At 47.5% G+C, this 141,069-nt stretch overlaps 24 protein-coding genes across 24 annotated transcripts; 11 read left to right on the plus strand and 13 right to left on the minus strand.

Moving 5' to 3' along the window:
- Positions 1-5,583: 5,583 nt before the first annotated feature.
- N7446_012488 (uncharacterized protein) lies at positions 5,584-6,282 on the plus strand (the record flags this gene model as incomplete). Its single annotated transcript, XM_058521230.1, has 1 exon — positions 5,584-6,282. The coding sequence occupies one exon, from the start codon at positions 5,584-5,586 to the stop codon at positions 6,280-6,282; it is 699 nt and encodes a 232-aa protein (XP_058366596.1).
- Positions 6,283-24,161: 17,879 nt separating this feature from the next.
- Positions 24,162-25,637, minus strand: N7446_012489 (fungal specific transcription factor domain-containing protein; the record flags this gene model as incomplete). Its single annotated transcript, XM_058521231.1, has 3 exons — positions 24,162-24,429; positions 24,475-25,205; positions 25,260-25,637. The coding sequence occupies 3 exons, from the start codon at positions 25,635-25,637 to the stop codon at positions 24,162-24,164; spliced, it is 1,377 nt and encodes a 458-aa protein (XP_058366597.1).
- A 261-nt stretch (positions 25,638-25,898) lies between these two features.
- N7446_012490 (uncharacterized protein) lies at positions 25,899-26,334 on the minus strand (the record flags this gene model as incomplete). Its single annotated transcript, XM_058521232.1, has 3 exons — positions 25,899-26,043; positions 26,099-26,241; positions 26,263-26,334. The coding sequence occupies 3 exons, from the start codon at positions 26,332-26,334 to the stop codon at positions 25,899-25,901; spliced, it is 360 nt and encodes a 119-aa protein (XP_058366598.1).
- A 1,221-nt stretch (positions 26,335-27,555) lies between these two features.
- Positions 27,556-28,168, minus strand: N7446_012491 (uncharacterized protein; the record flags this gene model as incomplete). Its single annotated transcript, XM_058521233.1, has 3 exons — positions 27,556-27,881; positions 27,941-27,988; positions 28,054-28,168. 3 exons carry the CDS (start codon positions 28,166-28,168, stop codon positions 27,556-27,558), a joined length of 489 nt encoding a protein of 162 aa, XP_058366599.1.
- Positions 28,169-37,327: 9,159 nt separating this feature from the next.
- On the plus strand, positions 37,328-38,436 carry N7446_012492 (protein arg-6 mitochondrial; the record flags this gene model as incomplete). The annotated part of the gene is made up of 4 exons (XM_058521234.1): positions 37,328-37,339; positions 37,454-37,625; positions 37,684-37,886; positions 37,927-38,436. 4 exons carry the CDS (start codon positions 37,328-37,330, stop codon positions 38,434-38,436), a joined length of 897 nt encoding a protein of 298 aa, XP_058366600.1.
- A 414-nt stretch (positions 38,437-38,850) lies between these two features.
- N7446_012493 (uncharacterized protein) lies at positions 38,851-39,355 on the minus strand (the record flags this gene model as incomplete). Its single annotated transcript, XM_058521235.1, has 2 exons — positions 38,851-39,037; positions 39,102-39,355. 2 exons carry the CDS (start codon positions 39,353-39,355, stop codon positions 38,851-38,853), a joined length of 441 nt encoding a protein of 146 aa, XP_058366601.1.
- A 3,560-nt stretch (positions 39,356-42,915) lies between these two features.
- On the plus strand, positions 42,916-43,290 carry N7446_012494 (uncharacterized protein; the record flags this gene model as incomplete). The annotated part of the gene is made up of 1 exon (XM_058521236.1): positions 42,916-43,290. The coding sequence occupies one exon, from the start codon at positions 42,916-42,918 to the stop codon at positions 43,288-43,290; it is 375 nt and encodes a 124-aa protein (XP_058366602.1).
- Positions 43,291-47,530: 4,240 nt separating this feature from the next.
- Positions 47,531-48,190, minus strand: N7446_012495 (uncharacterized protein; the record flags this gene model as incomplete). Its single annotated transcript, XM_058521237.1, has 2 exons — positions 47,531-47,709; positions 47,749-48,190. 2 exons carry the CDS (start codon positions 48,188-48,190, stop codon positions 47,531-47,533), a joined length of 621 nt encoding a protein of 206 aa, XP_058366603.1.
- A 7,107-nt stretch (positions 48,191-55,297) lies between these two features.
- N7446_012496 (uncharacterized protein) lies at positions 55,298-56,200 on the plus strand (the record flags this gene model as incomplete). Its single annotated transcript, XM_058521238.1, has 2 exons — positions 55,298-55,802; positions 55,857-56,200. The coding sequence occupies 2 exons, from the start codon at positions 55,298-55,300 to the stop codon at positions 56,198-56,200; spliced, it is 849 nt and encodes a 282-aa protein (XP_058366604.1).
- A 3,640-nt stretch (positions 56,201-59,840) lies between these two features.
- N7446_012497 (uncharacterized protein) lies at positions 59,841-61,727 on the minus strand (the record flags this gene model as incomplete). Its single annotated transcript, XM_058521239.1, has 7 exons — positions 59,841-60,441; positions 60,517-60,636; positions 60,696-60,867; positions 60,929-61,330; positions 61,392-61,461; positions 61,515-61,607; positions 61,668-61,727. The coding sequence occupies 7 exons, from the start codon at positions 61,725-61,727 to the stop codon at positions 59,841-59,843; spliced, it is 1,518 nt and encodes a 505-aa protein (XP_058366605.1).
- A 1,168-nt stretch (positions 61,728-62,895) lies between these two features.
- Positions 62,896-64,429, plus strand: N7446_012498 (cytochrome P450; the record flags this gene model as incomplete). The annotated part of the gene is made up of 4 exons (XM_058521240.1): positions 62,896-63,594; positions 63,649-63,963; positions 64,032-64,198; positions 64,270-64,429. 4 exons carry the CDS (start codon positions 62,896-62,898, stop codon positions 64,427-64,429), a joined length of 1,341 nt encoding a protein of 446 aa, XP_058366606.1.
- A 1,368-nt stretch (positions 64,430-65,797) lies between these two features.
- Positions 65,798-68,122, plus strand: N7446_012499 (bifunctional terpene synthase/polyprenyl synthetase family protein; the record flags this gene model as incomplete). The annotated part of the gene is made up of 3 exons (XM_058521241.1): positions 65,798-66,086; positions 66,154-66,445; positions 66,511-68,122. The coding sequence occupies 3 exons, from the start codon at positions 65,798-65,800 to the stop codon at positions 68,120-68,122; spliced, it is 2,193 nt and encodes a 730-aa protein (XP_058366607.1).
- Positions 68,123-69,268: 1,146 nt separating this feature from the next.
- Positions 69,269-69,763, plus strand: N7446_012500 (uncharacterized protein; the record flags this gene model as incomplete). Its single annotated transcript, XM_058521242.1, has 1 exon — positions 69,269-69,763. The coding sequence occupies one exon, from the start codon at positions 69,269-69,271 to the stop codon at positions 69,761-69,763; it is 495 nt and encodes a 164-aa protein (XP_058366608.1).
- An 8-nt stretch (positions 69,764-69,771) lies between these two features.
- Positions 69,772-69,974, minus strand: N7446_012501 (uncharacterized protein; the record flags this gene model as incomplete). The annotated part of the gene is given in 2 exon segments (XM_058521243.1): positions 69,772-69,947; positions 69,962-69,974. The coding sequence occupies 2 exon segments, from the start codon at positions 69,972-69,974 to the stop codon at positions 69,772-69,774; spliced, it is 189 nt and encodes a 62-aa protein (XP_058366609.1).
- A 2,409-nt stretch (positions 69,975-72,383) lies between these two features.
- On the minus strand, positions 72,384-73,283 carry N7446_012502 (GAG-pre-integrase domain-containing protein; the record flags this gene model as incomplete). Its single annotated transcript, XM_058521244.1, has 1 exon — positions 72,384-73,283. The coding sequence occupies one exon, from the start codon at positions 73,281-73,283 to the stop codon at positions 72,384-72,386; it is 900 nt and encodes a 299-aa protein (XP_058366610.1).
- Positions 73,284-78,737: 5,454 nt separating this feature from the next.
- Positions 78,738-80,855, plus strand: N7446_012503 (uncharacterized protein; the record flags this gene model as incomplete). The annotated part of the gene is made up of 6 exons (XM_058521245.1): positions 78,738-79,222; positions 79,296-79,703; positions 79,756-79,922; positions 79,987-80,114; positions 80,179-80,293; positions 80,350-80,855. 6 exons carry the CDS (start codon positions 78,738-78,740, stop codon positions 80,853-80,855), a joined length of 1,809 nt encoding a protein of 602 aa, XP_058366611.1.
- A 14,847-nt stretch (positions 80,856-95,702) lies between these two features.
- N7446_012504 (uncharacterized protein) lies at positions 95,703-96,249 on the minus strand (the record flags this gene model as incomplete). The annotated part of the gene is made up of 2 exons (XM_058521246.1): positions 95,703-96,022; positions 96,078-96,249. The coding sequence occupies 2 exons, from the start codon at positions 96,247-96,249 to the stop codon at positions 95,703-95,705; spliced, it is 492 nt and encodes a 163-aa protein (XP_058366612.1).
- A 1,972-nt stretch (positions 96,250-98,221) lies between these two features.
- Positions 98,222-99,666, minus strand: N7446_012505 (terpenoid synthase; the record flags this gene model as incomplete). The annotated part of the gene is made up of 3 exons (XM_058521247.1): positions 98,222-98,684; positions 98,744-99,023; positions 99,096-99,666. 3 exons carry the CDS (start codon positions 99,664-99,666, stop codon positions 98,222-98,224), a joined length of 1,314 nt encoding a protein of 437 aa, XP_058366613.1.
- Positions 99,667-115,071: 15,405 nt separating this feature from the next.
- Positions 115,072-116,644, plus strand: N7446_012506 (uncharacterized protein; the record flags this gene model as incomplete). The annotated part of the gene is given in 4 exon segments (XM_058521248.1): positions 115,072-115,105; positions 115,161-115,400; positions 115,478-115,632; positions 115,649-116,644. The coding sequence occupies 4 exon segments, from the start codon at positions 115,072-115,074 to the stop codon at positions 116,642-116,644; spliced, it is 1,425 nt and encodes a 474-aa protein (XP_058366614.1).
- Positions 116,645-118,971: 2,327 nt separating this feature from the next.
- Positions 118,972-119,352, minus strand: N7446_012507 (uncharacterized protein; the record flags this gene model as incomplete). The annotated part of the gene is made up of 1 exon (XM_058521249.1): positions 118,972-119,352. The coding sequence occupies one exon, from the start codon at positions 119,350-119,352 to the stop codon at positions 118,972-118,974; it is 381 nt and encodes a 126-aa protein (XP_058366615.1).
- A 3,424-nt stretch (positions 119,353-122,776) lies between these two features.
- Positions 122,777-123,694, minus strand: N7446_012508 (uncharacterized protein; the record flags this gene model as incomplete). The annotated part of the gene is made up of 1 exon (XM_058521250.1): positions 122,777-123,694. The coding sequence occupies one exon, from the start codon at positions 123,692-123,694 to the stop codon at positions 122,777-122,779; it is 918 nt and encodes a 305-aa protein (XP_058366616.1).
- A 2,052-nt stretch (positions 123,695-125,746) lies between these two features.
- On the minus strand, positions 125,747-126,151 carry N7446_012509 (uncharacterized protein; the record flags this gene model as incomplete). Its single annotated transcript, XM_058521251.1, has 2 exons — positions 125,747-125,956; positions 126,005-126,151. 2 exons carry the CDS (start codon positions 126,149-126,151, stop codon positions 125,747-125,749), a joined length of 357 nt encoding a protein of 118 aa, XP_058366617.1.
- A 366-nt stretch (positions 126,152-126,517) lies between these two features.
- N7446_012510 (uncharacterized protein) lies at positions 126,518-127,747 on the plus strand (the record flags this gene model as incomplete). Its single annotated transcript, XM_058521252.1, has 1 exon — positions 126,518-127,747. One exon carries the CDS (start codon positions 126,518-126,520, stop codon positions 127,745-127,747), a length of 1,230 nt encoding a protein of 409 aa, XP_058366618.1.
- A 5,359-nt stretch (positions 127,748-133,106) lies between these two features.
- Positions 133,107-133,735, plus strand: N7446_012511 (uncharacterized protein; the record flags this gene model as incomplete). Its single annotated transcript, XM_058521253.1, has 3 exons — positions 133,107-133,395; positions 133,459-133,563; positions 133,623-133,735. The coding sequence occupies 3 exons, from the start codon at positions 133,107-133,109 to the stop codon at positions 133,733-133,735; spliced, it is 507 nt and encodes a 168-aa protein (XP_058366619.1).
- Between the last annotated feature and the right edge of the window lie 7,334 nt (positions 133,736-141,069).

Raw genomic sequence — 141,069 nt, forward strand, 5'->3', positions numbered from 1 at the left:
TAACAGCACCACGAGAGCCCTCGGGTTGTAGGACCTCTGAATATCCCGTACAGCCTAACTGAATTATCTACCCCAGTAAGCGCTCATGTTATATTTGCTTGGGGAGGATTTGAGCGGATGCCTGCTAGGGTCACACGTGGATGAGAACACCCCTGTACAAATCACCAGGTCCCGAGCGCTGATTGGGGAGAGTGTCTTGCCAGTTCTGATTCAGATGGCTCGTTGGGCCCCGATCAGAAATCAATCATGCTATATCAGCAGCGGAGCATGATTTATTGCATGTAGTGGGGAATATGCCTCACGGAAAGTAACGACCGTTTCTTCATCGCTGTAGTGGACTTCTACGAAAGACTGGTTCAATTTACTGGCGGGATATTATTCACAGAATTGCGACGGCTCCTACATGTAGAAGGAGCGGATCAGATATTCCAGAGCCAAAGCTACCAATGACATGTTGACCTCGAGAGAACGAAACTCTCACTCTCGTGGTCGCTCTATGATGTAGGCATTCTAGTGTAGAATAGGTTCGAGTGACTAGCAATAGTCATCTCAAGCAATTTCTTTGGCGACGCAAGAAACTGAACTGAGCCTATCACATAAGCATCTTGAATTGAACCCATGATCAGATTTTCTAGACACATCGCATGGGTCTACACTTCGTATTTCTGATCTTGAGTGTACAGTATATTGCGTGATCAGAGTTGCACAATTCTTGAATTGGATCATCTCAATTGAGTTGGAGGCCGTAGTCAAGACGTGACCAACAGGGATCAAAATTGCTTTGCAGGATCAAAAAAAGAGCAATAAAAGTTTCTATGATGTGGGGGACATGGCAAGAGAGACCGCGTTGCCTCTGTGAGACGGTGACCAGTACTCCCTTTACGGAGGTTAATAGGGATCACGAGTGCAATAACCCAGAATCCAATATAATTGGGCAATCTGTATACCGCCTCCTTTTCCGCCCGTATTTTATATCCTGTTCGCCCTACCTTAATTAGGTTAGCCACTATGGCGAGGAACAGACTTACAGTGACTGGACATAAGTTTCTACACTGTCTGGCCCCATCCCCTGATTATATAATATACTGCCAGTCAAAAACCTCCATGAATTCATACTATGGAATCTAATACGGTGTATACCGCCTCTGGCTCCCAATAATAGCTTCCATCCGCTGCGGAATCGTCTCAAGGAAATGCTCCCATCCTAGGTTTGCGTCGCTTACTATTTTTTAGCATGGTTCTATACTACGCGCTTTAGGTAGGCGGTATAAATCAATAGAGACGGTGAGCTGGCCGGGGTGTAGAAACTAATGTCCAGTCACTGTAGTTCTAGGTCGGAATAACGTAATCCACGGGCGAGTGAAACACACGGGCGTGTGAAATACCCCAAAACTCCATACTAAATGCGATAAATAACAACTTCATATCTCCAAAAATATAGCTCTTTCGGATAGCATATAAAGCTCGTATAACCTAAATAGCATTTGTGACCTAGTGGTGCAGCATAGAAAGTTTAAGAAATAGGAGATATATATATATTGATGTCTCAATATCAAAACTACGCTGTATTTTATGGTAAAGTGTCGAAATAATGGTCTGACTAGCTCAAAATCTAGATATATTATTGCTCTTGCTTGGAAAACTGTTGTTTCAAATTTTAACAAGAATAAAAACCGCTAGTGGTTGAGATATAGAGGAATCAAAATATGGCATTCAATATGGTATTTTGCGGTGTTTCACTCGCCCGTAGATTACGTTACTAAATCTCCGACTCAGTAGTTACGCTAGTGTAGTGTGTATATAAGACCGTATGACCAGGTAGCCGGCAATCCTTTCTATTGATTTTAACACAGTATAATTCCTACTATTTTGGGCTCGTATGAATAACCTCTATTTTTACCATGCCACGCCCTCCAATTAACCTAGAGTCTTATAGGGAGGAGATTACTCTCTTATATTCTCAGAATACACCTATTGCCAATATCCAGACCATCATACAAAGCTACGGCGTCAATATCTCACTTCGCACGCTCAAAACTCGCCTTTCTTCCTGGGGCCTGCGACGCGAACTACCCAGCCAAAATGAAGCTTTGCACGCTCGCCTTCTCACGCTAGTTACCGAAGCCGGTTTATCTCCTAAAGAGACACTCGAAGTGCTACAAAAGGAGGGATTCCAGGTCTCTGAACCTACACTTAAAAGGTTACGAAAACAGCTTGGAATTCAGCTTCGTACAGACTGCCCGCTTCAGAGGCAGCAGCAGCGGCTCGAAATCGAGGTTATCTTGACCGAGGAGCTTGGGATTGGCGATGCCGAAGGTTATGGGCGTCGCGTTCTCTATCACCACCTTCGCCGTCATGGTTTTCTTTTCCCACAGCACCGAGTATTCGAAGTCTACCGCTCCCTTCGCCCTGACTCACTCCTCCGCCGATCATACGATCTCCAGCGCTCCCGCGGCGAGTATTGGTGCCCTGGGCCGAATTTCGTGTGGCATGTGGATGGTTATATGAAGCTAGCGCAGTTCGGAGTTGAGGTTTATGCCGCTATTGATGGGTACTCTCGGTATATTCTCTGGATATACGTGGGAATTAGTTCTCGTACAGCAGTGAGCGTTCTCTCTCAGTTTCTTGACACCATCGCCGACCTCTGCTACCAACCGGAGATTATTCGGTCTGACCTCGGCTCGGAGACATCCCTAATTGGGGATGCACAATGGGCGCTGCGGCAGGTTTTCGATCCAGAGGCTGCCCATGGAGACTGTTTCTGGCTAGGACGAAGTACAGATAACCAGAGAATAGAGGCTTGGTGGGCGCAGTTATCTAAGTCATGTACTTTCCTCTATTACCAGTATTTCCGGGAGCTCCAGGAACAAGGTAAGTTATCCTGCCCACTATCCGCTGCTGCCGCTAATCCTCTATAGGTCTCTTCTCCGGCTCTATCCCTGAGCAAGTCGCCCTTCTTGCGGTCTATATGCCTACACTCCGCCGGGTTATTAGCGAGTACGCTAAGACCTGGAATATTCATAATATCCGAAAGCAAAAGTCACGGCCGAACGCTGTTACCGGGAAGCCCTTTATGAATTATTTTAATGCATCTAAGCCCGATTACCAGCGTGCAGTTGATCCTATGCTGCTTCGCGAGCTACAGGAGGACGTCCGGGACTGGGATAAAGATGAATATTTACCCCTTGACGTCCTGGCTTGGTGCCACCAGCAGCTTCAGGAGATTGGAGCCGAGCTTTATGGGCCTGGGAATGACTTCAATCCTGAGGACCCCCGTCTCGTGCGCCAGTGGAAGTTAGTCATCCTTACCGTGCAGAATATCTCGAACTCCGCCGCCGTGCCCTTCTCCATGACCAATTGGATGAGTATCCAGTGCTCCGCCTCACTACAAAACCCCTCGGCGCGTGGGATTGGGAGCCTGGAGAGGCACAGGAAAGCTAATTTTCAGCGCCGCTATACAGCATCTCGGCCCAATATCCAAACACAGGCCGATCAGCGAGTGCCATAGCGCTCTTAGGATTTTAGGATAGCCAATTAGTATCTAGGAAGAAGGGGATCGACGGAGGTAATTCGATATATAAACTTTCTTACGTATATATGTCTCAACGCCAAAACACGAGGTTATCACGGCGCTATACTTCCGGCTCTATCCGGATTACCATACGAAACTAATAGGGGAAGGCGCCGACGCTAAATAAGCCTATCCGTGGATTCGTTGTGGTAAGATATCCATGCCTCAGTTCGTCATAAAGTCTTAACTGAGTACTAATTTTACTAGGGGATTTCGTTCTGTTCCAAGCTGACTCGGCTCCCTCCTATGTTCACATTATTTTTGTACCTGATATTCTTCCTCGAAAAACATCCTATTTGTGTTTTTATGGCGCACTACCGCGATACTCAGTCCCACGATACTGGGGAAGATGTTTTTACTTATCCTCCTGTCTCCACTGCCCAGATTACTTCCCCTACGTATAGCACGAGAACTCCTATACAGAATTTATCCTCTTCGGCTAGGGCGACCCTTTACGAGAGAAGCCTAATTACCCCTGAACCACGCTTCCAGGCCTTATCGGGGACGACAAATGAGATCCGGCAGCGCCAGATCCAACAGCGATCGATTCAGCGCCAATTTATTGGTGGGAGAAGCTCCGGAGGTGGCCGCCTCGGCCGAGGGCGACTTCAAGTCCCTACAGCGCCAGCGACAGTCTCATTAATCGTCCACTGCTATCTCTATTGGTGCTTAGCATCGGGAAAGCCAGATAGGCTTGAAAAGCTAAGTATGGAGAGATCCCGCAGCTAAGAGAGATATACTAACTTGTCTCGTTATGAGTAGCTACAGTTACTCCAATCCTTACGCCGGGTACTATTAGTAGCTTCGTCGATTTCATCGAAAACGAGCTTCTAGTAGAGCTCGACCCTGAGGATTACACACGTGAGGAGGGAGATACATTTCGATTTGCAACTGCAGTTAAAAATAAAAAGGAGCCTTGGTTCCTAGGCATGCGGGAAGATCATGAACAGCTTCCTCACAGACTTCTGTACGAAATTTACCAAGATCAAGGATAGTTATGAGGTCTTCCTGATTATCAAGAGGAAAAGACCGGAACCGGTGACGATAAAGCTTGAAGCTGAAGCTCCTGTGGCAGCAGGAGCTCCAGCGCCATCTCCTCCGCCGTCAGAGGCATCTATCCCATCATCTCTCCCATCACTAGGAGCAATTATCAGGTCATTATCACCGCAGAGAGCTGTGGAGGCCACTCCGCCACCAGCACCACCGGCACCGCTGCCGCAGCGGCGAAAGCGAGCTCGTGTGCCGCCAGGGATCTCTCCACCACGTACCCGGCGGAGATACCAGCTGCGAGAGTCGGATATGGAGAGAATGACTGAGTCAGGGCCTGTTTCGGAGATCTGGAGGGCAAGCAGGGGGTAATTAGCATAAGACAGAGATGGCGGAGTGGAAGGACTTGGAGAGTATATGTCATTTCGCGTTATTTTTCGATTTTGAGACTCAATCAACTTCAATTTGCGTGTCTTGACTAGTCAGAAAGAGGAGACAGGTGCTTGTTTAGCGAAAACATGTTATTTGGAAGAATTCAGCTTGTTTTAGTGCCTTATAGGCAGGGAAGGGTAGGAAGACGAGTTGGCCGACGTTAGGTCTATTTGTGAGCGCTGGATAGACTAAAGCCTAATTGGGCATAGACGACGTTACTTCGTATTACGCTAGGTTTAATAAGGCTAGACTGGTACCAGCATAACTATTCTCACTACCTCTAAGTCGGCCAAGCGGGAATTCTGCCCGACAAAAGCCACCATTTGTCATTCTTGCACTCGTGATCCCTATTAACCTCCGTAGTCGTTCTCATTCTCTTCCCCAGTTTTCCTCAGAAGCTCAACATACCTGTTCAGCACCCATACGAGAACACACTCTAGCATTGCATCTTTGTCTACGTGCTGCACTGGACAAGCCGTCTTCGCCTCACGGTTAGAGAAAATACCATATCCGGGCACTAAGCCAAGGACTCAACGATTTCCCCGGGTCAGGGGGAATCACTACCTCGGCCATTTTCGTCCACATCAGCAACCATGGTCATCGAAGACTCCAAGAGAACCCCATGGCGTCGAATGTGCGACAACATGGCTGACTTCATTGAGAGAAATTTGGAGACGGACGGGTTCCGTTACTGGGGTATCACCATGTACCGAACCACCTACAAGAGCGACGCGGACTGGGCGAAATTCCTCGATCGGTTCATGGGCAGTGTCCGCACAGAACTGGAAAGCGACGATGGGCTCGACATGTTGGATTCCTTTCGGCCTGTTGTGATGGAAGACGCGCGCCGCTTTGACGGGGCCACGCCTGATCAAATACGGGACGCTTTCAAGGAGTGGGCGAGGGTGGCTTGCGAGACGGAGCAAGGGGTGCCATACAAACGTGCAGAGTGGGCGTACTCGGCCCGATATCGGCTGTGTATCATGGTTGACGAGGAGGCGTTACAGTCTGTGCTGGATATACCGACCGAGGACTTGGAAGCGTATAATACTACTGGATTTGTGATTCTGATCAATGGGAGGTGGCCCCCAGAGTGGGACCCCGAAGAGTTGGCTGCAGGAGGGGGGCCAGACGATGGACACGAGCCAGTGTACGGCTGTATGTTGGACGAGGTTGGCTGGATGAAGGTTCGATATGGTGAGGCGCAGACTGGAGCCTCCTCACGCATGACTGATGATGGGGATTGGAGCGTTGAGTATCGACGGCCACCGGCCATTGGTTTTCACTTTTGAGCGGAGACCGGTCCCAACGCCCGAGCGATGTATTTTCTGGACAAGAATCCATGTATATTACTGATCATTCTTTACCTCTACTGTAACTAATATTTTCTTTCCCTGCTATTCTGGTCTTGGTGTCACGGCGAGTAACGAGGGGAACAGCAAAGGCGGCAAATATAGAACCTGGTCCTAAGCTGGAGTCTTCATCACAGCATGCGACGCGCTCGTCTCGAAAAATTCGGCGCCCAGAAGAGCAGCCTGGGGGGCAGCAGAAGGGTAAAGGACGGCCAGGCAAATCAAAAGCGTCTAGTGTTGGATATACGCCACGTCGGTCAAAGCGATTACGAGCCCAGTGATTTGTGGCCTTGGGGGGTGATTCTTTTTGTTCGTATATTTGGATGCATTTCAAGGGTTGATTGTAGACCTTATCTCGGAAGCATTTCTAGCTTAGCAATGATACTATTTCCAGACTATCGTTTACTTTGAATAGCTACGAACAGTAACTTGCATTCTGACGGCGTTCAAAGATACATATTACGGAATGATAGTAAGGCGATTGGGTCGAGTCAGGCTACGTAGTAACAATGGCCTTAGGCCCTTCTATGAAGCTCTCCCTTACCCATTCATTCCTGGCTTCGGGGCAGAAAAGAACAACTTCCATCCCTCCCGGAAGGAGCACGAGCATGAGAGGTTACCCACCTGCTTTTCTCTTTGAATGATCAAACCGGTCTTGTCTTTAACATGCGCCGGAGTTAGACGAGTCGCATATCCCTGGTCGAAGGCTCTGGCATCATGAACAGTGAGAGAGCGCAAGGACGTAGCGTTAAATCGTAGAAAGCTCTCCAGAAAGGCCAGCTCCATATGCATTGAGCACAGTGATAGCTCGCGTAAATTCAGACTTACGCGGCGTAGTAGTGCCAAAGCCATCCCACTTTCGACAAGCCGCAGGCATGGGGCGTATCCAACCAGCTCAGTGAGAGCAGTCGTCAAAGAGTCCCAATGGAAGCTCTGCCATGGATAATCATTGCGAGGTTCGAGACAGGTGAGCTGAATGACCTTTAAAGTCAATTTGCGGCCCTTGAGGGCAGCCAATAACAGCTGAATATGGTGCTCATAAGACCTCGGTTGTGTCATACCAAACATCTTGTGGTAATACCTCTCCCAATCCTCGTGGCCCTTCGTGTCACGAAATACCAATACCAAATCTTTCAAGTTAAAGAGGAGATTAAAAGCAAGGTTCATCAAAGTTGAATCTCTTCCTGCTTCTATGATCTCTTGTTGCTCAGCACATGTCCGTCTTATCGTCTTATAAACACGCGTGTATGAAGGGTGATCGCCTGGAATGTATTCCAGTTCATCCCAGTTCTCACGACCGTACACGTCATCGTAACCTTCGCATACATCGACATAATCGTCAGGAGTGAGGATCTCTATTTTGAAAACATCATAATTTCGTATCTCTAGCTCAAGATTAGTCTTTGCTTCCATAGATGATTCGTCCCGGGATCCTTACCAGGATTTAGCAACATTGGGGCGACGTATTCAAAGGAGACGATATATCGATGCAAGTTTGATTCCAGAATACTTTCCAACAAGTCAAATCCCTTATTCGAAAATTCAATGCTGATTTTGCAAAATAGGACGGGTAAGCAGACATCCCTCATTCGCCTAGTGGTGAGTGAAAGCTGTTTGATTTCTCGATTGTCAAGGCACTTCACAATGCCGAAGAGTGTTTCAGTAGGCAGCAGCTCCATACTATTGAATCCAATGAATCTCAGCCGTACCAGATTATTTTAAGAGGGTAAGGAGGTGATGCTTGAGATGCAAACGAAGTGGGCTCCGTGGCCTTTATATAGGTAAGTACATCGTGGTCGATGATTGGCTTCCAAGGAGATGACTAATCATGCTGTTCTCAATCAGAGGCGTTGGTAGACCTCCGCAAAGCCCATAAATGGGCCCGACCTTTAGGCCCATAGCCCAACCAGCAGTGGGCTGTGGGCCTAACCTCTATAGCCCGCCCCAACCCATAGCCCATGAGTGGGGGCCCATGAGGCCCCCAATATAGCCCATTTCTATGCATAACTACGATCTTGGCGCTCATAAAACCGCTGATTAATGCCTGTTTTTTACGCATGTTCCAGTCTGTAAGCCTTTACAAGGCATACATCGGCCCGACGTTTTACCAGGCCTGATCTAGTATTTCAACTCCCAATCCGGGGGTTCAACTCCCCCAAGAATCAAGATCTCAAGATCCAACGGCGACGACGTAGTAATTAAGGTCGTAGATGAAGCCAGCTACAGTAGGCACTATAGTTTACCGGCGTCATCCAAAAAACAATCCAATTTCACCAAGTTTTCGTAGTATTCTAGTACTTAGAGAGTTCCAAAGTGTCAACATGTAGAGATATATATCTCATATAATTAGAAGTAGGTGCATGTTTCTGTTGAACTGTAGATTCAAGGGTCAAATCTATGAATTATAGGTTTATAGAGTTGAAATTTATACCAAAAGATAGCCAATCTCTCAGACTTAACGTCTGTCTTCACAGGAACGTAATATTCTGGGGATTACAGAGATATGAGAGGTTTGAAGATATCTCATGAGCCATGGGGTGAGATGTTTTGGGCGAACAAATTGTAAAATGGGCGGGGAGATGGGTTATCCATGGACTTTTCTTGGGCTTTGGATGGGCTGAATTCACTGCATATGCATGATCTAGCCAATCAGATGCTAGAATCAAGATATTCCGTTTTAATGTCGACTGCTACGGTGATCTCTGTTTACAATATCTGTTTGCTACGGCGTCGATACGTCGACAGTTCTCTCACTAAGAAGGTATGTCGATTTCTTCCTCCTGAAGCTATTCCCCTGAAGCCCTTCATCCAATTTTGAACCTACTATCAAGTTGTCATCCTGATCATGTCGCAAAGCCAGGAGTTTAGATCCTCCCAGTTGGGCCTGTTCGACACTGAGCCCGACAATTCGTCAATTGCTACGCCTTCTCTTTGCCCAGCTACTCCGTCCACCTCTCGGCAGGTTGATAGCTTCTCGTTCGTTGAGCCGTCTGTTCCTTCGTCTATCGCCCTAGATCCCCTTGAACGCTTCCAACGTGTCGGTCCTGGTAGGAGAGGAGGCCAGTTTTTCCTTTACGACGCGATGAATCACACTGATTGGGTCAACTGGTGGTTGGAGACTGACTATGGATCTAAAAACAAGATCGCTTGGGAGTCACAGCATGGCTCCGCTTCGGAGACCTGGAAACAGTTTGAGCAAGTGGCCCATACGGCGACTGGAAACCCAAAGGTCTTGTGTAAGCGTTGCGATGCAATTCTTGAGCACCCTTATACTACTAAGAAGGATGCCAATGGGAGGGTTGGTCGTCATGGCACGACAACAATTACCCGTCATCTTCAGACCTCAGCCTGCCAAAAGGCTACAAGTGGACGCCGGCAGAGGGCTGAATTGACGAGGTTCCTTCAAACGGTATACTATCATACCTAGCTCTACTAGACCCTACTAACTAGCATCATGATCAGGGTAGTCATAGCCAGACATTCTCGCAAGAAGGTTTTGAGAGTAAAATCTTGGAGTTTATTACTACTAACCGGCTTCCATTCCAAATCGTTGAAAATCCAGCATTTCGTGAGCTCATCGCAGAGGTAAGTCCGTCAGACGCCAGTCCGTAGGCGTCAAATCGCCCAAATCCTCCAAATCCGCCGTCTTTACCAATCAGCCTCTATTTGCCTCGTCACCTAACTAAATCTTAAGTCTTGAATCTAGGCACAATCCGCCCTAAGCCCTCCGATCGTGCCCTCCGCTGATACAATTCGACGTCGCCTGTCTGGCCGTGTTAAAGAACGACAGCATGATACACTCAGAATGCTTCCAGAACATGCAAAGATCTCGATTGCGTTAGACTGTTGGACATCTCCATTTCAGCAGGCATTTATGGCTATTACTGGCTATTTCATCGATGCCGAATGGGTCTACCGTGAGGTGCTACTCGGCTTTAAACCCCTTCACAGTTCGCATACAGGTGCAAACCTAAGTGCTATTCTGATGGAGACGCTTACCGAACATGGCATTAAGGACCGAGTCTTTGGAATAACCACCGATAACGCATCGAATAATGAGACTCTGGTTAAGGCACTACAACAGTCTTTACAACAAGAGCCTTCGGCTTCGGCTACTGGTTTTAACGTCATCCGGGTCCCCTGTCTCGCTCATGTCATCCAATTAAGTCTGAACCAACTACTTCACCGACTTAAAGCACGCCCAAAGAATGAACAAGCCGAGACTGTCTGGACAGAGGAACAACAGATTAGCCTTGCTAAGGCGAATGCGGAGGCCAGGTCTAAGAAACGGGACATTGCGCATACCTTAAAGAGGATACGATCTCTTGCTGTTTATATCCGCGGGAGCCCTCGGCGTCGAGATCACTTCCTCAAAGTCCAACACGACCTCGACAAAGGCCAAGGCAAAGTTCCAGGGCAAGGACTTATGCCGATCCAGGACGTCAAAACTCGATGGAATTCAACGTTTCTGATGCTACGCCGGGCGAAGAGACTCCGTACTGCTATCAATGAATACTGTCGTCAGTTCAACTGTACAGAATTCGAACTTGATGATGAACAATGGCGCCAAATTGACTATCTGATCTATCTCACAAAGCCATTCTTTGACTTTACGCTCGCCCTTTCGAAGACACGAGAGGCGACGTCGTTTCTTGTCTTCAGGATCTATAACCAGCTCTTTGAACACCTTGAGAAGTGCAAGTCGCAGCTACAACGAAAACGTGTTCCATGGAAACAGCAGATGCTTACCTCCCTCGGAGCAAGCCATTCAAAACTGTCGGAGTACTATAAGAAGACGGATCATATGCGCGGGCATATCTATGCGGTTTGTACGATGCTATCGCCGGAGAGTAGATTCCAGTTCTTTTTATCTGATAACTGGGAGGATGCCAAAGAGATCCGTGAGCAGTATCGAGTGGCTTTCCGTGAGGCACTTACTCCTATCCAGGAGCGTCTTACTACTTTAAATAGCCCGCAAGTGTCTTCCTCTGGATCGATGCCAAGATCCTTCCTTCTTGGCCTGATGGCTCCCCCGAAGTCTCTCTCCAAACGCAAAGGCAAAGCTGGTAAAGCAACGCTAGGCCCGACTAAAGATGATGAGATGACGCAGTATCTCGACGGCAGTAAGTTAATCTCTATGTTTATTCTTTCTTGAGAGATGGTTTTTCGGCCGAAAACCCATCCCTATCTTCATGATACTAATTTCTTACAGGTTTAACTATATCTGATGAGCCGCTCTCCTTTTGGAGAGAGAATCAATATCGCTTCCCTGCTATTGCCGCACTTGCAAGAGATTACCTTGCAATTCCAGCCACAGGTGCTGGAGTTGAACGTCTGTTTAACACTGCACGCGATATCTGCCACTATCGCCGGGGCTCTTTGAAGGCGCAAACTATCGAAGAGCTGATGTTGTACCTCTGTACGTCAAGGTTTGATCTTGAAGTGCAAGAGGCGAAGGAATTTGAGCAGTTCTTTGGCTCTGATGAGATTCAGATCCTGGTGGAGGAGGCTCAGGCGGCTCAAAAGCCAGGTGATGATGCCGAGGAGCCAGCTGAGGTGCTAGCTGTCGTCGACGTTGATGCGATCAGTGATGCTGAAGAGCAGGGTGATAGATCCGGTGATCTGATAGATGTTGACGATGACGATGACGATGCTACTATCGCTGCGGCACCGTCTCATGCGGCACCGTCTCATGCGGCACCGTCTCAAGTGCGGACATCAGGGAGGAAGAGGAGGCATGTTGAGGATGATTTGTATGAGCATTATTAGCATGTAGATAGTTTTACCTCTTGGGATCTAATCAATCGATCTCATCAGTTGATCTCATCAGTTAATCTCATCAATCTCATAAATCAGTGAATTGCGTCGATTTCCATGAGATCTCAGTCAATTAGGGGCCTCAGGTGGTAATTGTAATACTCAAAATTACTAGGAAGGTCTACATAACTTATGCAAATGCCAAGAATTGGCATGTTTGCAATGTTTGGGGCCCATTTGGGGGCCCATTAAACCATAATTGTGACTAAGCACTCACCGACAGTCGGTCCCCTCCTGTCAGTGAGCCAATGCCTAAACACAAACCAATGCCTAAACACAAAAAATTCAACTATTCAATTTCAAACCTAATTTCCTCCCAACATATCATCTGGATCTACCCATTTAAATAGCTCACTATTTTCATCAATATAATCTCTCTCCTGATGCCTCTTCTTTTTCTTTGAGAGCTTGTTGGGCGCGATACCAATAGTCTCGAATTCTTGCATTTCCGATCTCACGACAGATCTCAACTCTGTTTTCGTTCGCAGCACGTCGATGAACTCTGATATTGCCCGCAATTGATGATAATGGGGATTTTGAAGCTCCTTTTATAATACGTCGTGATTTTTTAATCGGAATTCTGTGTTTTTGCATCCTTTTGATCGTTTGTTTTGCAAGGTTCAGATCTTGAAGCGCCTGTTTACCTCCACGAATAGCACGTTTTACATGCTTTTGGAGTTTTGAAACGTCTGGTTCATCATTTTCGAGGATTGTTTCGAGTTTATCCTCAATTTTTGACCATCTGTGAGGTGTATTTGGTGGTGAATTCGTCTGTGAACTTGGGATTTCGGCTTCGGGGGAGGGCGTATGACCATAAATTTCAATCACTGGTTCATCTTCCCACCCAGGATCAATTTGATCAGGAACAAGTTTTGGATCCCAAGGCCAAATGCCAGTATCCGCAAATGCTGATTTGATAGTTTGCGATTTGAATGTGTCTTTGCGGACTGTTTTGATCATTCGAAAAAAATGCCGTTTATCATTGACATCGCCACCCCAGCGTTCAATCTCATTGTTCTTCCGCCGAAAACGCTGTTTAAGAACTGAGAATGGTTTACCGTCAAGAGGTTGACATCGATGTGTCATTTTTGGAATAAACCAATAAGGAATGATGTTAAAACTTTGACAGATATGCTCGAATTCCGGGGTTCCATGAGAACCATGATTGTCCATAAGTAGAACTCTAGGTCTACCTTTGGTAACTCGCTTTTTCGTGACGAAATGGAAGTCCAATAGCCATTGAATTGCAGTTGTATCGTCTGTCCAGCCTTTAGAAGTTGGTTTAATAACCCGGTAATTGGCTATATTATCGTCGTCTTCGAACCAGTCTTCCATATGCTCAGAACCGCGAATCAAGAACCAAGGATGCATAACCCAGCCATCAGCTGAAATACATTCAATGCCAGTAATATTCTGACCAATTCCACCGGTTCCAATAGTCTCATTTTGGCGGGTAGACACGACATTTTCCTTTGTTCCAATGCCTAGTTGAAAGCCAGTTTCATCCCAATTATATAATTCATTGGCTTGGATCTTATTCTTTTTGAGAAAATCACCAAAAACCTCATACCAATGAATTAATTCACCGTGAGATTCAGCCTCGATTCTCGCTTTTTCTATAGGTTTTTGGGTTCGGAGGGTAATATGGGGTGGTAAACGTTGGATAAATTGATATCCGTACATTTTACTAACCCGTCGGTCGGAACCGCAGTATTGTAAAATGCGATTTGCAGCATCCTCAATATCAAAAGCATTAGGTGGTGTATAGACCGAATTAAGGAGCTCGATCCAATGAATCAAAGACTTCTCTTGCGACTCATTTAATGCTTTATTGGTAGCTGCACGCCCTTTTTTACTCGGTCGGCCCTCATTTCGGTTTCGCAGCTTCCACTTTGACACGTTAAAATGGGAGGCTGCAGACTTGATACTCTTAAATTGACCAGAATTATAGGCTTCAAGGGCATTTGAGAGCAAGATCTCTTCTTTTTCGGTAGAAAACGGCATTGTTTTGGTGGAGAGAATTGGGTTTGAAATTGAATAGTTGAATTTTTTGTGTTTAGGCATTGGTTTGTGTTTAGGCATTGGCTCACTGACAGGAGGGGACCGACTGTCGGTGAGTGCTTAGTCACAATTATTGGGCTTCTACCTTAGGCCCATAGCCTACCAGTGGGCCTAATGCCAGGCCCAAAACCCGCCCCATTTATGGGCTGGGGTGGGTTGGGCTATGGGCTTTGTGGGCCGGTGCGGAGGTCTAGGCGTGCTAACTCCTTGGCGATATCGATGGTATGAAAGTGGTATTTCAAGCGCGTACAGTTGCGCTTGCGGTAACGAATCTGGTCCACGGGCTGAGTACCTAGGATATGTGTGGTGAATTGCAATATCTGCCACCGAGTTAAGCCCCGACCTATTGTAAAATTTATAGCGAGAGGAGAATTCACTCACATCAAATCCCCGGTCATCTCGGTGTCTATGCTCGGGACAATCGTCTCGGTCAAACTTACGGTCGAGTTCAAGGATTTGCGAGATTTCCTCCCCCACCCAGTGGGGATGGTCTGTTTCGGTAAGCGCATGACACCGCAAAGCATCTGAGAAGAGGAAGGACACCTACTGAAATTTTTCAGCCTAACTTGCCACAGGACCTCTAGCCGTCGCACCGTGTTCCTCCGGCTTCGGCTTTCTTGAACGAGATGTCGTATGAACGGCAACGCACGGAAGAGTCCAATATCTTCAAGTATGAAGACGACGGTCCCATACTGGCCCAGGTGAGGTGGGTGCCCGTAGGGACCCAGCACGCACACCGGAAAATGAATCGTCGAGTGCGCACGATCCGCAGCTTGTGCGATCCTTCCGGTCACGCCCGGTCCAGGCCGGGCCACTATGCGTAACACATGAGTTGTCGATGCTCCTAGGTTGCTTTGCCCTGTACCTACCGAAGCCACGTAGAATGCGGGAAGCTGCAAGCAGGACCTTACTCCAAGGCGTGGCATCCAGAGCTGTACATACTGCCCCGGTTGAGCCACGCACTCCGCCGGTACCGCAATATCAAGCCATAAGAGCCTGTTGGAAGACCGCGCGAGGGCCCGTCGAGAGGTGATGCGCCACGATCCGTGGAGCCACATGGTTTGCAGACATGTCCCGGCACTCCAGGCAAATCCGGCGCAAATACCGCCTAGTAAAACCCAGCGGTAGGACGATACCCGGTCGTTCAAATGGTAGAAAAGGGCGCCGGTGGCGATCAAAGCAAGCATATGGTGGATCTTGAGGCCAAGTTGCGGCCACCGTCGAAGAATCGCAGCGAGCGTCCACGGCAAGATCGAGACGAAACTGCATCCGGCCTGTTCAATATTAGCCACTTCTAGTCAGACATCCTTTGGGGAAATGGGAAGGCTGCCGTTCTCTAGCCGCCTAACGTACCAGGAGTGGGATGACGAGGGGAGCTCCAAGGCTTGTATTTCGAGCAACTGTGCCTAAGACGGACCCATGAAGAAGGCAATGCAGCACGCAAAGGCGGCCTAGCCACCGATGGGCCCACTGGAACGTGCCCCGTTCGACACGGTAGACGTGGGCCGGAAGACTGAAGCTAAATCCAGAGCAGAGGGGAACAAGGTGTGTGACCGCCAAGCATCCAGCTCGCTTCTGCACATCCGCCCAGGTCTGAGCATGAAGACTGATTCCAATAATGTTGGCGATTACCAGAGCGGCAAGTACTCCCCCTTGCAAGTATAATGGGATATCCAGCCACTGGAGCACGCCTGGCGTTGGCGCCTGGAAGAAGCGTCTCCAAGATACTGCGTGTTGCATCCTCAAAGGCAAATGGCTGAATCGGCGTGCGAGGCTATAAGATATCCAGCATACAAGAGCGAGGAGCCCACAAAGACCAAACTTGTCTTGGACTGGAGCTCTGGCAAGCCATTCGGCAAACTTTGACACAGGGCGGGACATGCTTTTAGGCGAGACAATTCTGGACATCAGCAGGTTTATATCGTATTTTCCATACGTTGTCTGAACAACGCTGACCAGAGCTTTGTTTGAGCGGTCAAAAGCAGCTTGGGATGTTGATGCGCTGGTCATCATTGCTGGTGAGCAAGATGGGAAGACCCTTTTCTACGGCTCCTTGGGCTGAGATGACCGGTTGATGATTGAAAATGATCATCACCGAGCCCCGTCAAAAAATCATGGACAGCGTAAAAGGTGCGTCTCGTGAAGTTTATGTTCAACGTTGAACCCCAATTCTGCGCTTATCCTGTGGCTGCAATATAATGCGGTGTTAAATTGTCCCATGTTTTCAACGGTTGAACCCAGTCAACGTGTTGGGATGCATTTTCAGATGTCGCATGGTCGCTTGTTTTATTAGGCAGCGACTGTCATTGTTAGGAGGATCAGGGAGGCAGCCGTGGCCACGGCGACCGTGGAAACTGTTGTGACCCTCCGCCCGTGGGGTTTTCACACCAGGACTTTTTCAATGGACCAAGTCATTCTGGCTATCGATGCAATCATACCGAACTCGTCGAAGACGCAAAGAGCGTTGTTTCTACGGAAGGCGGTCGTGTTGTAGCAAACACGCCTCCGAGCAGTATTCCGAATAGGATTCTAATCTAGTGCCGATCTGACAAGGCTGGACCAATCACCACAGAATTCGTGCTCTATAACCCGTTCTAGCTACGTAGTATTGCAGTTCCATCAGGCTTGCTCTTGCTTAGTCTAACTCTTGGCATTTGATTCCTGGTCTGGAAGTTCCCAGATGTGTTACTATGAATGCTTGGCTGAAGACGATTACAAGCAATTCTCTGCCCTAATGTGAGCGTGACTGTTAGATCGCACAGATATCAGTAAATATAGTACTTTGTCGAGAGATTCGAAAGTCTCCTTTGGTCCTTCATTTGGGCAACGTATACTTGATTCAAAAGGAACAAAAGAAACACCAAGGATAGACGACAGCAGCGGTTTTGCCTACCTCCAACCCCTTCCAACATCCAAGTCTGTCCTAAGAGTGAGTGATGGGCTTATGAGAAGAGGTGACATGTATATGAGAAACTTCCAGGAGCTCGGCAAGAATAGCCGATTTCTCCCCGCTCGACTTTTCGAGTCTGAACATGAGCTTTGCCCTAACAAGCCAGGATTTACCGTTCATTCGCTTCAACATGGAAGAAATTGAGTGTTTGGTTGGACTGGAAGATTCGCCCGCCTCAATCTTAAAGTTTGTCGGGTCCACTGTGGCATATATCCAGATGAATCCGTTGGAGCACTCGAAGGATGCCGCACTCCCGTTCCATTTCGAAACCAGCGTGTTGAATAATGGCCCGAAGATTGTGACTGGAAGGCCAACACAGACATACGTTGCCTCATCAGGGCTCTCTGGACGCACAGCCTTGAGTACCGATTTAGCCTCTTCAATGGATCTTGAATCAACAACGACCGAGTCGGATACCCAGAATTCGGTTGACCAGCGGTTGGAAGAAAGATGACCTCTCTGCAACAGGAAATGCTGGAGGCCAAAGAGACTTCCGCTGAGACGTTTTGTTTGCTTCTTTTCCTTCGCGCTGAGAAGGATAATCTTCAAGTTTGCTGAATGCGCTATCTCCAGAATACCGATCTGATAGTCATGCGGCTCCAGATTCGTGAGCTGTGCTTGAGGGAAGACATGAGTGACGCCATTCTCGATGGATACGAATTTGCCTTGGCTATCAGCTTTGTTTGGTGGATGACCTTATGGAATCATGGTGGAAGAGAGTGTGATGTTGATACTCCGACCGCAGAGCTTTGACTGTTCCCATTTCCAAACAAGCTCCTCGGTCTTAGAATATATAAAAGGGGCTTTGGTGACTGGAACTTTCGAGGAGAGATCAGCATGAGGAACATGCTTCCTGCTTTGTTCAGCATCTTTACAAATAGTCATTGGAAATCAAAATACGTACCCGTTCGTACGCCCCGAATGCGACAGAAACGGACGTTCCAGTACTTGTAACATTAAGTGCAGTATCACACAGTTCTTCCCAGCAAGATCTTGTCGTAGTAATCCGCAGATACTGGTCTCTGTCGACGTAAATGTGCAGACTCAGGTATAAAGTTGGCCGTCTTTGGGATGAGATTAGTGTATAAGACTGTATGGGAGCGCCTTACAGTGAGTGATATTCTGACGATCTAGGATAAAAAAAGTGCACTTCACGAAGGACCAAGCGAGTTTAAGTGTTTTCCCATCATAACTTGAATGTGGTCACACTGATCTGGGCTTCCATTGTGGAAAGGTATATCCTGGTGTGAGTAGCAAGCCACGAATGTTGGCCAAACTGTTCTAGGTTACGTTGGCATCACGCCAGCCACTACTTATCGCTCAACGTTGGATACGAGCTGTTTAAATATGATTCTTTCCCACGGCGAGAGACAACACGGTCAAAGCGGGCAGGGATGCAGCTGATGGATACACAGAGACTTTTTGATCTGTGAGTAGCGTATGAAAGAAGGAAGTATGCGACGAAAATGTTCGTAGAAATTCCAATCAACTTATCTGGATTTTTGTACTGGTCATCGGATTTTGTACTGGTCATCAAGCGCGTCAATTCATAACTGTGGCTGGAACGTCAAGTTACAAGGCTAGACTACTTCAGTGGGATCCTTCCGACTAAACCTGAGGTTGAATTTGCTAGGATTTATCACATTATTGCGGGTAGAAGTGTTGAGTGGACAGAAACATGTAGATGTTGGGCGCTGCCATACTCTGGCGATATCAGACACGTGCAATGAAAAATAAGACACTTGCTCAGATCGCACTTTGGATATGATGCAGAAAGCCTACTAATTGATGTACGTATTCTCGCCAGCGTATGGAGACAGGGCCAACTATTTGGGGAAAATATTAACATAACGAGCCTCTTGGTAAAAAGCGATGACATTGCTTAGCATGTCAAATAGAGACGGCTTATCGACAAACGGGGGCTATGCGCAGCTCCAATACTAAGTACAAATCAAGTCTCCTCAATAGTACCACTTATATGTGGTTTTTCCTGCTCCCAGGACCGCCATATAACCAAATATTGTACAACCGAACTCTCATTCTGTTGGATAATGCGTTTGCTCAGTATGCTTATTGGTACTTTCTGGCCATTCTGGAGATGTCAGCCCATTAACTCAAAAAATTCTCCTCAAACGACTTACGAAAACAGAAGAGTCATTGCAATGCATGTGGCAATGCTGGCTGTACTGGGAAGACACAGAGGATCTGTTCGAGTAGGCGGATTGCCCTCCGTCGGATACCACAAATGCGCGGTCTTCACTTGTTTCCGAAATATCATCCTCGGAGTTCTCAGAGACTGATTCTGAAGCACAAGAGTCATTGAGCTCACTGTGAGAGGACATGACTTCGACAAGTTCACTTTCTCCTTTCGTGGCCATCTTGGACAGGGACACTAGGTGTCAGAAGACTCAACAGAGTAGGCCTCTTCACGGGACCGAAAGGACCGCAGCCAAGACCGCACTGGACCGCACCATGCGGTCTTTGGTCCCAGACCTTGAGACCGCTGGGCGGTCCTACTTTTTAGGGACCGCACCACTGCGGTGTGGTGCGGTCCTGCGGTCCTGTAAAAAAGCAAAAAATATAAGACATGTGACATGCATAATTTATGTAGAAGCCACCTGTATTTTTGAGTATTTTGCTTTCAACTCCTATTCAACTTTGTACAATTCTGAGGTGGGAGTCAAGACTAATCCTTTATTTAGAGTCTATTAATTTCTGCCTAACGGCGAGGATTGACTGATTTCTTCGGCAATAGCTTGTTTGATTCTTGTTTCTATTAAAGATATACAAAATCCTTATCCTGTCTCAAGCGCTTTGGAACACGCCCAGATGAACGCCTCTGAGTAAATCTCCCTTCTTCCAAGTGGCTATTATCAGGTAGAGAAACCTCATCATCATCCTCAAATTCCATTGGCTGATCTGATGTAGCCTTTCTTTTTCCAATTGCTCGCGCACTGGGGGGTTGGATAGTTTCAGCAGAAACTTCAGAAGTAGATAGGTCCTCTTCGTCATCACTGATTGGATCAAATGCTCCTTCTTTCTTCTGGGCGTCCTTCTGCTCTTTCTTTGCTTGCTTCTCTTGCGTAGAAAGGTACTCATCAATCAGGGCAAGCTGCTCTGTCTCCACGTCGAATTTTGTTGTACACATAAACAACATTAATTCCTTGATTGTTTGCGGTTTTAGTGAGCCCCGACGATAATGGCAGATATCACGAGCAGAGTTGAACAAGCGCTCAACGCCAGAACCACTGGCTGGTGTTGTAAGGACGTCTCGGGCAAGGTTTGCTAGAATAGGATATTCATTTTGGTGTTCTTTCCAGAAAACGAGAGGAGTTGCATCAACAGTACCTAGTGATATCAGTATAAGAGAAGGATATAAGAAGATATATAGAGATCAACTTACTACTTCCAAGATACTGTGTCAGCTCATCTGGAGCCGTCGATTTTGACTGAAGTGGTATAGTAGATCTCAGAAGGATATCAATGTCAGAGACGTCTTGTCTTATTGGCTGGAGGGTTGATGTAGACTGTGCCTCTTCGTAGCGCTGCCGGTAAGGCTGAATGTAAGCCTCTAGCGACTTCCTATAGCGTGGCCCCCAGTGAGATTCCCATTCTGATGTTGTAAAGAACTCTAGCTTATTCCGTGGCCCTAGGATAGTCGCAATTGCATAGAAATCGCCAGGGATATTATCAGTCTTTCCATAATATTCTGAAAGCTTATCTCGCGCACGGTCAAGCGCGGACTTCATCATCCTCTTCCAACCAATCTTCTTTCGGGCGAGCTGCGCTTTTGCCTTATCAATATGTGTGAAAAGAGCGTTATAGATACCAAAGACGTTGTGAATGGTCACATCTGAAGTTGCTGAGAGAGAAGAAGTGAATTTGAAGAAGGGATAGGTGATTGACAGAAGATAGTCAACTTGTCGCCATTCAACTCTATTCAACCTCATATCAACGAGGTTGAATTGGACACAGAAGTCATCAAAGACAGACTGCAACCGCCGGGCACGCCGGAGCATAAGGAAAGTTGAATTCCATCGTGTCCGAACGTCTTGTATAGGCATAAGCGTTGGCTCCTTCGTCTGAAGACTTAGAAAGCTCTCGCGGCGCTGAGGACTTTTGTTGATGTAGACTGCCACCTTCCGAACCTAGAAGATAGTACGGGTTAGTGAATAAAGAGAGATAAGAGTAACAAATTAGATAGGGTCAGACCTTGTTCAGAGTATCCACGATCTTTCTGTTCTCTTGCCGAGCTGTATGCCCTCTCTCGGTCCATTCAATCTCTTCCCTTTCGTTTCGCGGGTTCGCATCCATCTGACCAAGAAGCTCTTTCAAACTAAGCTGTATAACATGCGCAATACATGGTATACGGATAACGGGTATACTACCAGGTAGCTCTAGGGATTCGACGGCCTCTTGAAGGCTACCTAGTAATGTACCGTTATTAGATGCGTTATCAGTAGTAATAGTCAACACCCTTTTAGTAATCCGATGATTCTCAAGAAGGTCAAGCACAACAGTGCTCAAATAGGCCCCTGTATGCGAGCCATGTAGAGGTTCAAAGCCAAGTAAGAGCTCACGGTAATTCCACTCTTGGTCAATGAAATAGCCCGTTATCGCCATAAAAGCTTGGTGAAAAGGCGAGGTCCAGCAATCTAATGCAATAGAGAGCTTAGCACCATCAGGAAGCTTCTGTAGAAGAGTGCATTGGCGTTCTTCCACAATTTCTTGAAGATGACGGCGGATCGTGATTGCAGTGGGGATTTCGGGAAAGTAGGGAGCAAGCCGGACCATCTCAAGAAGGGCGCGAAATTCAGGATGCTCAATAAGCTGGAAGGGTAGCCGCGAGGCAGCAATAAAGGTAATTAAACTTTCCATCCAAGCTTGCGGCGTAAATGATGCTTTACGAGACGCCAGATGTGCCTAGAGGGGGGACTTATAGGATTAGTAACATTAAATAAAGGAAGACGAAGTATTATCCATACCCCATTCTTTATAGCCTTTCTAATATCTTGCGACTGAGTCGAGCCTCTCTTGCAGGCACCTATTTGCGAGTAATGCCGATTCATAGTAGATGTTCCCCGGCGTTTGTCGGCAGGATGGGCAAGGATATGGTCTTAATTCTTGCATATTACCTTAGGAGATCCATCCTGGATAGCAGCGGCCTGATAGAAGTGGTCCCAGCATTCTGCATTGCGTTTCCCCTCGAAGATATTCCGTTTCATCTTACTTCCATACTCAGTCTTTAACCACCAGACGATGAAATCCTCATTTACCATTTCCGTCCAAAGGATAAAGTTCTTCCTTTTAGAAGGACCAACGCGTTCGAGTGTTTCTGGAAGCGTTTCTAGAATAATAGGAGGAATCACCGGTCGGAGTAAGTTCACGTCAGGAGTTGAATTTGGCGTTTCTTGCCCGTCGAGGTTGAATGGCCCATCAGAAGTGAGGAAGGGGAAGGTATCTCGCGGATTATCCTCAAAAGCCGATGAGGGATAGTGATCGGAGAACTGAGAGGAGGCCTGACTCTGTAACATTGTGACAAAATGAGTATAGGATAGGACGGGGGGAGGTAGAGGAGATACTAACTGGAATATTTTCAGCTCTTAGAAAAAGCATGAATGGAAAATTTTCTCTAGGAGATAGCTATGGGCACAATTTAGATAGATCAAATTGAATTCTAATAGTGATTAGACAGTGGGCCCCACTCTACTACGGTCTGATAGGATCTGGCCTAGAAGACCGCAGACGACTGCATTAGCCTGTAGGAAAAACCGCGATAGATCGCAAAGAACCGCAGGAGACCACAAACAGGATCGCACCGGGCTTAAAAGACCTACTAAATACTACATTCCTCCTTTTCTTCCCTATGTCCATCCTTCATGTAGGAGAACACCAGCCTTCTGAAGACATTATTACTAGCATATACCAGTACTAGAATAGCGAATTTCGAGATAAATAATTAATTAATTAGAATATCTACGCTCTCTAGTGATACCCGTTTTACGTCTTTCTACCATATACAAGCGGTCGTGTAAATTTATTATAGAAATCTAGGTATAAATAGGACTAGGCATCAGTATCAAAATATATATTTCTCACCTGCTATACATAGCGCACAATAACTAACATAAAACCTCCTTATTAGAACGTTAATTTATAACAATTTTAGCAGGGATAGATATTTTAAATAGTAAATACTTTATATACGAGAATATTTCATCTGTTTTCATGGTGGTAGATGCCGAAATACCGCGAATGTTTAAAAAGAAACCAAAACAGTGTTTAATAACAGTAATTAAAAAGGATAACTCATCAATTTATGCAGCCGAGAAGGGAAGGTCTTAGCGGAATTATGCAATTGCGGTTCACCATGGGGCGGTCTCAATCTTCAAATTTGAGACCGCAAGACCGTGCGGTGCGGTCCGCGGTCCTCGACCTGAGGACCAAGACCGCACCATGTAGAGGCCTAGTTGGAAGCATGGTCGGTGGTGGCAGAAATATGTCCGGCAGAAAAAGTCTTGGCCTGAGAATCCAGGCAGGGGGGGTGTCAGCATTACCTTACGAATACTGCAAGTGACCGGATCTAGTATTGATCCGATGCATCTGATTATGTAACTAAATTGAAGCATAAATAGCGTGAACTAGGGGTAATTGAAATACAGAGTCATTGATATCTCCAATGGGTTGGGCACAATACGAGAATTGACAGGGGGGTGGTAGCATCCAAAGGGGGGTGGTAGTATCAATCCCCTAGAAATAACCCAAACTCACAACTACTAGTGACATTTTATATTTAGCAACCCCGTAAGAGGTACATTAGTCTGAAGTCAAAATCACAAATGCAAATCCATGCAACCAATTCCAACATATTATCCTATGATGCCGTTGCGGCTCTTAATCCTTTTGGCCTACGATATCTCTTATGAAGCATTATTGATAGCCCATGAACTGTGTCTTAAGTGGTGGCCAGTCGCCGAAAAAGATCCCTCAATCATTTCGCCGTGTGGCTGGCACGCTGCTCTGCCCAGGCCTTGTCAATGGCACATTCAGCCATTCGCTTCAAGTCCGTAACGAAGTCGGTGACCATCTTGAAGTGCACAAGCTCATTCTCTGGCAGTTTACGTGAAAATACACGCTCCATCATGACAGTGGCAACCTTTAGTCGGTCCAAATCTTCGCGCGAATGTGGATCCAGTGGGTTTTGAAGGATGCTGCAGAAGATGGTGAGTAGCGCGGACATGGGGTAGAAGATGAGTGTCCTAGAACAGTTAGCTTTGACCTGTGGACAGTTTAAGACCACTTACCAGAATACCCCATCGACCACCACATATTCTGCCGCCTCGAGGTAACAGAGACTTGATTGACTGGCCTCTACCGAAAGAGCCATACTCGAACTCACTCCATCCACCATGCCACTTTGCCCTTCCATCCATGATTTACACCTACCACTTGCTTGGTGAATGATAGCCACACACAGATGATAATTTAACCGCAGCAAGACACTGTGCATACCCATATTAGGATCAGATGTCTCTAGAGAAAATGACATGGTTGGACGCCATGTCGGAGGAACCGAAAGACGCCACTCTTCAAGCTCGTCATCTAGTTCCCGAATTGACTTGAGTAGCTCGGCATCGGATTTTCGAAGACTGCTCACTGAATAGAGCTCTCTGTGCGCGCGAGCCTTGATTATGCTCAGACGTAGGTCAAAGGGGAATACTGGTCCCAGGAACGGTGCGTCCTCGTCTTCCACGTCCAGGAATGCTCGTTCGAGATAGCCCGGTGGCAGTGTCAGGTCACAGTTTTCATCGCTGATGGTAGGCGGCTGGCCGGTGCGGAGCGAAATATCTTTGTCCATTGTGTAGCATATCCAGAATAAGTTTCGTAGTTGTTGGTCCTTTTGCTGGCGGCGTTTATCAAACGAGTAGGCCTGGCCGTCCGGTATGTTCCCACCAAGCATAAAAATCAATCGGGCTGTGATCTCGGCATAGTAATTTGTTGCCTGCATATTTCCAGCCGATAGTTCAACGAGAGTCTAGTCACCACTCAGTTGTCAAAGTAGCATATACAAATTGAGGGGCTAACTTACCAAAATGGTGAGAGCCTGGGCACAGTCCAGACTAGGACTCTCTAGAAGCGCTTGAGGCATCAAAAGCTGTGCTCTCGTAGCAAGTATATTATGGTCAACTGGAGTCATGTTCAAGGCGGCAACCATTTCCTTCACAGGAGGAAGGCGGGAAACGAAGGTAATAAAGGCAATGACACAGACTCGCGCACTAGCTTGTCCATAGCCGAAGGTTGGACCCGGATGTTTGTAAGCTGTTCTGATGGTCTCATCAAAGAGTTCAAAATGTATGATGGGAAAGATGCGTCGCATCACCTTCGAGGCCTTGAATGCCTCGAGGTGGACCTGCAAGACCCAGAAGTCAGGTAATTCGAATGGATTGAGAGCATTCATATTCATCATAAGGGTATTGAAACTCTGGCAGCGCTCTTTTTTCCCTGATGCTCGCGCTGGGCTGAGTCTGTCAATTGGGATACTTTGCCCTGTACGAGCTTCAATCCATGCCTGACCCTCAGGGGAAAAAATGGCGTGCCATTAAGTAAGCTGATGACGCCCAATTCTTTTCCTGCGAAATGAACGCGAGCTGATGACGAGTCTGGGGGCTGATGGGTGCTGGGAGAATTGCTGGCCATTGTACTGGCCGGAGGAGATTGAGACGTATCCTCACATTCTGTTCGGTGCCAATGAGAACTTTGTTAAATAATTCCTCAATAGTAGTGTACCTGATATTTGATTTGGCGTCACATTCTCTGATAGCAGCCGCTTAATGCGGCTAATTCGCTCCGACAGCCGTTTGACTTTGGGGCAACTATATTGGTCAGACACAAGTATAGGAAGTGCAAAGGGAAGAGGGTGTGACTGACCCCTCATCATCACCACCTTTCCGTTTTCTGTGCACTACTCGATCGAACGTGCAAGGGATATTATGGTGGCTGCACCAAATACACTGCGGAACCGCTGCGTCGCACTTAACCTTGGCGGCATTAGCGGCGGAATAGGTTAGAGGCTAGAGGGTCATAAGATATACCTTTCGCTTGTAGCATGAATCACAAGCATGGGTGGCCTTCTTACGGGGTTCATCTGCATTCGAAGAATCCATTGGAATGATGTCTACAGGACTTGATTCTCGGGGAGGGGAACTCCGCTGTATCCCGTGCTGACAAAGGTACAAAAGATATAATGTCGAACTGAGGGGTGGTATTTTACCACTAAGGACAGGGTTATTCATCAAGTACCCATTCTCTCTTTGTCTCTGTATGGTAAACGGGGTACGCTCGGCATACCAGCGTCGTAACACGCTAGGAACGTCTTCTGAGATCTGATAACGCTTCAACAGCACGATCCAGAGAGAACAACAATCAATGCATCTCAATGGGACACCTCAAACTAGAACATACCAGTATCTGTCAATACGACAACAAGTTGTCAGCAAGTGGGTCTAGTTTGGGACCGGACCGATCCGTAACCCCTCTTTTTCACCGCCTTGAAAAGCTTGATCGGGCAAGGCACCAGCGTCCTCTGGGCGGCGCACGGGTCGTTTTGGACGAGATGGCGGCCGGCTACGGTCATCGGGAAGACAGGTGGGTTCCAGGGTGGTCAGCCCGGTTGAATTTGAGGCGTCCCCAGAATCGGAGTCGTCGGTGGCATCGAAGTCAGGCCGGAAAGACACCCCCGAAGTGTCACTGTCGATCGCTGAGGATGGATCTGCAACGTCGCTCATGTTGCCTCTGGGGAAACAAAAGGGTGTGCAAAGGTGCTCCAGGCAGGTAGACAGCTGAATGGAAAGGACGCGGCACTCTGAGGCACGGGTTGAAGGAGGGACTGGCAAAGGATAAGTACTAGAGGAGAGGAGGGCTGGTAGGAGAGTGAGGGAGATTTCTGCGGATGAATATGCTGCTATTCCTCAAAATGCTGATTTCCGTACTTACCATGGGGTCAATCTTTCGAAGGAGTGGGCTACTGCCTGGGAGGCTATCAAACTGGGCGAGACTGCTGTTGTGTCACCTGCCCTTGGCAAAATTTTGGGGCGTGAACCGGAAAGTTTTGAGACCACAATCAAGGCAATGATCAAATGAGCTCTTGACGCTGTGGCATAGTTATACAGGTAGAAGGATCAGGTAACTGCATGAGGATGAAGTATAAAACGGTTCCAGAACTCTGCAGGTTCGGTGTCGCTAGAATTGGTATATATGATACATGTATGTGCAATTGCAAAAAACATGAAGGAGCGAAAGAAGCCTCTTATCACAGAGACTTCATCAAAACAAACAACTTTCACCAAAGCCCTCGTTAACTCAAGCTAGCGCTGCTCAGCACTTATTTAAGCGGAGTAGTTCTTGAACTCCTTAACATAGAGCTGCTCGGAGCGGTACTCGGCGTTGTGAGCACCGTACCAGTAGATCTCCTGAACAGGGTTCTGGCCGTAGCCGTCAACAGCGAACCAAGCCTTGCCACCGTGGGTGAAGAGGCCCCTGTTGTTAACACCGAAGCCGGTGGTGTTGCCACCCTGGGGAACGGCACTGGAGTGGGGAAAGGTCAGGCCGAGGGGAGAAACGGAGTCCTCGACGATGTAGAGGTTCTGGAAAGCGGTGGGGACACCGTCCTTGGAGGTGAAGGAGACGAGACCGTTGGGGCTGCCGCCACGGACTGAAGAAGTGTGTCAGGATATTGCTTGCAGTGGAACCCGGGTTGGCTGATGGACTTACGGATCAGGATCTCGTGGTCAGTGGTGTTGGCACCGATGAAAGCGTACTCTGGTCACCATTGTTAGTATTCTGGCTTTCAATTTTGGAATTTTGAAGGGGCGAATTGAACGTACGGCCGTCGGTCAGAACAGTATTGCCGCCCTTCGCAACCAGAGTGAAGGCCGAGGGAAGGGTGGCGGCGCTGATGGCGCTGACGAAGCCGGTGATAGCAGCGATGGAGAATTTCATTTTCAATGTGGATGGTTTGGTTGATTGTGAATTAGAAGGAAACTATACGGAGGGACTTGGTGATTCTTATACCCCAGAGAAAGGGAGCTTGATACGACTTAAGACATGTTTGGACTTGTTGAGGTCACAAAGTTGACCCTCTTCCATTTTAAAATAAAGTGGCTAACTTTAAAATCCTTTGGCTTATTCTCTTATTGGTCGAGAGACCGAAACATGTCTTGCAATCCCTCATAGCGGCAGAATACATGATTTGTACGGCAGATGGCGTCAAGGGCTCTTGTCGGGCTCTGTCTAAATATTGGGTTACAAAATGCCCCCTCAAAGCAGAAAGGGGTCTCTTTCGACCGCAATTGAAGCCACATATCTAGTTACAAAACCCTGACTGCCATACAAAACCCCTGAGGGCCCTGCATTTTCGAGCCAAGCCAAGATTCGGGCGTGTTTTAACCCGAAGAGTGGATCCAACCCCCCGTTACGGGAGTAAGCCCACTGACGATCTTCAGATTTGAGTGGACATCAGTTCAGGGATTCCCTTTTGGAGTTCAATCCTATTCTTAGCTTCCGTGTCTTCCGAGAAATGTCTGATTTGTCCACCCGGGGCAATTATTGCTTCATTAATGATTCACTATCAGGCGTCGGCCCAAAAATGGGTCGCCGTTATGTCGGGGAAACTTCCACTGCTATTGATTTCCAGGTTCTAGTTGTTTGAAAAATCCGGTTACTGTATGAAAATCCCCGGTATTCTGTCATGTATGCTGCTATCAACAAAACAGAGAACTTGTTGAGGGTAACAGGGGAAGTTGGAATCTTGGGTCGAATCTAGTAGGCAAACTCTTTTTGAACTTCATATATTGCTGAACAAAGCCTCTGACGTCATGTTGCCAGGTATATCTCGTTGACTTCAGAGAGGCGCTAGGAGGCACAGTTTGAGATAACTCACTACTACAAGGTGAATGAAAAATGCATATGTGAGCTATCAGCTGAAGAACTCATACTATAGGATTTGCAAAATTTGATGATGGAGTAGAAACGAGTGACTAGATTGAATTTGATGACTGCCAAAATCCAAGAACGCTCGATGACCCTAAGAGGTTGAATCGTTGGGCAACCGTGAGAACTAAAAATATGAAAAGAAAAATGAAACATTTCAAATCAAGCCAATAAATCAGCGGACGACATGTTGAATATGTCCCAATAAAAACAAACAATTAACATAAAAACCAAACACAACTGCATGTACCATTTATTGATATTTGGCTAGCACGGAGATATACCCGGCTCTTTTGCGATAAGAAGCTGGGTACCAAGGTGCTCCTTGTTGTAAAACGTTCGGAAAGATCTCCGTGCTAGACATACGCTAATGACTAGCGCCCATAGGACTAGCCGTGTCACAGGACGACCCCCCACCCTCGCGGGTAGGGGGTGTCCCTCAGCCAAATTGCAATTCTCAGCCATATTGCAAATTTTCAATTTCTTCAACTTCTAGCTCATTTTTTAGACGTATAAGGTCCAGGATCCATGAAATAAAGCCCATCAATAGCCTCATTAGCCAATAATGTATCATCGTCCTCACTTTCAAACGTTTCCTCCAATTCCTTAGTCGCTAAATCAGCTGCCATTTTCTCTGCGTCTTTCCGCCAAGCTCGAAGCTTCGACTCATCTTCTTTCTCACACCTAACGTGAAGTCCGATTGCGCGGGCGACCCGGTTGCGCGAGCGACCCCACCAAACCTTGAAAAACCTTCAATTTTTAACCACTATTAAAACCACCAAAAAACATAAGTTTGGCTATTGAACACGTGTAGGGCATTTAGAATATGTATGACCTTTTATTCCACAGCCAGAACATGTCACCTGCCGCCGAACCAAGGGCATAGAAGGTAGAGTAGGTTCCGTAACTGGTTTTGCAGGCACCTCTGGTAAAGATATATCTTTGCTTCTATCTTCATCCCCAACAACCACATCATCCTCACCACCCTCTAGACCCCCAAAGATGCCTTTCTGGGTACTAAACTTGTGTTTGGTCCCTCGCTTCTTGGTCTGTTTCTTGTTGGTAGCCTCCAATTGAGTACAGCGATTCTGGAGAAAAATGTGGTGGTGGACCACTTTTATAGTCATCTCGTAAGTCTTATTGATCTCCTTTTTGTTGGTGAAGAAAGGATTGAAGAAGAAGATTGTAGACTTTTTTTGATCCGAGATTGCGATTTTGTAAACTTTGAAAGGGTCCAAAGGGTATCTGGATCACTATCGCTACCGGAAGAGACTGGTCGCTGAGAAAGGATCTCCAGAGGAGGGAGGGAATCCAGGTGCACATTTAGCTTTTCCATGACCTTATTAGCATCGAATGGTGCTAATCCAGTAGCCAAAAAGCTATTCTTTATAGTGGAAGTCTTAAAAGCACCCATTCTCGCATCTGCGATCAGTTCAAGGAAATCTTCCTTGTCAATGGAGTTAACTCCGTTTCGCATCAAAGTTGAGACCGCCCCTCCGTAAAGCCTCTTCAAAACCGAGAAACAACCCACGTCCAAAGGCTGTAAAAGATGAGAAGCATGCGGAGGCATACAGATTGCGATGATTTGGTTTTCTTCACAGACTTGGTCAAATTCAGGGGTTAAATGACTCCCATGACCATCAAGGACCAGAAAGCAGTATTTTCCCACTCTTGTCCCAATATTTGGGATAAAATGATATTTTAACCACCATAAACCAATTGTATTGGTAGTCCAACCATTTAAGCTCATGGTTAGATGAGCCCCTTTTTGATTTGAAAGGAGATAGGGTCGTAAATGCTCTGGGAACTGTTTTCCTTTGAAGACAAAGAGCGGCGGGAGAACACTTCCAGAAGCTCTAATACACTCAATCGAAGTCACCCACTCACGATTTCCGGCTTGCAAAAGAGCTCTTTTTCCATGGTATTCTGCTGAAGTGATAATCTTTTGTGTTGCACCAATACCCATGGCAAAACCAGACTCATCAAAGTTGAAGATATCGTCTGAAGCGATACCCCACTTTTCAATCGTCCTTTGAACCAAATCAAACCATGGTTCAATAATTCGAGGGTCTTCTGAAAGAGCTCTCTGATAATCGTATTTGCGAGAGAGGCGAGTAGAGAGATTTGGGCGTCGTTTGATAAATTCAGCAGGCCAATGATTACCCACAGTAGAGGGTGTAGTTTTTCGGGCATACAGTAGAAGATTGGCCATATCTCGCAACATAGGCAAAGTAAGAGCTGCCCCTCTGGAATCCATATCCAGTAGCCATTTTTCAATCGATCCCTCCTCAATTTCGGTAAAAATGAAGCGATTGTGTCGCTTTTCAGTAGCAGATTCGCGCCCATTGATCCGTGCCTTCAAAGTTGAGACAGGTATCTCAAAAGATCGCGCAGCAGCGGCAGCAGAGGGATACTTGCCATTTTTAATAGCTTGTATAGCTAATGAAAGGCGACCCTCCTGCTCTATTAACTTTTTTTTCTTATCAGAGCGTTGGGGGGGCATTGTTTTTGTGGTCAAAGAAGATGCATCATTATTGAAGTGTATTTTTGGTGGGGTCGCTCGCGCAACCGGGTCGCCCGCGCAACCGGACTTCACGTTATGCTGTACTAGCCTATTACCTGAAATTGATGAAAGGGGGGTTTCTTAGCTCCCTTTACCCACCGCTTGCTTTTTGGCTTTTTCCCAGGCGTTTTGTGGCTAAGGGCGCGCGTAAGGCTCATCTCTGCAAGTTCCGCATTACATAGAGACGATTTTCCGGCATCAATTGCGCGCCGTATAAGCATCCGAATTTTTCGTAAATCAGGAGCCGGGTTATGAAGCAGTGGGAAAACCGTACTCTCTAATTTTTCAATGCGCGCATAAGAATTAGGCGGAGCATTGGTTGCTGAAATTGGGAATTCGCGGGCGGGTGACGGCACGTCGTACATGCGTAGCACCTCTTTATCCGAATACTGCCCTAAATTATCCAAAACTTGTGTCGGATCTAGTGGCCAGATACCAGTAGATTTGAACGAGGTTTGGATAGTTCTGGACTTTGGGGCGCGGCGTCGGACGGCATCAATATTGCGGAACAAATCGCGTTTTTCGTTGCTTCCACCCCACGCCACAACTTCAGTATTCGCCGTTTTAAACTCATGTTTTAGGCTTAAAAAAGCCTCAGCATCAAGCGGCTGATATAGATGAGTTGAGGTACAAAATACCAAGGAATAATCAAGTTTTCCTTACAAAAATCGAGAAAATTCGATAGTTGTATGAGACGCATGATTGTCCATTAGCGAAAGCCTCGGTCGCCCGCGTCGTACGCGGTTTTTTGTAGCTTCATGAAACGAGCAGAGCCATCAGTAGGCAGTCTCACTAGACGTTAAATGGATGATTTTATACGCCAAAGAAGAGATTTGACATATTGCTATACCAGTCTTCCATATGGACGCTGCCTTTGACTAGAAACCATGGAAACATCACCCAGCCATCAGCGGCAATACATTCAATGCCAGTAATAGTTTCACCTCGACCTCCAGTAGCAATATTAGCAGATTGACGCGTAGAGACGACGTGTTGGTTAAGTCCTTCGCCATTTTGGAATCCGGTTTCATCCCAATTATAGATCTCGTAGGATTCAAAGCCATGCTCACAGTAGTGATACTCAAGCCTATCATACCAATGGCTAATAACTCCAGGATCCTCGGCTTGAATTCGTAAAGATACCTTTGATTTTTGGGTAATAAGCTTGATGTGTGGAGGTAGACGCCGTATAAGCCGATAGCTATACATTGAACTAACAACTCTCTCCGAACCCGCTATTTTCAACAGGCGATTTGCGGCAATTTCAATGAATTTTGCAGTTGGAGGTGTTTAGCAAGAATTTAGCACTTCGATCCAGCTAATTAATGCATTTTCCTGATTCGAATTCAATGCATTATTGGTGGTAGGGCGATCGGAGAGAGATGTCTGTCCGTTTTTGCGACCGCGAAGCTTGGAACAAGACACGCGATAATGGTCCGCAGCCTTACGTAGTGATGAAAATTCTCGCCTAGTATAAGCATGTAATGCCTTAGCTAGCAGATCCTCTTCATCACGAGTTTTTTTAGGCATTTTTGGTGGGTAGGAATACGCGTAAAAGTTGAAAAGGTAGGAAATTTGCATTATGGCTGTTAATTGCATTATGGCTGTGGGACACCCCCTACCCGAAGGGTGGGGGTCGTCCCATGACACGGCTATACTGATACTAGACCAATGTAGTATGGTATGCAGCAAAAAGACTAACTATTCTCAGGCCTGATCCCAGTCGCCATCTTGGGGGTTAAAGTAATGCCGGTAAGAATAAAGTACTTTATGGTTGCAGGCCAGGTGCACTAGACTCATATCTTTCCGCTAGTAACAGCTGCCAACCTTAATTTCTAGTTAAAGTACGGAGTACCTTATCCTCCACTGCAATAATCCGAAATAAGAAATTGTATAGCCCCCTGATCGCAGAGAAGGGCTGACAGGGAAATCCCCAGAAGCAGCCTGGTGGTTAGCAAGGTGTCCCAGAAGCACAGTATCACCGCCCGCGTTGATCATTCCTCGAGAAGCCTGTTGAGTTTGCGAGAACCTGGATTAATGCGGGTAACTGTTGAGTCTCGTCTCCGTCAGTGGAGACCCTCTCGCCACTCTCAAGGTAGATTAATTCACAGATAGCCCAGGCCAGACCAAGCTGTGCAAGGGCTCAAAAGTATGCAGTGCGATTCTGGTCGTGGTGCCCGAGCTAGCCGTTTCGAAGCCTGTTCGGTATCTGGTTTGGACCTACTAATAAAAGTTAATGAGTTATACACTTATTACCAGGCTGGAGTAATAAGGAAAGGATAGGCACAGTGGGGATATAGTTGCCAAATGGCAGCCAATACATATCCGCGGCAGTGCGTATTGGCTTACTCCTGCTGCACTGATTTGGAAACACATTTTGCCCCCTAAACCGCTGCGCCGGATTTAGCTTATCCAGAATCGACTTCACTTGGCACATTTCAGAACCGAAAAATTGGTTTTATTTAAAAAAAGAAATTCCCTGGATTTTAAGGGCCTGTAACTCGACTGTTTAGCGTAATTTTCTGCGAGATAGGAAGCGGAGAGACGATTAAAGAAGCTCTGTCGGCTTGATAACTATTAGGAACTGTAATATCAAATGCCTCATCAGAAAATCAGGTGAGGCATTTGTTTTGAATCTTGCTTTAGCTCCACGGTAGCACTGCAACAGGCTCTTCTTGGATTCCGTCACCGACCAAGCGTATCCATCCCCAGCCGATGGCTGTAGCCGGACTTGGCTGGAAGCGACGACATGGCCGAGTCAGTCGTCTGACGCGAGTTACTGTAGTTTCGCATCAAGCGGAGAGAAGACCATAACATACTAAAGTGGGCTGCCAATGCCTCACGGCACTGTTGTCTGAAGAGGCGCGCTTCTCGTTGCTTGTGAGAACCATGATTGTATTTGATCCTTCAGACAAGGCTCAAACCCTTGATACATGTTCAGGCTAGGCGGTAGAGATCGTATGCCTCGACGACTTATCGGCTGAAGACGATCTGATTGTCGTTCAAGCATGAACACCCCTGTAGGGCCCACCAGCTACCGATGACCCGCTTCTGCCGTTGTTAGACCAGTCATGCAGCCCTTCCATCCGAACCACGGGTAATGCGGCCGCAGAATTCGGATGCTCTCCCGCGGGCTGATCTTTCCACGAGGTTCCAACCCTAAAAAGGCTTCGAGAAAGCTTGTCAACTTTGCACTAGGAAAAGGCAAGGACCGCTGCTGGCGTTTCACATCCACTCTCGCTTTGCTTTGGAGGACTGACAATGCTGACAAGTTCAAGCAGAGCCCGCCCCTAAGTACGTTATCACCTCGAAGTTTCTCCTTATTTATGATCCTGAGAAAGTGGAATGGAAGAGATATCTGGGATGAGCAGGAATACAACCATATAACAGAACGGAATGCACCGAACATCTGCTAACAACCACATTCTTCCCCAAACAGCATTCGAGGCTAGCAACGTCTCTAAGCGTGGCAAGAAGAAGACCAGACTGCTGTGGCTTTTTATTATCTTTCCGTATCTCTCATGCGCTAGACGATGAGAACGCCAAAAGATCGTGCTTATCTCCCGAGAGAGATCATTCTCCTCACGGCGGAGAATCTCAACCCTCGTGACCAATTATCACTCTTACGCGCCGTTCCTGACCTCGCCCGAGTCTTGACGTTCCGACACACTTCTGTTCAGGATGAAAAAGGGAACACAGTCTTACACCTTCTCGCAGAAGAAGCTGAGGGCAGACTGAAAGAGCTGCTACTAGCGAAGAATAATACTCAAGTGGACCCGAAGAACAAGAATGGTCGAACACCACTATCGTACGCAGCTGGGTGCGGATATGAAGAAGTGGTGAAGCTACTGGTTGAGCGAGATGATGTTAAGGTGGACTTGAAGGATGACGATGGTCGGACCCCACTGTCGCATGCTGCTGAGGGTGGACATGCAAAGGTGGTGAAGCTACTGGTGGAGCGAAATGATGTTAATGCGGACTCGGAGGATAGTTACGGTCTGACGCCGCTGTCACTAGCAGCCCTTTGCGGTCATGAAGAAGTGGTGAAGCTACTGGTTGAGCGAAATGATGTTAATGCGGACTCGGAGGATAGTTATGGTCGGACCCCACTGTCGCTTGCTGCTGAGGGTGGACATGCAGAAGTGGTGAAGCTACTGGTTGAGCAAAATGATGTTAAGGCAGACTCGGAGGATAACGATGGTCGGACGCCACTGTCGCATGCTGCTGAGGGTGGACATGAAGAAGTGGTGAAGCTACTAGTTGAGCGAATTGATGTTAAGGCGGACTCGGAGGACAACGATGGTTGGACGCCACTGTCGCATGCTGCTGAGGGTGGATATAAAGAAGTGGTGAAACTGCTACTGTGGCGGGATGATGTGGAGGCAGACTCGAAGGATAGTTATGGTCTGATGCCGCTGTTACTGGCAGCTGTGTGTGGACATGAAGAAGTGGTGAAGCTACTGGTTGAGCAAAGTGATGTTAGGGCGGACTTGAAGGATGAGTACGGCTTGACACCACTATCATTGGTACGGGCAGAAGGGTGCTAGGGCTTCTCAACTCCCTTTCGTAAATAGCCAGCGAAAACTCAACCAGATGTACGAGAGGATGTTGCTCATTCACTGAGGTTGCTTACTAGTAAATATATGTTCGGTGCACAGCAACTTTGCCAGCATTAGCGACACCAGTGAAGAGAAAGTGCAAGAGCTGGGCTAAAATCAAAAGGTACTGACATTTCACAAGAAGCAGCTTTGGCAATAGAGCACCTAATATATTCTTTTATCAGACTGGTCTCCCACTATATAGCCAGAGACGGTACAAAGAGGTAGAGACCATGCTTTGACGAGTTCTTCACGGGGCAAGAGAAAGTACTAGGCCTTAATCATGAAGGGACATTGTACTCCAGAAAGTACATGGACAAGGCCTCTAGGCAGACCTTTTCTTTAGAAGTCTTTCGGATCCTTTAATACTAATTAGTATCAACCGTCCATAGTGGGTTAGTCCATCAGAGTTTCCACACTATCTCCGTGGATCCCATCCGAAGCTTGGCATATTTGAACACTAACCAGCCCCCCGCATTCTATTCGGGCCAAGTCAGCTTCCTTCGGGACTTCGGGAACGGCCACGAACGACGACCGCCTCCTAGTGTTCGGACATCCTATCTTTGCACTCGATGGGAAATTGGTGGCAAGCCTAGACCGGGGACTGATTACCCCAACCCTACTGTATCTCAGCATTGTTAACGCTGGTTGGTCTCTGCCTGACCTGAAGCACTGCGTGAGAGAACAGCTGCCTGCCACGGCGAATTACGGCAGCTTGCTGAGGGGCCTAGATGTCGTGACCTCTAACCCCTCCACGTTAATTTGCCAGCCACCCGGTTCAGATTGGCTCCCGTCGCCGTCAGGTCCAAAAGTCTCTTGACTCGACACGAATCAGTGAGCCCTTGTCGGAGTTTCTCGTTCATAGTCTCCTCCTGCCCATGTCTCAGCAGCGATGCATACACCATCCATTCCTGCGGCTTCCCGCATTCATCCCGGCCAGACTTTCCGAAGTTGATATGCCTAGATTACGAGGTGCGGAGCTATGCAGAAAAAAATATTCAGGTCCCCATGGTTAGTAGTGTATGCGCGGCTCCTTCTCCTCCTCTTCTCCCTAACACCCTCTCTCTGCTCCTCTCAATCCGTTCTACAAAATGAGGACGTTTCCCCTAGCAACCTGCTAATTATCAATTAAAGCTGCCGCGTGTTGGTGATCAAGATGCTGTCCCTTCACTCCGCGCTAGCTTCCACCAAGCCCCTCCGATCGCTGTGTCGACTCCCCTGCGCCAGGGCCGACCACACTCGCGCGCCGCCGGCCCTCTCCTGAGCTCGACCCGGAGCACCGTCGTCCATCTGCGGAGCAACATTGGTTCCAAGGGCGAGGCCCAGCAGTACCTGTCCCACTTCTCCTCCGTTTCCCCCAGCAGTTCGCCGTTATCAAGGTCAGCGGTGCGATTATCACCGAGCACCTCCAAAAACCCTGTCCTTGGCCCTCGCTTTCCTGAACCATGTCGGTCTTTACCCGATTGTCATCCACGGTGCTGGTCCGCAGCTCAACCGCACGATACAAGCCGCCGGTGCCGAGCCCCAATTTGAGAATGGGATCCGGGTCACGGATGGCAAGACCCCCGTCGCTGGCGCGCAAGCTCGTTCCGGAGGAGAACATAAAGTTGGTCGAGGAGCCGGAGCGTATGGGTGTCCATGCTCGGCCGATCACCGCCGGTGTGTTTTTGGCCGATTATCTGGACAAGCTCAAGTATAACCTGGTGAGTACGATCAATGGCGTGAAGAAAAAGCCTAGTGAGTCGGCCATTGCAGCTGGCTGCCTACCCATCCTGACTTCCATGGCCGAGACCCCCGATGGCCAGGTGCTCAGTGTTAATGCCAATGTGGCTGGTGGTGAGCTAGCCGGCGCTTTGGAACCATTGAAGATCGTTTACCTCACTGAGAAGGATGATCTGTTCAATGGTGATACCGGCAAGAATATCTCCGCCATCAATCTTGACGAGGAGTATGACCACCTGGTGACTCAATGGTGGGTCCGTCACGGAACTCGCCTGAAGATCAAGGAGAGCAAGATGTTGCTGAGCGACCTACCGCGCTCGTCCAGCGTGGCCATCATCCACCCTGCTCGTAACACAACTGATGCCAAGCGTAGAGGTCGGTCAACGAATCTATAGTTTCCAGTAAAACGCAAGTATTCAGGTTAGATAAAATCTAACTGCAGGGTAGGAGGCCGGTCAGTGAGGTAAGGAAGAAAGTAACAAGTTCAATTGTGGTAAGACTGTTTCTTGAGGATTCCTCACGAATCTTTCACGGAACACTCTATTTAACATTGAGTCTCCAGGAGGACATCGAGGTTCAATATACCGTGATTCGGTGAGGACAACTCAACTAATGCAAGAATAACACGAGGGGGAGCATCTCTTATGAAACGTAAGAAAGAGGGTGCGTTATAACAATAGGCTCGTGCGGCATTCAGCCAGCCACGTTTTCACCTCCGCTTCATGGGCGAAGCGGTGCCGGTTATGAATAGCTTCATGAAAGAGAAGATAGTAACTCTCTACAACCAATTTTCCCTATGGCTAAATCAATCATGTCAGCTGGTATGAGGATGGCACTGGCTCCGTCATGTCCCAGAAATCCACTGTCACATCGCAGTTCTTGTAAACTGCATAACATTCCGTTCCCCCTCCAATTGCGGTGGGCAACCTAACCCAGTATGTGCCGTCGTAAGAGCCAAGATTGAAGTTATACGTCAAGTCGTGGTACCGAGAGTTGCTATATATAGACAATATTAGCAACGGAAGGTTCATTGTCACCTGGATAGCAGATGATGTCTTACCCATTGACTGCGGTTGACGATTGAAATTTGGCATACATAGTACCACCATGGAATCCGTCGGCATAGTAGGTGGAGCCTACATTGGTTGGTAGTTTATGTGTCTGGCGATGGTGATTTGAGCCGCAATTTGGAGAATTGATAACAGTGCATTGAACAGCTGCGTCGCAGTGCATAGCCAGCCTCAACATGACGACGGTTGCTAACGGAGCCTGTTTCGGACGGACACCTGGTGGGAAATAGGAGATTGTACGCATTCTGGAGGACAACGATATCAGCTAAATGAAGGCAAGAAGCCTACTTAACTTATGTTCGAAGGAGGATATAATGTGCTTCCACTTTTTTATCCGTAGTGTGTTGCGGCTTTTATAAGACCTTAAGTCTCCAGGATCTGCTTTAAGCTGCACTACGAGACAAAATAAAAACTGTGTGAGAGGCTGGGAGCCTATTGGACAATACTGAAACAGTAGCAACATTCGTTATCTCGAGCAGATCCGTCTACGCTAGTGGGCCATGTTTCTGTTGGATCCCCTGTACTGATGGTATTGTCCTGTCACCCTGATACGCACTACTCATGCATTAGGGTTAGACCTGTATATATAATACTGGGTCGTGACCCACATAACTCTACTAGTAATACAACCATCATACGCATGCTACAAGAGTTTCCCACATCAATAATTAACTACGCCAAGATCAGTTAGTGCGTGCCTCCTACAAGGCTATCAGCCGACTCTGTAATTCTGGGAAAGGCGTCTCCTAACGGCATCTGGGCGCATTTTCAGCGATAATATTATTCGCGTTGCGGAATACCAACTCGATAGTAGTAGTAGAAGTCCCTAGAGAGGCATATTCTCTTTTTTGGGCACGTTTGGCTTTGATTGCTGCATTTGCATCCTTTCCCTTCTTGCACGCATGCGGGTGGTAGAAACCGGAGGCCCGATTTCCGAAGCTCGCGCTGCTGCCCTATTCGGGCTGTATCCGGTGCCCCGCATGCACGTGGCATTTACCCTACTTCTTCTGCCGGTTAAGCAAGAGAGTAACCCCTTCATAGCACCTGTATGTGGAGGAAGCTAGATCGGCTCAAGATATTGATTAATTGATTAACTTTTTAGTTGAGCTTTCTAAGAAACTACCAGACCACCACCGCTCCACCACCGCTTCACCTGGCAAACAAAATAAGGAGAGGGGATAGGGGGTGAATCCCGAAGTTTGAACTTGTTTTTCGCTTATCGCTAGATTAAGAAGCCTGAACTAACCACAGAAGTTTGGTTGGCGGCTTGAGTCAAAACCTTATTGCTCCATCTTCCCCCCACACGGCTCGGAAATTCGAGAACTCCAATTAGTCCAGTCATTATCTTCAAGCAATGTGGTCAATAATGCCCGTGCTCATGCCACTTCTATCGGCACTAGGGAAAGACGCTTTTACTAACGAATATATTCAGTCTACCCCACATCTCTTCAAATCCTTCATTAATGATTAACTGTAAAGTAAAGAAATATATATATATACATATATATAAAATAGCGGTAATACGCTAGAGTTGTGAAAGCTTGAGCAAATAAAGACATACTCATGTCAGACAGCCATTCAACAAAGGAGGATAATCCCCAGAACACATTCCATATCCTTTGGCGAGGCTGGCATTCAGCCCAAATAAGAGACAGTAATATCGGAGGGATCCGAAGCGGGTACTCTAATAGGCAACCGTCGAAGTGTATTAAGAGGGATAATAGCGATAGGAATGTGGCCATGTGGCTTACCAAAAGTGTCAGGGTAGGTACAGGTACAGTGACGCAGCAAAAGTTTCAGCACCCCCTTAATGGACCCACAATTATTAGTAATATTCTGCCAGTTTTAAACCTCATGCGATTCAGCTAATACTTCGTATACCATCCCTGGCTATCAATAATAGCCTGCACTCGATGCGGCGTCGTCTCAGAGAGATGCCGTAAATTTTCTAGTTCTAATTGGTCCCATACAAGCTGTGCTATAGCTACTAGTATAGCCTTAGTCTGCTCATTATTCTTCATATGAATTAGATCAGGCCGAAGCTCATATATCTTAGCCTTCATCAACGCCCACAGGTTCTCGATAGGGTTTAAATCAGGCGAATTCGGAGGCCATTCCATAACCTCGATCTCCAGATCTCGTAGTAGGTCCCGGACGACGTGTGCTGTATGCGTTAGCGCGTTATCATGTTAAAAAATGCAGCCCTCGGTCGCAAGCAAGATAGGAAGGATTCGGATGTATAAATCCCGGATCACGACACTATTCACACCTCCACGCTCGGAATCTAGATCCCCGAAGAGAGGGATAAGGCCCGTACGACGTGTAGCGCCCGAGAAAGCAGCCCAAAACATCTGCTTAACTTGCTTCCCTCTTTGTGGAAGACCTTGAACCTATCTAAGTCGAGGCTGATCTTTCGGCCGGGTTAAAGTCCATTCACGGCGTACTCCAATTCCTCGTTCAACCGTACATTCATCGGACCAAAAGAGTCGAGCCCAATCGTCGGGCGTAAAAAGTTGATATTAAACAGCCCACCGAAGACGTTTAAGAGCATATTCCTCGGTTAAATAGAGTCTCCAGCTACATCACCATTTCCATAGGTTCTCGGCATTTAAGAGACGTCGGATCGAGTCGATTTTGACTTTATAGGAGACCTCAGCAAGAAGATCTTCACGGGTAACTCGGGGGTTCTCATGAATTGCGTCCATAAGACGTACTTTATCAGCTTCATTTAGCTTTTTCGGGCGACCAGACCGAGGTTTTGAAACGCCAGCACGCCTGTCTTGCTCTCTTTTAATCGTATAACGTATTGTAGATTGAGAGATCCATAGATGTCTCTTATAGATACGTTTATAACCCCATTAAACGGCCGAATAAAGCTCACAGATCCTTTCACGGAGGGCCGGGGTAAGTTCTAACCGTGAAGGCATATTTAAAGGGCTTATAGTAAAAAGGAGGCTTTATAAACAGGTAAAAGGAGGCGAAAAGACGCTGAAAACGCGAGACTTACGCGCTATATAAGAGACTATTTTAGCGTGTTTTGGTTAGGTGGTGTAGGCCATAATGAAAGGCGGTATACGAGTGGGTCTAGAGGGGTGTTAAAACTTTTGCTGCGTCACTGTATATAAGGAGTTGGGGTAGCGAGGGTCCGGAAAGATTGGTGAATTTTGTATTGACTGGTTATCAGTTCGGCCATGTTATCCTTTCCGTCGTGGATTTCGTTACCACGTAATTGTACCCTGTCCGGAAGCGGCACGGAAGCGATATGAGGTCGTAACAGGAATGTCCTCTATAGCTAGAAATACACTGGATGCCAATCAGAGCAACTAAATCAAAGAGGGAAAAACAGCGACGAGACCTGGAAAGAGCGTTGGTTCTGGTGGACGATCTACTGAAGGCCGACGGGTTGGAATACCCTCGAAAATAAGGTGTCTCGAAGGTTACCTGTGGCAAAAGGTCGTAAAAAGGACGCGTAAACCAAAGAGACGGTATTGGATGGCCACAGATGTCGGCTGGTCACAGTTGTACCTGACGAGTTAATACGATGTCTATCTTCATTTTCCTGACAGGTTGTAACTTTCCACCTGCAGGAACTGACAAGTTATCCGCATCCTGTGTGGCGCTATGTCAGAGATAAGGCTCATTTCCAGGATTAAACGAATCTTCCGATGCCTGATACGAACGAATACAGCTGGTTATGTCCCTGTGCAGGTATAAATAGTAGTATCCTCGAACAGTGCTTCTCCATACTACCGAACATTTTTACCAAGGCAACTTTGTTTTCAGCTCAACTCAACTGCATCCATAATGCTAAGTCTAATTATTCTACTGCATTTGGGTGTTCGCATCGCACATGGCTATCCTAGCCCTGCACGCCAGCAAATTGCCGAAACCGCACCGTCGCTATTCCTCAAGACTCTCAGTGAAAGCAATGAAACCGTTTTTACTCCTTATAAATCCCTTGATTATGGACGGTGGCAACCTGACAGCACTGTCTATGACGGTGTTCCTATGGTTGAGAAGCATGCCGTTGTTGATGGCAAAAACTTGACATACCAGGACTTTGATATACCTGCACTCACAACAGAGCAGATTAGGAAGTATCTGATGTCGACTCCAGAGTTTTTCAATAGCCATGGGAAGCTATCTTACACACTTGAAGACGTTGAGAAATACAGGTAAATGCATACCGCGCTTACATTTATGCAACTTGAACTCACTACGATTCTAATATAGGCATTCCTTAATCTCAGCGGACCATAATATGACTATTGCTGTACCCAGTCGTTATGTCAAAAGAATCTTACCCCACACCACGGATGTTGAGTGTGAGTTTGGCAGCAGTTCGTTCTGCATACCGGAATGCAGGAGAAGCTCGTCTAGGGCTGTTATTCAGTCGACAAACCCGAACGTCTATGGGGACTATCATTACGAAAGCGGCGCTTTGTGTGGCACAGGCTCTATATCAAAGAGCGTCTCCATTACTGACGCGTCAGGCGTCAACATTGGAGGCAGTGACAATATTCCCGGGGTCAGTTTTGCGTACTTGCTGCCTTTTAAAACTGCATATGCCTAACTTTAGCAACAGTTTGGGAAAGGGTGGACGGGCGCACTAACAAAATTCCTAAGCACCTTCGGACTATCAACTTCTCACAACGCAAACACGTGAGTTAAATTACTAACCCAATCCTCAATATGCAGAATTTAGGGAGTACTGATAACCCGTCTTATTAGCGTTACAACCAGTATTTCCTATTCCGGCACTTGTGGGCCACATAATGTCTGCTTTCTCTGGGAGAGACCCCATTTTACCGTTGACAAAGGAGTCATTACTGTGAGTAGTGAGCAACTATTCTTGTCACTTTTAGTTGTGTAAGCATACTGAGTAAAGCAGACTCAGGAGTTTGATATCGCCACCAATAAGGCTTGCGGCTCTCCATCTGTGACGCCGTTTGAGGCCCATATAATGCATCAGGATAGCGATGCTGGAGGCGCTGGTATGTACCTCTCCATCTCATCGGTTCCTATGTTCTGTTTCACCTGCTTTGTCTTCCCTGCTCTGCTACGTCATCGAAACAAATGATAAAAATGAAGGCTTGCTAATTGGATAGCTGACTATGGTGCTTGCTATTCTATGACGTACCATGGGTGTCCAGGCCCGGTAGAAGCTTCATCTACTCTTCCCCGCTGTCCAGATGGCTATTGAGCACTGTACCCGATTCGGACAGATGACTCTGCTCGATATGCTTTAGGTATCCCTGTTTTGGTGCTACCATTACTCCGTTCGGCTCACCCTATACCTCTGATTATAAACAGCCCTATTCGGATACGGGGCGTGAGAAGACTCGTGAACGAATCAACGCTTTTATCAGGGAAAGTGGCATATTTGATGCAGTGCTCATTGATGATGATGATGATGATGATATTTCTTATACCTAATGGAGCCTGCCTAAGCGTGCGGTAAGCTATGTAGGTCGGTGCACCCGGACTGGCACCACAAGAAACCTTCTTTTAACGCCGAATTCCCAATAGAAATGACCGGACGGTCTGTCCTAGTGCTTTAAAGCGACCGAGTGACCAATTGTTCAGTATGTTGTATTTTGTTCAATGCAATCCAGGGCGCCCCCGGAACTCAGATCGTACTTTGTTGAGCTTTGCAGAACTGTTACACCTTTTCTCAATCTAGCTACCACAGAGGGGACATCCTTCTTTCCTAGCGGCCCGAGTTAAACGGCTAGTACTTCGGAAGGTAAGCTGAAAGGCTAGACCGGTGACAGTTTTCCCCACCCGCCTTTTATTGCGTACCGCAGTAGCTACCCCTACCCGGGTCTACCATCCAGGTCCTAGCCAAGTCAACCAAGGCGTAGGCTTTCTTCGGTAGGTGCCTCTTGGGTAAAAGTTGTGAAAGTGACAGGATTCGAACCCGCAGTCTCTACGTTCCGTGCTAGGACCCCAGCTAGCATTTTCGCGTAAGACCTAACTAGTGACGCACTACTGTTTACGCAACACACACCCTGCCACCCCATCTATATCTATTCATTTTAAATGCTTTTCTCTCAACCAAAACGCCATTAAATTTAATACACTAAAATCGAGGTCTATCTGGACATGCATTTCTCTTATGGCCTTCAATTCCACATGCTCCACACTTCGGTAAGGCCCTCGTACGTGGCTGTAAAAGTGCCGGAGGCGGTCGTGGCTGGCGGGGTGTTGGTGCTTCAATCTCTAGTTCTTCGACCTGAATAAGCTCGAGAGCCTCTGAAACTGATAGGCCTTCCTCTCGAGGTGTCTGCCTTGTAGACCGAGTCCTTTTTCGCTTCTTCTTCTCGTTTTCGGCGCGTAAATCGCTTGCTTCTTTCTCGAGAATAGCTGCCGATTTGCATTGTAATTTGACACGCCTTTAAAACCTGATTGATTGCGGAACTAAGCGGGCTCGGTGGGCTTTTTGAGCGCTGTTTTAGCAAAGCTTTAATTGAGGAAGCTTGCTTTTGTAATTGTACGTAGTTCGAGGGCGTTTTCGGCGACCACTCGCTTCCCCGGCTCGAGGGGGGTGTCGGGGTTCGAAGGCGAATGTCGAGCTTCGAAAGCACTCGATCGGGGTCGTAAGGTATTAAACCGGCGGCGGCGAAGCTATTATTAATAGTCTCCGGTTTAAGACAGTTGATCGCTTCGAATTCGAGTGTGGGAATATGAGGGAGCCTCCTGGTGTGAGACCCGAGTCAGCAATTGTTGATCCAGTTGGACGAGGTGTCGTGCTTTACGTTGTCCATGAAGAATTCCCCGAGTGTACGGTTGAGACAGATAGTCAATTAGGATCGTCATCATACCAGCTTACCAACTAGATCACTGCCAATTCTGTTCTGCAATGCAGTCACCAACACGCCATGTTGTATCCATGTTCGTCGCACTCTCCGGCTGTCGCTTCGAGAAGTTGCGCTGGATGCACCGGGCAAGTTCACAGGACGGCAAAGGCGCGTGACGAGCCCACTTGTGACAAGAAATTGCAGAGTCCCCTATTGGGAGACTGCTCCGTGTAGAGGCACTCTGTTGTTGAGGATGTGAAGGCGGTGAGGTGGAGGGGGTAAGAGGCGATGGAGCGCGTCGGCCCCTTGGTCTTATCTGACTCGGCGGGAATAGGCTACTCGCCACAACAGTTTTCGAGGTTGGTGATGGGCTGCTCCTACAACGGCATGAAGATGTCAGTGGGGTTCGTGTCTGGGGCGCAGACTTGGCGCAAAATCAAAACCGGCGCAGCAGGATGCGCGATATTCCGCTCACCTCATCGTGCACAACGAACGTCTGGGGCTTATGCGTCCTGTCGTTGACCCACAGCCCTGGTGTGCGGAATTTCAGGACATGCTGCATGATTTGAAGTGACAGGGCCAGAAATGGTGTGTAAGCCATGACCGCGTGGAGCTCTGACGGCGCCGCTGGTTCGCACTCACATTAGGGCGCTGTCAACGGTCTCTTGTCCATCATTAGCTTGTCGATCGGCGAGACATGTAGAACTCACATGTTCTGAAAGAAGACACGGAAAAGGGCTCCGTGGCTTTGCGCGTGCATTGGATGGAATGCAAGGATCCGGTTATTTCGCATCGTCTTTGAAGTCAGTCAGTCTCGGAAAGGGTCGCTCTGAGATCTACATACCTGGATAGAAATCCCCTTTTTGCATCGATATATTCAGGGGCGGGACAGTAGTCCGCTGCTATGATGGACAGATATTCGCATACTTTGACCAGCTAACCCAAATCTGCATCTTTGATCGGCTGGTATAGGTGGCATACTGGATCTGGTGGGAATCACTTTCTCACAAGCACTTTCTAGCTTATCGGCCCACGATGTATCCATAGATGTCAGTACAGTGGAAATCCAGTAGGGTTGAAGGGAAGAACTTATCAGGTGCCTCAAACCGAGGGCCTGCTCGACTTTACACAGCAAGTGACAGTATTGTGGAACGAATTGCTGAGGGGAGAGGACGTATTTATAGGCTTGTAGGCTCCTGTCGCGCACGTGCTCTGCTAGAGAGCAAACGTTGGACACGATGCCTATCCTAAGTGCAACCCATACCTTCGTTCTACCGCAACTATTTGCGGCAAAATCCTTGGTGTCATTTTAGATGCCCAGCGAGAAGAATGTGCTAGAGTCATGTTGTGAATGAGTCAAGTGAGTCGGTTAAGAAATGTTGGGGCACTGTTGAATCTACGGTCTTAATACTGAGGCAATGGAAGCTGTTCATTCTTTGATTTTACCAAGAGCCCTCACATTTTCGTCCAAGGAACATGGAGATTTTCTGACCTCACTCGAGTATATACGGGAAGGGTGTCCAAAGGTATTTTCATTCATCTTTTCTTTGATAGCCTAAGATTGTATCCTCGGATATTCTTCATATCAATTGATTTCATAGCTTCTTGCTCATGGAGTATCACGCTCTCCATTCGGTTTCCCAGTTGTCTCCGAAATCGTTCGACCACAGAACCTGTATCTCATCGCGGATGTCCTCGGTGACATCCTCCCATTCTCCGTCCATATTCTCCAGCATGTCAGCACCTACAATATCGAACTCATAGCCAGCCCATTCTCCCTTGGTCAAATATCCTCCCCCTGCAATGCTAGTTGAACTATCAGACGATCAACAGATACGCATCAGAACTATGTGGCCAAGAGTGGTTCCGAATGGCAACTTGTCCTTGAAGACATATTGGCTGGTAGTCAAGTTCCTCAGGAGTCGAATTTTGGGATTGACAGATTCTTCCATGGCCGTGAGAGTCGCTGCCTCCCCTTCTTCTTCGTAAGACCATAGTTCAAACTCCTCCTCAACGACATCATAGCGGAGAAGCTTGGATGTTGCATCGCTCTCGGCGGAAATCAAGTGGAGTTTGTCTTGTTGAATCGTGGCAGGGAGATCGTCTGGATTTAAGTAATCTCCAATACAGATGAGCCGAGTGCCAGCCCACTCGTGTTCAATCAGGTCACACAGTATGTTGGCCCATGACGAAAAAAGCAACTCTGATAGCTTTCCACCACATGACTGTGTTGTGTACTCGCGTCTGGATGGGCAAACCACCTGCCAGTATTGGCCCATTGTTTCTTCAAAGAAAAGGATAGGATGGAATTTGTGGAAGTGGAGGCCGTCAACGGATTAGAGCAAAGTTGAATGCTCGAATATGCTAATATTGGATGTAGCGGGAAGATGGTGCACTTGTAATATGGCTTGTCTGGCGAGGCGCTTGACCTTTATATGTTGGTCACAATGGCGCCACTTGGCCCTGAGACAAGACACAGAGGTCGCAGGAGTTAGGTGGTTCGGTTTTCGTATGTCCGTCATATTAGAGATTCAGGTTCGATGCATAACTCCCAGGAATGGGTGGGTGTTTCCTGGGAACACTATAGCCGTATGTCAAGGATATACATGAAGCATACGGAACGATGGAGATATGATCTGCGCGGGACCCACATGGTGTACATGGGTTCCCCTGAACGCGAGGAAGCTACCTTTCTTTTGCTTCCTCGCGCTACGTCTTGTATCTAGAGTCGACTATAACTTTATTTAATATTGATTACTGATCTAAATACGCTGTCCTCATCTACGGATACGTGAGACCCTCACACTCTGGCGTCTAGCTCCCGGGAACGCCAAATCACTTCCTGGCTATGTCGATAGCCTGGAAACCGAATCTATCTTGGTACCCGCTTTCATCTAGCGCCGTAAGAGTAGATCATAACCTATCACGCGCTTCCGAATTCCATAGGCAACCCAGAATTTCACCCAGCATATGTCGACTTTGCTGCTCACCGCAGTAGCCAGTCTGTTCGCCACTCCCTGGTCACCGCGATGGACAGTCAAATGTGCAGCTGATTGCAGCAGTGGTCTGGAATGATATCCCTTCATGCAGGCCACTGATCGGCTGTATACGGCGCATACTGCGTGTGAATGCATTCTTCAACGTACCGACTGTTTCAAGGAAGCGTTCCATGCCAGCCACGCAGCCATGTAGGTAAGGAGCCCACGGCGATGGCATATAAAGCTGGCGAGAGAACGCCGCAGTGATTGCGCAACACCACCACAATCCGAAGATTTTCTGCCTTTGACGACCACCTCTGTGATTACCATGCCGCCTTGGAATCCATTTCTGGTTTGTGAGATAGAGGTCAGCCCCAATGGCGGTCCTGGCTCCTGTTGCGGGATGACGAAAAAGGGCGAGCCATGCAAGAACTCGATCAAAGTTGAAGACACCAAGATCGGCCATCAAAAGTTGACCACTCTCGCCAAAGAGCCATTTGACTTGTCATCGTTGCAGTCCAAGCTCTGTGATGTCGCCAGAGACTTCCCCTGCGCGAGATGGCACCGGCAACGGCAGGCCGACCAAGTTGGCCAGCAGTGGTATGAAGCCGCCGTCCGCAACCAGGCGCGAGTACCACATGGCTCCAGAATGGCCTCTCCATCAGTCATTGTACATCGGGGCCATCGTCAGACATCGTCAGCCTCCAGGCGACGCCCTGCATCAGACAACACCCGGTCATCACCACCACCGGTGCCCCTGTCAACCAACCCCGAGCCAGTGCAGCCATTCAATCCATTTGTGACTTCTGTAACGCTGCGGACGAACAATGTTCCATGGCGCGTTTCGCCGACCCGACCAGCCATCCTCTCATCGGCAACTAATATCCGGGCTGGTTTCCAAGAATTGACGCTCCAGAGTCTCACCTCGAGTGAAGAGGTCGACAGCGTCCACGTCGACAGCATCTACTGTGTGTTCTGCCAGACCGAGGATGAAGACCATGCGGACGAGAGCGTGATCTTGCACTGCGGTCAGTGCACATCGCTCTGTCATCTGTCATGCGCCGAAGAATGGTTGGAAAAGCGAGATACAGGGTTTGGCACGTCATGCTGTGTGTGGTAAGTGTGGATGACCTTATTTCTGAGACGACCAAGATACTGATGACCGCAGCCGAAACGAAGGAGCCCTAGATGCCTTGATTCGCCCTTTACCAATCACCTCATCGGATGCCGAAACACATTCCGTCCTCGCAGCAAGTGAATCATCTCCCGATGGTGGGCCCCGTCGCTCAGCCAGACTAGCAGGAATTTATCTACCGCGACAACCTTCCACCGCTGCACCGCTTCGCCGATCAGCACGACTCAATTCCACTCAGCGTAGGTGATCACAGGTTACAGCCGTTATAGCTAGGGCTCCGAAAGGAATATGATCATTCATGAATATTCATGAATATTTGCGAATATGAATAATATGAATTGCATAATATGAATATGAATAAGAGACTTATTCATATTGCATTATTCATGAATATTCATGAATGATCATATTTATTCATATACTGAGAGAGCATACATTACCGTTCATGTTGTTACGTCTCAATACAGGAACCCATTTTCATGTGCCTAAGACTCTGTAACAAATGCGTTCACCATCTCTAAGATATTACATTCCCATAAATCTTAATATTATCACAATCACTTTTTTGGAACGCTATTTTTGATACTGTCCCTTCAGTAGCATAAGCCACCGCATAGTCTCCGCATTTAGACAGTGTCTCCTGAGCCCCAATACATCCCTGGCATTGCTGAACTCGCGTTCAATCCCTACCTCCGCTGATGGAATTGGCAGGAAATCTCGGGCTGCCTTTGCCATGAGTGGAAAGCTAAATACATTTGCCTTCCACCATTTGAGAACCCATTCCTCGTCTGCATCGTCAATCATATGGTGGGACCAACTCACCGGTGGCGCGTCTAGATATCTATCAATGTCTGAAAGAAGCGTCCGCTGTGATGGCTGTACTTTTCGCAGCGTCCTCCACATAGTCTCTGACATTCCCGGCGGGCGATCCACTACACACGACATGGACAACTCCTGCGGATACTCCCTCTTTAGGAACTCCCGCACTTGAGAGATGATCAGTCCCGCATCTTGCTCGCTCATCTGCGATCCAATCAAAGACGATTTAATACGCGGGTCTAGGACGGAAGCCACGTAGTAAAGAAGATTGGTGTCCATCTTCCTCGCAAACTTGTTCATCTTTTGGATTCCTCTTTCCACCGCATCCCGGATCTCAGTATCCACACCTTCAAAATCACCTTCGGCTTTTTGAACCTCGTCAAGGAGGTCGTCTAGACTCCAATAGATAGGCAAGCTCTCAACAATCGTGGGACAAGATTTTGATACGGAGTTGGTGTGATCCCAGAATGGCTTAAGAACCTTCGCTACTTGTTGAAGAATCGACCATTCGTTCTCGTTTAGTTGAAGGGCGTGAACTTCTGGATGCATCCGAACAAATTGTCCAAGTTCCTTCTGTAGCCGAAGGGCGTCCGCTATCATGATATAGGTTGAGTTCCATCGAGTGTCAACATCGTAGCCCACTTGCTTGGCTGGTGACACATCTTTCCAATTTTGGCGGCGCTGTGGACTGCGGGCAACCCATAGGGTCAGCAGCCGGATCTTCATGATTGCTCCCTTCGTGCTGTGGGCAGAGGTGAATGTTGGGCTACTTTGTGTGGCCATGTCGTCCAGTATAACCTTCGCCTCTCGAGCTGAGCCGGCCCTCAGGGAAGCAAGTACGTCCCTGCAAATGAGATTTATGACGTGGGCAAGGCAAGGAATGAAGCTCTGCCGTCCACGAAACCGCATAAGAGGTCTGATGCGAAATTGGTCGTCTTTATCGTCATAGTTCTTGAGAAGCTCGGCGTGAAGACTGTCGCAGAGAGTTCCATTGTTGGCAGCATTATCCCCCGTAATTGTGAGGAGCTTTGGCGCGACGTCTAGTTCCTCGAGCATTCTAATCACAATTTCCGCAAGGTTCTCCCCAGAGTGCGGTCCACATATGTCAGTAAACTCCAGAAGCTCTTCCCGCTTCTCAAACTCGGGTGAGATCCAATGGCCAATGATGCCCATGATCGCTATCTGATTCTCCGATGTCCAAACATCAAGAGACAGCGCAAGCGTGCGACTACTACTGGCTAATTCTTCTTTCACGCAAGTCCGGTTTTTGCGAAATTCCTCCTTGATCCTGTTGAAGAGAGTGTCGGCCGTCTTGATGGGTAATATAGCCCCTGTCGCTTCAAAAAGTGCCCTAAATGCCGGATGCTCCACTACCGTAAACGGCTGTCTCGTTTGGACAACCCATTGTATCAGCATTTGTTCAAGGCCCGCCCTTTCTTTTGCAGGTGTCAAAAAACTGTCCAGGGTCGTTCCGATAGTTGACGATGACGTGATGTCTGATCCGGAACTGATGCGGTGCTTAGCCTGGAGATGGGCCAACAAATTCGAAGTGGAGCCATAGCGTGCCGAATCCCTGGATGACCAACTGCACTGCCTACAGACTAAGAGCCGATCCTTCTTTGGTGGCCCACCCTTTCGACGCCAGGTGTTGTCTAGCTTTGTGATCCAGAAATGCTCGAGGGTCCAGCTAGAATATGACTTGGCTTTTCGTCTCTTGTAAGTCGGTGGGCTACTCTGACTGCTAGTCAACCCTGATAGCGTGGGATCTAGCGGTGCGGGCGAAGACCTGGGAATGGGTAAGGACAGCACGGATGGGGACGTCTCTTCGCCTTCTGTAAACTCGGATGGTGCTGGTGAGCAGGGGCTCTCTATTTCACGAATATTTCCTTCCCATGGCTCAGGGAGTAGGGAGGGTGTGCCATTGTTCAGAGCATTGTAGTCGCGACGCGGAAGACCACGCGTCTTTCGCACAAATGGGTTAGGTGAGGATGCCATTCTGTATTTGCTCAGTGTTAGTAGTCCAAGTGGTACCTGGGAGCGAGGCGGGGCACACCTTTAGTATCACTCGACAATACTTGATAGCATGGCGGGTCGGAAATGAACGGTGAGAATGAAACAATGATGGGGAAACACTAGCTATGCTTTCGCCTGATGCGAATCCCAGTAAAGTGGAAAGTTGATAGGTCTTTTCTTTACACGCGGCGGTTTCTCACTCGCGACTCTCATGGTAAACAATCTGTAACCTGCATGAGAAGTGAGTTAAGGTGGCATGATAAACGCGTTTTTACGTGCCAATAGTCATGGTTATAATAAATCTAAACTTTGGAGTAGATCGAGTGGGAACAAGAGAAGTTATGGTAGTCGATTTAACTAGAGCAGCAAAGATGTGGAAAGACGACTTGTAGATATATATAATTTCGCTCGACTTTCTGTAGCAACCGTTGGTCACCAAAACTAGACATTTACCTATAAAAAATCACGAAAAATAATGACGCAGAATATATAGAGCTTACCGAGCCCTACAATATAGGGTATATACTTCAGAACATGGATTGCATGGGAAATATTTTCTACTATGCTTGACCGAGGCCGTGATCGCACTTGAAATACAAGTTGGCTAGTGGAAACGTGTTTTTCTGTAATACAAAAACCGGGGAAACGGAAGATCCATTAATGCGCGCAAAATGCATGATATGAATAATATGAATGCGAATATGAATAATGCGCTTATTCGCGCGAATACGATATTCATTTATTCATATTCGCGGGGTGCGAATATGAATATGCCCTATATTCGCATTCATTTATTCCTTTCGGAGCCCTAGAACTTATAGCCGTGATATACAATTTTGAAGCAAATTAGCAAGAAATGAAATACCGATGGTTAAACTCAGAAGGACAACGCGACCGTTTCATCTCGTAAGTGCTGGACACCAATACACCATAGCCAGTAGCTATTGACTGCTTCGGTGATTCCGAAAATGTCTGAGCTCGAAACTATAGTGGTACTCGGGCCCTTCCAATGCTTAGCTAAGCTAGTCGCCCCAGACACCTTCGGTGTTGGGGCTCCGGTTTTAGACCATACTTTCGGGCCCTATTTTGGTGCCTAACCATACTTTTCACCCACCTCGTAAAACGTCAATTTTCGTAGCATTTTTGTATAGCAAATGCTGCCATAAATATTGCATTCAAAAGAGCATTGCCTCAGCTATTTAATGTAAGCAAATCAGAACGCAATGCATCTAATATTGGCCTTACCATGACGTTTTCCCGCTAATATCTCCATGAAATAGCTCATTTTTCGACCACTTCTCGCTATCATGTCGGATGAAAATGAGCTTAAAATCGCCAATGCATTGGCCGCTTACCATGACCGTAATGAGCCGAAGATCAAACCATTGGCAAGGGAATTCGACGTTAGTTACCAGACCCTGCTAGGCCGTATTCGGGGTGCCGGGTCAGCAATTGGCCGACCTGCCACCAATAAGGCATTGGACTCGGTCCAAGAAAAAGCATTGCTTGACTGGGTTATCTTTATGGATGGCTGCGGCGCCCCCCCCGACGGCAGCATCGATACAGTAGCGCGCCGATGACATTATTCATCGATCAAACCCGGACAGGAAGCCTCTTTGGCATGGCTGGGGCCTCGCATTCACTAAGCGACTGCCAAAGCTTACACCCCACCTCCATTTTATTAAGCAGAAGCCGAAGGACCCGAAGCGAATGGGCGCCGAGGACGTAGGTCTTACGGAGATGTGGTATGACCGCCTAGAGCAGTGTATTAAGCAGTATGGGTTTCGACCGAAGGACATCTATAGCATGGATGAAACCGGCTTCCGAATCGGCGAAGGAAAGGCTCAAAAAGTGGTATCTGCTTCACCTATTAGCCTCACTGCAACCGGGGGCCATGGCGAAAGTATTACCGCTATTGAATGCATTGCTGCCGATGGTTGGAAGACGCCGCCGTGGTTTCTAGTGAAAGCTCAGTATCACCAGGAAAGCTGGTATATTGACGAAATGCCTGATGATTGGACGATAAAACCGACACCAAAGGGCTATTCGTCTCATACCACAGCATTAGAATGGCTAGACTCATTTATCGAGGCCACAAACCACCGAGTCTATCGCCATAAACACGCCGAAAGTGATGATGGGATAGCGGAAGCTCGTGGCCATGGCGGTCGCCGTCGATACGGCCAAGATGCAGCTATTCGCCGAGAGATAAAAGCAATACGCGAAGAAGCAGACCGAGTACACTGCCGAGGTTATCGCCTTCTTCTTTTCGACGGCCATAAGTCTCACTGCACGCCTGAATTCATCCTAAAATGCTGGGAAAATCGCATTGCTCCGTACGCCTTCCGGCCGCATGTCTCCCATATATGCCAGCCCCTCGATTCGGTTCCATTTCAACGGTATAAAGCGCTATATCGGAGAAATAATGTCGAGGTTGTCCAATGGGGTGGCTCGGTATCCCGGAAAGTCGACTTTTTCGCGAAATCGTTAAGGTTCGAGAGGTGATGGATGCTCTCTCGGAGCACGTCATTAAGGAAGGTTTTCGCCTTACTGGAATCGTCCCTATTGATGCGCAATTAGCCATGGAGCAAGAGATCAGAGATGCTAATGATGAGACTAATGATATATGGGTAGACGGCTTTCCTGATAGAGATGGAGACAGAGATGAAGCTCAAGACCGCGAGCTCGCTAGCTCTATCACTATGTCACCGCCGCGAGACGTTCTAGACACGAAATCGACGTCTCAGAAGCTTCTCAATGATATCGCCGCTGCTCGACGCCGTCTAGCTACCCTTAAGCGGACGGCCACGTCAATAAGGAAGAGGAATAATGAGAGTGCTAAGGAGAGAAATCATCGCGAGGACGGAGAGAGACGTCGTCTAAAGAGCTTCCTATCTATCGTGGAGAGAGTTTTACACCGGTCTACGCTTATTTGTAGCACTGCAGGTAGGTTTCTCGCTTCCTCGCCGTTATTTTACGTGTATCTAACCTTTAGTGTAGGAAATTCGACGGAGGGCCTTGCCCAGTTCCGTGCCGACAATCAGCTTCTTCTTACCCATACCCACAATCGGACGACGAGGCCCTCTGGCCGGCAGATCAGGATAGTTGGACCACTCACAAAAGGCGATGCAAATAAGGATATACGCAAGCGAGAGCAAAGAGAGAGAGATCAGGCTGAGAAGAAGGCGATATCACTAGGTAGGAAAGCGGCTAAGAACCCTATGCCAGCAGAGCTTCTTGCGAGGGTGAATGCCAGCCTAAATACGCCGGCGCCGCCGCCACCGATGCCACCGCTGCCAATGCCTGAATCGAGTCCATCGAGAAAGCGAGGAATATGGAGATAAAATTGGAGCTAAAACTGGAGAAAAATGAGAGAGAAATGGCTGAGAAATGCATGTACGCCAAGAGCATGAGGAATACTGCGAAGATCCTACCAATATAATATGTATTGCATTCTGATTTGCTTACATTAAATAGCTTACGCAATGCTCTTTTGAATGCAATATTTATGGCAGCAATTTGCTGTACAAAAATGCTACGAAAATTGACGTTTTACGAGGTGGGTGAAAAGTATGGTTAGGCACCAAAATAGGGCCCGAAAGTATGGTCTAAAACCGGAGCCCCAACACCGAAGGTGTCTGGGGCGACTAGCTTAGCTAAGCATTGGAAGGGCCCGAGTAGATAAAAGTTCTGTTTTCATGATACCTAACGGCGGTGACCAATGAAACAGAGGATTCTAACAGAAATCAGTGACCAACATTGTATGGGTTTCCTAACGGTAATATTAAACTCTCTCTAACTAAAAACTATGAACTTGACAATTTTGTAGGATATGCTGACAAAGACTAATATGCACTTTTATGTGAGGTGTCAGATTTGATGTCGTAAGACAGTGATGTTGCAAAAGTATTTGGCCGCCGATACTTCGCAATAGGACCCACTTTTTATTACTGCCTGGCAGAAAATTACTGGTAGTATGTGAACCATATGTCTTAGTTCTAGTAAGGTAGTCACGCTTTTTTTCCGGCTTATAGAAGGCATAATTGAAAAAGAAAATCACGAAATATGCTTTGAAACGCGTTAATATGTAGCGTATGTACTAGCGTGTTAAGGGTTGATAGACTAATATAGTAGGCGGTCTAAATGGCGGTTAGAGCCCGAAGTACCGGCGGCCAAATACTTTTGCAACACCACTGGATATTCTGGGTAAATACCCAGAAATCCACACGCAGATCCACCATATTTCTGACAGATTCATCTGAGTGGAGCCGTGTCGCGTGAAGGCGGGGATTGTTGGCAGAAAAGCCACAGGCAAGAGACTGACAAACTCTCGTGCTTGTTAACTTACTCTGGGAACCAATATGTTGGCCCTGGGAACCTCAAAAGCATTTCTAGGAGCTGTTTATCCCCTAGGAACCTCAATTTAGCTCCTGGGGCTATTCTTAGTTTCTAGGAAAATGAGATCTAGCCCTGGGATCTTACTCTACGTTCCTGTCAAGGATATAGATGAAGCATGCGGAACGGATGGAGATATGATCCGCACGGGACCCACTTAGTGTACATGGGTTCCCCTGAACGCGAGGAAGCTACCTTTCTTTTGCTTCCTCGCGCTACGTCTTGTATCTAGAGTCAACTATAGTTGTTCTTAATATTGATTGTTAATCTTGAGACACTATCCACCTCTATGTATACGTGAGACCCTCACACGCCCAGAAACGTTTCCGGGGCTTCTGGGAGCAAGCGAACTCCTAGGGTCAAGAGATGAGTTCCTAGCACTGATGGAACCGTTAACAGGAACGTGACCGGTTTCGTGATGGTGATGATGGGATGTTCAGACGAGCGCTGTGTTACACTGAGAGTCCAAAAGCCTCATGGTGGCCACGTGCGGCCGGTCTAGATATAGCCGTGTCACAGGACCATAATGCAATTCTCAGCCATAATGCAAATTCTCAATTCTTCAACTTCTAGCTATTTCCTAGGCGCGTGAGGTCCAGAATCCATGAAATAAAACCCGTCAATAGCCTCATTAGCCAATAATGTATCATCCTCCTCATTTCAAGTGTTTCCTCCAATTTCTTAGCCGCCAAATCGGCCGCCATTTTCACTGCGTCTTTCCGCCAAGCGCGAAGCTTCGACTCGTCTTCTTTCTCACACCTATGCTGTACTAGCCTATTACCTGAAATTAATGAAAGGGCGCTTTTCGTAGCTCTCTTTACCCATCGCTTACTTTTTGGCTTATTTCCAGGCGTTTTTGTGGCCACGGGCGCGCGTAAGGCTCATCTCCGCAAGTTCCGCATTATATAGAGACGATTTTCCAAAATCCGGCATCAATTGCGCGCCGTATATGCTTCCGAATTTTTTGTAAATCAGGAGTCGGGTTCTTAAGTAGTGGAAAAACCGTATTCTCTAATTTTTCAATGCGCGGATAGGAATTAGGCGGGGAATTAGTTGCTGAACTTGGGAATTCGCGGGCGGGTGACGGCTCGTCGTACATGCGTAGCACCTCTTTATCCGAATACTGTCCCAAATTATCCAAAACTTGTGTCGGATCTAGTGGCCAGATACCAGTAGATTTGAACGAGGTTTGGATAGTTTTGGACTTTAAGGCGCGGCGTCGGACGGCGTCAATATTGCGGAAAAAGTCGCGTTTTTCATTGCTTCCACCCCACGCCACAACTTCAGTATTCGCCATTTTAAACTCATGCTTTAGGCTTAAAAAAGCCTCAGCATCAAGGGGCTGACATATATGAGTCGTGTGAGGCATAAAATACCAAGGAATGATCAAGTTTTCCTTACAAAAATCGAGGAATTCGATAGTTGTATGAGACGTATGATTATCCATTAGCAAAAGCCTCGGTCGCCCGCATCGTACGCGGTTTTTTGTAGCTTCATGAAACGAGCAGAGCCATCGGTAGGCAGTTTCACTATCCGTCCAGCCACTAGACGTCAAACGGATGATTTTATACGCCGAAGAAGAGGTTGATATATCACTATACCAGTCTTCCATGTGGACGCTGCCTTTGACTAGAAACCATGGAAACATCACCCAGCCATCAGCGGCAATACATTCAATGCCAGTAATAGTTTCACCTCAATCTCCAGTAGCAATGCTAGCAGTTTGACGCGTAGAGACGACATGTTGGTTAAGTCCTTCGCCATTTTGGAAGCCGATTTCATCCCAATTGTAGATCTCATGAGGTTCAAACCTATGCTCACGGTAGAGACACTCAAGCCTATCGTACCAATGGCTAATAACCCCAGGGTCCTCAGCTTGAATTCGTAAAAATTCCTTTGGTTTTTGGGTAATAAGCTTGATGTGTGGAGGTAGACGACGTATAAGCCAATAGCTATACATTAGGCCGACAACTCTCTCCGAACCTGCTATTTTCAATAGGCGATTTGCGGCAGTTTTAATGTCTTTTGCAGTTGGAGGTGTATAGCAAGAATTTAGCAATTCGATCCAGCTAATTAATGCATTTTCCTGATTCGAATTCAGTGCATTATTGGTGGTAGGGCGATCGGAGAGAGATGTCCGTCCGATTTTGCGACCGCGGAGCTTCGAGTACGACACGCGATAGTGGTCCGCAGCCTTACGTAGGGAAGAGAATTTTTGCATATTATAGTCGTCTAATGCCTTGGCTAGAATAGCCTCCTCATCAAGAGCTTTTTTAGGCATTTTTGGTGGCTAGGAATACGCGTAAAGTTGAAAAAGTAGGAAATTTGCAATATGGCTGAGAATTGCAATTTGGCTGAGGGACACCCCCTACCCGCGAGGGGGGGTCGTCCCGTGACACGGCTATCCTTAGCTGGAGCGATGTCGTTCCCGGCTCGGGTCTCTCCACATTTGATTGGTTCCTAAAGAGTGGAAATTATGGGGCACACGCGAGCCGTGAGGGTCATAGCATGGTGTTTTCGAATCTCCTCGCGCAGTAGGTTACGATCATCAATGTGTTCAACGCTGAAGGTGCCGTCGCTGCCCCCCGTCTAGCCAGCCCTCTTCGTTCGAACTATCAGGGGATAGTCGGTATAGATCAAGCTGCTGACAGCATCTCTCTCCCAGATAAAGTCCTTGTTTACCATTTCGAAATCAAGCTTCCAGAGCAACTTTGCCGTAATGAGACGCAAACTCTGCAGGGCTGAGTTCTTTCCAACACATGCCCTAGATCCTATCAAGAACGGCCGATAGGCCCGGCGGTTGTCGCTTTCGAATAATGTATCCTTGCCGTGGGATACCCACCTCTCGGGCTGAAACGAATCAGGCTCCCTAAAGTACCGGGATGACCGGTGGATGCTATAAATATCGGCGGATACAATCGTGCCCTTCGGAACGTAAGTTTCGGCTATGGTGCACTCCGGGGCGGTCCGCTGGGCGGTTTTGCCGTTGGCCGGGGGCAGGAGACGCAACGCCTCGCGAATGCAGCCATTGAGCAAGGGCAGCTGCAGTAGGCGTTCGTTTGTGATGTCAGACTCGTTCTGGAAACTCGCCCTGACTTCTTTGCGCACTTTGTCGTATATACCCGGATTGCGAAGGATGTTATAAAACAGGGCCACCACCGCGATGCTCGATGACTGGTAGCCAGTGAATCTGCAGCGCAGAACAGGCGTTAGTTATTATGTATCAATTCCGGTGCAGTAGCGGGAAGAGATGAAATATACTTACAATAGGACTATGATATTGAAAACCATAGCGTCACTATTGAGAGAGAAACCGTGTTTTTCAGTGGCCGTCATGGCCTGTATGAATGTCTTGCGCGTGCTAGCATTCTGTCGTTCTAAGCACCTGGAGAAAAGAATTAGCAAGGAAATATGTATAGGGGTTGTTCAAAACCTCAGACGTACTCTTTGAACTTGTCAGCAGGGAGAATCTTAGAGAAGGGAGTAATCTGGTAAGGCAGAATCCAGAAGATAACGTGTAAAACCAGAGCTACTCCAGGAAAGGTGCTTGACCAAAGGAGGAATTCTACCATGGGCATAGACGCCTTTCCCACGGTCTTAAGAAATTCCCACGTCGCTACACAGTGGATACATCAGTATACTCCATCTTGAGGCAACTAAGATGATTTGCGCCATACATTTCTTCCCCATTGTCAGGGGCTCACCGAACGTCACGTCTGCGAGGATTCCCCACAGTATCGTCTCCAACTGGGCTCGAAGATCGACTTCGTCTCCGTGATCTGCATGTTCTTCAAGCTGATGGATGGCTTTGTCAACGTGTGACTTCTGGATTTGTTCTTGCTCAGCGAGACTACTAGGGGTGAAGGCTTGTTCCACGGTCCGGCGGAGCTTCTTATGCATATCAAGATCGGAAACTGTGAGCAGTGTGGGCGAGGGATCCGCAAACAGAAGGCCAGTGAGGAAGTCTATGAAGGTAGCTTTTTTCGAAAAGCCGCCTTCTTCCTGCTTTGAGTAGATCTCATTCTGGGCTTCGAGGGTGGCAAATGAGAGCTCATTTGGCGCTATACGCACAACCGTTCCTGAGCATCCAGTCGTCAGCCTTAACGAAACAACAGAATTAGAGTTTTATTGATATCTCACCGTATCTGGCGTGTAATTGCTGTAGATCTGAGTTGTAACTTCCCCGGTAGAGAGAGCCCATTATCCACAACTTTACCAGTCAGTTGAAGTGTTTAAGGAAAAGAGAGTTGTTCAGCAGCATACGGGTGAGAACTTCGCAAGCACCGGCCCAGGAATACGGGCAAGTGGGTGAAGGAAGCAACCGTACGATATATACACAAGTGCTAGTACACTAATCTGTGAGGCATTGTTAATCAAGGGCCCAGTTCCATAATTATGGGTAGCAAGACAACTTACGACACCCGCCACGGTTGCCGGCTGTAGCCATTGAAGCAAGAAAAGGGGTTGAGTGATCATTCTAGGCAAATGTACAAGTGTAGTCCAAGTTAGTTTCGATGGTTCAGCAGAGTATGAGCCCTCTTAGCACATCTCTTGTATGGCGGACTGCGTAAAGCCTTTTGTAAAGACCAAACCACCCAGTTTATCCGGCCCCGGTGCCGCCACCCTCGCTAGTGAACTTCGTAATCAATGCTCGCATTAGTTCTCAGCCGTGTCTTCATTTGCCTGACGGTGGGATCGTGGATGCAGCCCGGGGTAGACACGATGCTGCCTCAATTCTGCAACAAATGTTACCCTCCAATTTGAGAAATGTCCAGCCACTAAAGTCTCGTAGATTAAGGAGAGGAACATCGAAAGGGATCAGGCGAGTGTGCGGTATTTTCGCTATTGGCTCAAATGGCCGTGGTTGCTTTCGAGATCCATGGATTGGGTGCAGATGGGTTTTTTGGAAAATGTTTTAACTTACTATGGTGGCTCTCATTGGTCAAACTGTGGGAGCCATGTGGTCTTCAATGGTGAGGGGGACGACGACGGCAACTGTAAAACATAAAAACAGAATATCACACCCGGGTGGATCCCCATATCCCAGTAAGTATTCACACTTTCAGGGGGCCTATCTCGCTTTCGCTTGCCTTCTTTAAAGGACATATGCCGTGCTAGGATATCTTAGATGTTAGGCTTGTAAGCATTCCACCAATACCATAGGGTATAGGCAGACTATAACCCCACATAAAAGAAGAATAAAAGGTGCTTCTATGTTAGGGAGCTATGCTGGCTTCCAGACGTCGATTAACTGTCCTTATACGAAGATATCTTCAGGATCTTCTTGTCTGCCCCTAATTTGTAGCTCTTTGAGCTACGTCCTGTTGTTGAGCCTGCCCTACTGCTCTGTCTGTACTTAGCTTACTGTGTGTTGATCACCTATTATATTACCGTCTACATACCTACCTCCCCGCCTTGAGATATGGCCATAATCATCTCCAGCCTAGGCAGTGCCTTTGCGGAGTTCTTTGGCATTGTACGATATCCTCTCCATATGCTGACAGCCGTGATGAAATTTTTTTTTTTTTTTTTTTTCGGTGAGACCCCCGCTGATCAAGCAAGCTAGATGGTGCTGTTTACGGTGACCAGAGTTGTTTACAATCTTTGCGTCCATCCGCTCCGCAACTTCCCCGGTCCGATCCATATGCGGGCCTCGGTATTCCCCTACCTCTGCAAGGAGATGGCCGGCACCCTTTCGGACGATATCCTGGACCTGCACAGGCGCTATGGCGAGGTGGTGAGGGTGGCGCCTCACGAGCTATCCTTTGCCAACGCCGCGGCCTGGGACGACATCTACAGCCAAAAGCAGAACTTGGGAAGAGATACTCGCTTTTATTCTGTCCCCGAGAAACACCTTGCCTCTGTTGACCTCCAGAAAGGCAATATCGTCCGGCGCGCGCTGCAGCCTGGTTTCAGCGAGAGGAGCCGGCGGGACCAGGAGCCCACCATTATGTCTTGTGTCGACTTGCTGGTACGGCGACTGCACGAGAGGTGCGGCGGAGGTGCGACACCCGTGGATATAGTTTCATGGTACGATTTCACTACCTTTGACATCCATAGCGACCTAGCGTTAGGTGAGGCTTTCGGCTGCCTTGAGATGTCCGACTATCATCCCTGGGTTAGGGATACCTTCCAGCTGAGCCGTGCCGGAAGGTTCCTACGGCTGCTGAACTACTTTCCTAGACTGAAAAAGCTTCTGTTCTTCTTGGTGGGGAAGTCAGCTCGGAAGCGGTCCAGGGAACACACTGAATTGCCGAGGATGAAATTGCTGAAGCTTATGGATAACAGCAAGGAGGAGCGCTCCGATCTAATCGGGAACTTAATTAAGCGAAAGGACGACTTGGTGAGTGTATCTAGATAATTATGCCGTCGTAATCAGCTAATACATTTCCTACAGGGACTATCGATGGAGGAACTCGAGGCCAACGCTATCATCCTAGTCCGTGCTGGGGCAGAGACCACGGCGACGGCGCTCTCCGGATTAACATACTACCTCTTGACGAATGCGGATGCTCTGGAAAAAGCAACCCTGGAGGTCCGATCCAATTTTAAAGACGAATGCGAAATTACCTTTTCGTCTGTTTGCCGCCTGAACTTTCTGCAGGCTTGCATGAACGAGACACTACGGCTCTACCCCCCTATCTCGGTTGGAATGCCGAGGGTGACTCCACGGGAAGGAGCGCTGATTTGTGGACACTATGTGCCTGAAGATGTAATGAGAATCCGCAGTCATAGCGCAAAGCGTATTCGATGGAACTCCTTGATTGACAAATGTTCTAGACTACCGTTACTATCAACCAATGGGCGCTATACCACCAAGACGGCCTCTTTCGGGATCCGTTCAATTTCCACCCCGAGCGCTTCCTGGGCGATCCCCAGTACGCGAGCGACAATCTTCATGCCTTGCAGCCGTTCCTAGTCGGGCCCAGAGCCTGTTTCGGCAGAGCGTACGTATTAGCTTTGCCACACTGATTGAATTGTATTAGACCTTGTTCTTACTTGCTGACCCTACCCTAAGTTTGGCTACTGCAGTGATACGCACTGTATTTGCTCGACTGCTATGGAACTTTGACCTCCGAATTTCGGATGAGAGCAGAAGTTGGATTGACCAGAAAATCTTCCTCATGCGGGAGAAGGGACCGTTGAAAGTTTATTTGACTCCCCGTGGACTAGAATAAACCATGGCTCAAGAGTTGGCCATTTAGCCATGAGCATATAAATTGTTATACTTTTTGCAGGAGATTGAAATACACCGGACTGAAACGTATAACGTATTCTGTAAGCGAGTGGTGTACCCCAAAACACCATACTAAATACGATATATTCTACACTGATATCTCAACAACCACGTTTTTATTTTATTTTATTATTTGCCGATAGCCGTTGATAAGGCTTTTCAGCACTATATATCAATTTTGACGGAATCTAAAACCTACAATGTTACGGTATCCAAAATTACGTTACTATGAGCTAGCATCATATATATCTTATTCACTATGTTACAAAAATTCTCTAAATTCCCTGAAGTGCCTAGATATCACCAAAAAGCATTGTGCTAGAAGGCAAAGTCCCTATAGACCACCATTGTTGAGATACCAGGTTGTAATTTATCCCATTAAGTACGGTGTTTTGGGGGTGAACAACTCGCTTACAGAATACCTTTAGATATATAGTTTACGCTAAGAAATCGAGCGGGGTTACAAAATCCAACTTATAGGCTCACAGCTCAAATGGCGTTTAACGTCGTAACTTAAGTTTCTAATTACACTACGCCTTTAAGAGGCATCAAGCCTTATGGTACCCATTGAACGACAAAACCTTCTGGTCAGAACGCCTGTTACTTGCTGCTAGTGCAAACCCACCTCAGTCTAGACTATTGTCTCAGGGAGATTAACCTCGGTCATAACCGTTCTTTTTACGGACAAAGAGTAACCCACTGGAATGCCGAGAGCTCGAGTTGCTGATCCAGTTTTTTGCCAGCGCTTCTGTAAACCACTTGTCGAAGGCGGCTTCTTCACGCGGTGTGAGTCTCTGAGGGCGTGTATTGGACCTAGGCTCCTCAGTTACGTCGATTCTCACAGGGCGGTCCATACCAGATGGTCAAAGATAGGGAGTAAAGTGAGTCATTGCTTGACCATGAGGGTCTCTATCTACGGCGGGCCCGGGTCAAGCAATGATAGACTTTACCCCGCATCTTTCCTACTAAACCTATTTAGGATAAGGTTCAATGTTTCTTTTTTACTTTATTTCGATTTCTATTTTCCCTCGGCATGTTATCTCGGCATGTCATCGTAGTATTTTCGATAAACTTTCGATAAAGTACCAAGTTTTATTGTTGAAAAAAGGAGAGAGGTATTGACCATATGTATATATTAATATGCCTGCCAAAATAACTGGACTGGTGGTCTATGTAACATTCCACAATTCCTATATATAGTAGGCGATAAAGGAAAAAACGCATTCTCCACCACACGTTTCGTGTTGTCGTGTATCATTGGAGTTGTCTAATCCAAGGGGACTTTCAACACCTGACCTTCCCAGCCATTATGGATGAACTGACTTATTTGTCGAGGCTCATTCCAACAGAGGAGGCTCAGCAAACAGGCTGCTTCACGTCCTTACCTATCCGCGTTCATCCCCGTAATGACATTGCCGACGGGGCAACAGTCAAGTTCACTGCAGACTGGGCCAAGCACGTTCGTGACGGCAGAGAGAAGAGAACTCACTTCTGCGTTTCCCCGGTGGGGAATTGGAATTCGTTCCTCTACCCTGAGGCCATCCCCGAAAGGCTTGGTACTGTTTCTTATCTACTGGACCTTGGTCTGATTCACGACGGTGAGTTCACTGAATGGGTCATGCATATCAGCTGGTAGGCATGTGGCTGACTTGTCTGGTTGGATAGATGTGAATGAGGAGCTCAGCATCCAAGATGCCATGACGGCGCATGAATGCCTGAGGCCTGCCTTGGACCCTCAGGACAACCGCAATTGGGACCCAGAGTCACCGCAATTGAAATTCAAGATGCTCTTATCCGAGTGTGTTCTTGAGTGTATCAAAACAGATCGCAAGCTTGGCACGGACATGCTTGAGGCTTTTCGTGTTCTCTGGCTGGATATTGCCGAGAACGCCAGCAGCGAAGTGCCACAGACACTGGAAGACTATTGGCGTGTACGAATGTCAAATGGTGGTATGAGGTAGGCACACTCTGCGCCGTTCTGTTAACGTTTTGACAGTACAACTAACCCGTGTACTATGGCAGTGTTTTCTGGCCAATGGTTCTGTTTGCCACAAACCTTCACCTCTCGGAGGAACAACATGCTTTAGTCCAACCCATAATTGCCGCCGCCGAGGAAGCTCTTTGTTGGGCGAATGACTACTTCAGCTATGAACGTGAAGTCTGGGAGCTTGAGACCGGAAAGGCGAAACGCATCGTCAACCTTGTCGAGATGTTGTCCCGGACCAAGGGACTTTCGAGTACAGATGCCAAGGCAGAAGTCAAAAGGATGATCTTGGAAGCTGAGGCTGAGTATTGTCGGCTCCGCGACGATCTGCTCAGTTCACACCCAGACATGACCTTGGATTTGAAACGTTGGATTGAGTATATCGGTCTGTCGATCTCCGGTAATCACTATTGGCTCTCGGCTTGTACCAGGCAAAATGCATGGATGACCAATGACACCCCCAATGGCACCAAGAGCGACGAGCCAAGCACTGATAGCAACGCCACGCCATTGGAAACGCGAGAGCGACTTACCAATGGCACGTCTAATGGCACCAAGAGCGACGAGCCGAGTACTGATAACAACGACACGATATTGAAAACTCCGAAATGTCTTAACAACAGCGCGCCCAATGAGACGCATCCTGTCTGTCATTATCCGAAGGAAGAACTCAACGACTTGGCCGTGGCTGCACCTGTTACACACATCTCTAGCATGCCCTCCAAGGGCACGAGGACCCAGCTCATCGAAGCCCTGAATGCCTGGTTGAAGGTGCCTCCGGGAGCCTTAGCACACATTAACTCGGCCATCGATATGTTGCACAACGCCTCGCTGATCCTGGACGACATCGAGGACAACTCGCCTCTGCGGCGCGGACTTCCCGCCACCCACGTCGTCTTCGGGGCGGCACAGTCTATCAACAGCGCGACCTTCATGTTTGTGAAGGCGACGGCGGTGGTGCGCTCGGCGCTCAGCCCGGCGGCACTGGCGGCGCTGCTGGAGGGTCTCGAGACACTCTTCTTGGGCCAAAGCTGGGACCTCTACTGGAAGCACAACCTACAGTGCCCAGGCAAGCGCGAATATGTGAAGATGGTGGACCACAAGACGGGCGGCATGTTCGTCATGCTGGTGCGACTGATGGTGGCTGAGAGCCCGTGCTGGGGCGGCGCAGTCGTCGAGGACCTGGAGAGGCTGATGCAGCTGCTGGGACGCTTCTTCCAGATACGCGACGACTACCTGAACCTCAGTGCCTACGCTGCCCAGAAGGGCTTCGCCGAGGACCTGGACGAGGGCAAGTTCTCCTTCCCCGTCGTGTGCGGCTTTGAGAAGCATCCCGAGCGGTGCGGCCACATCCTCGCCGTCTTCAGACAGCGCCCAACCAGCGCGGCCGCTGAGGCTAAACCACTGTCCAGGGAGGTCAAGGAGCATCTGATAAAGTGCATTGAGGCGGCTGGCGGCTTCGACGAGACTCTAAGGTGCCTAAGGAGCCTAGAGCACGAGCTAGACCGGGAGATTGCCAGGCTTGAAGAGGGATTGGGTCACGGTAATCCCCTCCTCAGACTATGCTTGGCTGCTCTGAGTATGGAAGGATGCGAGAAAATTACATACGGTAATGCTGGGGCTCGGGATGGCCGGCTGTTCAGAGAGTAGAATATTCAAAGAACAGTACAAGTGTAAGACTGGGACTAGAAAAGAGTTTTTCTATCTCATCAAGACTAATATGTGCTATGCTCGTAGGAGAACCCTCGTTCTCGTACACTGAGCCCATCTAAACGCCCTATAGGGAGTAAAGCCCGTGGCTGGGCAACGCTGGTTGTAGATAGAAGGGTTGCTATGGGAAGGGGTTTTGGTCTTGTGCATTAGGGATTAACACGCCTATGGGAGTCTTATAGTAGTTAGAATGTTCTAACGTCGAGCATCCTAATAGTGGAATAGAAGTGTGTAGAACTTCATACTAGAAGTTTCGAAAAAACTCATTGCTGGCAAGAAATTGACCGTCACCCCAATCACTTCCTTCACAAAACGAGGTGTCCATCGTGCGTTGCATAGCAGTCAAGTCAATATCATTGGAAAACGGCACCGCGCAAGATAAATTCACCGATAGCTTCCAAATCGAGCCAGGAAAAGCCGTTTGTGTTTCTCACGAGGATGTCTTAAAGCACCATTCATATGAACTGTGCGTGTACAAATAATCCATTGCTGGGCGTACATCTTCTAGTCCCAATTGCGAAACAGAAACGTTGGAAACATCGTCTCCTCGTGCTATACGTTTCCGTGCCTTTTGTTAGCATACATCGGCCAGGCAGCATACATCAGTGTCCACCCAGAAGCATATTCGAGTCCGTTTTTCAACTCCGTCCCACCGGGAACCATCTATCCAGCCTTATTTATCGCTATTCTAGCTGCTATTGTTGCATCGCAGGCCATCATTACCGCAACCTTCCAGGTAAGAGAATTGCGACCTTTTATTTGCGGAAAGTTCGACTCTGATAATGCTGGCAGCTTCTTGCGCAAATGATGAAACTCTCCTATTTCCCTCAGATCAAAGTTATTCACACTTCCCCGATATTCCGCGGGCAGCTCTTTATTCCCATCGTGAATTGGCTGCTAATGGTTGGAAACTATCTTGATCGCATCGATCTATAACAACGTAAGTCGCGGTATCTTCGTTTCTCTGTTCCATTCTTTCACAGAAACTCATTTTATGTCCCTCAGACAACATCTTTGGCTAATGCGTACGGCGTATGCGTTATGTTCGTGACCTTTTTCGACATCTGCATGGTGTCTCTGGCTGCAATGTTCGTCTGGCAGATCAGTCCATACCTTGTCTTCCTCCCATGGCTCACCATGGCCTGCATGGATGGTACGTATCTGTCGTCGGCGCTGATCAAGGTTCCTCAAGGTGCCTGGTTCACGATCGCCCTCGCTGCAGTCCTTGCCATGCTGTTTCTTTTGTGGCGATACGGCAAAGAACAACGGTGGTTTGCGGAAGCTGAGGACCGGTTCCCCGCATCACACTTCATCGTATCCAGCTCAGATGGCCAAATGTCCCTGTCCAACCGATACGGCGACCTTCCAGTTAGCGTCAACCGCGGTCTTGGGATCTTCTTCGACAAAGCGGGCGAAGCGACTAGGATCGTGTTCAGCCAGTTTGTGCTTAAGCTCAACTCTTTGCCCGAGATGATTGTGTTCTTCCATCTCCGCCCCCTCGAGCAACCTTCAGTCGCCGCTGAGAATCGATTTACCGTGTCGCGTTTGACCATTCCAAATTGTTACCGGCTGGTTGTTTGATACGGATATCAAGACGAAACCATCACACCGAACTTGGCAAGCGTGATTGTCGACCAGGTCCGGAAATGTCTAATGTCGAGAAGCGCCAGCGTGCCCTTGGGCGAAGAGGGTGAGGGTAAGGATTCTGTGACCCCTGACAGCTCGACGGCGGAGAGCAGCAGAGACACCCACGCCTTCGTCGGTCCTGAAATCACTCACCTGGAAGCGGCATATTCACACAAAGTGCTCTATATTGTGGGGAAGGAGCAGATGAAAATCAAGCCCGACACAGCGCTCGTCCGAAAAGCCTTGCTACACTTCTTTTTTGAATCCGGGATAACACGAGGAATAAAATGGCTAACCTCCGGCTGCCAACAGATAAGCTGATTGAAGTAGGTTTTCTCAAAGAGATATGAGTGTGGCGATAAGTGGTCTAGTAGCCTTAGGGCGATCGGGGATTCGGAAATGCACGTATTACCTCTTGCGAGGTTGTGAGCTCAAAGCCACTCATGTTAAATAAACAATAAGCGCCGTCCTTTTTTTATTGATGGAGATGGTGTTCAGCTTGGAGGCTGCCTGATATGGAGAATTTTTGGACTTTATTTAATTGATTTAATTGGTTTATTCGCACTATTCCGCTGCTGTTCACGGTAATCCTCTCGGGCAGCATTGTTGAGATCGCGCGCTGCAATCCCACTAACAAGATGATCTTTTACATCTGCAATGGCTACGATTGGGAGTATATCGTTAGTCCGGACGACTGCAAGAGTGAATTCCAGCATACCATTAATTATAGTGATGGCAATGAAGCGGTCGAATCGCTGAACTTTCCATGAATCCCAACATTGAAAATTTATTATAACCTTCCCTTCTACGTAATCATCGCCAGGGCTGCCAAAATATAGGCATAGAACCTTATTGCCAATCAATGCTGGTAAAAGCATGATCCACTGGAAGAGAATATCAGCTGGTGGTTAAACAATTGATTGTCTCAGAAATCTGACTAAAACATCGTTGAAGAGAATAAACAAACCGATTAATCCATTTATCTTTTAAATCAACCTAGTGAAAGAAGTAAGGTGTTTATTGAGTACTGTATGATGAGCTAGGGAACATTCTGCACTCTAAATCAAGCTAAATCAAGCAGATTTCCTAATACTCAGCCCCCCTCCCCCCAACAAGTCTGTTGCAAGAATTATTTCATCCTACCTACCTATAAAAAATCCTCTAGGCCTATTGCATGCTCCTTTATGCTAGATTCTCCAGGCATCAAATCTAGGCCACCTTGTACTTGTTGGCTTAACCACTTGTAACTTACCACTAGCTAGGTGTCTATATTTGTTTATTCTACCGATAACGTAGAACGCATTATTAAGACGCACGCTTCCGTCATTTCCCAAACAACGTTACATTTTATCGTTCGTCGACATCCTGCCTCTGTTCAAACTGTTGGTATCACCAGCTAGATACCGTGTTAACAGTCAAGTGAACAGTGTTCATGCTCCTAAAGCGAAAATTGATGGATTCATGTAGATAGATGTGTTCTTCCAGGTCGTGGTCCAATGCCCCTGAATCCATACGACGGGAGCCGCAGCTTAGCAAGATTACGTACAAAGTGTCTTTGCTTATTCTGGCGGGAGGATATGTCCCGACAGTCATCAAGTCCTATGAAGGAGGCTGCCCCACGAAGGCAGAGAAACTTGCTGGGGGCGCCACTCCCGACAATGGCCTTCAACTCGATTTCGCAATTCCCCAAAGCATTAACCCCGGGAAATATACTTTGGCCTGGACGTGGTTCAATCGTATTGGGAATCGTGAGATGTATATGAACTGTGCTCCAATCACCGTGGCTAGTGGCTCGTTGCAACAATCCTATAAGAGCATACAAAAGCAAACGCCTAATTTTCCACCCATGTTCATCGCCAACGTAAATGGCTGCGTCACCAAAGAGAATGTGGACATTCGGTTTCCTCACCCAGGAAGTATTGTCGGGCACAATGGCCAAACGAATAATCTTCTTCGCGAAGATGAGCCATCATGTACCGGAACACCTACTTTCGGCGCCTTGGCAGCCATCAGGTCAACTATTCCTGATTCTGCTAAGGGTGTTCTTGGAGAGACCGTTTCATTTTCCACTTCATCCACTCTTGCCCACACTCCGTCTTCAGCCTGCTTTTGTCGTGCTCTTCGTCGCAATTCGGACCATCGATAATATATCTTGAGCACTCAGGGCACAATCAAGGTGTATAGGCTAGTGGAATATGAAAGGAGGAAGGCCGATAGCGAGAATGGCCTAATCGAACTCATTGAGGATCCCAGTTTTCGTCGCTTCCCATATTCCAGTTTTGGAGGTTCAGTCCCAAGTTCAAGATTTTGTTATTCGCTCTATTTGTACAGTACTCCAAGCACCTTCTATTTTCTATCATACTGTGTCGTGTCATTCTTTGACCATAAACATACAATGGGAGTGCAACAGATCATCGCACGATGGACGCCCTTCTACTACTTCTGCCGATTATAGAGAGAAACGTCACGGACAGCTAGAATCACAAGTCTTTGGTTTTCGTAAAAATGAAGCAGCGCGGCAGATTATGTAGCCCAGAGTAGGCTTGGGGGTCGGCGATACGGTCGCACCATGTGCTCAGTAGCCTAATTGGCACAGCCAATCACCCCACAGCCAGTAACGACTGCCGTCAAGGCCCTCGTCAAATGGCCCCGCAACGTCAATATGGAGGAGCTCCATTCCATGTTCTCCTCTCCTGCTATTTCCTGATCTGCGGTGTGGGTTTTCGATCATTCGCCCCTGCAGACACGAATTGCATGGATGACGTGGCTCCATGTCCCGAACACCGTGAGCCTGCTTTTTGAGTCGCCGAAGATTTGCATCACTCATGTGAGCAAGTCGATTGTGCCACAGAGACATTTGCGGGCTAACATGGTAAGAGGGAAAAGTCAGACTTGTCCACAGATCGAGTGCGTAGACTCCATGATATTCGCTGGCCGTATATAGATTCTTTCCGTTTGACTTGTTGTGAATGATCGCACTCCGGCTTGAGAATTCGACCTTTGCTCCTCGTTTGAGAAGCTGGAGCACCGATATGAGATTGGCGTGTGCAGATGGAACATAGAGGACGTTATCAAGCACAAGCCATTGCTTTCTGCCGCGTACATTGCACAGGATATTCACTGTTCCCACTCCCGAGGGAGCCGTTGAGGTGTCAACGCCTCTTAGTGAGGGACCATGGTACTTGGCCATTTGGACAAACCTCGAGGCACTATTGCAGACGTGCTGAGCGCATCCACTATCCACGATCCACGCGTCGCGAATCGAGAGGGTTTTTATCGCCATCATTATGGGAATATGGTCGGACGGGGCGAAATTGCCCTCGATATCGTTTCCAAATGCTTCGTTGACATCTTTCTCGGAGGCTTTCGTCGCCATGAAAGTTGGTTTCTTCGGATCCTTTGGACCACCCGCATCGTCATCCTCGTCATCCGTCCAAGGCCGCTTCTTCAACTGTTTGCGTGTGCCCGTATGCATCCTGCCTGGCTTTGGCTTCGGTCCATCTCCGCCTTTCTGTTTCAGTTTCGGATTCTTGGTGAAACATTCGGAGTCAACGTGATAAGGTTTTCGGCAAAAGGAGCAATATGGGACGTTATCAATCTCGATTCGACAAGTAGTTCCGTCCGACGACGGGATGAGTTTCTTGTCACCTGGCCCACGGAGACAAGAGTTCGTCATAGAATCACTACGGTTCTTCCTCGACCACAATGAGCGCCCCAAACGAAAATTCAGGCGAATACGTCTCGACAGAATATCTGAACAAGTGGGAGACGAGATGAAGTTCATGTTGTTCTCGCGCGCAATACAAGCTGAGGTGACAGGAGTGGATCAACACCAGCAGAACGGGGTCGCTGAAACAGCCCACAAGACTATTTACGATAGGGTTGGGCCTACGCTAGCACATGCGAGGTTGCCGTCTAAATTCTGGCCGGAAATTGCTCGAACCGCAGCGTTCCTCTCCAACCGGTCGCCGTCATCGAAGCTCAACATGACTCCGTACCAAGCGTGGTACGGCGATAAGCCTGACCTATCACGACTCAGAGTGATCGGATCCAAGGGGGAATACTTGATCCCGCCAAAGCAAAGAAAGAAGCTCACGGATCCGCGAACAAGGCCATGCATTTTGCTAGGCTATGAAGGAAATACCAACTACCGTATCCTCCTGGAAGACGGAAGAATCGTTGGGACACCAAACGCCGAATTTCACGAAGTCCTTACAGCTCCCTCCACACAGACTATAGAAGATGTGGGAGCCAGACAAGACGGCTTACCTGTGGCAACGGCTGCTGCCGCAGGGGGAGTGAGACGGTGGGACTAATAAATCAACCGTCGGTAGGTATACGGCAAGCATCCGTGCCTGCTTCGGGGCGCCAATTGTCAATGGCACCATCGGAGCGGGCCCTACCTAAGCCGAGAAACGATATCTCGCACATACTGCCTCGGAGTAACGATAACTCGCGAGTGCTTACCCAGCCGAGTAACGAGAACTCGCAAACCCCAGCGTCGTCTCAATCGAGTAACGAAGACTCGCAGCCAGCTGTTGCTGTACAGGGAGATAGGACCTTGTCGTCCATACGGAGTGACGATGCCCTCGGACCTCTATCACCTGCTTATCAGGATTCTGTCCTCAGGATTGACTCACCAACCGGTGGCGACCAGCAACAAGACGACGCTCAACAAGGGCTAAGTTCAGGAGAATGGCAACGATATCCAGAACTCCAACTTGAACTTGACAACCCAGTTCATGAAGTGCAACAAGGAGCACTAGATCATCACCCTGAAATGAAGGTTCGTGCTCCACAAGTCACATTAGACACGTCTGATGAGAGCGAAGAAGAGCTTGCACTAATGAATATACCCGAAGAGAACATCATCCCAACACTCTTAACGGTAGCTGCAGAGGAAACAGAACCCTTTGAGCCAAAGAACCTGCATCAAGCGAAGAACGACACAAGCTGGCTCGAATGGAAAAGGGCAATGCTTGAAGAAGTGAACTCACTCAAGCAAAACAAAACGTGGGAGCTTGTTGATCCCCCCAAAGACCGGCGAGTTCTCAGTAGAAAATGGGTCTTCAAACTCAAACGAGGACCTCACGGCGAAGTACTCCGCCATAAGAGCAGATGGGTGGTGAGAGGCTTCACACAAGAAGACGGTATTGACTATGATGAAACCTTTGCTTCGGTTGTCAAGCCAATGAGCTACAAAGCCCTCTTCGCAATCGGAGCGGCCCTGGACTTCGAGATCGAGCAAATGGATGTCAAAACCGCATTCTTGTACGGACATATAGACCACGAGATCTACGTCGAACAGCCCCATCACATGACGGATGGCACCCCAAGGGTCTGCAAGCTTCGAAAAGCCCTCTATGGATTAAAGCAGGCTCCTCGCATCTGGTACCAGACCCTCACGAACTTCCTGCGCAATCTTGGCTTCGAGCCAATCACCGCCGATCTTGGTATCTTCGTTCGGAGCAATATGTACATCGCGGTGTATGTTGATGATCTCCTGATCGTGGGTCCGAGTATCGCAGAGATCAAGAAGATCAAGCGGAGCCTAAGGAACCGTTTTCAGATGACAGATCTGGGCCCATGCAGCTACTACCTTGGGATATCCATCCAGCGAGACCGCCAAAACAGGAAACTGTCCCTCAGTCAAGAAGCATACATTGACAAGGTTGCTCATCAATTTGATATTGGCAACTGCGCTCCCATCGGCACGCCGATAGAAACCTCACCGCTTCCAGAGAACAGTCCAGACTACACGTGCCCTCCAGATCAGAGGACCTCTGATCAACGCATGGTCGGATCTCTGATGTACATTATGCTTGGAACCAGGGGGGACATCGCGTACGCAGTCTCTGTGGCGAGTAGGTCTCTGGCAAATCCTGGGCCCCAACACATAAAACTCGCTCAACGCATCCTGCGGTACCTCAAAGGAACCAAGAGCCTCAGACTCGCGTACAAGGGTCAGCCTCAGAAACTGAAAGGCTTCACAGATGCAGATTGGGGAGAATGTCGTGACACGAGACGATCAACAGCTGGGTATCTCTTCAATATTGGAAGTGGGGGCCATCAGTTGGCAATCGAAACGCCAGGGCGTCGTTGCTCTCTCAACGTGCGAAGCCGAATTTCTGGGGCAGACACAAGCCACCAAAGAAGCAGTCTGGCTGAGACGACTTCTCAATGAATTGAATATGAACCAAGGAACAACCGCCACGATCATCTGCGGTGATAACCAAGGTGCCATCGCTCTCTCCTCAAACCCACAATACCACTCCCGCACAAAACATATGGAAATCCAACGCAAGTGGCAGGGAGAGGTCCAGGACAGCGGATCAGTACAGCTCAATTATGTCCCAACCACAGAACAAATTGCTGATGGTTTCACCAAACCCCTGACTCGGGAAAGATTTGAGTGGTTTCGGAAAGGGCTTGGCATCGAGTGATCGCGAGTCCATTTTTGCTTTGAACCAGGCCGAGGCGCAGGGTACCCTTTCCTTCCTTTCTTCTCAAATGAAGTTTTTTGAAGGTTTTGATGGGGCTTGTCACAACCCCGATTATATAGTCACTGACATCATTGGTGATGGTTGCCATTGAGTGGGAGTGTTGAGTATCGCGGTGGTCAAAGCTTATGGCGGATTAGCGATGGACGTTTAAATAGATGCGATTCCCACTTCTGATAAAAAAATACACTCAACAAGAACACTACAACTACCTATCTCAACAAGAATATAGTTCGAAATGAGGGTTAATCTATGGTATACTGGTTGATAAGTATGCTCTGAAGATGGATGCACATACTAGTGAGCGTTGAGCATATTATGATTTCGACTGTCCGGTCGGGTTACATAAGACGATGTTTGTAACGGGCCAGAGCCCAGCAGTGAAACTTTTGCCATGGTCTGTCGAACATCCCCTTAGGCAGAAAATTCCTAAAGGATTCCATAAATTCCATCGCAATCTTCCATCAGAGATAAGATTGATTCCCTTCCTTTCCTTTCGAAGAAAGGATTTTAAAATATCCCCAAGGATTCCACATGATTCCGTCAGGGACCGAACACATTCTCTTAAGAGACGGGACTGATTCTCTTCCTTTTCTCACTCCGAATCACGCGCTCTTCCTAATATCCATGCAACCCTCCAAGTCTGCTACAAAGTTTATTTCACCCTGCCCACCCAGAATTGTCCTCCGGGACAAGCTCGTACTCTGTTCACTTTTCTGCAATATTCCCCAAGCCTCAAATCCGAGCTCTAACATTCCGTGCCTTGTCAGGCAGTGGATTTACTCTGCCGTGGAAATTGGAAAGTATATTACCTTGGACTAAGCCAATTTAGGAAAGTTTCGACTTTGTAGCCGAAGGATTTAAACTTTTTCCTCGAGGACAAAGTGTAATGTCGGAGCAAGCTGAGACAGTACTCTCAGGTAGGAGTAGGCAAACTATAATGGCCGGCGCCACCAGAAGCAACTGAAAGTGGCCAGTCCGTCAAGATAGGGAATGAAACGGTGCCTGTTGGATCCCCCTGTATTGATGGTATTGTCCTGTCACCCTGATACGCACTACTTATACATTAGGGTTAGACCTGTATCTATAAAATACTGGGTCCTGACCCACAGAACTCTATAACAATACAACAAAAATACACATGCTACAAGAGTGCCTAAACTTATTCGTGCACTAGTATTAAAGAGGATGGTGGATAATCATCCTTGCCACTCGGGCATTCCGGTTGGTTGTGATTGGCCAAGTCACGAGGCGAAAGGGGTGTCAGAATGTAATGTCCTCGATAAGGTCGACGGACCACTGCATGCCAAGTGGGTCGGAGTCAATTTTGTTTAAGCTTCTTTTGTCGTCGCACGATTAGCATACCCTCGTTCCACCGGCCATAGCCATCTGGCTTATCTTCGACGCCTCGGTGTAATCCGTAGATGCTGCGACAGTATCTCTTCGCTAACCAGGCTTTTTCGTAATAGGTGGGCGGAATTCCTTTGATTCATTACATTTATCCTTTTTTCGTCTTTGAGTTTCTTTTCCCGCATAATTTAGGATAATATCTCGCGTGGGGAAAAGAAAATTACATCAGTCCCCGCGGCCACAAATTTTGGGCACGCCATATACCTTGGAAGGCCAGATGATGTTTGACGCTGGTTACAGTATGCGAAGTTGCCCGGGGCACGCGAAATTAAGGAATTGGTTGGAGAAGCAGAAGATAGAACTTGACAGTGGATCCTAGTGATATTATGCGGGGTTAACTGGGGCAGGGAAACCCCGTCAATCATTCAGACATATGACGAGTACAGGGCTACTGCTGCTCTTTAGATTGAGCCACTTGTACCGCTTAACACATACCTATTCGGGATTAGAGGACTGGTTGAGATTAGGTGTTCATCTAGTCTTTAACGGTGCACGGTAGAAAAAAACATCCTATCAATGGATCTCTAATAGCCATCCAGCGATAGTATATAGCCGGGTACACCCGCTTGTTAACTAATTATGGCGGCTTTGATCCCCGATAGTGGACATGGAAACCCATGCTTTTGGCCCCAATCCCGTTCATAGGGAAGCTTGTTGTTTCCCATGGGTGGATGGTGCCAAAGCTTACTTCCCCGGCCAAAGACCCATGAAAAGATCTCTTATCACCCCCACTTGCCTTCCACTCGTACGGCGTACTGTGTACCTGTATGGAGAGAGGGATATATAGCGGGTCTCAGCGATTACGGACGCCAGCGGAGTTCCGAAAACCCCCTATCAGTGTTATCTTCGGTTCTGTTGAGCGAAACGCGGAACGCCTCTTGCCATCGAAGCTTTATATGCGTCTCGACCCTCGGTCGATGTTGCCCGTAGGTGGATTTCGCGTCTCAAACCGCACTGTAATCAGCTTCCCATTCCCCCATCTCTAAGGATTTGCCTCCAGAAGCAGAAGTTGTGTGATTATGGATGCCGCAGGGAGTCTGACCATTGAGCCAATTGCGAATACTCGAGCCAATCCGGCGGCGGAAGATGTCCTGGCTAAACCCGAGATCATGGAGCGTACCTGGGGTCTGGAAGCTCGAGTCGATGATACCGTCTCCTTCGAGGAATATGAGTATTGGGCTAAACTTGAGCGTGTTGATGAAGTGGAACGAAACCGCCAGTACGTTGAGAAGCGCGGTCCACGTACGGTAGCCACGGTCCTGAAGGCGCGATTTTCGCACGGCCATCATCATGAGGAGAAGAAGGAGCAAGAAGGTGCTAGCAATGTTCTTCAACATGCTATGGAGATCGTGGTTGAACAGAAGAATCCAACCAGCACTCAGCACAATGAAGTAACCGCGACAGAAGAAGAGTGGAAAACTGCAGCCAGGGCATTGAAGACAGCCAGCTGGGGAACCATATTCTTCCTGATCACAACTGACATCCTCGGTTGGGCATCTACCCCGTGCGTTTTCCAATTCTCTTCTATCAAGTCTCTAGGGACATGTTGAATCCGGCAGATGCTAACACATACCCAGATACGCATTTTCTACCGTCGGTTATGGCCCGGGAACAGCTCTCTATATCATCTTCTCTATTGCAGCTGGCCTTAGTGGTTGGATCTTATGGAAAGTTTGCATGCATCTTGATTCTTCTCAATACCCCATCTTGAGTTACGGCGACCCTTTCTTCCGTATCTTTGGCAAAAAATCACGCCACTTTATCAACGTCACGCAAGCCTTCCAGCAATTCATGACCGTTGCTGTGCTTATTCTGGGAAGTGGAACGATCATCGCTCAGCTGTCGAGCGGATCAGTGTGCTATATTGCCTGCCTCGTGATCTTCACGGCCTTTGGTATCATTGCTGGCTTGATTCGTGGCTTGCAGCATGTCGGCTGGCTGGCCAACCTGTCCGTTTGGCTCAATATCGTCAGCTTTCTCATTGTGTGAGTATTATGGCAATTTACTATCTCGTATGCGACACTAATGGCGTGAAAGCATGGTTGCCGCTGCCAAGTACCCAGTCTATTACCCGGCTACCACTCAGGGCACGCGCATTCATGATGTTGAATCTATTGTGAAGTTTGCGGGACCTCCCCCGTCGCAGTATCAGCCTGCAGCTGTTGGGTTTGCGGGACAGTTGAACGGAATCAACCAGATGGTTTGTATGTAACTTTGGCTCGTTCATTTTTAAAACCACCTTCACCTCCCTCTAACCTTCGACATCAGACAGCTGGGGCGGTGCTCTGCTCTTCGTGGCTTTCATCGCCGAAATGCGACATCCGATGGACTTCTGGAAGGGACTTCTATGTGCCCAGATTTTTATCTGTGTCGTGTACATTTTCTTCGGCGTCTTTGTAGGTTGAACTCACTTAGTGCTACGCGAAAGTTATAAGCGCACTAACGGTCGTACCCGTGAAGGTTTACTCCTTCTATGGCCAATACTCCGCCCTGGTTATCACAACTGCAGTTCAGCCTCTCTCATTGCAGACGGTTAGTAACGTATTTGCCCTATTGACAGGTGGCATTGCATGTGGTAAGTATCTGTTACAAGCATTGAATATTTTCATCTCGCTAAAACTCTGCTACTAGTCATGTACTTCAATATTGGTATGAAGACAGTCTACATCGAGGTGTTCCGGGAAATCTTCCACTTCCCCGCAATTACCACTACAAAGGGGCGTTGGATTTGGTACACCTTGGGTCCCCTCTACTGGGTCATCGCCTTCATTGTTGCCGCGTCCGTTCCAAATATGGGTGGTATCTCGGGCCTCGTCGGAGCTCTGCTCATCCTCAACTTTACCTACACATTCCCGGCCCTCTTGAACATTGGCTTCAACTGCCAGCTCGGTTCCCAGCTTCCTGGCGAAGGCTTCGACCCAACCACTCGCGTCACCACGAGACATGACAACGGCTGGAAGAGATGGGTTCGTGGATACTTCAAGCGGTGGCCAGTCAATACTGCCAGCACTGTTTACTTTATGGGCGGTCTCGTCCTTTCCGGTATGGGTGCGTGGGCATCTATTGAGGCTTTGATTGTGTTCTTCAGCGGAGAAGGCTCAGTTGCCACCTCATGGGGATGCGCTATTCCTGTGTAGTCGGGCGAATAGATGCGTATGCTCTAATACGAATGACGCGCAGTTGTGCAGCTTCTAACTAAGGCATGAGGTTTTATTTGGGAAACACCTGCATCTTCTCATCTAGGGCACTCGGAAATGAGATAGTTTAGTCGGTTTGAGCCGGAAGCTTGATGATAGGAGCGAACAGGCTTAACAGAGGGAAGGAAGGTCTCATTTGTTGAAATGTATATCTGCACGCGTTGGTAGATGGCTTTTCCTTGCCATTTCTTCTGCTTTTTCTGTATTCAATTTGCTGTATTCAATTCCAATGCCCAATCTTTCATTGTCTAGAACATGGCCACCTTGCTCTCGTTCTAGCTGCGACTGTGGAGAAAATATGAAGCATCTGTTTTTACTTTTTACTATCATGCAAAGACTACGAGACTGGAAAAAAGGAAGAGCAAGACTCTAAACACAAGAAGCCCGGGAAGCCAGTACGCAAGATAAGAGAGAGAACAAGATACACAACCTACCAAGGCTCCTAGATGTGTAAATCCCCATTATATAGATACTTGCCTTTTTGGCCTCTATGTTCAGCGTTGCAAAGCCCTGGTACCTTGAGCCACTGCGAGAACCGCCAACAAATTAGGCACCAAGTAGTGGTCACGTAAGATACTGTAGCTGTATCGGTCATGCTTAATCAATTAGAAGATGAGACGAAAAGTAACTAATTAAGAACTAGTTAAATAATACAAACAAACAACATACATTAATCCAGAGACCCTGGTAACTATAAGATACAATACAATACTTTAGGAATGTATGCCAAGAGTCATGTGGAAGGTGGGGTCCAGTGATGCCGAGCTCGCCACACAGTGACAGGAGCTGTATTCTGCTAACGGTCGCCCCGGCGCCTGTCAGGCTTATAACGTATTCGGCATGCGAGCTGGCCAGGTAAGCGAGCTGGCCACCCACCAATTATTACTAGCATTAAATTGTACATTTCAGCACCACAACATCTTATAATTGAAACTGAAGCTATTCAGACCTCTCTGGGCACCTATTTCTCTTATGTCCTACATTTTTACAAAGGCTACACCGCTGCCTTGCTCTCTGAGGAGGCTGAGTAGGTGTTGGCGAAGACCCTCCTTCTCTAGCTGATCCTGCTTCATCAGCTATTTCTTGTCCTGAAACCATCGATAAAGCCTCCAAAACAGTCATGCCACCTTCGTGAGCTATTCGCTTCCTTGTACGCTGCTTCTTTCGGGTAGTCTTCGCATTGGCAGCCCGTAATTCGCTATTTTCCTGACGCATAATAGTAGCGCCATGGATAGCTAAATGGCAGCCTTTTACGATCTGCTCAAAGGCTGCCTCTACCCGCGATGGGTTGTCTTGTAGCATTTTCTTAATAGATGATGCTTGTCGCCGTACATCCTTCGCTGTATACGGAGTTTTCGGGGTAAAATTGAGGCTCGAATCGCTTCCACGGCTCGGAGGAGGTGGGGTATGTAGGCGTATAGAAAGCTTCGAAACCACGCGATCCGGGTTAAAAGGGGCGATACCAGCAGCTGCGAAGCTATTCAGAATAGTGTCTTGCTTAAATGCTTCATTTCGAGCAGCAGGATAAGCCGTAAGAAAGTCGTTTTTATCGATTCGACAGACACCAAGCTTTACCTGCGACTCAACTAGCTTCCCGTATGCCCGCTTTAACACCCCAAAACAGCCGATATCGAGAGGCTGTAAGATATGAGATGAATGCGCCGGCATACAGATCGGTATAATCCTATTTTTTGAGCAGATATCGTCGAACTTAGGCGTAAGATGGCTGCCGTGGCCGTCGAGGACTAGGAGACGATACCTTCCCTTCGTCCGGCTAGTAGTCAATGGAATAAAGTGCTTTTGAAGCCATGCGAGGCCTATTTCATCGGTTGTCCATCCATTCTTGCTGACTTCGAAGCGCCAATCCCACGGCAAGTTGGTATCCTTAAACCAGGCCTCCATAAAGACCTTGCCCTTAAAGATAACGCATGGCGGTAGCGCCCACCCTGCCGCGCTTATAGCTTCAATTGCAGTCACCCATTCGCGGTTTCCAGGTTGTAAAACAGCTCTCCGACCGTAGGTTCTTCTCGTCACAACCTTTGCGGTAGCTGTAAGACCGAGGGCGAAGCCGGTTTCATCGAAATTGTAGATATCATCGTCTAGAATACCGTACTTCTCGATCGTCGACCTCACGAAGTTAAACCACGTTGAAATCGCCTTTTCGTCTTCGCATTGAGCTCGCCGGTAGTCGTAAGCCCTAGAGAATCGAGTAGAGAGCTCAGGATATCGATTGACGAAGTTTTTGACCCATTTTTCGCCGACCATAATGGGTGGAGTAGATCCACGCGCTTCCAGTAGTAAATTCGCTACCTCTCGTACAGTACTCGGCCGAGGAGCAGCTCCACGATCATCTAGTGAGATGATCCAATTATATAGCGATTCCTCCTCGAAAACAGTCAATTTATGGCTGTTAGCGCGTGTTTCGGCGCGGTAGGTGATACCACTAAGACGCGCCGAGAGCGTAGAGCGGGGGACATCAAAAAGCTCTGCAGCCTTGCGTAAAGAGCTAATTTCTTGTTTCTGAATGGCTTCAATAGCTAACAAGATCCTACCCTCTTGCTCAGTACGTTTTTGAGAGCTTTGAGAGCGAATTGGTGGCATGGTGGGTGGTTGAATAAAGACGGTCTAATTACATGAGGTGTTTTTGGGTGGGTGGCCAGCTCGCTTACCCGGCCAGCTCGCATGCCGAATACGTTAATCCAATTGATTAATAAAGAACTCTGGATTTACAGCCATAAAAATTCAGCTGTCTAGAATACTCTAAAGATAATTACCATCCAAATCCACAGGCACAATGGGCTGTTTGTCAAAATTATATGGGCAGTACCTACATACATATATATATACATACCCGTTCAAAAGTATCTTCCCACTCCACTTTTTCGGGTCCCCATGCAAAATATATATATCACTTACACTGTATATAGCACCACCATTTTATGGTCTATAATAATATAATTACAGTCAACTCTCGCTTATACCACAGCATACTATCCAAGCCAAATTACGTGGTATAATTGAGTTGTGTTTTGGTGAGAGGATGACATAATATTTGACAAGCTAACTCTAAGCCCTAATACCTATTTAGTCTTCCATCCCATCATCTGATCCAAAGTCACCTGACGTTTCTCATCAATCTGAATCCTGCCAAAGTCGCTGATTAAGCTCTCAATTTGTCTAATATGGTCCGAGGTACCCTTTTCTTTGCTACAAACCCATAGTAGGATATCCTGGAGGCTGTCCAATATAGCAGAATTAGACAGAAGCTCAGGTGGGGGCCCATCAATGTCAATATCCTGAATTTCTGAGGTTGTTGGGGCAATATATATATCTTGCTCATTGGTCTCATCTCGCCCTTCAGTCCCATCTTCTAACATGTCTTCGTCCGAAGGGTTCAAAAACTCGTCAAATGGCACAATATCTTTATCACCAAGCTTATCAATTGCTTGATTATATAGACTTTCAATCTCATCACTCAATCCGGGCTCGGAAAATAGTGCAGACTCAGGTGCGGACTCGGGCGCGGACTCAGGTATAGGTATAGACTTTGGACTAATCAAAGTACTTTGTTTAAAGCAATTGATAATCGTTTGGTCTGATACACTTGTTCTCCAAACTTGCGTTACCCAGGTAACAGTATAATAAATGCTCATTCTTTGTTTTGGGTCTATCCCACGATCAAGAAAAGCAATCATATAGCGCATCCATTTCTTCCGATAATGGTGCTTCAAGTTTTGGATAATACCTTGGTCCAAGGGTTGATAAATTGAAGTTGCGTTTGCTGGCAAAAAAACAACCGTAATCCGGGGTGGTGGTGGCGCTCGCTGGAGTCCAATAACATGTGGTGAAGCATTGTCTAAAAGGAGCAAAGCTTTCTTATCTAAGGGAATACGCCCATAGAAAGATCGCAACCAGTCCTCCATAATGTCATGACGCATCCATGCTGCCTTGTTGTGACGCCAAACACATCCCAGAGCTCGGAAATTAACCCCCGGAGTGCGCGAGGGGTTTTTGCTGTGCCAATCAACCATAAAGGGACTCGATCGGAACCATCCGCATTTGATGCAACAACAATAGTGATTCGTGTTTTATCAAGCTTTTTGCCAGCAATTTTTCCCTTTGAAAGACCACCATTTGGCATACGTCGCCAAAATAGGCCAGTTTCATCCATATTGTAGATTTCGGACGGTTTGAATTGATTGCAAATCGATTTGGTGCTTTTGATCTGATCATGTACCGAGGATGGGACTGAGGCAGCTTCTCCGTGGAAAGTATGATATTGAAGAGAGTGGCGTTGTTTGAAGCGAGTTAACCAACCCTCAGAGAATTGAGGTTTGGTCCGATCTTTGTATTCCGGTATTTGTCTCCAAAGCTCAGCTGCTTTAGTTTGGATCAAAGGGCCATTTATTGGTATTCCATTGCCAATTTGGTTATCTGCCCAGTCATATAGCTTTTGGTCCAATAATGGCCAATGAGAGGATGAAGATCGTTTGTTTGCCCCTGCAGGGCCCGTATCAAGATAATTGTATTTGGATGAAAGGATCCTTGATATGGTTGACCGGTCAATCACTTGTTTGAATTGGTCCTCAAACCACTTAGCACATGCAGTCTGCGTGGGCTTTGGGCTAGTATTAGACCAAAATGCCCGTAGTGCCTGGTTCTGCGCGTCTGATATACCCAATTTGGTACGCTTTGGTCCCATTCTGACGCGCTTGGGTGGGGTCGGGAGGGTAGGAGAGCTTGTAGATTGAGGCATTCTGATTGGTTGATTGCGCTGACTAAGCAGATTTGAGAGGAAGAAAGTGTGGTAAAACAAAATGTGTTATATTCTGTCAATTTATATGGAAAAAACTGGAATGAAGGGGCCATCCAAGCAAGGGATGTGTTATTATCAAGAATGTGCAATATCCCACCGTGGTATAAGCGAGAGTTGACTGTACATGCGATAAATCATGCTCCGCTGCTGATATGGCATGACTGAATTCCGATCGGGGCCCAACAAGCCATCTGGAATCAGAACCGGTAAAGGCACTCTCCACGATCAGCGCTCGGGACCTGGTGATATCTCTACAGGAGTGTTCTCATCCACGTGTGACCCTAGCAGGCATCCGCTCAAATCCTCCCCAAGCAAACGTAACATGAGCGCTTATTGGGGTAGATAATTCAGTTAGGCTGTACGGGACATTCAGAGGTCCTACAACCCGAGGGCTCTTGTGGTGCTGTTACAGACATCAAACCCACCTTCACGGTGAATTGCTCAACAGTGATATGCCAGATATCGTCTTGGGCGCGGAGAAATACATCATAGATGGTCAAAGCACAGTGAGCTCAGAGACGTAGAGGAATCGGTGATTTGGTGGCAAGGCGTGCTTGCGCCTCCAATTGCGATATGTTAGACGATGGTCTCAATGGATGAAGGATACTGCATAACTTGACTGACATCCAGCTGCTGTGACATTCAAGGTGTATGGGCTTTGCACGTAGTGCTCGGGCTTGGATAGAAAAACACAGGCGTAGGAATGAAATCGCCAACCTTCTGTCTAACAGGGAAAAGCAAACAATCCTGATAGCATGCAGCTCCGTGTATGTCTGAGTGGTTCCCGCTCGCCCGTACATGTCGATAAGCTCAGCAACCGGAGAGGAAGAGGAATCAAGATGACTCTATCAGACGTAGTTCTTGGGTCATGGGTCCTCTCAATCGTTTGGCCATCCGCGGTCTTGTCCATCGATTCGAAGCTGACATGGCTATTGTTAGTTGATTTGGCTAGAAATGACGGGATTTTTGCCTCACCTTCTCCATGCAAGCAGTCTCGACTAACAACCTCGCCCGTACGAAAATATGGCTCTAGCCAGACAAAGCATTGGCTGCGTTGGCTTCTCCCGGTTTCTTAGCGGTTTTAGGCTCAAAAGGCGCTAGACGCCATCCAAGAACAACGATGGCCACCCACTGGACGTCGGGGAGCCAAGCCGCAAGTAGGCTATCCCATATCAATGTTCAAATGCCGAGATACAGACACTGCTATGCGCTCCATTGAGTCTTGCATTAGGTAGACATACCGACACATGATCTGATGAACCAAATCGACTGGGCCAAGTTCGAGGTAGCGACGCGTCGATACCACCGGTAGTCATGTGGAAGAAACAGAGCATGCGATGGTGTTGGTGCAGCGGAGGTTGAGCAGACAAGACATTTGCTCGCTTCGCATCCGTGTGTGAGAATATGAGGGTGTCTTCCTGTGGTGAGATCCGAGTCAGCAAGTGTTGATCCAGTTGGACGAGGTGTCGTGCTTTACGTTGTTCATGAAGAATCCCCCGAGTGTACGGTTGAGACAGATGGTCAATCAGGATCGTCATCATACCAGCTTACCCACTAGATCAGTGCCAATTCTGTTCTGCAATGCAGTCGCCAATATGCCATGTTGTATCCAGGCTCGTCGCACTCTCCGGCTGTCGCTTCGAGAAGTTGCGCTGGATGCACCGGGCAAGTTCACAGGACGGCAAAGGCGCGTGACGAGCCCACTTGTGACAAGAAATTGCAGAGTCCCCTATTGGGAGACTGCTCCGTGTAGAGGCACTCTGTTGTTGAGGATGTGAAGGCGGTGAGGTGGAGGGCGTAAGACGCGATGGAGCGCGTCGGCCCCTTGGTCTTATCTGACTCGGCGGGAATAGGTTACTCGCCACAGCAGTTTTCGAGGTTGATGATGGGCTGCTCCTACAACAGCATGAAGATGTCAGTGGGGTTCGTGTCTGGGGCACAGACTTGGCGCAAAATCAAAACCGGCGCAGCAGGATGCGCGATATTCCACTCACCTCATCGTGCACAACGAACGTCTGGGGCTTATGCGTCCTGTCGTTGACCCACAGCCCTGGTTTGCGGAATTTCAGGACATGCTGCATGATTTGAAGTGACAGGGCCAGAAACGGTGTGTAAGCCATGACTGCGTGGAGCACTGACGGAGTGCTGGTTCGGGCTCACTTTGGCGCGCTGTCAACGGTTTCCTGTCCATCGTTAGCTTGTCGATCGGCAAGGCAATGCATGACTCACATGTTCTGAAAGACGACACGGGAAAGGGCACCGTGGCTGGTGTATATTGGATGGAATGCATGGATCTTTGTTTCGCATCGTCTTTGAAGTCAGTCTAGTCTCGGATAGGGTCGCGCTGAGACAGACTTACCTCGACCGCTCTTTTGCACCGATATATTCAGGAGCGGACAGTGGTCGGCTGCTATGGTGGACAGATGTTCGCATAGATACTTTGACTAGCTAACCCAAATCTGCTTCTTGATCGGCTGGCATGAGTGACATAATGGACCTGGTGGTCGTCGCGTCTCACAAGCACTTTCTAGCTTGTCGGTCCACGATGTAACTGTAGATGTCAATACAGTGAAATTCCAGTAGGTCAAAGGGAAGAACTTATCAGGAATCGAAGACCTGCTCGACTCTGCATAGCCAAGTGATGGTAATGGAGAACAAATTGCTGGGAAAAGAGGACGTATTTATAGGTTTCTCGGCTCCTGTGGCACGCGGGCTCTACTAGAGAGCAAACGTTGAACACGATGTCTATCCTAAGTGAGGCCTGTCGCAACCCATGCCTTCATTCTACCGCAACTATTAGCAGCGAAATTCGTGGTGCGATCTTAGATGCTCATCGAGAAAACATGCTAAAGTCATGTTGAAAATGAGTCAAAGTGAGTCGGTTAAGAAACGTTGGGTCACTGTTGAATCTACGGTCTTAATATTGAGGCAATGAAGCTGTTCATTCTTTGATTTTACCAAGAGCGCTCACATTTTCATCTAAGGAACATGGAAATTTGCTGGCCTCGCTCGAGTGTTGATTGTCTGAGCTGTGTGGTTCTGTCCGTCTAGGCTGCAGGAAGCGTCAGGCCGCGGTCGCGCGGGCGCGGGTACTCAACCCGTCAACCCGTTGAAGCTTGGCCGTCCTTGTTGACAGGAGTCAACTTTTGAACTCGTGATCATGGTTAAGATAGATACCTTGTTTTTTCGATTTTCTTTTTCGGTCCTCTAGATTGTACTCTATTTACTTTTGGGATTTCTGAGCTCTCAACCGAATGTGGAAAATGCGTTGTGATTGAATATATATCTCCTAGACTGTTCATCACCAGTTAGCCAATAATATGAGGCACATTCACCAACCATCAACACCACGAGATTCACACCAGCACCATCATTGAACGGTCTCAAACAGAGCCCCGAAAAATCTTTGGGTTCTAGGCAAAGTCAGACTGTGTCAATTGACTTTCATGGTGAAAGTGAGAATGAGTAACCACCTACGTCTGCTAGTCTATAAAATCCTCCAAGGATTGATGGACATGCTACTGCCCAGACACTCGACTATTCCCTACGATCAAGATGGTTGCCTCTAACAGCACGCCAGACCAGGAAGCAGAAGGAGAACATCAGTCTAGTGCATTGCCAATCGTCTGTGAAAAAGACAATTCGCAGGAAACTTCCGATGATGTAGCAGTGGTAAGTTGAAAGGATTAGCTTTGAATGCTCTTGCTGACCATTACAGCCCTCTACATCGGAATAGGAAGCAGAAATAAGACATGCCTTGGCGACTGAGCCCTTTTAGCCTGTTCTGAATGTGCTAGAAGACCTCGAACGCGACGATCCCAAATTCGCCGTTCCCGCGACTCGACTTGTCGGGCTCTATCGACGCCTATGGGATTCGTGCGTGTCCAAACACATCGATGGCCAGAAGCTAGACCAGAGCAATCGTATCTTGGAGGAGGCTAGCAGACACCTGACTAAAGAGAGGGACGGACTTCAGCTTCGCCACGACAAGCAGCTGTCTTGGCTGCGCTTTTTCGAGCAGGCACTGGAATCATCTCGGGTTCGACTGACTCGCGTACTTGATGACTGGAACCACCCTTCCAGACTCAGTCTACCAGGGTTTCTTGGACAACGCAAGAGAAGAGTGAAGCATTGCATGTTCATATTTGTCTTGTCTTTTACAACGTGGAAATAACCAACAATTTCACAATGAAGAGGATTAGCGCATGCCAGCTTATGTCTTTCTAGTTGTTCACATTAAGAAGGCATATGATAGCCTTTGCGGAGTGTGTCAGCGGATAGTCCGGCCTGTTCTAGGTCACTTCTATTAATTCAATATATTATAGACAAAATACGGATCCAGTGACAATGTGGGCAGTATAGCTAGCGGAGGAAGGGTCGAATGAATCGGCCGTCTCGCATTGCATCGAAAGAGCTACTTGGGGTAGACGTCGTCAGCCCAAACAGACCACCCAACCTTCCCCTTGGAGACCGCTTCAACAATCTTTGTGGAGTGACGTCTTCCATTCTGCTTCGAATGGCCCTCAGGATGCAATCGTTCCTTGCTAGATCCAGCGATCTCTTCAGGCTGAAGTAATTCAGTCCGGGATTGACCACAAGTGCATCAACGATCGGGAAATGTCCACCCTTGACTGCCAACATCAATGGATCCTCAGAATATCGATTTCTGACGCTTACATCAATTCGATCATGGCGTAGCAGCGCCTGGACCATCTCCAAGTCACCGCCACGGGCAGCCATGCAGAGAGCAGTGTCGTGAGTTGCGATCGTGCTTTCATTGATGTTCAGACGTGCGTCTTGTTGCACTAAAAGTCGTACCACATCGAGATGGCCATGTGCAACCGCTCGACAAATAGGCGGATCTATTAAATCCATTCCATTAATCTCCACGCCCGCCATACTCAGTAGACATGCAACGGTGTCCACACTTCCGTGCAATGCGGCAGCAGACATTGGAGAGTGGCCTGCAACACAGTGATTGAGATCTATTCCTGGCACCGCAAGCAGCTGCCGTAAAACTGCAGTGTCCAATCTGGCTGCCGCGTGATGGAGCGATGTAGAAGGCCCCTCGTGCCTCCCGTAGCCTCCGACGAAGTTAACATCGATGCCGTTCTCGGCCAGTAGCCTTTCGGTTATCTCATCGTATGACAAGTACGTTGACAGCCAAAGAGGCGTATTGCCTTCTTTGTCTTTGCAGTCCACATTGGCACGAGGGTAACTCAGGAGCATATTGACCACTTCGAGGCGTCTGCTATGGACGGCGAGATGGAGGGGCGTATCACCATTTGGGTCGTGGGCGTCCAAGTTCAGACCCTTTTGTCCAAGAAGCCGCTTGACAGCATCTACCGACCCATAGGATACCGCATGGTGAAGAGGTAGCTCAGCCTCCTGTGATGATTGGGTACCAAGAAACACCTCGGCCATCGGATCGTTTGAAAAAATCATTTCCATCACGGGCCTATTGAAGCGACGTGCCCGGTCCCATGGCGAGTGGCCCGAATCATCCTGTAGATCAGGGTCACTGCCTCTAGAAAGTAGGAGATGCACGAGCCCTATTCGGCCTGCGAAGACTGCTAGGTGGAGCGCCGTTCGGCTGTGTTTGTGCTTGATGTCCACCTGAACGTTGGGTCGATTTAAGACGCTCTTGACGGCGGAAAGATTTCCGTAGTGGATAGCATACCACAGCGCGCTCTCCCGCGCTTGATTTTGAATGTTGATGTCTAGGTTTCCACGACTGAACAAGAGGTCCCGCACAGCAGCGGAAGAGTATTTGAGCGCCCTCATTAAAGGAGTTTTGCCTCGGTAAAATGCATTGACGTTGGCGTTATGCTGGAGCAAAGCCTCTGCAAGACCAACGTTGTCGTATTTGACGGCCAAGTGCAACAGATTGCTGTTCTGAAATTTGACGTTGTATTTCCAGATGCTGGGCTGCAGTTTAAAATCAAAGTCTTTGCATGATTTTGCGAGGGCAAATAATGCACTACCGTCCAAATACGACACAATCAACAGCAAAAGCTCGTTGGGCAGGTCTCTGATGTTTGGCTGTAATGTATTAGCTCATCGGTAAACTCCGTAAGAACGAATTGAACAGACCATGGTGGGACAGCGGATTGAGCTAACGAAATGTAGATGGGGGTGAGGTGAGAGTTGTGAAAGTAGGATATGGGAGGCCTTTATATACTCACCTCAGCCAAATTCCATGGTCAGCTATGAGTGTAGTCTGTCAGTCCGCTGAGAGGTGCGTAGCAATCACAAAGGGTTAACAACAATGCTCAGGCGGAGTTGTAGAATCTCTGGAGTCTAGCTCCTGGGAACGCCAAAACTGTTCCTGGTAGTGTGTCGATGGCCTGGGAACCGAATCTATCTCTACGTATCCACATCTTGCACCTAGCGCTATAAGAACAAATCACAACCTATCACGCACTTCGAAATTCATAGGCAACCCAGAATCTAACGCAGCATTTGTCGACTTCGCTGCCTACCGCAGTAGCCAATCTGTTCGCCAATGTATGGTCCCCGCGATGGATAGTCAAATGTGCAGCTGATTGCAGCAGTGGTCTGGAATGATATCCCTTCATGCAGGCCACTGATCGGCTGTATACGGCGCATACTGCGTGTGAATGCATTCTTTCACGTACCGACTGTTTCAAGGAAGTGTTCCATGCCAGCCATGCAGCCATGTTGGTAAGGAGCCCACGCGATGGCATATAAAGCTGGCGAGGGAACGCTGCGGTGATTGACCAACACCACCACAATCCGAAGCATTTTCTGCCTTTGACGACCACCTCAATAACTACCATGCTCCCTTGGAATCCGTTTCTTGTTTGTGAGATAGAGGTCAGCCCCAATGGCGGTCCTGGCTCTTGTTGCGGGACGACGAAAAAAGACGAGCCGTGCAAAAACTCGATCAAAGTTGAAGACACCAAGGTCGGCCATCAAAAGTTGACCACTCTCGCCAGAGAGCCGTTTGACTTGTTATCGTTGCAGTCGAAGCTCTGTGATATCGCCAGAGACTTCCTCTGCGCGAGATGGCACCGGCAACGGCAGGCCGACCAAGTTGGCCAGCAGTGGTATGAAGCCGCCGTCCGCAACCAGGCGCGAGTACCACATGGCTCCAGAATGGCTTCTCCATCAGTTGTTGTACATCCAGGCCAGCGTCAGACATCGTCAGCCTCCAGGCGACGCCCTGCATCAGACAACACTGGCCCGTCACCTCCTCACAGGCTCAGACAAAACCCGCCGGTGCGGCTTTCAACCAACCCCGAGCCAGTGCAGCCATTCAATCCATTTGTGACTTCTGCAATGCTGCGGACGAACAGTGTTCCATGGCGCGTTTCGCCGACCCGACCAGCCATCCTCTCATCGGCAACTAATATCCGGGTGGGTGTCCAAGACTTGACGCTGCAGAGTCTCAGGCCGAGCCAAACGGTCGACAGCATCCACGTCGACAGCATCTACTGTGTGTTCTGCCAGACTGAGGATGAAGACCATGCGGACGAGAGCGTGATCTTGCACTGCGGTCAGTGCACATCGCTCTGTCATCTGTCATGCGCCGAAGAATGGTTGGAAAAGCGAGATACAGGGTTTGGCACGTCATGCTGTGTGTGGTAAGTGCGGATGACCTTATTTCTGAGACGATCAAGATACTGATGACCGCAGCCGAAACGAAGGAGCCCTAGATGCCATCATTCGCCCCTTACGAATCCCCTCGTCGGATGCCGAGACATATTCCGTCCACACGGCAAGCGATCCATCTCCCACTGGTGGGCCCCGTCGCTCAGCCAGACTAGCAGGAACTCATCTACCGCGACAACTTTCCACCGCTGCACCGCTTCGCCGATCGGCACGACTCAATTCCACTCAGCGTAGTTGATCACAGGTTACAGCCGAGTTTGACGGAAAATGCGAAAAGCGAGTGAATCACACGCGAGTACACGTGACCAGACACTCGGCATCGTGATCGGCAACAGAAGTTATACCCGTTATAGCCGTGATATACAATTTTGAAGCAAATTAGCAAGAAATGAAATACCGATGGTTAAACTCCGAAGTACAACGCGACCGTTTCATCTCGTAAGTGCTGGACACCAATACACCATAGCCAGTAGCTATTGACTGCTTCGCTGATTCCGAAAATGTCTGAGCTCGAAACTGTAGTGGTAGATAAAAGTTCTGTTTTCATGATACCTAACGGCGGTGACCAAAGAAACAGAGGATTCATGAAGGCGGGGAATGTTGGCAGAAAAGCCGCAGGCAAGAGACTGACAAACTCTCGTGCTTGTTAACTTACTCTGGGAACCAATATGTTGGCCCTGGGAACCTCAACAGCATTTCTAGGACCTTTTTATCCCCTAGGAAATGCTCTTTAGCTCCTGGGGCTATTTCTAATTCTAGGAAAATGAGATCTACCCCTGGGATCTTCACTTTACGTTCCTGAGTAAATACGAAACTGGCTCTGGGAATACATTGACCAGATCTGGGAGCTGTGGAACCCTGGGAGCTTACTTTAGGGTCCTAGAGTCACTATCTTGCCTTCCGAGATCGCCGAAAGCCCTCACAAAAAACCTTCACCGGATCTGCGCACAATTCTGCGTCGTTCGGTCACTCCTAGAAGGCCAAATTGTCGCCCCAGGAATCAACAAGTCGTCAACGGAAACGCGGTTTTGATTCCCCGAGGTGATGGTACTAGACCCCAGAAGCTACATCGGGTTTCCTGGGGGCTACGTGGCTCCTAGAGGCTGTTTTTTTGCTCCCAGAAACGTCTCAGAGGTTTCCGGGAGCAAGAGAACTCCCAGGGTCAAGAGATAAGTTCCTAGCACCAATGAAACCATCTACAGGGGCGTGACCTGTTTCTTAATGGCGATGAAGAAAATGTGCATGTTTGTATCTGGATACCGCTATGTATATCTAGTTGCTGGTTATACGGACAGAGACAGAAAGTGTGCATAAAACAAGGAAAGTTTTATCTAAGTTCCGGAGTTGAAGGCCATATAAAAATGATTTCAGACCAAAGTACCCCTAGAGAGAATAATTTTTCGCTTGATTCGGGAGGCAGCACTCCAATGGGACGACGCCTGTTTGAGCACCACTTTACGTGCGGGTGAGAAGTCGAACACCACTGCAGGGAGTTGCATACAACCAACCCCCAACTTGCAATCTCAAGCACGGTTGCTACATCGACATAGCTTCTTACTCCCAAATACCAACAAGGCGATCCGTTGTATGAGATTTCTCCGTCCAAATGATAACAAAGAATATCGAAAGACAAAAAAATGCGCTAGGACAAGCAGGCAGACACTCGGAGCAAATTATCCGAATTCGGAACTGATTCTGGCAGATTCCTAGGGTAATAAAATACCCCTTGAGCCTGCCATTGGTATTTGCATTACACGTGCTCCCGTGATCGGCTAGCTGTTTGTCGTCGAGCTCGAAGACCGTCGGAAACTCAAGAAGTGTCATATTATTTGTATATTCAATCCCTGGAACGACAATATAACGCACAAACCAACTCGCAACAACAAAGGGCGTATTCAATCACCATGGCCCAGTCTTCCGAATATAGGAGTTTCCTTACTTACTTTTCCTCAGATTGGGACAAGGTCTCGAATACTATCATATCGATGGAAGTCTTCAAGAGAAGCGCCCAAATTGGAAAATAAAGCATAGCTACAACACAGGCTATTACTACTCCCTGACTGAAATCATAGAACATTATGCAAAATCGAACACAAATTACGAATCAGCATGAGTCCATCAGAACACCCGTTCAACTTGACTCAATTGCATTTCTGTCCTCTTCTTTTCCTGATGTGGCGTCAATACATATAATGTTCAAAAAGGAAATAAACCAGACATTGAAAACATAACTAAGAGAAAGCCAAAAATTCCATGTAGCTGCAAAGTAGTGAAGGGTATGTTTGGTACATCCCGAGAGTTACATTCCGAGAGTTGCACTTGTTCTTCATATTTCCTCAATCCGCGGAACAATCAGAAGAAGGTGTGGTCTGGGAGGTAGTCGAAGATGACTCCGACACTGATGATGAAGACCTCGGTGTCGTCAAAGCGGAGGACGCCTTGGTGGAGGATATTGTGTCAGTAGCAATACATCGGCTGCCATGCTTGAGTCCGTTGTCTAATGTACATGACGACGTTTCTCCCTGGTGATTGGAGAAGGTGACCACCCCCGCATCCTTCACTTGAATCCATGCAGCTGACGACTTGTCTTCCGTGCCACAAGCCTCTACCCCGTGCACAGGGTAGCGATGGGTGCGGTCTCCGACTTCGTTCACCGCTGCGAGTTTGTTAATAACTCTTTCTGCTGACTCTTATGCCAGAAGTCCACTTACTTGAACACTTTCCTCCCTCAAGGTGGCCAAAGAATGCTGAAGATCCGGTGCAGCCATGGTTGTCATAAGACCATATCGCGCACTGACCATCAACATCAATGATCTCCAGGGTGCCGCCGAGAGATCCGCCTGCATAGGCACTAGCGAGGACCATGGTGATGGAGAAACGCATTTTCCTTGTCTCTGAGGGATTATAGGAGCTTAAAATTCGAAAATATCCTGTGTGCTGCGTCTCGTGTCCTGTATTTCTTACCCGATTGATTTGGTGTTGTGTGTAGTTAAGCAAAACGAGGACGGATAACAAAGACTTTTATAGAATTATCTTGAGATTTCCGAGAGGCTTCAGGTTGCCTGTAAGTGGCAACTATTGAATTAAAAATGTCAGTCTTCTGGCCAAAACTGAGGTGCATCGGAGATCATTACTTTAGTACAGTTGCTTATTGAGGCCGATTATGCAGTCAAGAGGGGATTATATTAGTTTAGGCCAACTAAGGCAAGGTCAGCTTCACCAATATTCCTCGGCATATTATGGCTAGAACATGCGGGCAACCTTCCAAACTGACGAGCTCCTGAATTCTGAAGTAATTTCTTCAACGTCTCACCAGCTCACACCACATAGGGCCTCTGAAGACCAACGGATGCTTGTAAAGTCTTATTCCGTCCCGTCGTGGGCGGAGAAGTGGTGGGTTGAGTATACATGGTGGACTCCTGCGGCGTAGGAGGCTGTTATCGACGTGACGTGCCGCGTCTACGATAACGCGGGGTACTGGGGACAGTATTGTCCTGGCAAAAATTGTCCCCACGCGTCATTGGTGTTCGTGTTTGACTTGTCTTGTTAAACTAGTATGGTTGCCAATAGGTATGACTGATCAGTCGTGCCAGAATGACTGATGATATTTGGAAAATATTTTCGTTGCAATCCCATAATCTATGAACTCGGGCGGGGTATTATGCTATCTAGGAGAATTGGATTAATTCTCGAATATTTCAGTCTACCGTCGTTCTGACTGGCCCTTGCTATTGCAGGGGTAAGGCGAGTGTCCCCATAGGTGTCGGACCTCCTTACTTGAATCGAAATCCGCAAGCGAAAAGAATTTCTGTTCGTGTATGCATGTCAGCCTGACCGCTGATCTGGTCCTAACGACGAGAGATGCAAGAAGGGAATGAAGGAAGGCAGACTGGTGGCGACATATAGGAATGCTGGATGCACCTATCAATCCTAACCTTAGCAGCGCACCCGGTAAAATCGAGTATCTGCGCCATATGGAAAATGCCAACGCTGAACCCAACTGTCGCTATTCAAATCAGGGTCATGGGAACTTCTTGCTGCTTCATCTTCTCTTGTGTTATAACCCACTTTCAAATTGGGCACCTCTGTTCTGAATTTTTCATAATATCTCAGCTCAAACATCAATTTGTCATCTGCTAAACACAGCGTGTTTCTAGCCCCCAGGATCTCGGAGTGGTTATCAGCGAATCTAGGAAAGAATTTGCGAAATTGACTACTAATCGACAGTAACAACGTTTCTAACTATTAGTCGTGATATAACTTATTTGCCTCAGAACTGAAATTTTACACTTAGAGCCTTGTGCTTTTGTATTAAAATTGGTTGTTTGGACAGAATGGTATAAAGTACCCTATCACAACGCCCGGTGCATATCGCCTCTGGAACTTCATTCAATGTGACCAAGTAGCATTCCGGAAAAGTAAGGAAAGTTTATATGGCTAGTGTATCCCTAATCATTTATTGGATATACCTAACGGTAGCTTCAAAGACTTTAATAAAAGGGTAGAAATAGATACAACTTGTACTTTGTTGTTATTCATTGTAACGGGTTAGATCCGTTGCATCAGCTACATTTTTACGTTCATGTCTAGCCTGTTGTCGGTGCCTAGTTGATGGCTCCGCATCTACCCTATTCCCTGATCTTCTAATTCTCCAGCAAATCCATCTTGTTTCCCGGCGTACGTTGCGCTGTGCGCGTACAGACATTGATTTCCTCACATTCACCTCGAGATGCTCACGCTTTCTATAGTGAATGAGCAATACCCCACGGGTGTATGAGGTGGGCCACTAGCTTCCTGTTCTATCTTTCCGAAAATGCAATGTATTTTGCCCACCTATCAGCCTTCAAATAGGAAATCAGATGAAATCCCGAAGCATGCATTCCTTGTTTGGCGGCTCGATCAACTTACCCGACAGACGTGCGTACCGGTAGGTCGTCGAAGAATACATGTAATTGCCGGCAAAACTTTCGATCAAATGCTGCAGGTAGGTCTTCTGCTCCTCGCTAAAGTCTGGCAGCGCCATAAGTCGCACATACTCCTCACGGACCTGGCGCTCGCAGTCCCAAAGGATGGAGCGCAAGATGGACTTGGCCGAGACGGGCGGCACTGACAGTGCCTGCTCGATCGCATGTACCGAGTTGTGCAGCGGTGCGCCCTCCTTCTGGTACTCATGGTACTCCTTCTCGTAGGAGTACAGGTCGTTGACGTATAGACAATGTCGAATATACAGTTGTTCAATCAACTTGAAGACGGGGCGGTCTTCGGGTTTGTATAGAATCGCCGCGCCGAATCGCACCGCGGTGACCATGAAGCTGCAACTACGATCAGTGGGTGGCACTTTGAAGGATTAGGGGATTAAGAAGGGATACTCTCTTACTCGTAAGCAATATCGAGCTCGCGGAAGGCCACAAAATCTTGCCAGCAGCCGTGAGCTTTGCCCGGTTTGGAGCTGTTGGTCCGGGAGAAACGTGCCCACCGGACAGTGTCCTGCATCAATTCCAGCCCGAGAACCGGGTCTAGCGCAATTGTCTCACGGCAGAACTTCAGGAAGAGGTCGTTTCGCGAAGGGCCGTCCAGTTCGTCGGCTTGAAAGGTATCTGTGTCCCAGCCTTCGAGAATTGAATTTCCTTCCGCGTTGACGGTGGATTCGATAACATCTATATACATTCAACCAAAACAATCAGCTTTCCATAAATCCTAGCAAAATAGGAAATTCCGGTGAAACTGACCGTCATGAAGGAAAAGGAAGAGAATCGACTTGGTTAGCACACGGATGCGTGTTGCATCGGAGACCGCGTAGAGATAGATACAGATGGTGACCGCGGTCTCCACGAGCTCCAACATTTTACGTTTCTTATCATTGGTCTTCAGCCTCTCCGGGATAACTGCTCCAGCTCCGTGCGCCGCAAGGATTTCCTCGATCAGCTCCATGCCAGCAGCCTCGGCCTCTCGCCAGTGAATGCACTGCGGAGAACCCTTCATCGTTGAGATCCATGGTAATCCCAGCTCGACTGGATCGATCAGGATGGCGTTCTTCGTGGGAACCAACGCTCTTTGGGGATCGAGGAAGTAGAAAGGGTCGTGTTCCAGTTCTGGCACCTCGCACCGCTCCCCTATAGCATCGTAGGCATAGATTACCTGCCTATAATGCTTGGGATGCTCTTTATGAGCATGAGGCTCTTTCGGGGAGTCGGTCAGACTGGACTTCAAGGAGACAGAGTGTACCTCAACGAAACTCAACCACGAAGGCAGTCGGATCTTGAGATCAAAGAACCAGAGATGAATGATATACAGAGACATTATCGGTAACCGATCAAGCTTTAATTGGGATGTTCAAGGGGCTGTGCCTTATAGTAACGACATCACAGGGATGAAGAAAGTCGGTACATAGCCGTGTCACAGGACCGCCCCCCACCCTCGCGGGTAGGGGGTGTCCCTCAGCCATAATGCAATTCTCAGCCATAATGCAAATTTTCAATTTCTTCAACTTCTAGCTTATTTTCTAGACGTATAAGGTCCAGGATCCATGAAATAAAGCCCGTCAATAGCCTCATTAGCCAATAATGTATCATCCTCCTCATTTTCAAGGGTTTCCTCCAATTCCTTAGCCGCCAAATCGGCCGCCATTTTCACTGCGTCTTTCCGCCAAGCACGAAGCTTCGATTCATCTTCTTTCTCACACCTCCGCTATACTAGCTTATTACCTGAAATTGATGAAAGGGGGCTTTTTGTAGCTCCCTTTACCCATCGCTTACTTTTTGGCTTTTTTCCAGGCGTTTTGTGGCTAAGGGCGCGCGTAAGGCTCATCTCCGCAAGTTCCGCATTGTATAGAGACGATTTTCCGGCATCAATTGCGCGCCGTATATGTTTCCGAATTTTCCGTAAATCAGGACTCGTGTCATTAAGTAGTAGAAAAACCGCCTTCTCTAATTTCGCAATGCGCGAATAAGAATTAGGCGGGGAATTGGTTACTAAACTTAGAAACTCGCGGGCGGGTGACGGTGACGGCTCGTCATACATGCGCAAGGTCTCTTCATCCGAATACTGCCCCAAATTATCTAAAACTTGTTTAGGATCTAGTGGCCAGATACCAGTAGATTTAAACGAGGTTTAGATCGTTTTGGACCTTAGGGCGCGGTGTCGGACGGCATCAATTTCGCGGAAAAAGTCGCGTTTTTCATTGCTTCCACCCCACGCCATAACTTCAGTATTCGCCATTTTAAAATGATGCTTTAGGCTTAAAAAAGCCTTAGCATCAAGCGGCTAACGTAGATAAGTCGTGTGAGGTACGAAATACCAAGGAATAATCAAGTTTTCCTTACAAAAATCGAGAAATTCGATAGTTGTATAAGATGCATGATTATCCATTAGCAAAACCCTCGGTCGCCCGCGTCGTACGCGGTTTTTTATAGCTTTATGAAACGAGCAGAGCCATCGGTAGGCAGTCTCACTATCTGTCTAGCCACTAGACGTCAAATAGATGATTTTGTACGCCAAAGAAGAGGTTGATATATTGCTATACTAGTCTTCTATATAGACGCTGCCTTTGACTAGAAACCATGGAAACATCACCTAGCCATTAGCGGCAATACATTCAATACTAGTAATAGTTTTACCTCGATCTCTAGTAGCAATACTAGTAGTTTGACGCGTAGAGACGACGTGTTGGTTAAGTCCTTCGCCGTTTTAGAAGCCGGTTTCATCCTAATTATAGATCTCATAAGGTTCAAAACCATGCTCACGGTAGAGATACTCAAGCCTATCGTACCAATAGCTAATAACTCTAGGATCCTTAGCTTAAATTCGTAAAGATTCCTTTGGTTTTTGGGTAATAAGCTTGATGTGTGGAGGTAGACGCCGTATAAGCCGATAGCTATATATTGGGCCGACAACTCTCTCCGACCCTACCATTTTCAATAGGCGATTTGCGGCAATTTCAATGTCTTTTGCCTTTGGAGGTGTATAGCAAGAATTTAGCAATTCGATCCAGCTAATTAATGCATTTTCCTGATTCGAATTCAATGCAGTGTTAGTGGTAGGACGATCGGAGAGAGATGTCTGTCCGTTTTTGCGACCGCGAAGCTTCGAATAAGACACGCGATAATGGTCCGCAGCCTTACGTAGGGATGAAAATTCTCGCGTAGTATAAGCATGTAATGCCTTAGCTAGCAGATCCTCTTCATCACGAGGTTTTTTAGGCATTTTTGGTGGGTAGGAATACGCGTAAAGTTGAAAAAGTAGAGAATTTGCATTATGGCTGAGAATTGCATTATGGCTGAGGGACACCCTCTCGGGTGGGGGTCGTCCCGTGACACGGCTATATCAATAAAATCAGGGAACTTTTCGGTTCTGAGATGTGCCAAGTGAAGTCGATTCTGGATAAGCTAAATCCGGTGCAGCGGTTTAGGGGGGGCAAAATGTGTTTCCAAATCAGTGCAGCAGGAGTAAGCCAATACGCACTGCCGCACACATGTATTGGCTGCCATCTGACAACTATATCCCCACTGTGCCCCATCCTTTCCTTACAACTCCAGCCTGGTATTAAGTGCATAACTCATTAACTTTTATTAGTAGGTCATAACCAGATACCGAACAGGCTTCGAAACGGCTAGCTCGGGCACCACGACCAGAATCGCACTGCATACTTTTGAGCCCTTGCACAGCTTGGTCTGGCCTGGGCTATCTGGGAATTAATCTACCTTGAGAGTGGCGAGAGGGTCCACTGACGGAGATGAGACTCAACTTAACAGTTACCCGCATTAATCCAGTTTCTCGCAAACTCAACAGGCTTCTCGAGGAATGATCAACGCGGGCGGCAGTCACAGTATACTGTGCTTCTGGGACACCTTGCTAACCACCAGGCTGCTTCTGGGGATTTCCCTGTCAACCCTTCTCTGCGATCAGGGGGCTATACCATTTCTTATTTCGGATTATTGCAGTGGAGGATAAGGTACTCCGTACTTTGACTAGAAATTAGGGTTGGCAGCTGTTACTAGCGGAAAGATAAGAGTCTAGTGCACCTGGCCTGCAACCATAAAGTACTTTATTCTTACCGGCTTTACTTTAACCCCCAAGATGGCGACCGGGATCAGGCCTGAGAATAGTTAGTCTTTTGCTGCATACCATACTATACTGGTCTAGTATCAGCATAGTATCCTATCGAGACCAGTGCGGGGCAATAAGATCGCTAGACTGAAAATACACCATGGGCAAATTTTCTAGTTGTTACCGTCATTTATTCCTTTGGCATATCCCCTTCGCTGTCACTTGCTTGTCAGTTTATCGTCCTTTTTCTGCCCTAAACAACACAACCCACATAACAAAAAGGACAGACGAAGAGATTATTCAGGTGCGCTCACAATAATGCTAAAACTGATAGGGTTCACCCAGATTGATACTTTCCGTGGGTTTTTATGCCTAGATTTACTCTTTCTTTTACGTACTCAACATAACTTCGCCAGTTAACGTTGACCGCTCGTTTGATTTACAGTACTCTTGGCCGCATGTGCGTTAACTTTCGTCCACAATGTGCCTAATTACGAAGCCAACGTTGAGTATTTCCCCTCAATTCCCACCGTTGTGAGCAGGATTTACGCCCTCCCATGTCTATAAGCACAGCAGCAGAGATAGACGTCGCTTGGTAATGTTCCCTATGATCTATTAAGGTGTTCCCGTATTCCGAGATGCCAGTTCAACCTCCAATTTGTTGATCTGTTCTTCGAGACCCCAAGCCCGTCGCCCCGCCACTTGAAGGCAATGATTTTGATATTGAATCTGGGCTTCGAGTCCTGCCCGTTCATCCTTCCCCATTCGTAGCATAACCCGCACCCTGTGATTTGTAGCAAGCAGTTCGTGCTTCATATTAAGTAGCTTGGTAATTTCGGCGTGGATTTGGCTCATTATCTTCTCTGCTCGTGAACTGACGTGGTGCGCTCCCTGTTCTGTAAAGCGAGGATTCGTCGCCTCCCACGCAAGCTTTGGGGTTTGTTCGCGGGCGGGACTGAATGAGGGTTTGGTGGAGGGACAGCGATCGAAAAGCTCAGTCTTTGTTCTCTGGGGAGGCATGTTGGCGTATTGACGTCTGTAGGACGATTGAGTGCAATGTGTATTCTGAAAAACTTGGAGGTTGAAGACGTATAGAATAGAATAGCTTTTATACGAGTTACGCACAACGTTGGTATACACTAAAGGAAGGATGCACGATAGACGTCAGAGAGTTAGACATCTCCTCTCTAGGCATAGTGGCTCCAGGGATCAGTCCAAAGCCCCTAGGAGCAAAATAGCTGTTCCCTGGTGCTTTAGGGTTGAGACCCGGGAGCTCAGGCGTATCGGGGAGCCATAGCAGTGCTCCTGGGGACGGTTCCTGCATTCCTGGAGACGAGCCAGCTGGTCTCCAGGACCTCTGATTTCGTCGGCACCAGGAAGAACCCATAGAAACCAGAAAAACTCCTTACTTTTTCCTTTCTCTTATTCTTGACTTTTATTTCTGGAAATTTAAGCCTGCCAATTCTTGCGCTTAGACTGGAAAAGAATCGAACTAGATGGACGGAACCGGTCAAGATGGTTCGCATAACTTGATTCCATGGCGTGCCCGTGCTCACAACTGACTAGATAATGACTTCGACCTCGACCTTCACGCAATCCGGCGAGAGTCTTCTTGTATACCAGCACCGCCTCCATGCCTTTGCGCAGATCACGAAGATGATGGGCTAGATTTTCCGAATGCATCAAAGTCTGTGGCACACGAGGGATCCCCCTTGGTTGAATGTTTTTCTTCCACTCCAACCACGATAACCAGTCGGGCTTCAATTGGACGGGTCCAGATCCTCTGTCGTTCGCCACTCAATCTGATGATCTTTCCCTTTACATGTCAGCATTCTTTCTTTTTGAAGAGGTCTACTGCGTGGAGTTGAAGCTTGTAAGATTTCATCACTTAACCGGCGAGACAGTGGGTGAGCATCTGTTCTCCTGCCCCGTGTTGAAACGGCCATGGGGAATATACGCTATGTGCGTGGACAGATCCTGGAAATCATATCACCAGCCACTGTAGAAGCGATATCTCCCTTCTTCGGATTGTCTTCGTGGCCGCACACAACCTCTACCGTATTCTGATCACTCTACTCTGTCCCTGCTAGCGACACTACTCACGACACCATCCCTGAATCCGTTTTTTTTTTTTGTACATAATCTCCTGGAAACTATAAATGAATACGATGCAATTCGTGTGACAGTACTTGTGTTTCCATTGTTTGTCCGAAAGACGTCCACAAGTCGTCAGTAGTCACGTAATCGCAATGTGTTTGTACAACATTCTCTAAATAAAACAAAACCCTCTCAAAATATTGAGACTACGTTTGATTACGGGCTTCACTTGTTCTCTGTTTGGGTTATTACATAATGAAATGGGGATGGCTCAATGGCAGTCTGGCATAGCAGACAGGTCGATATCATGGATGAAGGATCAAGCAACCAACACTCCCTAGACAGCACTAGTAGACAGCGGAGCGTATACCCTGAGACTTCTTCATAATAAAAGGGCTGGAAACGAAAAGAGTGAATTGTATGATGCTAGCCCAGTCCTCTGCTGGAATCCCAACATGGAGGAATGCTATCTGACTGGCCACGTGACTAATAGTCCGTCCATCTTTCTACTATGTCACCGGTTCCACCACTACAATATGTAATATGTGTATAAAAAATTACATGTGTGTAGAACTGACAGGGGTACGCCGGAACAACTCCAGAAATAGGCTAGTGTATATTGGCATCGGCGCTAGAGATTCAGTGGAAGAGTGAAAGTGGTCACACCGGTTTCGGGACGTACTGTAACGCTAATCCGTAATGGGAAATATGGGATCTAGCGTTAAGTAATGCCGATTATCATTCTCTAAAATCTCAATCCTTATACACTTTTAAGGTTATAAAGCAATTAATATATCACGGCTAACTACCATGCATATTGTGTTCATTTCATCATCATAATCCAATGCCCTAGATATCTCATACATCAGATGATAATTGTAGACTAGGGCTGTAAAATACTGATTACCACGGATTTGTACGCCAAGGGCTGAGTATGTTGAGAGAGAAGATACGCAGAGTGATACGCTCTTGACAGCTAGGAATACGCTTTTTGACAGCTAGGAATAAGATAAATTGGCGATTGGTAGTTGGGATAACTTCTGGGTGGAATAATATTTTATAGCCTTCTTTAGAATTACTATATCTAATACAAATACAGTTGGACTTCGTCCTCCTGCCTAATATACGGATGTATCCGATCATGGCAGGATTTTGCAGGAGTCCTCAATTATAGTCTCAAGCTATCACCTTCATCCGTCAGACCACTAGCACCCTCATATTGCGGTTCCGCCGTGAACGTCGTGTTGTTCCCTAGCTCAACCCCCTCATGATCGGACCTCGGGTGGCCGGGCTCATAATGATCTCGCTCCTCCCATCTTGTGATCCCGAATGCATCCAGAGGAATATGATAGGCTGGTCTTGACGCTATAATTGGCGTCCGTGAGGAATGGGTATCACTCAAGGAACCACTGTTCAACCAACTAACACCAAGTACCTGCCGAACAAGGGGCCTGAGCGTGGGGAGGAGACTGTGATCGCTGAACAGCAGAGTTCTGTTTGGATTAGGATGACTTGAAATTACGTTCCAGTCAGTTTGGCCCTTAAGTACATAGTTTAATGGAGGGAAGAAGGAGGCATACATCCTGTGACAACATTCTGAGCCGAGATCATGATAACAATGAACCGAGCAAGGCCCGCAAGGATCGTAATTAGCCCGATGGCGAAAATCCCTACTATCGTATAGAGTTGAGGTTGCGTTACATGCAGATTAGGGAGGAGAAAGAAGGGCAGGACGAAGACTATTTTCTCAATTAGTCGCAAGGATAAAAAACTAGAGAAATAACCTCGTACGCGACGCCTCTCCCATAATGTTCAATGCCCAGAATAAACTGAATGTTTCTCTATTTGCAAGTGCGCTGCATGGGTTTTGTGGATTCCTAAGAAACAAAAGGTACTTAGTAACTTCAGCTTCATAATCAAATGGAGAGCAAACTAACCAGTTTATTGGAATTGGATCACACCACGCAAGAAGCATTATAAGCGATGTAATGAATGCAAGCATAATGTATATGGTTACCATCCATAACGCGACGCGCAGCCGAGGCATAATTGGGGGAAAGAGGTAAAAATAAAAAATCGCCATGCTGAGTTTGGTAAAATATAGTCCTGTGATCCAGAAGAAGGCGCTAACATAAAGAAGCTGCATTCATGTTTAGAGTCTGTTGGAGCGTATATATAGTGGTCTCACCTCTTGCAAACTGCTTCGTGTCTGGAGATCATTGACAAAGCCGGTTCTAACCCCACCCTTCACTATTATAGTGTACAGAATGGTTGCTACAAGTATAGAACACCAAGCCATTACAACGAGGCCCTCTGCGAGCAGACTCGGTGTCTTTCGGAGGAAAAGTCGGACATATAACCGAGCTGTAACAGCGAGTGTGGCAAGGAAGAACAGAACCCAGTCTGTTATCTATATATTATCAGTTCTACACCTTAGTTATACACTTCGAAGCCGGAATGATAGCTTGGAACAGAGGAACATAGGAAGTGACATACAATTATGGCAACTGACTCAGGGCGAGGCATGCTTCAGAGTGATCTGCCGTTCGTATTAGATTAATAGACTCAGAATAGAGAAGAACTGTGTCCCTTGTCCACATTGTTCAACATGCATCTCTGCTATGCTTTCGTCGGTGTGGGCACATAGTGAATGAAATGAAAATCGTGATCGGATAGGAGCTGTTATTGAGACTGTCCCGTAGACACTCAGCGAGATAATGTAGGAAGAAAGCGCGTAGAAGTTGATGACAGGTTCGCTTCCACAACCAAGGCTTTTTCTTTGCCTCAGAGGTAATTTTGACGATAGGAAATTCGATCCCCATAAAAGGAGAACTCTATGGGATGTCACTTTTTACCCGTGTTCCGCCCCGAGATTTGCCAAGAAAGGAACGGCCTTTATTGGTGGGAAATCCATACTGTACCGCTCTTTGCTGACTTGTAGCCGGTTAATTGCCAAGATTTTAGAGATCTGCTCCACAAGGAAGAGATGCCGGGAAGTGGTGATGTCAGCGGGATCTAGATCTCGAGGTAGCTATTGAGAGGACTATGACGGTATGACGCTAACCTTCCGTCACCTCCGCAGTCATGTCAGAATTTCGCTCCATTCAATAACATCTCGAGAATCATGATGGGATAGACAATCTGTTGTCAGCTATAGATGATTGTCACGTGTTTTCCGTACCTTTACAATACAACCGTTCTTGACCCCTTTGTTTGACAATGATTCCATACCTGGCTCTCACATCGCACGTGACAAGACATAACTAACACCTAGACATCCAGCTGCAGTAAAAACTTTTAGTTATAGTAATTCTTGCGCAGGAGTCGTATTCTCTGACTCGCGAGCACCCCTACAACTTGCTAGTCTAGAAGAAATTACAAGTATTGTACCAGTCACTACCCACTCGAGTACTAGACCGTATCAGGCATAACAGGAACCTGGGCTTCACAGACTCCATCAAATTTCCCTTCTTGTATAACTTCTGTTATTCTGGGTGAGTTCTGGTTGCGCAGAATAGTGACAAATCAAGTAAAGTAGGACTGATCGATTACTAGGAGAGGGCTCGGGGTGAGGGAAGAAGACATCCTCGAAATTCCTATACTAACGTTATATGCTGTTTGAAGTTGACGCGGGCAAAGCTAGTATGACGTAATACATCACCAATTACGGTCTAGTGGCACTCTTAACTACAGTACGAGAGAGGCTAACCGGATCGCGCAAGTTCAAGGTGGGGCGTTAAGGGAAGTCGCCAATTTCCACAATTGGTGCTCTGGTGATATTTATGAGGCACAAATCTTAATAATGCGATTCGATATCCCGTTTTCATCAATTGTGCAATCTACTCGTCATTGACCTAGTGACTAATGGTTTGTCACCACACCCGGACGTTATATATTGTGACAGATATACCAGCTTTGTTTCAATGTCCGTTCTACCGGCATATAGCTCACGTGTTCTTGTATCTGGTACTCTCGCTTATAGAGAGGGTGAATCCGGTAGGTCCATCTCTTTCTTCATAGAAGATCAACTCACCCGGTCGTGAATGAATGAATTGGGGTCTACTTTCGTATAGGTCTGGGAGACATGGTTCTGGGTAGACCTCCGCACCGGCCCACAAAGCCCATAGCCCAACCCACCCCAGCCCATAAATGGGGCGGGTTTTGGGCCTGGCATTAGGCCCACTGGTAGGCTATGGGCCTAAGGTAGAAGCCCAATAATTGTGACTAAGCACTCACCGACAGTCGGTCCCCTCCTGTCAGTGAGCCAATGCCTAAACACAAACCAATGCCTAAACACAAAAAATTCAACTATTCAATTTCAAACCTAATTTCCTCCCAACATATCATCTGGATCTACCCATTTAAATAGCTCACTATTTTCATCAATATAATCTCTCTCTCCTGATGCCTCTTCTTTTTCTTTGAGAGCTTGTTGGGCGCGATACCAATAGTCTCGAATTCTTGCATTTCCGATCTCACGACAGATCTCAACTCTGTTTTCGTTCGCAGCACGTCGATGAACTCTGATATTGCCCGCAATTGATGATAATGGGGATTTTGAAGCTCCTTTTATAATACGTCGTGATTTTTTAATCGGAATTCTGTGTTTTTGCATCCTTTTGATCGTTTGTTTTGCAAGGTTCAGATCTTGAAGCGCCTGTTTACCTCCACGAATAGCACGTTTTACATGCTTTTGGAGTTTTGAAACGTCTGGTTCATCATTTTCGAGGATTGTTTCGAGTTTATCCTCAATTTTTGACCATCTGTGAGGTGTATTTGGTGGTGAATTCGTCTGTGAACTTGGGATTTCGGCTTCGGGGGAGGGCGTATGACCATAAATTTCAATCACTGGTTCATCTTCCCACCCAGGATCAATTTGATCAGGAACAAGTTTTGGATCCCAAGGCCAAATGCCAGTATCCGCAAATGCTGATTTGATAGTTTGCGATTTGAATGTGTCTTTGCGGACTGTTTTGATCATTCGAAAAAAATGCCGTTTATCATTGACATCGCCACCCCAGCGTTCAATCTCATTGTTCTTCCGCCGAAAACGCTGTTTAAGAACTGAGAATGGTTTACCGTCAAGAGGTTGACATCGATGTGTCATTTTTGGAATAAACCAATAAGGAATGATGTTAAAACTTTGACAGATATGCTCGAATTCCGGGGTTCCATGAGAACCATGATTGTCCATAAGTAGAACTCTAGGTCTACCTTTGGTAACTCGCTTTTTCGTGACGAAATGGAAGTCCAATAGCCATTGAATTGCAGTTGTATCGTCTGTCCAGCCTTTAGAAGTTGGTTTAATAACCCGGTAATTGGCTATATTATCGTCGTCTTCGAACCAGTCTTCCATATGCTCAGAACCGCGAATCAAGAACCAAGGATGCATAACCCAGCCATCAGCTGAAATACATTCAATGCCAGTAATATTCTGACCAATTCCACCGGTTCCAATAGTCTCATTTTGGCGGGTAGACACGACATTTTCCTTTGTTCCAATGCCTAGTTGAAAGCCAGTTTCATCCCAATTATATAATTCATTGGCTTGGATCTTATTCTTTTTGAGAAAATCACCAAAAACCTCATACCAATGAATTAATTCACCGTGAGATTCAGCCTCGATTCTCGCTTTTTCTATAGGTTTTTGGGTTCGGAGGGTAATATGGGGTGGTAAACGTTGGATAAATTGATATCCGTACATTTTACTAATCCGTCGGTCGGAACCGCAGTATTGTAAAATGCGATTTGCAGCATCCTCAATATCAAAAGCATTAGGTGGTGTATAGACCGAATTAAGGAGCTCGATCCAATGAATCAAAGACTTCTCTTGCGACTCATTTAATGCTTTATTGGTAGCTGCACGCCCTTTTTTACTCGGTCGGCCCTCATTTCGGTTTCGCAGCTTCCACTTTGACACGTTAAAATGGGAGGCTGCAGACTTGATACTCTTAAATTGACCAGAATTATAGGCTTCAAGGGCATTTGAGAGCAAGATCTCTTCTTTTTCGGTAGAAAACGGCATTGTTTTGGTGGAGAGAATTGGGTTTGAAATTGAATAGTTGAATTTTTTGTGTTTAGGCATTGGTTTGTGTTTAGGCATTGGCTCACTGACAGGAGGGGACCGACTGTCGGTGAGTGCTTAGTCACAATTATGGTTTAATGGGCCCCCAAATGGGCCCCAAACATTGCAAACATGCCAATTCTTGGCATTTGCATAAGTTATGTAGACCTTCCTAGTAATTTTGAGTATTACAATTACCACCTGAGGCCCCTAATTGACTGAGATCTCATGGAAATCGACGCAATTCACTGATTTATGAGATTGATGAGATTAACTGATGAGATCAACTGATGAGATCGATTGATTAGATCCCAAGAGGTAAAACTATCTACATGCTAATAATGCTCATACAAATCATCCTCAACATGCCTCCTCTTCCTCCCTGATGTCCGCACTTGAGACGGTGCCGCATGAGACGGTGCCGCATGAGACGGTGCCGCATGAGACGGTGCCGCATGAGACGGTGCCGCATGAGACGGTGCCGCATGAGACGGTGCCGCATGAGACGGTGCCGCATGAGACGGTGCCGCATGAGACGGTGCCGCAGCGATAGTAGCATCGTCATCGTCATCGTCAACATCTATCAGATCACCGGATCTATCACCCTGCTCTTCAGCATCACTGATCGCATCAACGTCGACGACAGCTAGCACCTCAGCTGGCTCCTCGGCATCATCACCTGGCTTTTGAGCCGCCTGAGCCTCCTCCACCAGGATCTGAATCTCATCAGAGCCAAAGAACTGCTCAAATTCCTTCGCCTCTTGCACTTCAAGATCAAACCTTGACGTACAGAGGTACAACATCAGCTCTTCGATAGTTTGCGCCTTCAAAGAGCCCCGGCGATAGTGGCAGATATCGCGTGCAGTGTTAAACAGACGTTCAACTCCAGCACCTGTGGCTGGAATTGCAAGGTAATCTCTTGCAAGTGCGGCAATAGCAGGGAAGCGATATTGATTCTCTCTCCAAAAGGAGAGCGGCTCATCAGATATAGTTAAACCTGTAAGAAATTAGTATCATGAAGATAGGGATGGGTTTTCGGCCGAAAAACCATCTCTCAAGAAAGAATAAACATAGAGATTAACTTACTGCCGTCGAGATACTGCGTCATCTCATCATCTTTAGTCGGGCCTAGCGTTGCTTTACCAGCTTTGCCTTTGCGTTTGGAGAGAGACTTCGGGGGAGCCATCAGGCCAAGAAGGAAGGATCTTGGCATCGATCCAGAGGAAGACACTTGCGGGCTATTTAAAGTAGTAAGACGCTCCTGGATAGGAGTAAGTGCCTCACGGAAAGCCACTCGATACTGCTCACGGATCTCTTTGGCATCCTCCCAGTTATCAGATAAAAAGAACTGGAATCTACTCTCCGGCGATAGCATCGTACAAACCGCATAGATATGCCCGCGCATATGATCCGTCTTCTTATAGTACTCCGACAGTTTTGAATGGCTTGCTCCGAGGGAGGTAAGCATCTGCTGTTTCCATGGAACACGTTTTCGTTGTAGCTGCGACTTGCACTTCTCAAGGTGTTCAAAGAGCTGGTTATAGATCCTGAAGACAAGAAACGACGTCGCCTCTCGTGTCTTCGAAAGGGCGAGCGTAAAGTCAAAGAATGGCTTTGTGAGATAGATCAGATAGTCAATTTGGCGCCATTGTTCATCATCAAGTTCGAATTCTGTACAGTTGAACTGACGACAGTATTCATTGATAGCAGTACGGAGTCTCTTCGCCCGGCGTAGCATCAGAAACGTTGAATTCCATCGAGTTTTGACGTCCTGGATCGGCATAAGTCCTTGCCCTGGAACTTTGCCTTGGCCTTTGTCGAGGTCGTGTTGGACTTTGAGGAAGTGATCTCGACGCCGAGGGCTCCCGCGGATATAAACAGCAAGAGATCGTATCCTCTTTAAGGTATGCGCAATGTCCCGTTTCTTAGACCTGGCCTCCGCATTCGCCTTAGCAAGGCTAATCTGTTGTTCCTCTGTCCAGACAGTCTCGGCTTGTTCATTCTTTGGGCGTGCTTTAAGTCGGTGAAGTAGTTGGTTCAGACTTAATTGGATGACATGAGCGAGACAGGGGACCCGGATGACGTTAAAACCAGTAGCCGAAGCCGAAGGCTCTTGTTGTAAAGACTGTTGTAGTGCCTTAACCAGAGTCTCATTATTCGATGCGTTATCGGTGGTTATTCCAAAGACTCGGTCCTTAATGCCATGTTCGGTAAGCGTCTCCATCAGAATAGCACTTAGGTTTGCACCTGTATGCGAACTATGAAGGGGTTTAAAGCCGAGTAGCACCTCACGGTAGACCCATTCGGCATCGATGAAATAGCCAGTAATAGCCATAAATGCCTGCTGAAATGGAGATGTCCAACAGTCTAACGCAATCGAGATCTTTGCATGTTCTGGAAGCATTCTGAGTGTATCATGCTGTCGTTCTTTAACACGGCCAGACAGGCGACGTCGAATTGTATCAGCGGAGGGCACGATCGGAGGGCTTAGGGCGGATTGTGCCTAGATTCAAGACTTAAGATTTAGTTAGGTGACGAGGCAAATAGAGGCTGATTGGTAAAGACGGCGGATTTGGAGGATTTGGGCGATTTGACGCCTACGGACTGGCGTCTGACGGACTTACCTCTGCGATGAGCTCACGAAATGCTGGATTTTCAACGATTTGGAATGGAAGCCGGTTAGTAGTAATAAACTCCAAGATTTTACTCTCAAAACCTTCTTGCGAGAATGTCTGGCTATGACTACCCTGATCATGATGCTAGTTAGTAGGGTCTAGTAGAGCTAGGTATGATAGTATACCGTTTGAAGGAACCTCGTCAATTCAGCCCTCTGCCGGCGTCCACTTGTAGCCTTTTGGCAGGCTGAGGTCTGAAGATGACGGGTAATTGTTGTCGTGCCATGACGACCAACCCTCCCATTGGCATCCTTCTTAGTAGTATAAGGGTGCTCAAGAATTGCATCGCAACGCTTACACAAGACCTTTGGGTTTCCAGTCGCCGTATGGGCCACTTGCTCAAACTGTTTCCAGGTCTCCGAAGCGGAGCCATGCTGTGACTCCCAAGCGATCTTGTTTTTAGATCCATAGTCAGTCTCCAACCACCAGTTGACCCAATCAGTGTGATTCATCGCGTCGTAAAGGAAAAACTGGCCTCCTCTCCTACCAGGACCGACACGTTGGAAGCGTTCAAGGGGATCTAGGGCGATAGACGAAGGAACAGACGGCTCAACGAACGAGAAGCTATCAACCTGCCGAGAGGTGGACGGAGTAGCTGGGCAAAGAGAAGGCGTAGCAATTGACGAATTGTCGGGCTCAGTGTCGAACAGGCCCAACTGGGAGAATCTAAACTCCTGGCTTTGCGACATGATCAGGATGACAACTTGATAGTAGGTTCAAAATTGGATGAAGGGCTTCAGGGGAATAGCTTCAGGAGGAAGAGATCGACATACCTTCTTAGTGAGAGAACTGTCGACGTATCGACGCCGTAGCAAACAGATATTGTAAACAGAGATCACCGTAGCAGTCGACATTAAAACGGAATATCTTGATTCTAGCATCTGATTGGCTAGATCATGCATATGCAGTGAATCCAGCCCATCCAAAGCCCAAGAAAAGTCCATGGATAACCCATCTCCCCGCCCATTTTACAATTTGTTCGCCCAAAACATTTCACCCCATGGCTCATGAGATATCTTCAAACCTCTCTCATCTCTGTAATCCCCAGAATATTACGTTTCTGTGAAAGACAGACGTTAAGTCTGAGAGATTGGCTATCTTTTGGTATAAATTTCAACTCTATAAACCTATAATTCATAGATTTGACCCTTGAATCTACAGTTCAACAGAAACATGCACCTACTTCTAATTATATGAGATATATATCTCTACATGTTGACACTTTGGAACTCTCTAAGTACCAGAATACTACGAAAACTTGGTGAAATTGGATTGTTTTTTGGATGACGCCGGTAAACTATAGTGCCTACTGTAGCTGGCTTCATCTACGACCTTAATTACTATGTCGTCGCCGTTGGATCTTGAGATCTTGATTCTTGGGGGAGTTGAACCCCCGGATTGGGAGTTGAAATACTAGATCAGGCCTGGTAAAACGTCGGGCCGATGTATGCCTTGTAAAGGCTTACAGACTGGAACATGCGTAAAAAACAGGCATTAATCAGCGGTTTTATGAGCGCCAAGATCGTAGTTATGCATAGAAATGGGCTATATTGGGGGCCTCATGGGCCCCCACTCATGGGCTATGGGTTGGGGCGGGCTATAGAGGTTAGGCCAACAGCCCACTGCTGGTTGGGCTATGGGCCTAAAGGTCGGGCCCATTTATGGGCTTTGCGGAGGTCTATGCTGGACCGGGGCGTGATTGTCCAGTTGTCTGCTTTCCAACACAACATGATCCTTTCAGGATTACCCCGGAAGCTTGTCCAACCTTGGTCCTACGAAAAGGACGTGCAGACAGAACTAAGCACCTTGGCGCTGGCAGCCGAAATGACATCACTCGAGAACCATCTAGCGTCGGAAGGTAAGCCAACCCGAGCATTATCCTAATTCTATTCGCTCGCTTACATCACCCGCAGTGATCAAAGTCAATAACACTGTGCTTGAAGAGATACTGAGAAGACATCGAGATCTCCGCCACCGCCCGGAGCCAAACCAGAGATCGGCGGGCTCTCCCTTTCCCCTGGAATCTGCCGAAGAGCCAGCCCACTTGACGCCAACGCAGGTTGAAGCGAGTTCACTTGATGAGAATGCTATCGAGACTCAAGGAACTGACTTGCAACCCAGTGGTTCAATACAGGGTGCTGGAACACGGAACAGTAAGTAATGCACATGAGAAACGTGGCATTAAAATTGAAGAGATTGAAGAAATGTACTAACCATTGGAATGTATCAGTCGCTAAAAACAGGGCTTGGCCTCCAGAAGTATTGAAGCGGCTTCCTATATGGTTCGAAGACCAAGTAAGGAAGAACCTGTCACAGGAAGAGATCGCCCAAAATTTTCACCAAACATTCAAGCAAAAACGGACTTTCCATGCTATTGAGGCAAGAGTGTATTTCTTAACAGGGAAGAGTCCTTTCCGGAAGCGCAATAAGAGGACTTCGCGCAAAGAACCTGTGTCTGACACCTCGCTCCTCCCCACCGCTTTCTCAACCCTTTGAAGTGGACTTGACCCAACAATTGATCTCGAGGTCGAACATCGAGGTTCACGCGTTACGTCTAGCCCCAAACTTGCTACCCTACCTGAATTCTGACGACTGCGAGGATGGAAGCCTTTACGCCCTTTATGATGTTCAACCGGTTGACCCTGAATCAGAATCCAGCGGCCCCCATGCAGTACCTGAAGAGGATGCTGCAAATCAAACATCAAGCTGCCGGTACTCATCTCAAGGGCATGAAGTTCCGTCAGGTACAAGTCAAAATGAATGGCGAGTTCAAGGAAGCCCTCAGGCTGGAGAACCGCCTAAAACCCATCCGGTGTTCTCAGATCTGGTGCCCGAGAGTCAGCCAAGGAATGATAATTCAATCAATGTCCTCGCCACAACATCAGGGACGGTTGATTCCTACTTTCCGCGAGACTCTCCCTTAGGATCCCCTCGGACATCAGAACCTATCCAATCTCCTATTCGGCATCGCTCTGACGGCGATGCCACACTTGAAGAGCTGGGCCAAACGCTTATCCATGGTACTGAGTCCAGTGCAATGCACGTGCAACAAACAGACACGCCGCATGACAACCAACCATTAGGGAGACTTTCTCCGCAATTTTCACCACGTGGAACTTCATTGGCTGGAGGTTCAGCAAATGAGGGTTCCAATCATGAAAGCCACCCAGAGAGCGGACTCGGTGCATTGACTGTTCCCAGGGCATTAACGCTCTTCCAAGTTCCGGAACCAAGCTCCACCGATAAAGCGACTGAGTACCACTCTCAGAACTGCGGAAGGGATGGGTCAACCACCGATACCTCTGGAAATCTGGGTGAAGAGGAATTGACCATAAGATATCTTCATGAAAAATCTCGAGCGCAGGCGGAGAGTTCTCATCGCTCATGGATTGCTTAGGACCTGGACCGTTTATCAGGGTGGCTCATGAAACGGAAAAGCCTACGAAAGGAAAGACTTGAAGTTGAGTTTGTGAGAGACTTTGGACACTACCGAACTTCCTCTGCCATCCGTGCAGCTTGCCGCAAAAAGCGAAAGGCAGATTCTCGCCAAAAGGATGTAACACATCACCTAGCTCCGGTTGCCCCCGCCGTTCTCGATACTACGCCAGTATCACGATCACCCAACGCCATCATCGACACTCCGAGCTTGGACCCATCCCATACGATAACAGTACTGAGCAATGATAATACTACATCCAAGCATCCGCTGTTAGCCTCGATCGCCACAGCTTCATCACCAGCCGCAGGTTCAAGACAACACAGAAAGACTTTCTCAAAGCAGTCCTTTACTATTGAATGAGGATGAGGAAGCAGTGGCTCAAATTCCACTGGCTGTTGTTGCCTCCGAACCAGCTTCTGGACAGATGTTGCTTTCAAGTTCTCCTGAGAATGTCCAAGATACCCCCACGTTGGGAAATCGTTGCCATCGAGTTGACATCACGCCAAACCCTCTGGCCAGGTTCACAGCAATCAATGGCGGTAACTTCCAACCCACCGATCCAAATATAAGCGAAATTACCCCGCTTGTTCAGATGGAGTCCAACGAGCAAGACACTCTACCTGATGGGCAAGGAAGCCGACGAGTATCAAAAGTAAAGTCTGTCGAGCGGAGAGGAGATGACCAAATCATGTCACAGGAAAAAGGGTCCCACAGTAAGCTCTCCTCTAATGCAGTGTCCGGCATAGTCACTTGGCACTTTGAAGCGTACCACATCTGTGTCATCAGATCTTTTCTTCCCCTTTTTTCCTTTTTCTGTCTATGTTTCCCACACTGATAGTTTTCATTCGCACTTGCAGGTGGAAGAGGACGCCTTAACCAGCCTATCTCTGAGTACACACAGGCAGGTTCGCATTACTCAAGACTGTCTACCGGAACACCCGAAGGAGCTCAAAACCAGCAGTCAGTCTCTAATGGTATTTCGAACGCCGACATTCCAGAACAGGAAATGCACCCAAACTTGCAGAACACGTCGCAGCCTCAAGTGCGAGATATCAATATCCCACCAACACACATTCTCCAGCACAGAAATATATTAATCCCAAATAGCCCGTTCAACGTCCAAGTTTCAAACCGTCGACCATCCCATCTCTGCACGCCAGATTCACAATCTAGGATTTCTCAAACGAGCGGTGTATCAGGGAGGGCTCACACAGGCGGTTCGTTCATACTCTATACTCGTGGCCCCCGCAGTCCTGACATGTAGAAGCAGTTGTTCCAATATCAGTATCATCATCCTTCCAGAGCAGCCCTACGAGTCTTCCTCACTATCCCCTTCATGAATTGCAGGGACGCGGTGCCGAGCGGTACCAGGGCCCTCCTCTCCCATCATGGGGGCAGCAAATGTATCACCAACGTGCGGATGAGCCTCTTCATAGATAGTCGCATGTGCTGTCTAGCCCTTATACTTCCCGACTATCACACATGGCCTAACATCCTCTACTTCGGTAGTAGAGCCTCCATTTAATTAGATATTGCATGCATGGTTTGGATGATGCTAGTTTTCAACTCTCAGTCATTATTTCTTCTTCCCTGGTTGCCCGGTCACTATGTGTATGCATCGATTTACGTTCTCTTTCCTCTTTTTCCTCTTTCACTTGTTTTATTTCTTACCTTACTGCCACCGTATGAATGTACATATAACACAGGCCATAGTGACAGAAACTTCTGTCTGCATCAGCAAACTAGTTGTAAAAGTGAACTCACTGTATTCTACGGCCTGCAAATAGTATCTGCACCAAGAGGTCTATACTAAATGTTGAAGATTAACCATATCAGCCGAAACAAACAGCCTTGATTGATCTTACAGGAAGCGTAAACAGACCCCACTTTTACAGTCATTGAGCGTCGTACGAATTTTATGGCACACTAACCTTTGGGCTTTGAAAAGCAAGTCTCATCTATTTACCTGACATTTAGATACGCAAAAATAGCAGGAAAAGGCTACCTAGTATGTAAAAACGCTTGAGCAATCACATAACAATTGTGCTGTTTACTCGGTTTTTCAGGGAATGCATCACGCAAATATAGTTTCACATGAATTACTTGACATTTGCTGAATTTAAATCATGCTATACATTGGCTTGGGCGCTAGTAAATACGTCAATAGCACACGCACCAGCTCACAAATTTAGATTGCCTGCCTGCTTTTGCCAGATTTATTCGACAGAAGCCAAACCCGTGCAATATTTTAGCCGCAGACGACTACTAAATCGCAGCTCCTCATGCTAAACGAGCCATATGGTTTCTTGCCACAGGCTTTCTTGCCACTGAGGTTCCACGTAGCTCCCATCTATGAAGATGCTAGTCGTGGGGTCGATCGGCTCAAGACACAGCAAGTGGTGGTGCGCTTCATCAGGAAGCGCAACCAAGCCACTGGAATAGCTTCCTTGGAAATCACCTCCCATAGGAGCGACAAGGTTTTCCAGAATGCCTTCGGGATGAGACCCTAAGCCAACTTGGATCCATCCCATACCATAACAGTACCGAGCAATGAGAATACACTCAGGCATCCACCGTTGCAGCGACCTAGATCGCGACAACTTAATCAGCTGCAGGTCCTGGGCAACACAGAGAGACTTTCTCGCAACAGTCCTCCACCATTGCATGACGGTGAAGAAACAGTGGATCAAAATCCACCAGCTGCTGTTGCCTCCGAATGCGCTTCCGAACAGCTGGTGCTTTCAACTCTTCCAGAGAATGTTGAAGGTACATCCACGTCGGGCAATCGGCGCCATCGAGTTGAGATCACGCCAAAACCTCCGGCCAGATTCACAGCAATTAATGGTGGTAATGTCCATCCCACTAATCCAAATGTAAGCGTAATGAATCCGCTTGTTGAGATGGAGACCAGTGAGCGAGGCGCTCTACCTGATGGGCAAGGAAGCCAGCAAACTTCAATGGAAAAGATTGTCGAGCAGAGAAGAGATGACCAAAATATGTCACGGAAAGACGGGCCTCAGAGTAAGCTCTCCTCATCTAATGCAGTTCGCTATAGTCATTTGCCCCTTTGAAGCGTGTCGATCTATGTGTTACCCGACCTTTTCTTCTCTTTCTTCCTTTATCTGTCTTTGCTTCCCACACTGACTGTTTTCATTCACACTTGCAGGTGGAAGAGTGGCCGCCTGTTTATCTTCCTGGGTATCCACAACCTCTGCCTTCACCTGAAAACACTGCTTTTTACGAGAAGGAACCTGCCGTTTGGATAGCTTGGATGTTTTCATTAGGTCTTCTTGATCGAAGCAGTACAGCTACATTTAGATGCAACTTTGCCTGACTGGTATGCACTGATGACCAACGGCGAGACTAGCTGAGAATGGCAAAAATCTCCGAAGAGTCAGCTGCCAAACTGGTTGCTCATGACCCATAGAGTCAAATCTGCGTTCGATGTGGAAGTTCTCCCATCATTGTCCTCTGCGTACTAACAACATACATCAAGTATCGTTTAGCATCCAAAACGAATTTACTTCTATTCGAAACCATTCAAATATCCTTGAGCGAGCATGGAGTGCCTCGGTATTCCTATTGATCATCAACTGCGGCGACTAATTCGGGATGTTCGGCCAATCGACACGAACGGAGAAGATTCTGATCACATTCAAATTCTCCAGGAATTCGGAACTTGACTCAAAATCGGGACAAGTGACTATCTTACAACGAGTGATTTGAGCTTCGGAATCGAAATGGCACGACCTGAATCCAGAGGTGGTATAGTGGTTGTCTTACAGCAGCCCCATTCCTCGCAAGATAACTCGGACGGCTTCTTGGCGGATAAACGCAGTTGCTCTATAGCACTCAACATCATCTGGCTTCTCACGATTCTGGAGACGAACTTTAAAGAGCGAAGGTACTTTGAAGAGAATGAGATGATACAGAGGATACCGCAGAACTGAGAAAAAGGCGAAACCGTTATTCCAAATGCTCGTTAACATTCTGGAGATGTGCTCGAAGAGAGTCTTCGAGGGAACTGGGGACAAAGAAATGAGGTGGGTGTCTTCTAGCCAAGGTCGAGGTGTTTTGCAAACTGCTCAAACAACGGGACCATAGTCATTGACCAATGCTAATCCACTATATGCATAGGCCCACCTTTTGATCAGGGAGAGAGGTATCCAACATTTTGTCTAAGAATCATCTTGAATCGTAAAGGCTTAACGCTTGTTTGGCTGGCAAAGGGTAGCTTGGTAGCTACATCATTGGAATACGCGTAAAGCTGAAAAGTAGGAAATTTACAATATGGCTGAGGGACACCCCCTACCAGCGAGAGTGGGGGTGTCTCGTGACACGGCTACCTCGATATTTATGCGTCGCCTCCAATAGACAGAGGACAAATTAAAGGTGCAAAATGCCCACCCAAACGATTATCAGTGCCCTTCGGCGGCGCCCTCGCCCTGTGGGTGCGACCCACCCTTTCCCACTGGAAATCGCGTTGTTTCGGACCTGGTGTAGATATATTGTGTTGAGATTCCTGCATGAATAGATGGTGTATACCAGATATATCAGGCATGAATCAGTCAGCTTGAATCCTTCCTCAAAAAGAGTATAGTTCAGGGGAAATCCTTCCATTTAAATAGGGTCTCTGTCTCATTGAGAAAGAGACCAGACTTAAACACCTCTCTGGAATAGACTGTTTTGCATGCTTCATTCATCCTCCATCATTAGACATTCTAAATTTTAACATATCGTGAATAACTGCGGATATAAAAGGGCCAAACAATCCTGAACCTATAACACCTGAATCTGAATCATTGTTCCAATCTATCCAAGCGATTTGCACTGGGAAACGCAAAGAAGAAGTATAAGGTTCGCATCATCCTGCCTAACTTATTGCGAGCGCTGATTCTGAAGCTGCTTAAATTTAGGAGGTAAATATTTATTTTCTTTCTCGGACACTATGAGGCCCCAACTTGCCCTTCTGCTCCTCTGTGTTAGCGCTGCTACTTGCAGTGTTCTTGGAAAGAGGAAGTCCTGCTCACTCGGCTCTGGGAATGCAACTTGCGTGCAAAAAGGTACAACAATTTGTGCGGGTGAGAGGCCTTCATGCCATAATCACGTATTCTGGTCCACATGTTACTGTCATATGGAGGACAGTGAAGTGGTTTGCGGACCTAGATGCTGAATCTTAAGAGCAAACAATGCTTCAATCTGATCAATACATACTCTTTTATCTTTGTTTTCTGTTTCGTTACTCATTGATTGAGGACTAGCCTGGTTGGCCAATTTGTTGACCCTGAACTTTTTTGCCAAGAAGACCAAATACTTTTTGTTGAAGTTTATATCTGCATGCCCTTTGCCCTTTCTCGAGCAGTTCATCAAGAGAAAAATTTCTGACACTGTAAAACCATGGATGTGACTCCACCTTGGTAACATTGAACGCGTAGAGAATGCGATGGTCACCGCGTCACCGACAGCTTACAAGCAAATGAAAATAGGGTTGGGAATATATTGAAAATTTAAAGCCAATTTTGACTTTTTGTTGGAGTCTCTATAAACTCAGGAATATTTATCGTACAGCAGCATCTCTCTAGTGCCAAAAGGCCGATTCGTGGTATTATTCACTTGACTCCCCGACAAAATGCAAAGCTCCTGCAAAGTTTCTTTCGCGAACCTATCACAAGGCCATCGATGCGCACTTTTCACTCTTCTAAAATTACTGAACTTCCTCAATGACCATCTCAAAATTATGTTGTTGCCGCCGGTAATACTGTGTCTTCGTGGGCACAGTAGCGCCAATCTTTGGGAAGATAAGATAAACATCTGACTGGCTCCCAGGAGCAAATAAGTGGTGCCTCTTCATCCAATCATGTAGAGTCAAAGATGGGTAGATGTGATCGCTCATGCGGGTGAGGGGGCCTTTAATATATCTAAGGACGAATAATAACATGCTGACACGGTCTCACAGGGAAAAAGCAAAGCCAAAGATAAAAAAAGGAGCAAACTTAGATTGTTTGATTTGGCTAATGTAGATTTAAAATACAGCCAGTAAAGTGAATTCCCAACGCTCCAACCTGCATCAACCCGCTATTCGACAACTTCTTATCTCCGCCCCCACCAGGGCGGACTCGTCATAAACCAAGACCGAAAGGGCGCTAGAAGTCTGGATCGCCAAGCTTCTTTGCGCTCCTGCTCGGTTTGTTGCATGTCCATCCACACAGTAGGGGTGATAATTCGCGGTGGTGGTTGTGGATAGTTGGGGTTGGGGTTGTGAGGGATTTGGAAACCTGATCCGTATCTGTTGTGGTCGGGCTCGAATTTTGATGGGGCTAGTTCTGGCCATCGGAGAGGTGGCTCTCTGGTAGTTGCTGACTGAGGCGTTTGCATGTACATGTCCTGATGCATAGATGTACATGATACTGGGTATGCGACAGAATCCGGTCTGGGTCTGGGTTGTGACCCTGTAATATTCATTCTATGATCAGAAAGGTCATGCGGCAAATCCAATCCAGATCTGTCGTTGCTGTGCGTTGAGTTTGCACGCGGCTGCTGGTGCACTTCTGAAGCCTCTTCCATTCTCATGTTCAAGTCGAATTTTCGGTTCACTGTTGGTCTCCCTGACATTGTGAAGTCGCGACAGAAGGCAGCGTAGGACTCTTGAAGGCGCATTTCTCTTGCTGCTTCCACATCTACACTATGGAATTCCTCCTCGATGTCTTCGTGGATAGGCTCGTAGACCATTGGCTCGTGTGATTGATCTGGTAGGTATGAGCCAGGCGAGCCCAGCGCGCCCACACGTGTTGCTTCGTTGAGATCCTTAAGGTTCTTTTCGCTGAGTTGATGTTCCTGTACCCCGGCCCTGAGGATTGATTGCGATATCCTCTTAAAAACGCGCCTCGTCAGCTGCGTCACTGTGTTTCTTCGACGGAGTGGGCGTGGGGATTGCTCCGAGTCTTGTGTAGAGAAAGTAGTGCTCGAGGTGAACGAAGCATTGTCGTTTACGATTATAACGTCTGGCATGTTGACAATATATTCCGATTTCACGGTAGATTGTTGCGACTGAGAACGATGGAGAGGGAAATCAAGTAGGGTTGCCGGGGAATAAATAATACCCCAGGCAACCGAGAAGTGCTACTCAGTCCGAGCTGAAAGAAGTGAAGTTGAAACAACTGCAATCTACAAATACAATGAGCAAGAGATAGCGGTGAATACCCTGGTACTTTGCGCAGTACTCTAGGATACATTGGATGGCACATACCTGCAACAAGGAGATAATGATCTGGATGATCAAACGGCTGGGAGATTCTTTGTTCAACCGACAAGTTTGCACAGGACTTCAAACTATGGCTTGGATCTGCAGGGTCGGGCAGATCTACAATTTGTATAAAACCTCAGGGGCGCTCGGAGTTCCATATATGATTGACAAAGCAAAGAACATGTGCCCTGTCTAGGCTATCACAGGAACGTTCGCGCTTTGCCTTTTGCATAATCAGGGGGTGCCGTGGGTACCGCTACAGCAAGCCACCATGTGAGGCGCTCCTCGAGGTACGTCAGAGGCACTTGAGGTCGAGTGGGCGCGGTTTTGCGATAGGCTTGGGTAGGTTCCGGGGGAGTCAGAGAGGCGTAGAAAGGCCCATCTATGCTCACAATAATCATGTAAACTGCCTGGTAGCTTTTGTCTCATTTAGTTCTCATACATCTCTGTTGTGTTATTGACTCCCGAGACAAGGACAAAGGGGCAGTGAGACATTCTAGTCACACCCTGCCATCGTTCACCGTGGCGCTGCTTAACAGCCACTAGTCTCAGACATTGATACGGCCAATAATCCAGTAAGCATAAGGAAATTTTGCGGTATTATAGCGAACTCCCAATCTATCCCGAATGAAACTGGAGTTGTAGGCCCTATAGTTGAAGCATCATCCTCTTATGGTCTCTCAGGACCATACGAAGAACCTCCTGGAAGAAAACAACACATCACCAACGGAATCCTACAGTCCGAAACCTGCAAGATGTCGGAGAGAAACACAACAGAGCATGAGAGGGTGTTACATCACAGATGACTCTTGAGGATTCGCGAAGGCCTCAGGAGTTAAGACTATTAGAAGAGACAGAACCGAGGATTTCGAATGTGGTTATTCTGAACTGCGAACTTGAAATTATGCTTGAACTTAGGAGTAGGCCCTCGACCACCCATTAGGGGGGAGGAGCGGCGCTTGTGGTTTTCTAGAAGGCTGATTGGACACCGGTATTCGGCGGTTTGGAACCGCGATCCCACAGCCTTCTGACAGGATGAGGAATTAATGTACTGGCTAGTACTGCACATGTCCAATAGAATCTGATGATTGATTGAAGGTGTGTAGATCGGTTGAGCGATCTCTGGAGCCTACTGTCCGTGCTCTGGCGTGTTATGACACCGTATCCGAATTTAGTCCGAATACCATACAAATACTAGGGGAAATTGGGTGAACGATGAACAAGCCTATCCCAAAAGGCCATAGCGGTATTTGACCGCTCCTTTAGTTTGTCAGGCCATTTTCGGCGCACTTTGATGCCAGAACTGGCCGCCTATGCACAAATGCTTTTTGTTATTAAGTATACGAGGACACGGTGAGCGGGGGGCCAGAACCGGCTCTCATTGCACCGCCGTCCTGCCGCCCTCGACCGCCTGCCCGTCTCCGCCATCCCCTTGCCCCTTCGGGTTTGGTGCCCTCGTCCGCGTCCCCGTTCGGGTTTAGTGCCACCTCTGGCCGCTTTTACCGCCCCCAACCCGCACCTCCATCTATAAAACACCGCTCGTCCTCCTCGCAGCTTTGTCGACGCACTTTCTCTTCTTTTTCCTGTCCGACTCCCTTTCTCTCGGCCCCGACCAACTTCTACCCATTGGCTTGCCACCTGATGCATCGCCCCTTTCATTTCCGCCGGAGATGCTGCTCGATCCACCGTTGAGCCCGTTCTGGCCAGCGTTGCCTGCAACGCGGGCTAATCCCTGGCGAGTTGATGCATTGAGATCATGAAGTCTTCGGACATATCGTGCAACACGATGCTAGCATCTCCGCCGCCGGTTGGTTATACTACGAAGCTCTCGAGAAACCCTCCTGTTCCTCCTGTTGCGAGCCCATTTCGCTGAGCGCCTCGCTCATTTTGGTGGCATTGTTTTTGCGCGGCCGGAGAAGAGTGTCTCGGAAATCCTCAATACACACGCTCCTGATTTGCTGTGGACCGTCCGAGGTTGCATTGTACAGCCCCCAGTCGTCCACGCAGGCCCGCTTGTTCGAGACTGCCTAAGGGTAAGACTTTCGTCATTGTCTATTTCTCCTGACCATTGTTACCCAGTCGACGAGACTTCGGACGACCATGCCGTGATACGGACCAATGGCGAAATTGCCGCATTCTTGCCTGGTCTCAATCGATGCCAAGTACTGCATCACGAAGCCGACGGTCCATTCTACAGACGGCTGCCGACCACGCGCATACATGAGCGATTGGAGATTAGGCTGACGACCACTGTGGAGCCGGGTCACAATAGGCCGCCACCGAGGTGTGCGGAAGCTTTTGCCGATGGCCTTCGGCCCCTTGATGTGCAACCGGTGTGGCTCCGCGCCTTGATGTGACGGTGAAACGGCTCGAGTTGAATGCCGCGGTGAATTCTCTGCGCCGTCTCACGGGAAATCCTTGTCTATAAAGGAGATGACAATCTCCTTCGAATGGCTCAATCAATCCATCAGTTCCCCCTTCCCTCCCCTAACCCTGCTACACACTCGACCTCCAACCACCCCCCCCTCCTTTTCCCCCTTCCCAAAGCAACACCTTCAGGATTCTTCTAGCCATCTACCTTTTTCAACATGTCAAACACCAACTTTCGCCTGGAATCATTTCGTCCATGGAATCCTTTCCAAGACAAAGCCCAGCCTCTGCGTGATCCCCCCGGTGCTTGTCGCTATCCAAGTCCGGTCTCGATCACTGCGACCCCGCCACCCTCCAATTCAAGCGATAAAGACCCAAAGAGCTACAAACTTCATTCCAACAAACCTGAGCGACACCCGCTTCCTGCCCGCCCGCCGACGGAAGTCTGCTTGGATAGTTTGCATTCGGAGACACAAACCACTCGACGAGAATGGGAGGGCTCAGGTCGGACACCTTCCACTGTCGATTTACCCCAGTCTTTCGACTCTGAGAACATTCTGCAGCCACAAAACATAGTGTGCGCCGGTGACGTCGCTCCTGCGATTTTTGCTGATGGTGTTCGTCGGGACGCTGAGCATCAACCCCTGGGTTTGGAATCGGGCGGCTCGGAGCCTACCGGCTTTGCTGGTCAACAACCTCAAATTTTCGATTCTGAAGACGATGCTCAGAATGGAGAGCTACCAGGTATTGAAATAATTGATCCTGCAATCCTGAACGGCAATGACTCTCAGGATGCTGAGCAGCCGCAAACAGCGGAGGGTATCGCGACAATCCGGGAAGACTGTCCCGCGAGGTCCACTCGCTCTCAGGAGAAAGCATCATCCCTCCAACGCAGACGACAGAACTCAAAGGCGATGGTGGGCGCTGATTGCCAATTGAAAACCACAAAACGTTCTAGTCCTGGGAAAAGGCACATAAACAAGAGCCCCGGCCGGTTCAATAAAAGTTCTGGTCATCGTCAAAGCATTTCCTTCCCTACAGTCCGTGCTCAATTCTCGGCCCTTTCAGTCGAAGACCGACTACAGTTCCTTTCCTGGCTGTTTGAGGGTGCTCTATCTCATTGCGCCTCTTCGCCTTCCAGCCCCGATGCCGCTTCTCCGTCAAGACCGGTCCCCGGCCAATTTGATGTGAGCTACGACTGTGATCACACAAGCTTAAACACTGAACGGGCTGAAGTGCAAGGTACATTTTCGAGAAAAGGACAGCCGTGGTCCGGGGAGGAAGATTACCTTTTGACGAAGCTAAGAGAAAAGCAGAAACTCTCTTGGTCAGAGGTGATCAAGCAATTTTCACGTCAATTCCCCGGGCGGAGCAAGGGGTCAATACAAGTCTACTGGAGTACAACTCACAAGAAAAAACAGTCATCCGTTCCCTTATCCTTCGATTGATCTCATGATGTTCTAGTCTTGCCTCTTTTTATTTATGACATTGGAAATATCGTAAATCTTCAAGTCATTTTGATAACAATTGCAGACGTACCGGTATGTCTCAGCGTGTGTGCGCGTAGCTTTCAGGATCGCAGATCTGCCACAGCGCTTTGCTCTCGAGTAGCTCAATTGTTATTGCTGGGCATAATTCACATATTGGATAAAATCTTTTAGACTATTGTTCATGCTATTGAAACCGCCACATATATGGACTTGATTTAGCGCATGAGGTGGATCTTCGAAGACTGAAAAGGCCCATCGTCTGTCTAGCCACGCATAGGAAGTGAAGATTGTGATGATCAGGGCTCTAGAATTGGATTGGTCATCGTCTTTGATTACTTTTGAAATTGTTAAATAGAACCCAACCCAGTGTTGACATCCTGTTGGGGCAATACAGTCACAAGGGATGATATCGTTATTCAATATCCAAGTCAATCAATCTCATTGCACTCAATTGCTCGAATGAGGAGGATTCTCAGGATGCTGGATACCGATTCAATCAGTAACGAATATAGTCGGCTAATGAAGATGGTTGATCGAGGATCTGTTAGATTAGTAAAATAATCCAATGAGCTAACGTAGTTCACCAGTGAGCTGCGCACCACTAGTGAGCTGCGCAGTCCAGAACACATAGTAAATGCGATAAATTACAACTTAATATCTCAACAACCCTAGTCTACAGGAATCTTTCCTTGAGCCTAAATACTCTCTATGTAGTGTCTAGCAAATTACCTGAGCTTAAGGAGTTTCTCTGTCATAATTATCAAAATATATTAATATCGAGCTTTTGCGTTCGTAATTTTCGGTAAATTTGGAAATGATAATCACCTAGCCTTTCGATGTCCTTGAAATTGATATACAGTACTAATAAGTCTTATCGATTGTTATCGGTAGGTAACTAGATAGAACAAGTGTGCGGTTGTTAAGATATAAATGTAACATATATCGCATTTACTATGTGTTCCGGACTGCGCAGCTCACTAGTGGTGCGCAGCTCACTGGTGAATTACGTTATGTACTGCGTGTTACGACATAATTTTTCCGGTATGATCGCAATTACCATACAGAACACGGTAATGTGTTTGTTGCTGAATAAGCGAATACCGTAATACAGTGCGGGGAGCCTACGGAATTTCCCCCACTTCAGTTGACGTAAGCTCAGGGTAAGCTCAGGGTAAGCTCAGGGTGGGCTCTGGGTGGGCTCAGGGTAGGCTCAGGGTAGGCTCAGGGTAGGCTCACGGTTGGCTCAGGGTGGGCCAGTCCGGTTGTACGTCAATGACCCAACGCCTCGGCTGATCGATCAATGACCACCACACTATAAACTGCAAGAAAGCTTGACATTGTCATCGTTTCTCCGTCCCTTAAGAGACCTGCAGCATCAAGAAAGAGAAGATATACGAGATTCCTACCTCAGTTACTTTCATGGGACATATTTTAGAGATTCTTCTATTACATAGATAATGGACAAGTCGATATCTATCGCCGAATTTTTCAAGCGATATAGAGAAAAATTGCGAGCCTCTTCCATGAGAAAATAGGGAAGCCATCGACGTTGTCTTCAAATCCCGATTGTATTGTCGGCGGACATTTAATAACGAATTTCTAATTTAAGTACAGAGTAACACAAGGAATCGATATCTGGAGAGCTTTGAGACTAAGTACCAAGCAAGAGCATCAATGGTATACCGTGTCTCCAAAGATTACATCCCCTAATCAGTTATAAGACCATCAAATCAAACCAGTGGAATTACAGTATAGATGAATTTCGGTGTGATACCGGCGCTTAGGTTCCTTCCGCTGATAGGCGGGTAGAGCGCGTATTTAATAACTTTCGGAAGGAGCCACTTATCAATAGGTAGTCACATTGCCCTCTAACTGAAGGAAGAAAGAAAACAGCCGCAGCAAAGGGGTTATCTTGCCTTGTCCAGCTAAGATTCAGAAATCACTCTGCCGAAAAGACGAGCAGTCCATTCCAATGATTTCCCAATACTTTTAGCAAAATTGAAGTTGAATGTATGTAAGTTGCCCTACTGAAAACGCGCATGGGCTTCTTGAGGTTATCATGTGCTACTGACGTATGGTGAAAGGGGGTCTCTTTCTTCAGCGAATGGCTTCCAGGAATTTGGCCTAGGTGGTATAGCGAAAATGATGAGGGAAACGGCGGGGAACTAGTAAGTGCAAGAAGTGTGCAGAAATGGCTTGAAGTTTGCTTAATGATTTTCATCCTACCAAAAGGCTTTTTGGACCTCTAACTTTACTTTCCAGCAGAAAGCCGAGCCCAGGGTAGCTGATGCAATGCCCAGGATAGGCAACGCGACTCCCAGGGCACTGTTCATAATTTCTAATATCCAAGGAACTCCTGTCAGAGCTCAAGCATCTAGATAGTGCCGATGTTTGGTCGTTGGTATATGCGACAGCCCAGGCATCCGCGTTCTGTTGCAGCTCATAAAATCACTTTATGTGTCACCATGGGCTTCTGAATGCATGATTGGTGCTCCGAGAAACATGCCGGTTGCTCCTAGGGCGAAAGAACCCGAACCCCTTCCTAGGAACTTATCGGGAATCAGCACGGACTGTAATCATCGAACCTGGCTACATATTTGAGTTACTGTAGTCTTTGAAACCAACAGACACTATAAGTTCTGATTTTCCTCTTCTATGGAATCTTTCACTTCTACCCGTATAGCTTCAGTTTATCTTGAACGTGTGCTACAACAATTGCCCCCATACAGGATTCTTCTACGTCGCAGTACCACTCGCCCTGAACTGAAACCGCCTTTCGGCAATACACCTTCCGCTCCTACTCCTGCTGAGAAGAGCGTTTGACATATCCTATTGCGGTGCATCGGGAGTGACAGTCTATCCCCAATTGTTATGTCCACACGTCCTATAGCTATCACACGTCTTGCTTAACAGTTTGAATACAACGGTGGTGGCTTGCAATATTGACCGGTCCAACCACAATGCCTCTTCATCCCTGCCAATCATGCCGCAGTTTGAAAATTCGATGCAATCGTGAAGTTCCCCATTGTCAAGCTTGTGTCAGGCGCGGTAAATTGTGTGTTTATGCAATGAAAGGGTCAGACCGGAGACCTGCTCTCTCAGAGCTACGGCCAAATCAGCAAAAGCAAGTGCAAGAAGGTGAATTTGGTGAATACCAAACTACATGGAAAGTACAAGAACCGCCAACCGAACAGGCTTTGCAACACGGAACGAGTACAGCTGAGGCGATGCACCACGTCGTAGGGTGTGCAGATGATGAACATATTCAGCACTTGAAGAAGAAGGGTTTCAATCAAGATCAAAATCCGCCTTACGAGATACTACCAAAGATTGTTGCGGCTACGGTGGCGGAGGGAGTTTCGCTTTCCCAAACAAATGGCCCTACAGCTGCTGAAGATATTATGGAACGGGGTCGAAGCTTGTCAACCTCTCAAACGACAAAGCCGTTTGCGCAGATGACCCCTCCGGTATAATCACAATCTAGGAGGCTTTGAGACCCACGACTGACTGTCAACCAGACCTCTTTGCCTCCACCGCCGAATTTTGATTTTACCATAGCTGGGAAAAGCATTTACGGTCCACCCACAATCCACCAACTCTTGTTGGTTCTAAGTTACATTTTCATTTCTTCAATGCTTCCTATGGATATAGGAGCTCTGTGGAAGGTCATATGTCGCCGCGGCCGTGACTGGGAAGAGAGCTTTGTCTTGCTGCATGGTCATCTTCAAGGATGGCTAATCAGTGCCCGCGAAGCTTTGACTGAGTCCGACGGGCTGCACACAGTAACATTGGAAGACATAGAGCTCCAAACAAGGTATATATTGTTCCTTATCGGGCAAAATGCATCCCCTCACTCGAGCTTTCTAGCTGAAACCTTGCAAACCGAACACCCTCCGTACCGGCCGTTTGGAGTGAGGGCAAGCGTCGCATTGATTTGTCATGTTTTTCAAGGCATACAGGCTGGTGAACTTGAGGGATATGAATCCAAGGAAATCTGGACTCGTGACCAAACCTTTCTGTCAACGATGGCATGCCGGCTCAAAGAATCGCCACTGTTTGGTGCCGAGGTCTCAATGTATCATTTGCAGTCTATGATACTAAGCCTACAGAGAGCTTTTCAGTGTGAAGAAATCCGTGTTTCCAGCATGGAACCCCGGATCCTGAGAATTGAAAACCAATTAGAAGTGGCGGGATATTACCGAAGGGCATTTCTAGCTTTGAATCCGATGTTTTTGCCAAAGATATTGGACTCATTGGGTGAAGCTATTAATATCCCTACCATGTCTGGTCCGCACCAACTTTGCAATATAGAGAGGGGACTTGAAAGATGTAAGTAAATTGATATCCAGACTGATACGGCATTTGACATGGGTATAGCCAACCTGGCCTTACGTCTCGCCGACATTTTCAGGTCACTTACATCACAGCATCTGGACGTTGCTTTCAAGACCACGCATGAGATCCAGCGGTCCAAGGCGGATAAAGTCGTTGCCATTGAGATGTTTCATGTCAAGTCATACGAAGAAACATACATGTTGGACAAAAGCTGTAAGTCACGGCATTACAAATTGTGCCGAAAAGACTTCTAACTGTTGCAGATCCCACCACTGTTCGGATTTTTCATGTTTGACCGTACAATTATCGGATGAATTAGGACTTCAATATAACCCTTTTGCACCCTACATACCAAGATGATGTGGAAGTAGAGACTGTTTTACTGAAACAAAAAGCGCGAATTTTTAGACGTGAATGAGATGAACTGTCCATAATTTCGATTTGTAAATTCATGGGCAGTATGGTTTATGGACTGCACTGAACGATGGTAAACGCGGTGAATGAACGCTGGTGATGAAAATTCGTGTCAAACTAAATAGGCTTTAGTGAGGCTACTTGAACATGTCTGTGTCAGTGAGAGAATGGCAGTGTTTATTAAATGTATAGAACAATGTTCAATAGCTCATCGATATCACCAATTGCGGTTCATGCTCTTGCGGAAGTCTGTTTGCCTTTGTCATATTCACCGTAAGGCAAATTTGCATTTCAGACTGGAGAATGAAAATGGGGCTCGCACTCAATTACTTTTAATAAAAAAGCAGAGAAGTAAAAACTCAGCTAGAAATATCGTGTGCTGATAATGTAATGTGTCTTCACTATACTTGCAATAAAAAGTCATTGAACCCAATGCATATAAATACTGCTTGCTCCCTGCCTTTGACCGGCCTTTGAACTTTACGAACTCCCACTTCACAACTCAGTTACCTACTTCGCTCTCCAACTCTAACCTAGAGTTCACAATTTACTCCCTCCAACCTCCCGAATGAAGCCCCTCACATGCCTTTCCCTACTGGCTGCCTCTGCTATCGCCGCACCTATCGCCAGTTCTTTCCCCAAACACTTCCACCTCAAGTCCAGAGGCGCCACCAACCAAGAGCATAACAACCTCTATGTTTACGCATACCACACGGGCCCAGGCCTCAATGATGCTGCTCTGACCAAGGATGTGAATACTGCAAGCTCTGTTTTCTTAACTGGCACAAAAGCCCTTTTCAATTTCAACACTGAATTCTCTTGGGGAGTCGTCGCCACCGGCGATACCAAATATACCTGTGAGTACTCGCCCCTGGAACGTCGCATACTGGTTTGAATACGGACTAACGAACTTTGTCAAGCCTGGGATCCGATCTCGATCAACGCAGGCCAAGGAAGTAATGGATTCTCCGTCAAAGGCAACAACTTCCAGTGGTCAGAAGCCAGCAGCTTCGGTGGATGGCTCGGTAAGGCCCCAGCGTCCTTGCTCTCCCCCAGAAGAAGATTTAGTCCTAACATTCGATAGTCTGCGACTGGTATCACAATGTGCCCCAGTTGTTCTACTTGAACCGCGATCATGACGCCGCTATCCCCTCCAGTTGCAGCAAGGTCCAATTGAAGGTGGAGTATATTAAATAGACACGGTAGCATTGAATTTGATCACTTGCATAGCACTACATGTGATGATTGTTTAATGACTTACATTCTACTAGATGGTAGCAAGTTTGAGTGAAAAGTTGCGCCGAATTACCTTTAAAATTGGACGTGGCTTGTTTTTGTGCTATGCAAATTCTGCTAGTAAAGCATCAGGATACCAAATGGAAAAGACACTAGTAGGAATAAAAGGTGATGCGCGAAGCACCGTGTCATATTATGGTTGAACTCGACTGACTCCACCTCGAGTTGTGAAAGTCATATACCTGTTGATGGCTCTATCTGCCTTGGGAACGCACATATTTGCCCTAGGAGTTATCTTGCCCCCGGGGGTTGGTGCGACTATTCCCAGGAGCAACATGGCTGCCAGATCATAGTTGGTTATGAATAGGAACGTGTGGAAGGGAGTTGCATTTCCGATCCCTCGAGGGTTGTTATTGCGTCATGATTCCGCTGCGCCGAAAGCTACAAAAAGAAACATTCAACCAGCGGAGTCTCTTTTGCGGTTCCACGAGCGCTGGGGCCTTTAGGTTTATCGGTTCACAGTCCGCTATTATTGTGCCGATATGAAAATATCAGTTGAGTGTTCTCATTCCAGCACCCTTTGGGATGTACGGTGGTGAATGGTGTGTCACATATCATGTCCATATCAACGTTAAAACATGAAACAACAATGAACACCAAAATCATGTGGACCCTCCGCCCAGGGAAGATATCTATCTGAGCCGTGTTGCTCGCATCTTTGATAGAGGGACTTGGTTTAATTTGATCAGTGCAAACTCGTGCTTGATCGGCCGCGTTGATTCACCAAACAGTGGCAGTTGTCGCACGGATGGAAACAGATCCTAAGCTTGTTGGCAAAACAAGCTCAACAGAGGAGACAAAAAATTGGTGGCTACATTTTCCTGAGGAACGGCTCGGGAGTTTGTCAACCAACAGCAAAGCATAGCTTCCTCGTCTCACGATTTCACCGAAATTGATATTGCCTATGTACAACCTGTCACACATCTTGGAGATGTTGAAAGTATTCTTGCCCCGTTCTACAGAACAGTAAACCCTGGGAACGCACGGGATGATTCCAGGACCCGCGTTACTCCCAAGAGATCCGACACGTTTTCCGAGGCCGTCAACCTTTACTGTAAGAGTGCTCCAACTCCAACATTCTCATCCGGTAAATCCCTATAAGGATTGCCACTAAGGCAGCAGGTGATTAAAAAGGCGTCTGTGGCGGCTCGATATCGGCTGTGCTGCTCTTTGAAAAGGCAGCCTTTGTGTGAAGAGAACATAGCACATATTAACTTCACGGCGCCCGAAGATATTGACCTGCTTCATCTTTCTCCCTCTCACTCCATATTCTGTTCTACTGTTCCCTTAAAACGAGACCTGCATCACCTTCTTACATTCGGTAAATCTGCTCTTGTGGACACAAAATGCCTCTGAATACTGTTGTGGCCGTGATCCGGATACGTCTCGTCATTTTCTTCCTTACCACCACCTGGCTGGCCCTTGCCAGTCTCAGTTCGGTCATTGTACGCTTTGCAGTCGTCCTGAGAGACTGCGCAAAATCTGACCTCGTCACCCCGAGCGACTCTATTTTGGACATCACATTCCAAACCCTCATGGACAACGTCGTCGAGGGCATGGTGATTGTGGCCCTTATCTCAGCCTTGTTTTCCATCTTTGGGTTTGTCCTTGTGATCTACCCAAAGTGGCTACAAGAGAACTGCAACGCTCGAGTTTACTACGGTTGCGTTCAAATCATCGTGAGCTTGGCCGTTCTCTCCCTAGGGGGTTATGTTGCCAGCCACGTCCACGGGTTTCAGACATCCTTTGAGTTTTTTGACAGTGAGGGCCACTTTCCATACTACAAGATTATGTATTATGGGGCCGTTGGCCAGGCCGCTTTTGGGTCTCTAGTGGTCATCTTGTCACTTGTTCGTTTTGTCGTACGTGACTTGTTTGGTCTCTAGCTGAATACGCACACTGAGCCGACAAACCAGTGAAAGTGGCGGTCCGAAGTGCTCTAACAAGTAGGGCTGTGAAGGAACTAGGTAGCGAGCATTTCGAATGAATACTGTCGCAAATGGTCATGATGAATTTTCGATGGATGGGTGAAGAAGATGTGGAATTCGAAAATATTGGAGAAATACGACGGTCAAAGTCATGCAAAGGAATAGATTTACTCCAGAGTTGCTAAAATAATTTAGCAATTGGATTTGATACTTGGAATTAAAGCGTGTTCCTCTCTTGATCTGACTAGCGGGTCCGTCGTGGCCGATCATGGAGCAGTGCTCTGAGCGGCTTAATTTTAAAGACAGATAATAGTTGACCACCCTTTTGGTAAGTATTCACCAGCATTAGTGTTTTTAAAGACCTCAAAAGCTGACCATGGAAAAATGTGAGTAGCCTGGGAATCACAGAGCCCCAGAAAATCAAAGGTACAGTAGCTTGTAGGTCTATCCATGCCCACTATCATCAGTCACGTTCCTGTTGACAGCCCTATCAGTGCTAGGAACACTCATCATGGGCCTGGGAGCTCTCCTGCTCCCGGAGGCTTGTGTGCGGTCTCGGGGAGCATATAAACAGCTTCTAGGAGCCATGTAGCCTCCAGGAAACACGACGTAAATTCTGGGGTCCTGTACTTCCGCCTCGAGGAATCGAAAGTCCTGTTCCTGTTGACAGCTTCACTAACTCCTGGGACCACAGCTTGGCCTTCTGGGAATAATTAAATGGCGCGGATTTGTGCGCCGGTCTGGCGAGGGGATCTCGTGAGGACTCCACTTGACCCTCGGAGACAGAAAATTAGCTCTAGGAACCAGAAACAAGGGCCCAGGAGTGCAAGAGCTCCTAGATCCAGCCGAAATGTTCCCAAAGCCATTTCTTATTTATTCAGGAACTGTACTGAAGGCCCCAGGAATAATTTTTGGTTCCTCGAGAATATGAAGGGCCGAAGAGCTAAGTTGGGGCTCTGTCAAGGATATACATGAAGCATACGGGACGGATTGAGATATGATCTGCGCGGGACCCACATGGTGTACATGGGTTCCCCTGAACGCGAGGAAGCTACCTTTCTTTTGCTTCCTCGCACTACGTCTTGTACCTAGAGTCAACTATAGTTGTTCTTAAGATTGATTGTTCATCTTGAAACACTATCCACCTCTATGTATACGTGAGACCCTCACAGGCTCCCAATGAGTACACAGCTCCTAGGAGTGCTGTTGGCGTTTCCAGGGCCAATGCATTAATTCCCAGAGTCCAATCAAAACCGACAAGAGGATTTGTCAAAGATTATCGCGCCGACCCCAAAGTTGGGTGTCTTCACACTCAACAAGGTTGCACGTAGCTGAAACCCCAGAGAAGGTACCAGCGCGTTAGATCTATATTGGGACTCGGTTTCGTTTTGGAAATGAAGCGATACTCCCAATAGCTTTTGGTTCGGGTGTGAAAGTCTCACGTATACATAGAGGCTGGTATTGTCTCGAGGTGAATAATCAATATTAAGAACCACTATAGTTGACTCTAAGTACAAGACGTAGAGCGAGAAAGCCGCTTCTGCTTCCTCGCGTTCAAGGGAGCCCAGATGCATGTCCCGCATATCATTTCTCCACGCATCGCGTATGCTTCATATAGAACCTTGAACAATGCGACTAGAGCTCCCAGGAATTAACACCGTTTTTCAGGAATGAGACGAGAAATTTCGGTCGCCAAATAAGCCCAGACTTCATGCTCAGGCATGTAAGGGCCCAGCGAGATGTAAAGTCCCACTACGTGCTTTCTCAAGCATCTATATATTCACTCTTCCTACTTGATCACAGATACCACTCGAGAATAGAACTCTCCAACCGGAAGACTACACCCCAGATCTACAATCATCCTGAGACGCATTTACAGCTATTCCTCATCATGGCCTGGAACCCTACTCATCTCCAACGGGTATTGGGCCAAGTATTGGGCGATCCCTTGCACCGTGAGCATTGCATATGGGTTGCAAATGACGGGAATCACTGTCAAAATACCGTGCCGATTGAATCCCGGATAGATGGAGTATTGTGCTTTCAGCTCTCCCAGAACTCTTCTTTCGCATATCCTTTAGCGCAGAGATTATCTTTGGCTGCAAAGCAGTTGTTTTGTTCTGAGTGCAGACGCCACAGCTCTCGACGAAAGGCGTGGGCCAACCGAATTTTGCGTTTGTTAGATGCTCGCCTAGATCAAGCCAAAGATGTCATGTGTCAATCGGAAACTCATGATTCGCCTCTATTGGTACATGCGTGGCCAAGCAGCATGCCCTACAGCGTTGACATGGCCGTGTTCCCCAATGAGGCCTTCTCAAAAACAAGGAAAGACTGCCCGAAGAGGCAAATCGAGCGGTGCTTAGGTTGGCCGGAGCCCTGAAAATCCGTCGTCCGATTTTCTCCACACGAGAAACCCCTTCGGTTGAGCTGTATCCGTTACATGCCTCCAGTGATAAGCACGGTGTTCTCCGATAAAGAAAGTTGATTGACGTTCTCTGGCAAATGTCACATGTTTCCCACGGAAGTGGCCACCCGAAAGCTTTTGCTTTTTCACATCCCACCCGCCCAGCCTACTACTCTCCTCGCGGGATCTGAGTCAGATGATGAGTTGAGCTTGACTCTGTTTTGTGACGCTCTGTGGTGACGGATTGCAAGTCAATGGGGGTGTCTGCTGTTTCTTTTTCATGGTTTTTATGTTTGTTGGGAACACCTCTGGGGATGGGGCAGCTGATCGTCGCCTGCGTTCGGATTCAGAAGCGGTGGCAGGGATATCTGGGAGATATTTTGATCGGCTGGGAGAAAAGACTTTGAATGAATTTTGAAGCTTTCGCTTAAGCTTTGGGAAACAAGAAGTTAACATTTTTTGATAAGTCCCAATTGTATTTGCGCTTGTAGTGTGTAGAAGACTGACAAAATGGTAGTTTGAGGAGATCTTTAGAGTTGGGAAGTGACTATTACATCCGAAGGATTATTGGGAACCGGATAGAAGACGATCACTCCGGTCAACCGATTTTGGCGCCGTTGCCAGGGAGACACATGGGCCGTGGTCTGTAAGAGCGAGTGATATTTAATTTAGGTAACTCTCGTGATATGAAGCGCTATCTGAAATCGAAATCTGCATCACCGTCGTTCAGATGGTTCGCAGTCACAATAACGTTACAATTAACTTCAACGGACTCTACTCGATTTAGGATCCAATGCATCAGGAATACACTTGCAGGCCACCATTAGGGATATCATCTGCAATGTGTGTTGTAAGGCTTCACTTGTCGCCCAATTCTTCATATAACTGAGTATTTGGGTGAACAACAGGTGAGATCGAGCATCAACAGTTGAGTAACTGTTTACTGAACTATTCAACGCTGTTGAAAACCAGACCCGAGGGGATACGAGTGCAATCACAGCAGCCTTAGTGTGACTTTGCCGGTTATAAAAGGCTCTCGAGCAGAATTTTTCCTGCATTTCATTTCTACAGCCACGATGAACCATCCCACTTCGCCTTCTCCAACTGATCGGCCAGCCAAGAGACAGCGTCTGGTATCCCAAGATGGAGAAGATGAGTCCAAGTTGGAAAACCACGCACAAGAATCTTCAAAGGGCACAATCGTCGAACCCAAGGTCAGTCATACCTATCCGGCAGGAAATGAACAGAAACACTAATACTCTGCAGATCCCAGTGACACCCGGTGCCCTGACGGCGGAGTTTATGAAAGTTCTACAATACAATGACACCCTCGCTACGCCAGCCCTCAAGCTGCTCGACTTATACTTTTGCCTATGGGAATGCTACGTGGTCAAATCTGCCGAGAAGATGCGACTTGAGGATGAGCAGCGACAGCTTCAAGAGTTGAATGAGTGGCTAGCAAGCGACAGTGACATCCTTCTGCAGCTTTGCGAGGAACAGAAATTGGTATTGTGGGATCGGAAACGAGCAGTTCAGGCCCTTTGTAACGGTGTGATTTCAGCCTTGCAAGCGAGCGATCCACAAGCCTATCACGTTGATGGGAATTGATAAGGTCTCAGTTTTGTTTGGGGCTCATGGATAAGGACACGTTTGGATATTACTGCTATGTATTGGTGCTCTGTACCAGTTATTTTCGCTGATTATAGAGAATGCGAATGCAATTGCGGATGAAATTAATTGGGTTCTGTGACGAAGTGTCAACGTTCCACAGCTGTTGATATTTCCAGCGCTTGGTTTTCGAGACCTTAGGATCTGGTTCCTAACGTGCCCTGGTCTTTTATAATTGAAGATAAATAACATCTCTGCTCAGCTTGCGGCATCTTGTCCCTCCCAACCCGTTAAATGCTACTTTATACACTTTTTTAATTTCCCACCAGCAGATCCTGAATTGAAATGGACGAAATGAGCGAGTGTTGTCCGTAAATGTTTCTTCAATGCGTGTTTTGTGCTAAAGCTTAGTGACTGTGAGTTCAATCTTGACCCTCACGCTATCTGGCAGAAGTCTTCTGGTATATCGACAACGCCCTCATGTCTTGCCACGGATCTGGATCCGCGACATATTATCTAGGATGAAACCAAGCCTGCAGAATATGGGACCGGGGGTCTCCCTTGAATGAATGTTTTTTAACCCCAATAACGACAATCTGTCCTGCTTCAAGTGGACGGGTCCAGATTCTCCATTTATTTCTACTCAGGCTAGCGATAATTTCTACATGTCAGCGTTCGCTTTATTTTTTTTTCCCCGAAGAGGTGCAATAGATAGAGCGTCGACTAGCTCGGTTTGGTTCGACATCTGGCGAGACTATAGGAGAGCATATATTCTTTTTTCCCTGGGTTGAAACGGCCCTGGGGAATCTGTGTCGGGTACGCAAGCAGGCAGTTACTAGACACAGTCGCCCGACATAGGATTGGTGAAATAGCCATTAGCTTCCGCATGACCCTATGGCCTAGTTTGGAGCCTCTACCGCATTCCACGACGGCTATTCATGCCCTTCTTACTGTAAATATGTGCCAAATATAGAATGCTTCAATGCGGTAATTTTCTTTCAATTGCGGCTCTATCGTATTATCTCCAAGTTGTTAAAGTAAGACATAGGACAGATATAAACATGCAATGCTTCACTCTTCTCTTGCGTTGTCCAAAAACCCTGGTAGATTGAGTCTGCAAGGGTGATCCCAGTCATCGAGGATCCTAGTCAATCGACCCCGAGATGATTCCAGTGCCTGCTCAAAGAAGCGCAGTCGAGACAGCTGCTTGTCGTGGCGAAGCTGGAGTCCGTCCCTCTCTTTAGTCAGGTGTCTGCTAGCCTCCTTCAAGATCTGATTGCTCTGCTCTAGCTTCT

Source organism: Penicillium canescens (genome assembly GCF_028828765.1).
Source record: "Penicillium canescens strain IBT 15451 chromosome Unknown utg000010l_segment0_segment0, whole genome shotgun sequence".
Lineage (NCBI taxonomy): Eukaryota > Fungi > Ascomycota > Eurotiomycetes > Eurotiales > Aspergillaceae > Penicillium > Penicillium canescens.